At 36.4% G+C, this 144179-nt stretch overlaps 1 protein-coding gene across 2 annotated transcripts; it reads right to left on the minus strand.

Annotated features, from left to right (window-relative positions):
• Positions 1–13667: 13667 nt before the first annotated feature.
• Positions 13668–45937, minus strand: LOC114288556 (protein MICRORCHIDIA 7). 2 transcript variants are annotated; one of them, XM_028232083.2, is made up of 20 exons: positions 45219–45937; positions 36926–37000; positions 36802–36836; positions 36612–36690; positions 36014–36106; positions 35814–35898; positions 31851–31926; positions 30016–30144; positions 24257–24355; positions 24057–24158; positions 19615–19776; positions 19430–19525; positions 18766–18817; positions 18572–18683; positions 18425–18489; positions 17805–18268; positions 15891–15985; positions 15721–15808; positions 14147–14269; positions 13668–14068 (listed from the first exon to the last, which is right to left on the minus strand). In XM_028232083.2, exons 1-20 carry the CDS (start codon positions 45691–45693, stop codon positions 13982–13984), a joined length of 2592 nt encoding a protein of 863 aa, XP_028087884.2. In that variant the 5' UTR covers positions 45694–45937; the 3' UTR covers positions 13668–13981. The 2 variants fall into 2 exon arrangements, with proteins under 2 accessions (XP_028087884.2, XP_028087883.2); XM_028232082.2 differs by having other exon boundaries at positions 17805–18280.
• Positions 45938–144179: the final 98242 nt, after the last annotated feature.

Consider the following 144179-nt stretch of genomic DNA (forward strand, 5'->3'; position numbering starts at 1 on the left):
AAAAATTAACATATCAATTGCAAAAAAAAAAAAAATCAATATTCCGGTCAACCGGCCAGACGACCCCGTCAGGCAAAATTTTCAAAAAAGAAATTCTGAAAAGTGCGGCTGAGACAAAGCTCTCTGCAGAGTTTTGGAAATATGATTCCAAAACTCTTACCAAACATCATACTGGAGTGAAGGTGTTGAATCACGTTTGGAGAACACAACCAAACACAGCCTATACTACTCACAACCTAGATTTGGCAGCAGTGATTTTTGCCCTAAAAATTTGGAGGCATTACTTATATGGTGAGAGATTTGAAGGCATTACTCAATTCTTCTCGTGTGGAAGGAGGAAAGTTGTCATTTCTTCGCCTAGACATCCTAATAAAAAACGAGCACAACAAATTTAGCTTACATCTAAATGTGCCCCTGACAAAATCTCATACATTCTAGCATTAAACACATAATGCATTCCTCATAAGCACTCAGTCACATAATCACACAAGAATTATATTTTTAAGATAAAATTTGTTCCATGAAACCCCAAGAATTCTTATTAGAATGAACATTGATCAAGTGCCCTTCTAATAAGACCTCTAAGTGTTTAACAGACACAAATCACATCATAAGGATCCAATTCCATGCCCACTTAACCACATAAACATGTTTTCATTTAGTATACCGAGCATACAGATGCCCTTACCGAGCATGGTAAACCCATTATAACTAACCACTTCCCCCAAGCCCAAGGTTTTCTAACCCAATTAGCTCTGATACCAAGTTGTCACGCCCTATATTTACGAGGTCTAGCCCACGTGAATAAACCACCCAATGACAAACAATAAATAACAACTCTCATGCAGATGTATAGGTTATAGTCACACAATACATGTGTTTATTCACATTCAAACATTCCTAGATTCAACATCTAAGTTGAATGGATGTTCTGTAATTAAAGTATACAAAGATGTTATAAATCAAATTAAAGCGCCCAAAGGCTTACATCACCTGCAAATAGTGTAAGCCTTACAAGAATGGCACACGGCCGATATATAATAAGAATGGCCCATGGCCTACAAATAAAAGAACCACCCTACACAGTTCCAACACAACTTCATGTCTCGGCCCACATCCACACATGTACACCTGAAAAACATTTTCAGCCACGTAGGGTGAGCACAAAGCCTAGTAGAGAATATTTCAAAAACTAAATATGCTCCACCTGTGTAAATGATCATTATGCAATACATACATACAATAGGCCCAAATGCATTTTTCAAATCCATTTGATTTCTCAACAAAATCTTTTCTTTCCAATTACTAAAACCTTACGTTTAATCAAAACATTATCCGAGTTTAAAACATCAGTTTGATATAAAATCTCTTTTCAAAAGCCAATCCAGGTATTTCAATACCAACCAGAAAATACATTGCTAAACCAAATGCGAATACATCGTTAAACAAAGGCAAATACATTGCTAAAACCATTTCCATAATATCCTGTTCCAAAACCAAAATGATAATAAATAAAATGGGTAAATCTCCAAGGCTAGTGTTCAAACGAGTAACTATATAAGTCACAAGGTCATTTTTACCGGTGCTAATTGGAAGGCTCGACACCTACCACGTAGGTTTAGGTCTTTCACCGAGGACACACATGCCAACTTAATTATGCTTTAACACCCCCTACTCAACTTCACCATGTTATTTACCCTTTTTTCAAATAACATATTACATGTGATCCAAAATATGATTTTCAACATGAAACAATACTCTTAAAACATAGCACAAGAATTTCCAAAATCTCTTTACAAAACATACAGTTTCAATTCCCCAAAATCCATTTATATGCATCATGATATGAATGATTTATAAATAGTCCAATTTGCCTAGTCCACATGTAATTTCTAACACGCGGCAATGCTATCCGCCACCGATAGCCAAAACAGTTATCTCTAAACAATAAATAAAGATAACAATCTGAATATACAAATCCAAAATATTAAAATCACAGTTCCTAAGTATTTCCAAAGAGTATCCAACACTCAGTATTTATAAATCTCACAACACATTTCCAACCAAACCCTTTTTTCGAAAATTCAAGCAATTACCAAAAGATAATCAATTAGGGTTTTTCTCAAATTGGGCATTTCACTTTTAAAAACTCATACGCATCTTTGTAAATGGAAATAGACTTTTTAAAGCTAAACAATAGCTCAATCATCCCATTTGGGACAAACCCTTCTTTTATAAATCAACTTTTCAAAATCTACCCAAAAACAATGTAATCCATATATTTAAAATACATCACAAATACACTACCAAACTCACATCGAGTTTAAGAAATAGACCCTACCTCTTGAAGAAAGAAGGAAACAAGTCGAAAAAACCCCACCAACGATGAAAAGAAGATCTGCTCAGATTAAATGGAAGCCTTTGCCGAGCTCTACATTTTGGTATAAAGGACTAGGGGTCAAAGATGGATAGAAACAAATGAAATCAAGGCTAAAAAGCTTGAAAATTCAAAAATGGCGGAAGGAGAGAGAGAAGGGAGTGAAAAGCGAAGAGGTTTGACCCAAAAAGTGACTTTTAAAGATCTGATTTTAGACAGTTGGCTCGAGCAGTGAAAGTTGCGCTCGAGCGCACTACGCTCATAGCACAAATTTGTAAATTTCAAACAGGCATAACTCTCTCGTCCGGACTCCGTTTAGGGTCATTATTGTGTCCAGATTGAAGCCCCGAAAGTAAGCTTTCCAATAATTGTAGCCTCACATCAAGATTCAAAGTGTGGAGAGATAAAATTCAAAGTGTGGAGAGATAAAATGATAAAAGAATGAAAACTAGTCAATAACAACTATTCAAATTTGGAGTTTTTTATTCAATCTCGCCCAACCACTATGGTAACACCCCAATCAAGGCTCAAATATTGACTAAGAAGGTTCTCAATCAAGAAAATCAAAGAGTCAAATATAATTTCATCATAACAGGAAGTACAGAGTGTTACACAAGTGTTATGTCAATTAAAATTTTAAAAGACATTGATGTAATTTTATAAAAATTGTGAAATTGATTAAATTTTCTAAACTTCAAGAAATGTAAGTATAATTTATCCTAAAAAAGTTACAAAATAAATAATTTGAACTATCAGACTCGTGGTAAGATCACAATTTTATGGTTATAGCCCATATTTCTCCAAGAATCTACTTTCTTTATTTTTGAAGACCTAATAGTGAATGATGAATAGGGGTGATCGCGGTTCGGTTGTGGCCAGGGAACCTCTAATCCACCATCTGTCCGCTGGATGGGCGGATTGGAAAAATTAATCTGCATCCGTCCGCCGAATTGACGGATGCGGATTAGCGGATTGGCAAATGGATGCGAACTGATTTGGCGGTTTAAACTTTTACAAATTTTGAACATAATATGACAATTTGTCAACATTTTTTTTTTGGGATAATAATCCAACTCAATATAACCAAAAGATTATCAAGTAAATTGTCAAATACCAACAATAAATACATATAAAAAAATCATGCATTATCAAAATTATTTTATTTTATTTATTTAAAAACTATTTCATTTGATTTTTTTTAAATGACAAAACTAAGCCCTATATTTTTCACACAAAAATATCAAATATCAACCCTTGTCATTTGATAAAAGGATTTTCAAATTGAAAATACAATAGAATATCTAAACTTTTTTTCAATTGAAAACACAAATAGAATATCTAAACAAATTGAAAACACAAAATCTTACAAATTACTGGGGGTGCTTGCAGTATGGCGGTTCGGTTGCGGCCAAAGGAACCTTAAATCTGTCATCCGTCCAAAATTAGGCAGATTAGAAAAAATCAATCTACAACCGTCTGCTCGTCATCACGCATCCGTCCAAAATGTGGCAAATCGGTTCGGTTCGGTCGGTTTGGACGGATCGGAATATCCACTGCTCACCCCTAATGATGAATGTTAAAAATCAACAATTTAGATATTATAATTTAAGAGCCTTACTAATAAGTGTTCCTAGAGTACAAGTAAAAGATAAAATATTTGTAAAATATAATACATTTTTCACCAATTTCAATACGCTTTTATTGAAATCAATACTTTTTAATATTTTTACATATTTTCAAGTCAGTTTTTACACAATCATTGTGTGACACCCCAAAATATAAGTACTTAATCTTTGAAAAAAATAACGTGATTATAACATTTTTTGGGCCATAGTAGAATATATGGAACTTGTGTATAGTCCTTCAAGAAACCTCATGAGAAGCGTGGTGTCATTGTAGATGTCCCGGAACGTCCCGGGAGAAATCCCGTTTTGTTTATTGGTGCTTACTACAGTTTGAACTCAATGTCACGGTCTTGTATCTAATCTCGCAGAGTGCAATGCAAGACCGATGAATCATCAAAGAGTCCAAATCCGGCAAATCGTTTTGAAAAACTGATTTTTAGAAAGAAGTGCCAAACATGGACTGCTTTGCCAGATACAGAGTCGCCACCTAAATATTTTATTTTGGGGGAATTTAGGAAACCCTGACTCGTGCCTAAGGGCACATGTCTGTCATCACCAAAGTTGCCTCGGCTCGGGAACTTGGGTACGATTGGGGAAGGTCACTTCGTGAGCACCCCCGCTCGCCCGATCAAAGATTGGCTTCTACTAACCATGATATCGAGTTTTGAAAACATCATGTGCTCTTATTCCGGTTATTAGCCTAGAATTACTATGTGCGTTTGAGTTGGAACAAAACATTTCGTGTTTGTTTATTTGAAAGATGGTTTGATGGTGCTACTCGCAAGTAGGCGAAGACGTGGATTTGCCACCCTCAAGTGGGCTTAAGAAAACATGATTTTGCCACTCTCAAGTGGGCTTAAAACTCTTAATTGGTGAATTGTTCCAATTCAAATAACTCAACCTTCACCCACAGGAATTCAGGCAGTTATATCGCATAAGCAAATAGCCTTATGGTAAGCATGCTATCATGGCAGTCACTCACACGCATGCAAGGATGCTAAAGCATAAATACTTACCGAGTACTCCAAGCCAAAGAAAGAAGCTAATTAGAAATCATGCATGAATCCTAACTATGTTGAAATGTCTAATGTAACACATGCAAAAATGCAACTAAGAAAAGCTCGACTATTCTAAAATGGCATATGAAATGCAACAGCTGATACATGTATTCAACTCGGAATTGAAATACAATGTAGTTAGTATGATGCGCCGAGCCCGGTGCATGCAAGACAAATAAATGGATACAAACATGCGAGCATAAGTATGCTAATTGAAACGTGCCCTAAGCTAACCATCATAAGCTGATAAATAAAAAGGAAAAAGACGTGGGATTGGAAGACATGCATCACACACACACGCACACTTATTACAACATTGCCCTCCGCGGAGGGTCCAAATGAATAGTACAGAATAAACTAGCTAATCTAAGCTAATTAAACTAATTATTACACAATATTAATTAATTAACGAATTAACTAAGTAGGTAAGGAAACTAGCATGCAAATTAAACAAAATGGACTACCTCAGCTCTGTTCCGAATGATAGGGATGCATGCATTCTCAAGTTGCCTTGTCGGGAAATCCATCGCAATGCCCCGATTTGCCTCTGTTTGCAACTGGTCCCAAAACACTGTACAAAGCTCCAGAAGGCTGCTGACCAATTTTTGCTGCTAGTTTTCGGTTTGCTGCAACAGAGAGCGAGAAAGGGGCATGGCAAAGTATTTTCAACATATGTGTGCATGACCACTCTCCCCATCATTGCACAAGCTCCAGGGAGTGTAGTCCTCAATCCTCGTGCCACCAATCACGCATCTTGATGCATGATGGCCGAGGAGTCGGATTGCACGACTCAATGTAAAATGAATGCACATATAAACACAACAAGGCCTAAACTCCATCATGGGTAATCTGGAGTGTCGGCGACCGAGAATCGAGGCACATTTCGTCACTTTGGAGTACGAAATGTCCCTCGTTTCCCGTGTTTGGACTAAACCCTATTCGAAACACAATGCAATATACATGGCATACACAATACGACTAGCATGCAACCCTAAACGCAATGCTACCTAATCATGCTAGCATGCGAGGGATGATATGCAAGCATGCAACTAGCATACACAATGCTATGAACTAAGAATGGCACACTCAATGCACATGAACTATATGGCATACGCAATGCACATACGAAGATGGACATGCATGAAAACATGAACAAGGCATACACAATGTGACGATCAAGCATGCGACAACATGGATATGGCATATATAATGCAAGATGGACTTAAACTAAAATGAATGGGCCTCAGCCATACTCAAATCAGTGGCCATACATAATGAAAATGAAGCAACAACACACATACAAACATGCACAAATGCAAGGGACCAAACCTAAGGCACAAAGTGCAACTCCACCAAAGCATGGTAAGCATGAAATATGGCATACAATCAAATATTTTCCAGCTCTGAAATGACATGCAAGATGGTCCCGAATCATGCAAACACCTCACACAATGCATGCTAGATAGCCCAAATACCGAAACTAGTGAAGTGGATTACACTATAGGCATGCAAAGCAATACTCAAATGGCCAAACCAGCCCCAAATAGTCCCTATGCAGGCCAAAACAGTAGCAAATATGGACTAAAATGATGGCTCGCAAAGCATGAAAATGAAGCTCATGCAATAGTCCAAAAATGAGGTATTCATTCATAACTCTCAAACACATTTAAAGAGTGGAAAACATGTGAATATGGCATACATATAAGCTCTGAAATATGATTCACAATGATGCCAAAACATGAAAACACCTCATGCAATAGGCTTCAAAACTCAAAGCTAGGCAAAGGTATTGAACTACAACCATGCATAGAAAACATCATTCGATCATGAGGCCCAAAAACAGAGCTAAGGCAGTCCAAAACATGCACAAAATCAGTTTAAGACATGGCCAAAAAGTGCTAGAATCAAAGGCCAAAATAGCATGCAACGTAAGCTAGTAAAGAGGATTTGCACTACAAGCATGTAAGCCAATCAAGAGGCCACTAAACCAGCAAAACTCAGAGGTATGGCATGCCAAATAAAGCCCCAAAACCCACTGAAACATGGTTAATGCATGCAAGAACGAGATGCTCCTTTGATATGCTATGAAGAGGGTTATTCTACACATGCAAGATGGACATCCAATGTGGAAAAACAAGCTCTGGACAGAGCCTATGCAGGTCCTAAAACTCATCAAAAACGGCCTGAAACATGGCTTGGAAGCATACAAATAAGGGCTCATTTGTTAGGCCAAATATGCTAGAAATCAAAACAAGGAGAGAGAGGGTCACCCCTCTCTGATTTTGGCTCTCAAAAACACATAATAACCATTGAAAATCTTCTGGATTTCAGTGGTCAAAAGGGCAAACAAAGCTCAAAACAAGGTGAAATGAAGCATGCGAGGGAGTAGATGACCCCCAACAGAAAAATGATCTTAAACAAACATGTTAAGGACCTCAAAATAAGACTTTTTTTAGTTTACACAAAAGCTCAAAAATGTTTTTAAGTATGGCTAAAAGATGGAGCAAAATAAAACTCAAAAGAGGGAATATGGTGTTACCCTTGTAGCTCAGCATCTCCAGCAGCTTATGGACCAAAAATGCAGCTCCTTAGGACCTCTCAAGACCCTCCAAGAAACTTAGGTTGGTGTTGGAGGTGTTAGGCTAAGAGGTAGTGTGCAAAGGGGCAAGAACTTAACACTTTTGAACACAAAATATAGAGACAAGGGGGAGATGTATGTGTGTATGCTTCAGCCAAATTCAGAACCCTTGCAAAGGAAGAGGAGGCCTTCCTTTATAGACAAGAGGGACTAAAGCTTCTCCAAGAAGCTTCAAACCAAGGTGGAAGATCCTCCATACACGTGTATGGAGGATCCAGTCTGTGCCTCCCAGTTGGCACAGCTGGAATCAACTCACTGAGACAAGACTGGGGGAGGTAGGCCGACCAGTTCAAGTGGTCGGCCGACCAGGGTCAAAAGGTTCAAGTGGTCAGCAGCCTCCTAGGGTGGTCTCCACATGAAATGCAAGCAAGTGGTATGGTGGGAGAACAGTAAATGTGGCCCAAAAAGCAAGGAGACCAACTTCCTGTCAAGAAAACCGACTGGCAAAGAGAAAGGTGGTCTCCAAGGAGAAAAGGTGGTCTCCCACCCTTGTACCACCTTCCAAACAATAAAAAAAGGGTCCATGCCAAAAATGAACCAAGACGGATGCAAAACGAGGGTTCGAGGGCCGAAACGCATAGCCGGGTGCCCTGAAAACTGACTATTAAGCATCGAAAGTGGCGTGCGACCATGAAGGTGGTCTCCCGGGCTACAGTGTCCCTCTAGAGAGAGGAAACAAGGTGTGTGCCAAAAACCGGAGCAAACGGAGAAAGTTAAGCGGTCCCGAACCGAGGCGCACGACCGACGACTCTGAAAATCGGAAACTGGTCTCTAAACAGGAACAGTGGCCTACGACCACGAAAAGTAGCCTACGGCCACTGAGAGATGGTTTACAAGACCTCTCCCTTCCTTCGGGAAGAGAAAACAAGACCTGGTTCGCAAATCGAGGCAAAGCACAAAATGGTCCCGAGGTCCGGGGGTAAAGCTCTCAGCCAAAACTCCGAAACCTCAGAACGAGCACAACATGCACCATCACCAAGCGCTCAATCGATGACGTCTGAGTCTTAAGGTCAGTCAAAAATGGGGTGTCTATAGTCATGTGGTACCACGTGGTGTGCTGCACAGTGCAGCATAGTGCTGCATAGTAAGGATTTTCTCACCTATAAATAGGTGAGTTGCATGGTAATGAAATTTCAAGAATAACAAACGGGGGGTATATGAGAGAGTGAGCCGAAATCAGAAATGAGAGTAAAGGATCACGTTTGAGGTGAATTTTTTATATTTTGAGCTACCATAAATTGTTTTATATAAATTATGTTTTGCAAATCATATTAGTTTTTAAAGTATTATTTATTAAATGAACCCTATTTGCTTAAAAAGGGAAATTCATGGACATAACTGTTTATTAAATGTGTTTTGCACAATTATTTTGTAAGTACTAGCACGGAGATCTCATGCCTTAGGGGACTTAAATAACCATTGGCCCTTTGTATTGTCACTTTAAATGACCCTCTGTTTGTCATGAACCCACTGACTCTCTGGTTTCTAGTGTGGAGCAAAGTGCTACACAAAATTAAGTGTTATACTATTGTGGGAGTCATCTCTAGAATTTGTATGAGCCACCTCTTGAGTCCATACATTTGTTCTGTTCTGTTCTATTATATATCGTGGTTATGATTATTTGTTTATATGATTTCTGCGTTATGTTTTTATTATTTAAAATAATTTATGTATTTCTGTTACCAAACAAATCTCTATTTAGCCTAAATAATTATCCATGGTGGCTTTTTATATCCTTAAGCTCTCAGTATAATATTTATCACTCGGCTATGTGTTTATAGTTGTCAACCACCTTCAGGTGACGTGTCAGGACTAGTGCATGGGGTAGGCACAAGGCACTTTGTTGTCAAGTTCAGCTCTGGCAATGTAAATGAATAGAAACTCCAATGTATATGTTTCTGTTATAATTAAATTAAGATTTGGGTACCCTTTTATTTTATTCCACTACATTATTAATTTGTTATGATTTCAGTTATTATCTTGTTACAATTAAATCTCTGGGTACCAGGTTTGGATCGTGACACATTGTATAAGGCTCTGTTTGATTAGCAAAAAAATTTGGTTGAAAGTGAAAGTAAAAGAAAATGAAGTGAAAGAAAAGAAATAGAAAAGAAAATATATTTTCTTGCAAACATATGATTAAGATGAAAATTTTGTAAGAAAAAGATAGAAAAGTTTAGAAGTTTAGATATAGATAACTCACACATTCAATTTTTCTTGTGTTTTCTTGTGTTTTTTGCAAGAAATAAAAAATTAGCTACAATGCTAAAAGGGTTTGTACAAGAAAATTAATTTTTTTTATATTTTTCACAATTTTCAAGCTAAATGGATAATTCTATTATACACACTCTCATACTATATGCGACAAATTAAAAATGAATAATTATATTATACACAATCTCATACTATATGCACCCTTAGTTATGTTATTTTTTTTTTAATTATGACCAATTTTCTTCTGTAATTATGACATTATTTTGAAATATTTGGTTATGACTTTTTTTTGTATCTAGTTATGATTTTTTTTTCCTCTTAATTATAAGTTAAAAAGTTTGAAATTATAACTTTTTTTTATTTTTTATTTATAATTATAAGATGCATATGATATATACGTTTTAAAAGGTGTAGTCTTTCCCATTAAAAATTGATACCCAACCTGTCATGTTATTGGAAGACTTTTTAGAAGTCAAATTAATCTTTTTCCAACAAAGAATTGAAAATGAAACAATTAAAAACAAAACCCAAGTGTCTCAGATCAGCATTCCCAATTCATTGTACCAAACATAATTTATATTTACTTATTAAACTAAGGTATAAATATGGGTATAAAAAGAAATTAAGTACATTTATTTAAAAGCTCCAAATGCAATCCAAATATTACTCTTTACACCCACATTATGCATCGAGAAGGGCTGTTGCTTAATGCCCCTACTTTTCTACTTTGAACCCCCACCTCCTTAATTTTTTTTAATTCCAATTTTGTCCAAACATAAAATTTTATTTTGGCTCTCACCCCTAATCTTTTAACCCTAATTTTCCAAACCCAAACCCTAACCCTAACCCTAACCCTAACCCTAATCACATCCCCTACTACCTCCGGTAATCACCACCATTTCCGACCACTATCCAGCAGCCTCTAGTCGCTGCAACCACCACTCCCTCTGATGTCTCACCGTTGCGACCACCACCACCACCTTCGTAGCACCTTCACCACCGCCATAGAGAGAGAGAGAGAGAGAGAAATGGCAGTCACCACTTCTTCACCTCTAGTGAAGATTGCTGCTTTTAGATCAAAAATCCCAGATCTAGGGTTAGGGTTTTGAGGGAAGAAAAAAAAGAGGAGGATGTTGATGATAATTAGAAAAATCGAACAATCGAAGATTTGTATCAATACCCATTTATCTGTCTATAACAAAAATGACTGATACAATGTTTTCAAAGCTCTTCGAGGATGTTGTTCTCAACATTTTCTTTATGCTCGAAGACGATCCTCGAAACTGGGCTAGACTCGCTTGAATTTGCACTAAAATTCTCTTCTCTCATTTGATTCAGTAGTTCAAGCCTAAACTACCACCATTTGTTCGACAGTCTTCAACCAAACTACCACCATTTGTTCAGTAGTCTGTGCCCAAACCTCCACCATTTGTTCAGTATTGGTTTTCCAAAGCAGGTGAGACGACTTCAAATGAAGAAAAATCAAACACAAGTATAGTGGGAGAGGGCTCTAGGGTTGTTTTGTGGGTGGCGGCGTTGATGAATGCCTAAAAGGAAAAGTGACGACAATAGGGGGTTGGTGTAAGATGGTGGATGGGGGAAAGGTGGTGGTGGTAGGTCTGGTCTGGGGGTGCGCGAGCGACAACGGGAAAGCAACCAGGGGCTGTGATAGTGAAGGAGGTAGTCAGTCTTGGTGGATTATGGTTGGGGGACCGGTGAAGTGAGAGAGGAGACAAAATGTTGGCGTGAAGGTATATTTAGGATTATGATAAAGATCTAAAGAAAAATGAAGAAGGGAGCAATTTTGATGGTAAGGGTTCAAAAGAAGTAGGAGGTCCTAAGAAGAAAGGTAGAGACATTTAACAGCAACCTACATCGAGATCATCATATCTTACACAAGGTTTACATTAGGATGAAAAGGACATTTTTGCCCCTAAACATTCATAAGTAGAAACTAATAAAAAAATCGAAAATGCCTGAGGCCTCGAATTTGCCTCGAATCCCAATTTTTTTTTTTCTTTTCTTTTAACTTGAGACAGTTAGTTTGGTATTTTTTTTTTTCTTTTCTTTTTGCAAGGATAGTTTATGTATAGAGATGTGCTAAAAAATTAGATATTTTGCAAGTGAGTTGGGTTAGATTGATTGAATGATAAATTTTTTTATTTTATTTTATTTTATTTATTGGGCTGTGTTATTTATTTTTATTTTTTTTAAAGGTAGTCTTATGTAGGGATGTGCCAAAAAACTAGACATCCCGCACCAACTCATCATACAAAATTATATGGAATTAATAAATTTTAACCAGCAGTGATCAATCAATTAGGTTGGACTGGTTGAGTGATAAAATTGATTGATCCAAAATTGACTGATCAATTTATTAATTTTATATATTTTTATACGATGAACTGGTACGAAATATTTAATTTTTTGGTACATCCCTACATATAACCACCCAAAAAAATAAAATAAACAAAAAAAATAATACACAAAGTCAAAAAAAAAAAAAAAAAAAAAAAAAAAAAAAGCACTTTCGAGGCAAATTCAGTAATAGATATTTTGTTCATATCATTTCAAAGAAAATGATAATCATCCTGTTTGGTTTTGAATTTTTAAAAACAATTTTCTGAAGTGGGAGGTCCTAAGAAAAAAGATGGAGACATTTAGCAACAATCTGCATCGAGATTATCATATCTTACACAAAAAAAAAGAGTGTAAATTATACCAACACCCCTTGAGATCTACATTTAATACATATTTTCTCCTCACGTTTGAAAAATTACACTCATGGATCAGTCTAATTATTTTGACAGTTTACATTAGGATGAAAAGGACATTTTTGCTCCTAAATCTTCATATGTAAAAACTAATAAAAGAATATATATATTTTGTTCATATCATTTCAAAGAAAATGACAATTACCCTATTTGATTTTGAATTTTTGAAAACAATTTCTTGATTTTTTAATTCATATATTTTTTTCTAATGATTTTTAAAAATATTTTAATCAAAATTTTTTTAAAAAAATTTTTTAATCAATTCAGGGGTGATTTACCCTACAAAAAAAAAAAAAAAAAAAGAAGAAATTTTTTTTAATTACATTTAGCACCTCTAAAACCACAGGCTACATTGACATCTCATTCTTTACTCTTTTGAGACCGAAATCATGCTATTGTTCCATGAACTGATAAGAAATGTTTAGACTATACTCATCAATCAGCTACTTCTGCTACATAAAACATTCAATAACGAACACGTGACAAGATCAAAAGAAAAAAAAAAAAGAACCTGCTAAGATTGTACACACAAATAACCTTTAAGTATAGTCCAGTTGCTTGAGGGTAAGGGATCAGAAACTTAGTAGTATGCTCTTCTCTAGGTCTCAGGTTCGAATCTCACCCCTAATTAGCTACTGGTAGACCACTGCGTCTTTGCCTGGTTGATCGGCACAGGACCCCGAGATTAGTCGAGGTGCAACACTCCGAAGGAGTGCTAGCCCGATCACTCGGTTATCCAAAAAAGAAAAAAGATTGTACACACAAATATACAAATTCTCACACAATCCTTATTTTTATTTTTTTATATTAATCATCGTCATCATTCATAGTCATCAACATTGTGATCATCAAATCCAACCATGAAATCTGAAAAAAGAAAAATGTCGTACACACATTTTGGCAAGAGAGCATTGCTTCACACAGTACCACTCTTGGCAAGTAGAAGGATTCAAAATAAATTATCAGTCTAGGCAAATGCCATTAACAACAAAACTATTGTACCCACATCAATTCATTCAGCAACATTGCATCCTTCTGGTACAAAAAATGTGGCATCGACACAAGTCTTATCTGTAAAGATTCGTAACTTACAAGTTCACATTCCCCTGGACTACTATCTTTCTAGACATTAGCTATTAACACGAGGCAGACGTGTGTCAGAAAACCATTTAAAGAATGACATTTCTATGGCTTTAGTTTTTACTTGCCACGTAATTTATATAATCATATGACATTTATAGGATAACTATTCTTTCTGGAAGATTGTATATGGTCCTTAATGATATTTACTGCTCTTAGCGAACCAATTTACTGGAAGGGGACTTCATCTTCTCCAACATCCTCACCTTGTCAAGCAACTGTTGGATGGTATTCGATGCATCCTACAAAAAAGAACAATGCTCTTCATGTGGCATCCAATTCTAGGGAAAGGTTAGCAAATAAGAATCAAAGAAATTAACCTTCAACTGCTTTCTCAATTTTTCCTCCTCGATGTCTCGTCGCTCCCTCTCCTCTGAGAAAATATCTATTAAACTTTCTTGCTCCTTGTTCAGTTCCTCAATTTTTTGTGTTGCCTCCTCGAGCTGATCAAAAAACATAGCCAACAGTTTTAGATACCAAAAAATTAAAAAAAAAAAAAAAAAATAGAATGCCAGGTGCCATGACTCAACAGCTAAAAAACATTGAAGAGTACTTCTGTTGGACGTCCAACCAAACGAGGTTTCCGCATTTGACCATAATTTATCCTTTGTTAAACAATTTATTAGTTCCAAAAGGCTCATGCTTTTGCAACACGATTTACATGAAAAATCAGCCATGATAAAAAAAAAAAGTCTGCTAAATTTTTTCAAATGAGGTATAGAAATATTGACGGCAATCTAGTGTGACTGCATATGTGAGAAGTGATGGCAGTATGTTCACTCTGTGTGCATGTCTTTAGCTGGAAAGACATGCAGAGCGACAGAACAGATGTTTCAGTTCCTGCTTGATTGGTTCCAGGTCTGACATAAACACAATGCTATGGTACAAACATTAAAATCCTCTGATGGGAAAGTTCAGCCAAAGCTGTAAAATGGTAGGCGATGACAAATCATCATTCATTTTTTTTTTTTAACACCCAAAGAAAAGGTCACTTAACAAGTAATGCTGTTTGGGTGCATGTTTGCGAGAAAATTATCTATACTCCTAACAGTAATGAAGAGAAGGCACATCATAAATTAGAATGCTTTCCTCCAAACATTCACAAATCACGATTAGTAATATACTAACATCTATTAAAGACGCTGGCATCGGCTAGTCAACCTGTTAACTAATAAATATAACCTTATTTTCCTCTAAACATTCAGGGCTAGTAATTTATTAAATTACTAACACCTAGTAAAGCCAGGACCAGATTCAGTCACTGGCATCGGTTAGTCAACCTGTTAACTAATACATATATAACCTCAACATATTTTGTATATTACAATTGAAAAACAAAGGAACATATTCAATGCAATAGATATTGCGATATCTCCTATCTATTTCCAAAGAAGTCAAGGTTTGAGTACCCTACAAGACTACAAGCATGAAGTAAAGGACGCTCAGAGTCCATCCAGGAGCAGGGATTAAAAGTAAAATTTTCAGCCTATCGTGCCAAGCACTACCCTACACCCCAACCCTTCTCACCAGAGAGAGAGAGAGAGAGAGAGAGAGATTAAATAAAAGAAACATGAGATTTGCTAATTACCAAAATGTTATACACCTTGAACTGCCACAACTCCACCTAAAAGTTCTCTTTATAGAATTCTACTAACCCCTCCTAATCATCTCCCAAATGTAACCACTCATGAGTAATAAGAAGACTACTAAAATATTTGACATCAATCACGGCCAGCATTGGAGTGGAATATCAGCAACACAAAAGACGGATGGGAAGCAGCTAAAAAGAAATTTTTTATAAAAGAAAAGGAAAGAAAAATATGCACATGGTTGTGGGTGACAATTACAACTGAAGACAAATGAACAAGGCACAAAAGATAGAGACAGCACTTGCCTTAGTTTCAAGTGATTTACACCTATCTCTTTCCAACTGTATGTCATGCAGCAAATCACCTAAAATCTCTCCATCCTTTCTTTTTAATCTACGGAAACAAAAAAGACCAAGTTTAAGAATGGGAGTAAACATGAGGTACAGTATTCATATTTCAAATGGAAGTAACCCACCTTTCCCTCAACTGCTGGTTCTCTTCTTTCAACTGAACTGCAGTATTTGAATTGGAGATTGAAAAAGAACACTCATTTCCACTGACAGCACCTCCCTGCAATTTCAACAAATAAAATTAATGACATTACACTTTGGTCTAACAATTGTGCAGCCATTCAAAGATCAGCAGCCTCAATTCTAGCTACCCTTCCATCTAAAGACAAATGGGAAAAAAGAAAAAAAAAAGAAAAAGAAGAATTTAATTTCTAGCAACAGACGAAGTACAGATACATGCAGAGAGAGAGAGAGAGAGAGCACAGTATTTCAGAAGTGCATCTATAACCAAAAGGGGCCATTGCTTGGTGCAGTGGTAAATGCTCAGGATGCCAAGCATGAGAACACTGGTTTCAAGTATCAGGCAGGCACTTTGAGCAAATTATGAAAAGGCTAAATCTGCACCAGTCTTCCCCTCCCAGCACCTCAAATATCAAGGAGTAGCACTAGGGAATATCCATTTTTAGTATCATCTAAATGATTATGTGAATTTTAGTAGGGCTATAACATCTGAAATGCCATCTGATAGAACATACATCAATCAGAAGAAGATCCAGCATCAGCTATGTCTTCACATGAAAGAGCAACACCGAAACAAAAAAACAAAGAATGAAAACTGAAAAACCATTTTCTGCTTTTTAGTATTTTACTGTTCAAAACAAAGAGTTGGTGATGGTAATTTGGTAAACAGGCCCAAGGTAGAACAAATTTCTAGTAAGTCGCAACTTTACTTTATTGAGGATTTGCATACAGATATGCATTTGTTAGAACCATGCTGAAAACTGGAGAATGATAAGGCATCAAAAATAGGAAGTTGTCCTCACCTCGTAATAAAATTCACAAATTACAGAAAGAAACTGAAGAGAGTCATGGAGATTGTCTTTGTAGGATAGCTTGATTTATATTGTTGGGTCTACTTCCTAACAGCTTAAGCTTTTGGGACAACTGGTGACCTAACATGGTCTTGGGTTCAAGTCTCTCTGTTTGCATTTAGGCCTCGTTTGGCAAGTAGTGATTTTAGCCAAAAAACTAAAAAGTCACTAAAAAAATCAAAAAGCCAACAACTTATACAAAAAAGTCAAAGATTCCCTTTTCTCTCTACTTTTTGCACATCTTTTTATAAAAAAATCAAAAAGTCATTCCAAACATACTAGTTTTTTTATATATCATATTTTAACCGAAAAACCAAAAAGTTACTAAAACAATCTGTTCCCAGACGAGGGCTTAGTTCCCATTTGCATTCTTCACCTCTCATTGACATTGTTTCTTCTTTTGCATCTCCTCGTGGAAGACAGATAGGGTGTTAGATAACTTGATATATATTGTTGGGTCTATTAACAGCTTAAGCTCTTGGGACAATTGGTGACCTAACAATCTCAAGAGAGGAAAAAAGGTGCATACATACATGACAAACTCTGAATTCAATGGGATGACACACTAAGCTCCAACAATGATATGATAGTGAATGAAGAGAATATGTATCTCCTTGTCAGCCAAAAACATCTCAGGTCCGTTTGGATAATTGTGGATTTTCAAATCAAGGTATTTGAGGTTGAAAAAAATAAAATAAAATTGAGAAAGAAGATATATACATTTTAGTAGAATCCTCATAGTTAGAACGAGAATCCTTAGCATGATTTAAAATAACTAGTTTGATATTGTGAATTCAAATTCATCGAGATTAAGCTATTTAACTCAATCTTGAAATTCATAAGTAAACTATTATATCTAAATTTGAGTTATTGTCCTTGAATGATTAAGGTTAATCCCTTGATTTACATCTATCAAAACAGAACCGTAGTTTGTAGAATGATGACACAGGATGTCTCTATCATCATTATTTATTCAAGTGAAAGAAGTACACAGTGACAAGAAATGACCTTTGACTGTGAACATGTGATCCGAACAGGTCTTCCATGTGATGCACAATCTTGCTCTGCATTGACATTCCCCAAATTCATGGATGACCTTGTCACATGAGACCCATCTTTCCCGAAAGACCTATTAGCAGGCAATACCTTCTGAGAATTTCCATTTGCTTTTCGCTCAGGTAGAGCTGTTTGCATCTCATCATCACTGACATTCTCTTCAGAAGGTGTCGACGGTTCTGAAGAATTTGGTTCTTTTCCAGATTTGACAGGGTTATTGGCTCTATTTCCCCCTTTATTGTACATACGTTCATTCCCAAGAGCCTCATCCATCAATTTTGTATATCTTTCTGATTCTCTTCTTCCCTGCTTTGGATTCAAGGGTGAATGCAGTTTATCTGAACCTGAAATTGGTATCTTGCTGCTTGAGCCCAATTTTTTCTTTTTGGATCGAGGTGATGTCTGAGGAAGATAATCTGGAGAAGTGTCTACAAAATTAGGGTATATTAGTGAGAGACATGAAGCTTAACTTGATTGCGAATTTTCTCTACTACAAGGCAAGTCATCACAACATCCCACTTTTATTTACTGCCCAAAATGTAGAACGAAAATTGTTGGCTACTATTAGATACCTCCTTCATTAATGTGCTTCTTATTACGGCGTGGAGCATAGCCAATTTTATGACAGTATGTTCTCCTGGACGAAGAACATAGCAACTTATCAAAGGGTCAAACCTCAAACACAAACCAAAGCATAGTTAATGACAAAATGATCAAACCAGTATGTCTTCTGCATTTGTATCAATCGTCCCTCAAGTCTTGAAAGAACTGTTGTACGCTCAAATCCTTGCTTATCATGAGCTGGTTCGACAAAATTGGCTTCCAACACACCTGAGACAGAAATGATGAGCTTTTAGAGTTTAAGTCAGCTAAATAAAACTCACATATTTCTGGTACAAAAAACAATACAAACCTATAACTCCGCGACCATCACTTCCGGTAGCATTCCAAAGCCTCCAAAATGGCTGACAAAACAACACTTACATGTAAAAACAGTTTCAAAATTTGCAAAACATCCAATGCTCGCATATGTAAGGGTAATGCTCCAGCACATGAACGACCAAAAAATTGTCCACGATTTGAAACAAAAGCTCGGGTTTAAATTACAGTTACATCTTGAACCTATAAAAGGGTCATTTTACATTTACAACATGCAAACCCAAGAGACAACAATAACAATCAATAGAAACAATAAAAAATAAGAAGCAAGCATCATCTGGCATGCAATATAGAAATGATCGCAGCAGGTTTATTCTCATATAAAGGAGGGGGAAAAAACATGGGAATAACAAATCACTCATAAATTTATTACAAAATCAAATCTCAATTAATGGTTTCCAACAAATCCAAGCACAACCAAGTTACAGTTAGCAAAACCAAAATGAAACAGTATACGGCAAAACGGTTTTGGTGATATATTTTTTGAAAATATTCATTTTAGCTAGAAAAGTCGAAATCAAGTTGAAATAGATACTTGCCACAAATGCTAGTTATAAACAAACAACTTGGCCAAAAAGAACAGAGAATATCAACTTCAAAGATTATATATCACCATGTCGATTAACCAGAAAACATACCTTAATGAGCCGATTCTTGTGATAAACATTGAATCCTTGAACATCAACATGAGCTTTTGCATCCTTGACAAACCCAATAGTCACAACAGCAACCATCTGATAACCATAATACCAGATAATCAGTAAATGCAATTTATTACAGAAATTGGGTAACTCAAATTTAATTTCCATCTGGCAAGCATTACATTAGAATCCTTTGGGATCCCATCAGTACCAGGCTGTGGGCGATAGGTAATCTCCTGGGCCATCATCATATCATTCACAACATTGTGGTGCTCAACATCCTTCCCACGAAGAATTATCTGGAAGCTAGAAGGAATTCGGAGATAGAGAATTGATGCATAACTCTGAAGATTTGAACAAAAAGAACAAAGTTAAAACATCAGAGACAAAAAAGGAAATAAATAAAAAGATCAAAATAATAATAATGTTACAGCTTCATAGTCGACACTAATCAATGGTTTTGAAACTTCACACAAGGTTTTAACAACAAAAAATCTACAGTAAACATATATATTGCTCAGTTTCATTTGTAATGCTCTCACATGCCACAGCTACTTTCAACAGAGTCCATAAGTTGGCTAAAAATTCTTATTCACATCCTCCGTGTACACATATGGGTCATACATGCTCAACTAGAAACACGTTATGGAAGAAGCAAATTGATCTAATATTTATAGCAATAGATACAAATCTGCTCGGCACTTGGTCCTCAATTTAATCCCAAAATGGAACTCATCAACCTCAATATATTTGATGCAGGAAAACCTATATTTAGTTAGTTGTAGAATATACTACAAGGAAGAGTCATGAATCAAGGGTTAAAATTAGAGAATGGGGAGAAGATTTGTAAGATAACGAAGTTCAAGCCTTGTGCTCAATTTTTGCTAATGAAAGTTATAGCGAAAAAGAAAGAAAAATAAGAGAGAAACCAGAGAGAAGAGAAGACTTGGGATCCATATTCAAACCAATAAAGGTGTTCCACATAAGTCATAAACCTTGCATAGACATATATGGATCCCCACATAAACCTTGACTGACTTGTATGGTTATTTAAAACTGCTAGAAATCCTCATACACATATACCTCCCAAAGAAATATCCCACTCAACATTAACAAAATATAAAAGTCATTACGCAATTACTGAGCCAGATCGTACCACAAGAAAAGTACACAAACCTAACTCAAGTAAAGCACTTAGAATATGTGAAATTTAAAAAAGCAAATAAAACCTATCGAATACCGAGAATACTAAACTAAACTAAACCAATAATACACACACTTAAAAATGAATTGGCCAAATGTAAAATAAACCGAGATGATCCTTATTCTAAAAACTGCATGCAAGTGTCCAGGAGACGCTTCTTACCCTTGCATTACCATTACTTCCATATCATTATATCTTGTTTTAGAATTCTTTTTCAACTGAGGGCTTTAGATGGCATAAAGAGTTACGGCAACCTCGACATCAATAGCCATAGGACGATGCATTTAGTTTATGATCACACTATTACTGTATCTACCTGAATCTGTAATGTTAACAGTTAACTCCATCATCAAGTTCACAATTGGCCTAACTAGCATTATCTGCTGGTCTGCAACATGCCTGTGCCCTTCTTTGCAAAAACAGATATTTGATGTTAACTAGAAATTCAATCAATACCTTACCAAAATTATTTTTTGAGAAATAATCTTTTTCAAACCATTAGTTGTAAACACCATGTTATCAAAGTAAACTATCAACATGTACATATAAATAGCTCTGGCCTTTTTCACTGTAATGCCTAAACGCTAACCTGATTCCAGAAATAGCATCTTGGTCAATGCATATATAAGCCTCTCAACCAAGGTGAATGCAGATACTTTGACGCCATATGATGCTTCAGTCAACTTCCTCATCCACCAGTCTCAAATTCTAAACCAAGGCGTCATTCTTAAATCAGTCCATATAAAAGACTCTTACCCAAGGTAAATACAGATAGTTGGGAGGCCATATGATGCTTCTTCAGTCAACTTCCTTTTCCACCCATCTCAAATTCTGAACTATCAAGGTGTCACCATAACACTTCGTGGTCCCATAAGTAGCACAAACACAGACACAAGATGTAGACAAGACTAAACAGGACACAACGATGCCAAGACCACAATTTAAAAATAAAAAAAAATTAAAAAATAAAATTAGGGCATGGACACATTGAAAAATACTGGGCTATGTAAATATATTTTTTTATGTGCCAAGCATGTAGAAAAAGACATGCCTTGGATCTATTTTCTAAAAGTTAACGACGACCAAATTCAAATGATGAAACCATATGTGTAACTATACACATTTATATTATTTTCCTTATATTAAAAAGTGACCAATGGTTGATTTGTACTGGCTGTGGCACTGCCAGTATAAGCTTTCAATCAACCAATAGTGTTATCAGAGTAATGTGGACACTGAAGAAACCCCAGCAATATCACTTTTACTAGGTATATCAATGAACCTCCACCTCGGCATTCTCCCATGACCTCATTTCCTTATGCATGGCCTTTCTTTCGCATGTACCTTATCCTCTAGAGAATTTTCCTTAAAATTTATACACTGCAAATAGGTCAACATCTCAGAATATCAGTCAAATCCCATCTACCATTCTTCACTGGAACCTTCATTTCCTCTCGTGTGGCCCCTCAGACATGGCATTCATCTCCCATTTCCCATTCTATTTCGGAGCAAGTATTTCTCATAAATGCATATATTATGCATAATTCAAACCCATTGGTCACCAAACTGGTTTTTTACAACAAAATCGTGCTGCATACGTTGTAGTGAAAACCTATGTTATATGGACTCTTCAAAATAAATCAAAAACCTATGTTAGACACCTGAAACTTGGACAAGGGTGTGAGATATTTGTCCAACACTTTCCATCAAATACTTATATATTTGTATTTAACATTATCCTTAGTTGTATAATTGCTATGAAATGAGTAAAATGTCTTTTTGACACTATATGTTACCTATAACACCATTTTATCTCACATAATAATAATAGATTCAATATAAAAATATGACATTTTTTGGTCGAGTCCATGTACCAATAAATTTGAGATTTGATGGGTCTGGCTTCTAGATATTAAACATCTATACCTGACACCCATACCCGAGTCCTTGTCACATAGGTGAAAACCCCCTAAATTATAACTTCCTACATACCATTTCTTTTTAGAGCCTTCAGTTCCTCGCAAATTGCCAAATCATTTGGACCAATGTTTCATTTTGCAAGTGGAGTACCCAAGCCCCGTTTGGCAAGTTGGGTTGGTGCTAAAACACCCAATAAGCCAAAACACCCAATCACAACTCTCTTTACTTTTCTGCATGTCTTTTCATAAAAAGCCAAAAAGTCAACTAAAATAGCCTATTTCCAAACACCCCCCTCAATTTGAAAAGCATTAAATAACTGTTAGAATCAACTACTTTGTTCTCAACTAGCTATAAATTATTCAACTAATGATTTCATGTAATTGTTCTTCCTATCACAACCCTAGCCATTTGTGTGAAGAGCTATGAAGCATAGATACTTCTAGAAGGGAAAAGTTAATTTCAAAGTATCAGATTTTTCAAGTCATGTGTCATAACTTCTACAAAATTGGAATTGTAGCATTTCTTGCAAAACAATTTGTGAAGATAAATACAAAACTATTTTTCTAATACTTGGCTTATTGCTTTGATAAGAAGAACACGGTTAGTTAAAGTATACCCTACTTTTCAAAATGTGTTAAACTAACATATCCTTATTGTATCATGTAGAAAGTAAGGATTACTTTTTAATATCATTAATTAAATAAGCAAGTGAACTTGCATTAAATATTTCGGCATTAACACTAGCACAAAGGGGAAAACACAAGGACAATTTGTGGATTGTTTTGTTATTATAATATAAACATGTAAGACTTGATATTGAAATGAAATATTGCAACACATACTGAAAATTTAAAAAGTAAACTAATTACTGACTTAAATTAATACATAATTCATAAAGATTAGTAGTTTTCTTCAGAAAATTATATTGCTTTCTCAGCATTCTAGAGCTTAGGTGAAACTCACTACCAAAAACTAAATAATAATAGTGTTTTTTAGAAACGTATCCTAGTTATACCTGTAATCTTATTTTTTTAAAGTTTTGTTGTATCGCCATATATGTATCCCATATCCTTATCGGTGCTTCATAGGTAAAGAGAGTACGGTCCTAAAGTCAAGACAGGCGCAATCCTGGAGATCAAGTAAGATTTTAAAGGTTGGGAAAGTAATTTTTGTTCAATTTTCTGGTCTACATTAAAACTCATTATTATATTTCTCTGGAAAAAACCCTTTCTTCGTTCTTACTCTTTGTTATAGTGAACTAACTCAAAATCTTTGTACTATTTTGCGGCATTTTTCTATTAACATGTCAAACTGATTAAGATGGAAAACTTAAATTGAAGAAGATGAATATTCTAAATGGAATATTAAAGGGGCTCAATAGCCGCAGCAGGGTAACCGTTGAACAAATTTGAGAAACCGTGTAATTATGTAAAGTTCTACTGAAATTCTAACACTTTAATTCAAAAATCAATTCAAGAAACATAATTGGATATTAGTTACCCTTAATGAATGTCTATATGTCAAGAAGTGCTTGGAGTTGGGAAATTGTTTTGCCATCTGTATATTCTTCTCGTCTCGGTTGACACCTCTAATTTGGATGTCCTGCAAATTCGCATATCAAGGTTAAGTTTCTCAAAAAAATTCAGCAAGAATGTTATGACAAAGGAGAACAATTGGATATAAGGATGCCAAAAACATACATGTGGATCAGCATCAAAATCAAGTTCCAACTGTCCTTGGTCATCCTCCCAAAGATTGTATATGATTATGCGTGTACCATGGTCTTCCATCTGACTGAACTGTTCACGAATTGAGCAAAGTTGATCATAATAGGCTTAAACACTAAATGACAAACCACATAAATAGAGATAAAAGTCAAACTCAAATCCAGAAATAAACCACATGTGCAAAGATTAAAGAAACAAAATACAACTAATTGAATCAAAGTTTTTTCAAGCATTTGTCTATGTAAAAGCATTCAAACTCCTTATGTAAAAGAATTCAAACTGATGCAATCAAAATTTAAATTAAAGATCAAATCTTGAGAGAGAAGAAAATTCCCCAATTAGGGGTTAGCACTAGGGTGGAGAAACGAAAGCGCACTTAAACTCAATCAATATCTAATATTTTTCCTATCCAAAAACTTAGTACCACGAAGATAACATCACCTATTTACAGACTAACAGGACACTTAACTCAACTAATAGGACACATCACAGAAAACTAATGACACTTGAGCATAAGAATTCATTTTGTTTTTAAAGATGTTTATTCTACCATATTAGGACTCCCCCTATAAAAAATAAAATAGAAAAGCCCTCGAGTATTTGGAAATCCATAAGTATACCATGAAGTTACAAAGTTGTACTTGTGAAACAACCCCCTAAAGCAAAATAGGCACAAGGAAAGAACAATAAACTGGACCAGCCTACAAAAATGAAGAGACAATGATCTAAAATGATTCATGGAAGCACCTCTTGTCTAATATTCGGAAATAAATTCTCCCATCCCAAAAAGAACAATAGACAATCCAACCTACTGCATACTAATTTTCCCTATAAAATAGACCAAATAATCTAGCATTAAACAAAGGAGGAACTTTCAAACCGCACTTTCTTATGAAATTGTCAAAATCTTTCACGCCCCATGTTACAGAATTCCTGCGGAGTTTTTCCAAAACAAATCTAACCACATTAAAATTGGGCCCCACACAACAATTAGTGGAACATAACCCATATAATCCAACCAATTCTTCCCACCAATCCTTCCTCCTACCTAGCCTATTGGGCACATAAACTTCTGTTAAACACCATTCATTGTTGACAACATTCCTAAATCAACTAAAAAAGAAAATTCCTCAAAATTAGTCTCACTCCAACACCACTCTCTCATCCCAAATAATCAAAATTTCTCCGGACATTCCACAAGAAGGCAACCAAGCCCAGTTTCTAAACCTAGTCACCCATGCTTTTAACAAACTTTCTATCAAACTTCTCTACTTTTGTTTCCTAAAACCATGATTGTCAGAATAGTACAATTCACGATTCGATTCAACAAAAACAATTTAAATCTTGCAATCAGAAATTGAGTAAATTGTACAATTCAATTTATGATTCATTGCGATTCGCTGCAATTTAATTATATATATATATTTTTTATGATAAATCAATTATATTTCTTTTTTTTTTACATAATGCATGAAAACAACGCCATTTTTACCAAACTATGAAGATATATCAAAGAGATTAATTAGTTATATTAATATACATAATTTTATATGTATATACATATATACAATTTAGTCATATTGATAGTTTCCTTTATTTTAAACATTGTATGTACTTTTGTACGTATATATGAATTTTATATCATATTAAATGAAATGAGTCTTATGATTCACGATTCATTATTTTACCAACACAAATCACAATTTGATTCACGATTTAAAAACAATGCCTAAAACATAACTGTATTAAGCTTATGGATTCTCAAAAACTCAAATGTTCCAATTTAAAATATTCATTGATGAACTTTGTCACCCTGATCTACCCTTCCATGATCATCATAATTAATCCCCTGACTAAATTCCTTAATTTGTCTTGTTCCCACCTTTATTCCTATCACCTCTATTCCCATCCTGAATTCCCTATCACCCCTGTTCGGACCAAAGCGAACCCACAGTTTGAAGTAATTGTAAAACATGAGGCACTTCCTCATCCTCTAAAGTGAAAGACACATAAGAACTCATCTCCCTTGACCACCTTTCCGTCCCATCCCCCTAATTTCGTGAACTCTATTCCCCTCTATTCCCTTATTAGAAGCTCTCTTATGAGGAATACCCTTCAAATGGCCATTCTTATTATTCATAGAATTGGTTAGAGAAATGCGAATGGTTTCACTCTCTATGGGTAATCGGGACACTTGACTCTTCCCCATTGAAATATATCAAGAAAAGAAGGGTTAACATGTAAAGGTGGAGAAACCAGAACCCCATTTCCCAAATTTGAATGAATTGCCTGTCGTGTTGATGACTCAAAAGAGAAGAAGGTAATATGTTACTTTGCTCAATGGATCACATACATTTTCACCATATCGTGATGTATCAGCCTTCTCACTTACCTCATCCTCATGATAATCATCGTAAGAATGAGTGGGAAAATCACTTTCATCAAATTGAGCTTTTAACTTAGGATCAAAGTCTTCATCGTTCTCCTTTTCTTTTTTCTTCTCTTCCCCTCAGTGTCAAATTTTGATTTTGACACTAACGCTTAGCTATTTGATGTGTCGTATTCAACTTCCTTATCACGATCCGAGATGTGATCACAGTCAGCTTCAACTCTAATGTTTTCTTTGTACTGATCATTATCATTTTCCATGGTCCACCTACTTTGAAAAAGCTACCCTTTTGATGTATCAACCATGTCCACAAGCCCTAATTGAATTTCCTCACTACTAAGACTATTCCAATCACAATTTGTATCTTTCAAACACCCACCTTCATCTTCTCAGACGTCCTGTAAATTGTTCCGAAACACTGAGTTTTTGTTTCAACAAAGACTCCTTATATGCTCTTACTCATTCAGAGCTTCCGGCCTCGCTCCATCATTAATTCCACCCGTTCATCTTCCCATACTATTGTTTCTCTCTTTGTCCTTCGATTTACAATTTTTGATTTCCGTCATTATAATCCACCTATGACTTGTCGTTGAATACCCTATGAAGTTACCAATCTCGTCGAGCCTGAGAAGAAGACTAAGAAATCGAGTAACGCACCCTAACCCACGAGACTTCTTGACTTGCTTCCTTTGACCCGTCTCTTTTACCTAAATTAGTCCCCTCAATAATTAGGTCCAAGAGTTCTACACTGAACCAACCCAATTCCTTGGGCCATGCTCCATATAGGCCACCCTTAGGTGTAAGAGATGGACTTCAAGAAAATGATGGGTGATATGACCCTATCTGAATATTAGATCCCTGTCTTCACATTTTCCATCTGCTTGTCAATTCCTTCATTGCAACCCTTCCTTCAAAATACAACTAGCACCTTTCCTCTTCTGCACGCTTAGAAAAAACCACTTCCTTGATCCGCCCTTTTTCCTTTCATGCCACATTTTACCACCGTCCCCCTCTATTGCCAACCGCAAGAAAAGCTTCATTTCAGTCTTCCAATCTCCCTCATCGGGAACTCCATTGTCGATGGTTTGCTCCTTTCCATATTGCTCCTTTCTAGACAGACACATGCCTTAAATCCCTTCACTTTCAATCTCGCTTCAAACAAATTTTCAAAGGCTATCAATTAACCCTCCACGTTTTCTTCTGATTGCTTTGAATAAATCCTCATTCTAGTATTTGAACAGCACATTACTTACTGCGATCCATCCCCCAAAGTGATTACATCTACGCTATGATGCTTCTTTTCCAACCACCTTTCCAATATCAATGCAGTTCTTCCGACGAAATTCATCCCTTGACAACCTAAGGGATCAGCCTCTTCTTTATTCTGACAGAAGAACAAAGCTTTATTAATTTGGAATGAACGGAGAACATGCGACCTTTCATACTCTTAGCTCAATGCCTTTTCAATATGGTTCCAGCTAATATACAAGTCCATACATGACTGCTCTATCCAAGTATGTAATTAGCTTACCTTTTCCAGCATCTAGTGGTGAGGACTTGAGAACTTCAGCGTAAGTAACCCCTCTGTTTTCCAATTCTATCTATGGTCACCTCTGAATCTCCACAGCCCTGCTGCCTCTGCACTTAATGTATTGCATAATGTTGGTTCTCTTGCTCCCTGCCACCTAGTTAGATATCTATACAAACACCCCTCTTTTGTATCTCTTTTCTATAATGTACTTACCAACCTCTCTGAGTTTGCATCATCCAGTAGACTTTGCCCCATATCAATCTTCATAGCTTCAAATCCTATTTCTTTCCATAATCTCCGCCAGCTCCCCTCTCAAACCTTCATCGATCTAGATAGTGAAGATCCTGTGCTCTATTTTGAACTCTGATGAAAAAGCTCTTTGTAGGCTCTCATTTTCCTAATTACTACCTCTACCTCTATCTCTGTTAGCCATCAAACAATAAGAACCAAATGCAAGCTAATCGAACCCATACCAATACAAATCAAACCACTTTGAACACAAATCTAAAAGGTTTGAACCAAATCGTGCCAAAAGAAGACTTCGATCCAGCCTATCAAATGCAAACTCAAAGCAATCAATACAAATCAAACCAAATCTGAGGGATTCAAACCAGAGAAGGCAGCAATTAGGTCAATTGAAACAATCACACATGATTTCTTAGTGCTACAATCAAAGCACTATGGTTCGAAAAAACCATATTAGGGTTCAACTTTGTCATTTGGGGTTCAATCGGCACTCAATTGAGATCACAACTTCAAATCAAAGGCTTGACTAAGGTCAAAACTTCAAATCGAAGTTCCAACTCATACTCAGTTTCAGCAATCAGTGTTCGAACTAGTCAAATCTGAATCAATCGAACAGAGGTCTAAAATGTTCAGACTATATAAGCTTCAGTCGTATTAATTGTTGCAATAGCACAAGTTGAACTACTTTCGAACTCAAATTGAAGTTGAACAAATCATGTTCGATTGTCGATGTGCAATGAATCAAACATTCGCATAGGCCTGAACTCAATTAGAATCAATTATCTACTAGAACCAGAAGCAAGCTGAGGTGATTCAATGAGGTCAACAACACTGAAGTTACAATCGAACTTGCAAAACAAGGAATTCCACTTCGTGATGCACTCCAGAAGCAATTTGTAATCCTTGAAACTCAAATCTTAGTTGAATCTTCATACTTCATTTGCAAAATTGAGATTCAAATTGGAAGAAAAATATCTAAGCCTAGGGCTCTGATACTAAATGATACAATCAAAGATCAAATCTTGTGAGAGAAGAAAAAATCCCCAATTAGGGGCAAACCCCTAAAGGTGGATAAACTTAATCAATATCCAATATTTTTCAATCCACAAACTAGGTACACTGGAGATTATGTCACCTATTTATAGACTAACAGGACACTCAACAGAAAACTAATGATACTTAAGCATAAGACTTCATTTTTTGTTTTAAAAGATGTTTATTCTACCACATCACAAACTCCCAAGTGGAATAACTTCAGTTTGATTACGGAAAAAATGGCTTCCTCATTTGCAACAATCTCATATAAGCGCTAATTGCACATTCCAATCCAACCCAAAAAACAAAGCAAATAGACAAATGCTTTATAACGAAGATATTTTGTTTATTTCCACCAAATTCATTGAAAACATCCTAGTTAATAACAAACTTCCACACAATCAACTAAAATGATTTGAGGAGCGATAAAAGTAAAATACAAATTGACAAAAATTCAACTAGATCGTTCACCTGAAACGAAAACATTATTACAGAAACTTATAGAAATAATGTGGAATAATGAACAATCACCTGTTGTAGAAGATCCACTTCACTCAAAAATGGAGACCATTGCACTATTGTTTCTAAATTTCTGTTCCAATCACTGACAGAGGATCGTTTCATCCTGTTCCACTCCTGCCCTCCTCTTTCGTAGTCAAGCTTTTCATTTCATTAACAAAACCATGGTGATCAAAATAAAAAAAACTAAAAAATACATTCGGAACTAACTATCAGCAATAAGAAAATAACAACCAAATTTCACAATCAGGAGAAAAGGAGAAAAAAGGAAACAGCAATAACAACAACAACAACAACAACAAAAAAAAAAAAAAAGGAGAAATAGAATGGTTACTGGCAGTGTACATGAGTAAACAGCAGTTGCTAAACATGATGGCTATAGTGCACATTATTCAATTCAAGATAAAGAAGAAGGAAAAAAAATAAAATAAGATCAATGGTACATGAAGTCATAAATTTGGGTATTACTATATACCACAAAAAAAAAAAGTGCACACAACACAAACAGAAAAAGAAGGGGGGAATTTCAGTAGAGAGCGTTTTATGCAGACAACCTATACAAATCATCAGACAATCTTTTGGTAGGTATTAATTGACACAGGGTTCAGACACTTGCATGAATGAAAGGTTTATCAGATGCTAGAAGCAGCAAGGAACCCCACATCATGAATGTCTGTGAATGAAGAAGAGTGCAGCTAAAGCAAAAAAGAATCAGGCAAATTGACTGATTACACAAAAGTTTAAGCACTTGGAATGCAAAGGCTTTATTACATAAACCCAAGTACAGGGCACAAAAATCAGTTTAGACAATATAGCTTGTCTTTAGAAGTCTTGAGTATGTTATTCATAAGATGGAAACATTTTTTAGCACAAACGAAAATTAAGAAGGAAAAATTTTCAAGGTCAGTTAAACAACTTCTAGGAGAGACTAATATCATTTGTTGAATAAATATTAGAAGCCAAAAGCTTCATCCAATAATAGATCTCCACACTATTCCAGAAAATCACCTTTGACCTAACGGAATTTAAACATTTGCCTCTGACTAAAACCTTCCTTAAATAGGCATGAGATTTGGACTAGTACCAAACACAGAATAAGGTCAAGTATAATCAACTACTTGAGCCCAATCATTTATCTAAAATATCTCTTCCTCAGCCTGTCCAAACCAGGATGGAGGGACTTGCTGAACAGGTTGATGAAAAAATTGCAACTCCAATCAATAAGCAAGGTAATTACCGATCATGCAAAAAAATCAGATAAAGACATCAAGCATCCTTTTGCCAGTAGAAAAAAATTATTCAATATTATAGCTAGAAAATGATACAAGTTTTAATGATTGTTCAACATTGTCTGAGTGACCATGTAGATTGAAGACAAAACAACAAATAGATATTATATACTGTGTTGTTGGGAATCATTTCTTTTCCTGTTTTATGTTCTCATTTTCCTGAAAACATAGAACCTTACTTGGAGAACTGTTTTCTGCAAAAAAATTCTGAAAAATCCCTCTTTTTAGAAAACACCAAAATGGTTTTTTCAAATTTTCAAAAACTAATTTCAAGTAATTAAAAAAAAATATGAAAACGAAAAGTGTTTCAAACTTTTCATTATGTTTGTTTCCAAAAACACGAAAACAAAAGACGAAAACCATCCAAACATACATACTTTTGACGAGTAAAAACAAGAACATTTACTAATGCGTGAAAAAAGCAAGGAATTCCAAAAGATAGGGAACTGTGCCAACAGATTAGTACATGTACAAGATAAAACAAGAAGCACTCAATCATGATATAACAATGACTAAACTTGTGTTAATTCAAGGATAAAACTAACATAACATTATTACCATGGGAACAACAATATCTTCCTTCCCTGTACTCCTCAAAAACGTGTAGGACAATAACCCAATGCTCTGTGTGGGCCTAAAAGAAAATATCCCAACAATTCAATTAACAAATCAATAAATGAATTACAAAAATAAGCATAATAATAGCAATATTAATCCAAGAAATAACAAAAACTAAGAATTGGAAAGACTAATAAGTTAGTAACATTAAAATAAGCAACTATTTTCTTAAAACTCAACGCGTAAATAGCATATGAATTAAGAGAATGCAACATAAATATGTGTAGCATTTCATATGAAGCTGTTGTCCATAAGAAAATTAAAACACTTCAAATATTGTTGCGGAAATGCCTAAATGAACCTAGTTACGATTGTTCGTATTGCCCAGATATTTACGCATTGCATTTTTTATACAATTTATATCAAGCAACACTGTTGCAATATCAGCCATTAGTTAGAAATTTCCATGCACTTTCTGAAAAGAGCACTATAATAGAGGAATACAAATGCAACCTGTGTTGCCTACTTGAAGAGCATAATTACCATCGCATAATTTGTTCCCATCTATTTCTTCTAAAAAAATACTCTTATTTATGGTGCACAATGTTTACAATGTTCACAAAAGGCACTTTTTAACTGAATAAAAGAGGCTGCATCCAAGGTTGTTTGTTTCCCCTCAATATATGGCCTCCACTTAAGGGAGGCAGATTTTGGATGGCATCTATCATGTGAATCTGATTCCAAGAATTAATGCCTGGTCCAAATGTGTTTTGCAAGATCAATGTTAAAAACCTATTAACCCATAATTTGGAAGTTTCTAATGCTTTTGCTTACAAAAAAATGGGTGCCTATGCGATCTGGATAGGGGGATCATCTAAAGGTGCATGAGGTCTCTTTTTTTCCCAATTTTATAATGAGTTGATTTTATGATTTCTTTTAGAAAGCTGTCTTTTTTTCAATTTGATCAATGAGATGGAGTTGTCTCTTTAGTACAATATCAGCATCATGTGCTACCTATCGTGTTTAGCACGAACAAAAAGGCACAAAAGTCTTGCAAAGAAAAAGTTACCCAACAGCCACAGGAAAAGTGAAGAACAACAGAGAAAATATGAGACCGTGAAAACGATAATGAGACAAATCATCCATCAAATAAACATTGCATATCTTCAGATTTTGGGTAGAAAAGAGACTTCTGTTCTCTGATTTCTTCATCGACTGACTTCGAATCCTCTATTCAGTAAGCCCTTACTTCATCCTGGTATGTATCGACCATTTCTTCTACCATTTTGTCTTCTTCTTCTTTGTTTTTTTCTTGGGGGTTAAAGACACCAAACAATCTCGATTTATAGTGCTGTATAAATCGCTGTATGCCAAAAAAAGAAAAAAAAAAGAAAAAAAGAGCAAACTGAATCGTCAAGAATCACAAATATCGACAATTCATTCTGATTCTTGCGATTCCATATTTGAATCGCACGATTCCAGCAGATTTTCGATTCCTACCTATGATTCGTATCACCATATGCAAAACTCGTATCGAATCATATCGCGAATCGTATGATTCAAACAACCATGGCCCCACCTACCTCCATAGAATGAACAAGTCTAAAGAAGCATGAATGTCTGTTACCAAATAATTCAAAGCAGATTTTAGAAGACTAAGAATTGTATTATCATTCCATCTTTGATGTCACCCTTATGTTGGATCAAGAAGAGAATTGAACTTTGGTCAAATATAAGTCTAGATTCCCGCCATATCGATTTTCTTTCAAAGTGGTTTTACTTTGGAACCTTAGTAGCAGGAATCGCCTCAGATGGCGACGACTCCAAGGAAAAAGCACGATTTTGCGCTTCTGAAGAAAAATCGCAGCAGAATCGCGAATCTGAGGGGAGGAAACGCGAATCTGATGCGAGAAGAGAGCACTATTGAGAGGGCAAGGAGAGTACCTGCTCTGTTCGACGACTTCGATCTCGCTGTTTGACTTCCCCGTCGAAGCCCTACTCTTCGTCCCTCTCTTCGAAGCCCTAGGTCTTCGTCTCTCTCTCTCTCTCTCGCTTCTCTCACCCTCGATCTCCTTTTCGTCTCTGCTTCTCTCTTTCTTCGTCTCTATTGCATCTCTTGCTTCTCCCTCTGTCGATCTATGATGTTCTCTCTCTCTCTCTCTTTCCCTCTCCGTTTTCATTGTTTTATATAATATAATTTATCATATATAATATATACATATAATATAATTTATAAATTATAAATTATAATATAATTCATTATAAACAAAATAATTTTTATTTGTAAAATAAAAAATTATTTATTTTATCATATATAATATAATTTTTATTTATTATTAATTTTTTTAACAATTATTTCTTAACTTTTTAACCTATAATAAATCATCTAATTGTTTGAAAGAAATCTATTTAAATCATATATAATAAAAAAAATCTTAAAAAAATTATAAAATAAAACATCTAATTTTTATTTATTATTTATTTTAACATAATTTATTATTCATTATAATAAATAAAATATAATTAATAAAAATAATACATAAGCGCTCCTAATTTACGACTCCTCTAAGTGGCCACGTTTCCCCGCTCCCGCTTCGTGTAACTAAGTTCGAAACACATAGTTAGCCAATTAACAATATGTAGCCAATAAATTAACTAGGGAATTCCAATTTTGATTTTGTATGACTTTCAATATCTAACAGTCTTCCATCACAAATCTAGCAAGATTGGTTAAGCTTCTTGTGGTTTTATGTTCTTTTAGTTTATGCAGTGAAATTAAGGAATCATGTCTTTATATGATGACAAGGGCGTTTGGTGTGGCTTTTTTGAGCCAACTTATAGATTTTAGCTTTGGAAAAGCTATTTTGGACTATTTGGTTAAACTTAATTCAAATAGTTTCTGATTCTAGCAACTTATTTTAACTTAAAAAAGCCTATTCTAAGAAGTTGTCCACCCTCCGCTTCTAATTATAACAGCTTATTTACGATTTTGCCTTAGATTTTTTTTATTTTGAAAATAGAAAAAGACCTAAATGGACTGTGGACATTTTTTTTTTTTTTTTTAATGGGAAATGTGGACTAGTAGTTAATAACAAAAAATAAAAGTTAATTCAATTTACAACTAACAAAAGTTGATTCAATTTATAATTAACAGGGGTAAAAAGGATATTTACACATCAAAAAGTTATTTCACAACTTATTTACCAAACACTACTCAGCAACTTAAATCTACAATCCAGCAGCTGCACCAAACAGATTAACAACTTCTAATTAAAGTCATAATCTATGATCTATTAAGCTATAATTTATAATCTATTTTAACAGGTACACTAAACACCCCCGACAACCTATTGGCAAAAACACTTAAGGTCCAAACAGAAATACAATGCGATCAAAAACATGCCAAACCACAAAAAGAAACAGGAGAAGCTCGCATTAACATCTATATGAGGAGGATCTAAGATGGCTGATCTGATCGCATCCAATGAAGTACTATAATCGCACCACTAGCTATTGTTTCAACTTATACAACTTGAGGCACTACAAAGCCAAGGAGAAAATAAAAAGAACATAATGAGGACTAAGCCTGTGAGAAAACAAATCAAGCTGAGTCATCTAATTCCAATTTTACAAGGCGTAGGGCCCTAGATAGTGCAATATGGCAAGGAAAATAACTCTTCTGGCCAATCAATGTATTGGATAAGAATTTGCTAAGTTATTTATAATATAATATAACTATATAAAATTTCCCACACAATTCAAGATCACAATGTCTTCTCAAATTGCATGAAGGCAAAGGTGAAATTGGTGCAGACATTTTCACACTACCAAGCAACTAGAAAATATTAAATAACCAGAGCACCTTTAGTTTAAAATAAGCTAAAAAAGGACTGCATTGATGATCCAAACTGCAAAAGCAATACGAAAGAAAAAATTGAAAATCAAAAAGAACAAAATAAAAACCTCTTTCCATCTTTTCCACAGCAGCGCGAGAACACAATAGCATCAGCTCCAAGCCTCATGGTACTTGTCTTAAAACCATTTCCATCTAATCAAAAGAGCATAGGAAAAATGGATATTCAAATAAAATTGGGGGGGGAGGGAAATGGGAAGAAGATAACTATTTGTACAAATATATCTTTCTCATAAAAGTGGCGGCTTACATTGCCCAATAGTATTTGCTACTTCGCTTTTTACAGAATACCCAAGAGATATGCATTGCCGCATCTTATCTGGATCCATGCCGCCACCATTATCTGCCAGAGACATTGAATAAACATTCCAGGGTTAATGAAATGAGAAAGAGGGGGGGGGGGGGGGGGGGGGGGGTGGTTTGTATATGGACATAAACATAGTATCTAAAAGACGCATACTGTGAAGCCCATAGAAAGCGACAAAGTCAAAAATTGTGCCACAAAGATGAAGAAACCATTTGACAAGAAAAAGGACAATTTAGACAGTGAATAATCAATACAATTCCTACTAGCTCCAAAACTATAAATCTCCAAAAGGGCAATAACTTCCTAAACCACTCAATTAATGCTCCATTACTCAAACTTGAACCCATGAAAAGCAAATTAAGATATGGGAGCCTGCATAATAATTTTAAAACAAAAATTAAAAGAAAAAAAAAGAGTATTTGGAGAATATATCGACCACCATGTATGAGTAACTAACTAACTTGAGGGACAGAGAGACAGAGAAAGACCCATAATCCACAAAAGAATAAGAAGAAAAATCAAACCAAAAATAAAGACGAACCTTCAATTCGTAACATTTTGCCACCATCTTTCTTACCCTTCAGCATATCAACATTCACAAACGTGGCCCCATTACAAACCTGAAATCAAAACAGGAACTTCAGTATAAACTGCTGGAAATAAAATAAAATAAAATAAAACAAAGAGAGTGAAGCGTTGCCTAATTCAGAAAGAACAAGAATAAAAGATACCTCATCTAATGAATTGTCCAGAAGCTCTGCAAAAGCTACAAAAAATGTGCAAACAAAAAGTAGATTAGAGAACTAAGTAACTTACTAAAGATGCATGTTTCATAGATAAGTAAGGCAAATTTACCGCCAAGAACCCATTTATGACTGGTTGCATTGGAGTGCAGAAATTTGGGATGAACCCTAACATGATCCATGCCACCTGAAAATGTTACAGAGGGAAGGGAAGAAAATCAAGAACGGCTCCGATCAATATCCTCAAAAGTGATGCTAATGTTATTATTAGAGAAGCATAAGCAGAAATGACTGAAACTTCATTGAAATTATTTAACATTACTTTGGTATTGCATGCAAACAGGCCACTGGTTTAGTGGTTAAAACTCGGCCTGTCAACCTTGAGGATGTAGATTTGAATGTGAGTGCAGCCACTTTGTGTAGACAGTAAATGTTAGGTTTGTACCCAATTTAAACCTTGCAGACCCCCATTCAATGGGGACTAAATTAGACATACTTTCTTTTGATATTCCATGCAAAAAAAGGATCTCTACCCAAGCATGCTCATTTGTCAAAAGCACATGCAAAGAGGTGAGGGCTTAAAGCCCACCCCTTAATGAGCCCATGGAACCTTTGTTCTTGGAAAGTCACTAATCTTACACAATTGCGATATTGCAAATTACAACTTGAGAAGTGATGTAGGATATCATGTGCCTGGCATGTGATAGTGGTGGGAAATTGTAGCTTATATCTAGAAGAGTCATAACCACTTTGTAACCAATTTTGAGATAATAAACATTGATTGATTGAGATATTCTCTCTAGAACCTAGGGTTCTTCTCTCTCTACTTTCTCTCGCTCTATTGTTCTTGATTGGGCCTACCATCATTTGGTATCAAAGCCAAGTTTTGATCCTATTATCTCACAATCTGATTGGGTCATCACCTACTTCTACACTATGAGACACACATACTTGATTGGAGCCTCTGACCTTGCGTTTTGAGAGAGCCTTTGATTTCACGATTCTCAGTTCATGGCTCGCAAGAACCCTAGTGGGCAACTTGAGTTCGATTTCGTCATACACAGTTGATTCACGATTTGACCTATAGCCTTCATGATCATCTTTTAGCGACTAGCTTGAAGCATTCGACTTGCAGTTTCGACCTCAAATTTCAACTCACGACTTCGCATCTTCAGTTCGCAATCTGGGTTTTGATTTTTTAGGCTCGATATACTTGATTGTTAATTTGATTTTGGCAATCAAAATCAAATTTGGGTGTTTTCTTGAATCGAAACCGAAGGGGACTTCTAATCGACATCACGACCTACAATCTGACCATGACTTGGGTCTTCTGATTCGAGTTCGACATCAACCTTCGTGACTTTGTTGTGGGCTTGCGACACTGTTCTTGCCAGTTGGCTTGATCGAAGCTTGGTTCTCAGTTTGCAAATATGGGTTCTTGTTTCAGTTGAACTTCGCAGCAATCGCGACCTTGTTCTGAGTTCGCAGATCGACTTAGGTTCGCAGATGTCTTTCCCTGTTTCGCACGAAGACCTAGAGTGTGCTTCTCCCTCTCTCCTTCAAAGCTTGGTTGCTAGTTGATCTCGACTCTGACATTGCAATCTGTTGACTCAATCTGGGTTACTCAACTCGTGGGTGACTCTCGAATTTAGGAATGTAAGAAAAACTGATAAAACCGAGCCGAACAATCAGAACCAACCGAAATTTTAGTTTTCAATCTGTTTTCCATAACATATAGTTTGTTTCGATTTTGAAACTTTTTATACCGATGCAAGCCGAACCAACCGAATGTTATATTTAAGTATTGGAATTGGGTTACTATTGTCCTATGAAGCATGGGTGCTCCAAAAAGAGTGTCGTACGAGTACCGGGTACTTATCGGGTGCGGGTGCGGGTGTGCGTACCGGTACAACTGCACACGTACCAAGTGCGGCAAAAAGGGGTCCGGTACATTTGGTTAAATCGGGTACGTCGTGGGTACGGCATGGGTACGCCGTTGGTACGTTTCGGATACACTGGGGCAAAAAAACAAATTTATAAGAGATTTAGGGGTACCGGAGCAATTTATTTATGTTCTTTATTAAAAAAAACAAAAAATGCAGTGTTATTTTGTAATATTAAGAATATATATACACCTAGGTTTTGTCCCTTCTTTGAATATCTTCACTTCAGCAGCAGCAAAGAGAACGGCGCAGTTGACTTCTTCGTCTTCTTCTTCTTCTTCAGCAACAGCATCATCTCTTCACTTTGAAGCCCTCCGATGACAGCGATGCAACCATGGTTATCAAAATCCCGATCCGGATCTTACGATCCATTTGAGTACAATCGATCCGGATCGTGTAAAAAATTTCTTATAGGTAGGATCTTTCGATTCTGATAATGGGATCTTATAGGATTATATAATCCCGATCCGAATCTGATCCAATTTACAAGCCTTGTTTTGAATTGTATGACATATTTTATTGTAAATTTTATGTTTGTTGTTTAAATACCAATTTATGTGGTCAAAATAAATAATAAAAATTAAGTAGTATTGAATCAAATAGACTAAAAAAAACAAACTAAAAAACAAACATTCAAATATTGTGGTAATGTAGGAAAATTAACTAGTTGGAAAAACAAACTTATCTTTAGCAGAGTCTAAGGAAGGTAAGATGATTGCAACTTTATCCCAATTTTTGAAGAGATTGGGTATGTTTGGTTTGAGTTTGGGAGATGGGTTTTAGAGATAAAAAGTACGAAAAGTTGTTTGGTTTGGTTTTTTTCAAAAGATGTTTTGGAAAATTATTTTGAGAGAGAGTTTTGAAAAAGTGATTAATTTGATGTGAATGAGAGAGAGATTTGTTTGGAAAACTTGTAAACCAAGCAAGTTTTGAGAAATTTTTTTGAAAAAATTTGTTTAGTTTAATTACTTTTGAAAACTTATTTGTAGAGAATTTTTTCCAAAAATTTTTGGGAAACACAAACCAAACAAGGCCATTATTTTTGTGACTCAAATCCGCTCCACCAGGGATGCTAACGACAAACATTATCTGTCCATTGTGCTAAGACTTGTATATTGGTGCACTGTTTGTCATTGTTCAACTGGGTTGTGATTACTATGACTTTGATCATTTGGCTTTTCAATGGCTCAACGAGGTCAAGGTCGTAGGGATGGTCATTGTAGGGCTTATGTCCCGAATTTGGGTGATAATGTCAAAGATTATGGGATTCCATATCAAAGAGATAAAATGATTGAGATGAGACAGCAAATTGCCGCTTTAACCAAGACGGTGCAATGTCTCCTTCCTCCTATCGAAGTTAGTAATGGTTCCAAGGATCGTTAATTTGATGATTCCTTCGATGCTCCGCATAGGTGTAGAGCATATTTACATGAGTTTGATTGTACATGGAATGACACCGTAGAGGATTTAGAGTTTCCCGAATTCCGTGGAAGCTACAATCCGAATGTGTTCGAGGAATGGTTGAAGACCATTGAGAATCATTGGGAGTACTATGGTGTGCTGAAAGCAAGGAAGGTGAAATTGGTCTCTCAAAGCCTCAAAGGTTGTGCTTCCGATTGGTGGAAACAATTACAAGTTGGTAGGCGTAAAAAAGGCCAAGAAAAGGTTAGAGAGTGGAGGAAGATGAGGAAGAAGCTTGTAGCACAACTTTTTCGCGCCTCCTTTCGGAAACTCGAAAGAAGCCCTACAATTCAAACTCTCGCGATTCTGAATTTAATCTTACAAGTGCAATGTGAAATTGATAAACACCAAAGAGTCCAAATCCGGCAAATCTTTTGAAAAATCAATTTTGAATCAAATTGCCAAAAATGAACTGCTTTGCCAGATACAGAGTCACCACCTAAATATTTTATTTTGGAAAAATTTAAGAAACCCATGACTCATGCGAAAGGCCACGTGTCCATCATCACCAAGATTGTCTCGGTTCGAAAACTTAGGTACGAGAGAGGAAGATCATGAATTGAGCACCCCCACTCGCCCGATCAAAGATCGGCCTCTACTAATCATAATATGATTTTTATCAATATTATATGCTCTTGTTCCGGTTTATTAAGCTAGCATTTACTATGTGATGCGTGCACACAAGGTATAGACAAGTTTGCCTGAATTGAAACAATTTAATTTCATGTTTGTTTTTCAAGAAGGGTTTGATTTCGCCACTTAACAAAGTGGGCTTAAAGTTTGTGAATGTGCCACTTGACAAAATGGGCTTAAAGTTACATTCATTGAATCATTCCAATTCAAGCAACAAGCCTTCATCCACAAGCACTCAAACAGTTTAACAAGTAAGCACTTAGCCTCATGACAAGCATGCTAGTCATGGCAGTCATTCACACTCATACAAGTATGCTAAAGCATTAAAAACTCACCTAGTACTCCAGGCTAAGATAAAACAAAAGAGTTAGGAAAAGGAATATGCATGACACCTAACTATACAAGATGGCTAGTGCAATACATGCAATAATGCAACTAAATAGGCTCGGCTACTTAACATGTTAGTTGCAACAATTTCATAGCATGCGTTTTAAACACGTATTCAACGAGGTAATAAACTACAATGCAAAATTGAATGATGAACCGAGCCTCGGTGTATGTAAGATAAATGAATAGATGCAAACATGCGATATGCTAATTGAAACATGATGCCCCTAATCTAACCATCATAAGCTAGTAAATAAAAAGGAGAAAGACGTGGGGTTAGAAGACATACACATTATTACAAAATTGATGCCCTCGCGCAGGAGGATCCGAATGAATAAACTAGCTAAGCTACACTACTTAACTAATTATTACAACCGAATGAAATAAATTAACTAACTATTCTAAGCTAATTAATTAATTATTACAACAAATTAATTAACTATTCTAGCTAATTACAAAAACAACTAATTAACTATTCTAGTTAGCTAATTAAACAATTACAACAACAAGCTAATTAATTACGTACAAGAAATTAACTAATTACAACAATGAAATACTATGCTATACTAGCTCCTCCACCTCGGGAAATGAGGAATGCACAAGAATACAAGGTTTTTTACCCCAAAACAGCCACTCTCTCGTTGCTGTATGCCTCTATTGCACAACACTTACACTGTTATCCTTCTCCAAATCAACTCTGCTCTACTTCAGAAGCACACTGCTGAATTTTTCACTGGTGGCCGACAGGCCAGAAGTGAGGGGCTGTCGGCCATTAGAGGTGGCCTGCCAGCCACTGCTAAGGGGTTGCCGGCCACTGAAACCAAGTCCGTCCGTGCTCTTGAAGAGGAATGAACCTTTAAGCCATAAACCAACAATTTCACACTCTCAAGTGCTTCAAGAGCTCAAATAACCTCAGCAAGAAGCTCTCTAGGTTTGATTTAGAGTGTTTAGGCTAAGGCTATGCAAGTTGCAAAAGAGAGAGAGAATTTTAACTCCCAAACTTTTCTAACCTTCAAAACAAGAAGAGAGGTCCTCTATATATAGAAAACAAGAGCCTCAGGTCGAAATATCTATATAGGGACAGGTGGAGCAATCTGGAAACAGCTGGCAACAGTTGGCACGAAAATATCTGTTTTTTTGCACTAGTGGCCGGCAGGCCACTAATGATGGCCGGCAAGCCACAAATGTAGCCGGTAGGCCACTAATGGTGGCCGGTCGTCCACTATTTGTGGCCGGCACATCACTAGGGGGGTCAAGGGGGTCAAACCACTCAAAAAGGCCAAAATTACCAATGGCCAGCAGGCCAGAAGTGGTGGCCTGCCGTCCACAAAAATCTACTCTCCAGGCCCAACTTCAAACGGACATATCTCCCTCATCCGGACTCGATTTTAGGTCATTCTTGAGACTAAATTGAAGCTCCGGAAGTCTACTTTCCAATGGAGGTGGCCTCACATCTAAATTCCAAGTGTGCAAAGAGATATGCCTATTTTAGTGAAGATTGCTCATTTCTAGCTTAATGGTTTCAAGCCCAACTTCTTCCCCAACTAGTTTTCTTCACTCTCCTCTAATTTTCTTCAACTCCAAACCTCTAAATGAGATGTTTAAAAGATTTTTCAAAGAGTTCACCTCCCTTTCATTTATTTTCACTTTGTCCTTACTCAATTTACCGAAAAGTGCAATTTTAAACGAAATGCGAGCCTCGGAATATCGTAGAAACATTTTCAAAAATGATTTGAAAGAGAGGGTATTAAGGTCTAAAAATAATTTTGGTCCAAAATAGTTTTGCTCCAAAATAGAGTGTAAGGTTGGGATTTAGAGCTCTTCTTACTAAAGAAATCGAACGTTTGCATAGCATAACTTTCATCATCGAGTGATCAATAAGTGGCGCCTAAGTTTTAAGGGCGGTCAAAAATGGGGTGTCTTCAAAGCTCAAGGAGCACTTCTTGCCTTCTAATCACATGCCACTTTTGTTGGTTGCGGAGCAACAAAAGAAGGGCATTTCAAGTTCCGGACATCGATTACAAAGCGGCTTTGCAATCAGACAACCATCCTATGACTATGTCCAAATTGGTTCCTCAACTAGTGTTGGAATGCAAGAGACATTTGATGAGAGATATCCTCATAAGATGCTCTTTAGTGGTTGAGGTGGTTGAACCAAGATATGATGAGGAAGGGGCTTTTAGCTTTGGTAAAGAAGACATGGAGGAAAATTGTGGTCAAGAACAAGATTGTGGTCAAGCTCTTTCCGTTTGTGACGAAGATTTTCCCATCTTTGATCAAGATAAGAAACAAGACTATGATCAAGATGTTGCCATCTTTGATGATGATAGTGAGGCATTGGCTTATGAGGAAGTTGATGTTTGTGAATATGAAAAAGAAATTGATGTTTGTGAGTATGAAGGAGTTCCAATTTTTGACAACTATGATGATGAAAACAACCTTCTTGTAGAGAGTAAAGAACATGAGGGTGAGGAAATATTGCTTCCCATAAAGGAAGTGTTTCAATCCCACCTTCTATCCGTTTTCTATATTCTATGAAAAGAAATTATGGTGGACTGTCATGACATTGAAGTTACATGGTTGTTGAATGAACTTTGCTTCCGAAAAATGTCTCTTATGCTATCTTCAAAGCCATTTGTTCCACTTTGTGTTGGTGTAGATGAGTTTATTCTTGGGTCATGCGAGAAGTGTTATTTTGATGACATCTTGCTTTCAAAATGGCATGCTATATGGGTGGCCTATTCACACCTCAACATGGCTTCAGTTGATGTGCATAAACAAGAACTCGTTTTCATGGAAGGATATTTGCTAGGGTGATCTTGAATAAGGACTTGCAACTACTCACTCACTTCCCTTGTTGCCGGGTTCTTCTTGCACCGATGCCATTTCCTTTATTGTAGATTAGTTTCCATTGTGGAATTGCTTGTATTGCACTTTCTAGTTTTGTATTTCATTTCTAGTGCATTGGTTGTATTTTGTTTGTCTTCACTTGAGGACAAGTTCTTTCGAGTGAGAGAGTATGATGTAGGATTTCATGTGCTTGGCATGTGATAGTGGTGGGAAATTGTAGCCTATATCTAAAAGAGTCATGACCACTTTGTAACCAATTTTGAAATAATAAACATTGATTGATTAAGATATCTCTCTAGAACCTAGGGTACTTGTCTCTCTACTTTTTCTCTCTCTTGCTCTTGATTGGGCTTACCATCAAGACGCAACCAAAAAGGCTAAAGAATCACCTTGTTCCAACATTTATTTTGCAAATCCAAAAAAACTAGTGATTAAAAAATTAATTCTAGATTCCTTATCATAAAACCAAGATGATATTTAAACACTCCTACTTCAAGATTAACTCTAAAGTCAACCACTCCCATAGAACGTCCTAACTGCTAAGTTTTACAACATGACAATTGTGAAGCTTTCACTATCTTTTTGTAAAATGTATGAACAAAATAAAAACACAAAAATAAATAGGCAACAGACTGATGTTAGGCTGATGTTGTATAACTACTGCCTTAACCAGGATACAAAATCACCATCCATAAAAGTCATCTTTGCATTTACAAAACTAAAATCAAAAACTTAAACTTAATGCTTTATCAGCTTGAGTAGAATTAACCTGAACACAATCTGCAAATTTTATTCTTCATTTTATTTAGGTACTAAAAGGGCCAAAGGGTAAGAGGCTCAAAGTCTGATGAAACACTTTTTACTTACCCCCTATTTGAAAGCAAGTGATTTTTCCTAACCATGAATAATATATTTATCTTTATTACTCCCTCGAAATTCAAACTAGAGCATTCTAAATTTATGGAATTATCGAGTATTTCCATGTTTTATAGTTGGCCTTTCCAATTCATAGCTTCTTCCGTGAAGATGATAATTAAAGCATGAATCGTCACACAAGACGATGTAAAAGATTTCCGAAAAATACAGAACTATGCCCAAATAAGATTACTTCAAAGAAGCATAGATAGATACCTGAAGATGTATCCCAATCAGCATAAGGCTCTCCCTCAAAATCACCGGCCTTCCAGAATTGCTTAGAGCTCACGACATGTGCACTGGCATTGGCATTGAATACCGAGGTTGAGTGAGGCCTCGAAACAGCTCCATTCTTGGGAGGAAGAGGATCGAGAAACCCAACCGGCAAAGCCACACCTAACTCATCCGCTGTCTTCCTCTTCTTCTTCTTCGACAAAACTGGCTCGGCAGAGCTCGAAACCCTAGACCTCTTGCCGTTGATTCCAACAACACTACCATCGTCGTCAGAGGACGAAGACGAAGACGAAGAGGAAGAGGAAGAGGAGGAGCAGGAGGAGGAGGACGAATCAGAGTCGCTGGTGCTGAGATCGATCACGGAAATTGGCTTCGGAGGATGCGTTGGGTTTTGATTCGCCTCCGGATGTTTTAGATGTTCGATGACTTCTTGCTTTACTTCAGCTCCTCCGTCCATGGCTTTCAAAAGGGTTTTGCACGAGAGAGTGATGAATATGCAAGACAGGTTCTTCAAAGGACAAAATGAGCTTTCAGGACTAACAATCCGTTTGGACAGAGGAGCTTGGTGAGAAAATAAGAGAAATAGAGAGAGTTAAGAATTTTTTACCCGTATGAATGATTGAGTCGGTGAGAAATATTTAAAAAAGGGAAGAGTTATCAATTATGGAAATAAAGGATTTTTCACCCAAAGGATGTTTGATAATATAATTTGAGTCGGTGAGAAATATTTAAAAAAGGGAAGAGTTATCAATTATGGAAATAAAGGATTTTTCACCCAAAATAAGGATGTTTGATAATATAATTTAGTAATTAAAATTAAATGTATTAAGTGCTAATTAATTAAAATTATTTAATACTCATAATTATTAGTAATTAAAATTAAATGTATTAAGTGGTAATTAATTAAAATTATTTAATACTCATAATTAATATTATTTAAAAATTTAAGTGTTTCCTAAAATATAAAAAAAAAAATTTAAGAAAATTTTAAATCATATAAAACTTATTTAGCATTCGTTTGGGAAGTGGGTTGGCTTTTTGACTATTTTAGCCTAGGGTTAATCCAAGTGGCCTTTTTGACTTTTTTGACTTTTTTTGTGAGAGAAGAGTGTAATGATTATGGGTTGGATTTGCTGTTTTGTTTTTTGTGGCTAAAATAACCTTTTTTTTTTGTGACTATTTTAGCCCCTAACCCACCAAAACCAACTTCCCAAACTATGTCTTCTAACTAAATTTATATTAAAATTTTCATATTTTAAATTATATAAAACTTATTTAATTCTAACTGAATCAATTATATATTATTATATGCTCACTACCACTATAACTACCATTATCATGTTATCGCTATCACCACCATTACTACAATTACTACCGTTGTCACTATCACCACTGCTATTACTACCACTACCATTGCTACCACAACCACCATCATTGTGTCACCGCCACCATTATCATTACCATCACCATCATTATCGCTACCGCCACCGCTACCACCACTACCATTACCATCACTACCATTACCGCTGCCACCATTGTCATGTCACCGCCAACACTACAATTACCACCACCGCCATCACTACTGCCATCACCACTGTCACCGCTGCCATCATGCCACCACTACCTTCATCACAATTATCATTTTTGCTATAAGTATTACCATTATTTCACTATTGCTACCGCTACTGCTACTACAACCATCACAACATAAAAATTTAAATATACAATTTAAAAATAATAAATTTTAGATTTGATTTTATACGTATCAAACAATTTATTTTTAGTTCAGCACTTAAATTTTTATGAAACAGTTTTCAAGTTTAAAAAAATCAACATTTAGTTTTCAATACTTAATTTTATTTTTCAACTTTATCAAACACCACCTATGTTTTGTTTCTCACAAAAGTGGTGAGATTTGGCGGGAAAGAAAATTGGATTTAATGAAAGTTTTCTAAAATATCAAAATTATCCTTATAAAAAAATATGACTTATTAATATGGAAGGTTATTTTGATAAAATGAAATGTAATAATTTCTTCCCTTTTTTTTCTCTTATTTACTCTATCCAAACAAAATAGGTGAGAAATCACATTCTCTTCTCTTTTATTCATCCAAACATAATAATGAGAAACTATACTCATTTCTTTTCTTTTCTCACCTAGGTGAGAAACCACAATTGTTTATTTTCTTATATCACCTCACAATCCAAATGGAAACAATTGTGGAAAAAAAAAAAAAATTACTATTGTGTACGAGCATCCAATAGTCTCTTTATTCCCACTATTTCTCTATTTTAAGGAGTCACATACAAAATAATTCTCTCATTTTTTGGATGCTTTGGAATTTTTTTTCTCTCCCTTTTTTAGTGGTATCAAGATGTCAATGGTCTCTTTACTTAACTCTCTATTCAAGGGAATAAACTTTTAGCTTCCTATATTTAGGCTTTAATCACTCCCTGTAATTAATAAGAGTAATGTTATACAAACCAAAAAAGGAAAGTTAGGTAGGGAGCCTTCCATACATTTGTGTAAGAGTTTAATGGCAATAACAATTTGTTTACTAGTCAAAGTCTCTAAGATTTGAAATTCCATTAAAATAAGGACAAACTTTAACATAAATGTCAAGAATGTCTTTTTAGGCTTTCTCTCTCTTTACTCTAGACAAGTTATATTTTGGAATGTATTTCAAAATTTTAAAATTTAATAACTTTTTATTTGAAACTCCGTATTTTATAAAATCTATATTTTTGTAATCGCCTCGTTTAAATCTATCAAATAAGATTTATGATGCATATAAAATTTTGAAAAGACGCAGAAAATTTCATTGAGTTTTCTAACTAAAAGTCGGAGAAATTTCACTAACCTCTCAATTGTCCTGGCTTCAGTCAGCGAAATTTCACTAATTTAAATTTTGGCTTTCGTTAATTTCTTTCAATTTGACTAGAATTTAAGGAAGTAGAATTAGTAAAATTCAAAGAATTTAAGAATTTAAAAAAAAAAATTATAGTGCCTTCTAATGGTACCTCAAATTGAATTAGGTACACAAATTTTGGAATTTTCAATTTCTCCAATTGTTAATTTTCATTTAATAAATTTATTATTTTAGAAATAAAGAAATTCACTAATTTGTAGTTAGTAATAGTATGAAATTCTTGAGTGTTGCTATTAGCACCTCATAAATTGATCTATAAAACAAGATCCCAAATCATGACCCAAACCCGCCTCTATAAGTTTGGCATCGTGACCGGCCAGTAATCTTAAAAGTACCGAAGGCCTCTAAACGAATTAAACAAAATACAAAGGCCAGCAAGCAAATACAAACATATAACGTTCATAGAGCTGTGTAAACATACATAAGACAAAAAATTTTAAACTTTATATACATAAATGTGACATCATATAAGCAATAGTCCTACATCATTTCACTTATAGATAACCAAAATGGGACTTAGCCCAACATATAAATAAAACAAAAAAAACTTAAACAAAATTCTGGATCACAAAACATTAACCATATGCAGGTTTCGAAACCTCCACGAAAGGCACTGTGGTTGGCTAGACAAAATTGACCTCCAGGCAACAACTTAGGCTTGGTCTCATGTCTGATCACCTATATATATAAATAATACGGTAAGTTGGAGCCCAATGAATAATAACAGAGTAAAGGTTTTAATGAATGATGTCTATAACAAATTTAGAATTCAAATTCATATTCAGAAACAGATATATATTCATATTCATGTTCAAGGTTCATATAATTCACATGATCATACATGGTACATCCATTAGCGTTAACAAATCCGATGACCCATAAAGGAACGGTCATAAGGGCATTCCGATGACTCATGTGCACAGAGACGTTTCCGAAGACCCATAAAGGAACACATATTATATGATGCTAAGGATGTCATGAGTACATTTCAGAAACTTGGACAATCATTCATTAATATGAAACATATCATTTTAGAAAACTGATCATTTCATACTATCAGAAAATAATTAAAATCAAACATAACTTTACAAAGTTATTACTCACAAATGGCTCCAATAGCAAATCAAATGAACCAAACAAACCAAACGGCTAAGGCGCGTGACCTACACGAACACATAGCAGATACATATTAAAACACACATTCGGAAAACGCTTAACTCATTTATTTATCCTCATTATTATATCTCAATTAAGGCTTAGGAATGCCTAAGATGCAATAAGGATGCCAAAAGGTGATTTCAAAACAGTTAGTCAAATTTGCTGAAAGCAAGGTCTTCGCTCGAGCGCAACTTCCTTCGCTCGAGCTAAGGTTCAAAAATAAGGGTGGTCGCTCGAACGCAACTTTGGTCGATCGAACGATCTGCAAAGTCTGCAAAAGTATTGGTTGCATGATTTTCACGCTTGAAGAATGTTCGAGCCAAAGACTAAGCAAAAAGGGTCTCCGCTTGAGCGCAACTTCGGTCGCTTGAGTGATTTGCAAAATTTTGTAAAACTTCTTAGAGCATGAATTTTATGCTCCAGCCAACTTTTTCTCGCTTGATCTAAAATGCAAATCAAAGGGTGGTCGCTCGAGTGTAGCTTTGGTCGCTCGAGCGATGATGCAAAATTTTAAAATTTTCAAATTGTTGTACAAGATGCAAAACTCAATTTCAAAGCTTTAAAACACATCCTTTGGGCCCAAAACTGGAGAAAACACTTGTAAACTTGTCAAACATTATGAATTAGAGATCATTTCACAAAATCAAGGCCCAAAAGCAAGTGAATTATTCAAAGTCAAACTTGAAATTTTCAAAATACAACATACATAAATTGTTATGAACTCAAACCTTCCAAAACATGATCAATTGAGGTCAAAAGGTAAGAAATGTGATGAATTCTTAAAACCAAGCTAGAATTACCACATGCATGAGAGAATTCTTTTGAAAACAACCTCAAAACTCCATGAAATGCACATGCATGCATGGTTAACTCTTCTTTCCTACTTTGCTTAGTTCATTCATGCATCTCATAGCTTAATTCCCTTGACTTCATGCATTAACCAACTAAATTACAAAACTAGAGGTTAGAATTCTTATCTTAGATGCTTAATTGTGTTCTAGATGTTCAATTGCTTGAGTTTCCAAGTCAAAACCTTCAATTTTCCTAGAGATTCTTCCTCTCCAAGCTTTGATCTCAATACTCTCTTGGTCTCTCTCTTTCTCTCTCTCTCTCTCTCTCTCTCTCTCTCTCACACACACACACACACACGTTTGGGAGCTCAAGATGACAAAATAAGAGTATTTCTAATGTTCTAGAATCAAATTAGCCTTATATAGGCTTGGTTTAATTAGGCTAAATTAATTCTTGCTTAGGCTAATTAACTTTGATTAGTTTATTCTAATTATTTGATTCCAAATTGAACTTCAATTAAACCTACCATAAAATTCTAAAAATCCCAAACAACATATAAGTCGAGTCACTTTCATGATCAGATGCCTATAAGGCCTTCAATTCACATAATGAAACAGAAACACAGACAAATCTTTCTACAACAAACAAATATAAATGCAAATAACATATAACACATACAATTAACGTAGAATTTCATTTTAATTACTTATTACACATTCTCAATCATGGATTATAGGCTAATCACAGGTCGGGATTGTTACAAATACGGTCCATAAGGAATGTTGGGTATCCATTCTCACTATCAGATCTTTTTTTATTGGGAATCCAAACCCTAAAGCCTATAAGTGCATTGATGAACCTTATTGCCCCACTCAATTTGCTAGGCAATTTGGATTAGTTCAACGTATTCATGCTCCTTACTGCTTCTCCAATAATCCTCATCTGCAAGATTGACAATTAAGAGTTGCATAGACCAAGATCAATGGCTTAGTTAAGCCCCTGCGCAAGAACAAGGCCACTTTTAGCTTGGCTCCTTTTCCTCTAACCTCTACAGCCTCTCCTGTTTTCCAACGTTGGTGAAGGCTTAATATGGATCATCAGTTTATCTTAGCCATTGGATTCCATGCTGAAGGACTCGAGCCCTCCTAAAGTCAGCTCAAAAGATGGCTCCACTTCTCTTAAAGTGGGTCTAATAGGAGCAGTGGAGATAGAACAACCTACCTCTGCAGTTGTACCAATTTCTACTGCTACTCTTACTTAAGTGGCTAAAGTTACAAGAGCTTTTTCCAGATTGAGTAAGCATCATTCTAAATTCAAACATTACCCAGTTTGTTTCACATCCGACTATTTGTTAATGGTACTAATGCTTTTACCTTATTGGTTTTCCTTTATAGAACATGCTCTTGTAACTAGCAGACAGAAGGCCTTGGCACAAATTGTGGCCAAAAAATGTTAGAAAATAAGCAGAAGCACCACTCTTGGTGGTAGTGAGTCTACTTACAGTGGTGTTTAAACTACTTCGGAAGCTTTTGTACCTGAAGCAATAATAGAAGAAAAATAAGAGGAGGAAGAAATGGCATATGATGCTCCTCTTAATACTTAGAGAAGAAGAACAACTAAATCGCTTCTATCCCCTACTCATACCACATCAGGTATATAATTATCTTTTCTTTAAAACAAATCTCATGTTCTAAGTCTTCTCTTCCAATCTTATGTTTTATTCATCATTTCAGATATGAGCATTATTATTGCTGCAACTTCTGAGCCTACTACCCATGTTGCTATCGGTACATCAACAACCTCAAGTGTTTGCTCAGCCCTTATTACAGTCTACAAAAACTCTTATTTCACTTGTTCATGAATAAAGTTTACTACTTCCTCTTTTTCTCAACCATTGGTACAAATATTAGTGGAAATAGTTGTTTTGCCAGAGGCTGACACAACTGAGGGTTTACTAGAGACTACTACCCTCATAGCTCTTGTAGAGATTGCTACTTCTGAGGTTTTACCAAAGACTAATCTTGCTGAGACCTCTCAATCAAAAGACCTTCCTTCTTCTAACACCACCTCTACCTTTTAGATACAAGAACCAACTATAAAGAGAGAGAGCTCCTACATTCAAATCAGCCCTAGTGAAATTATAGAGATGACAGAATCAGAGTTGTTGACATTTGAACAAGAAGTTCAACAGCTTATAACACCTGTTGTTGTCCCTATGCCTTTAATTACTAAGAGTGACCCTTTTCTACTGGTAGACTCCTTCATAGCCGAATTTCTTTTGACTCAACCTCAACTCCTCAATATTTAAGTATTAAGGTCTACACTAGGCTACTGAAATATTTCTCCAAAATGCCCTTATTGTCTTTAAGGAATCCTACCTTTAAACAAGGGTTTATCTTATACTGCCAGTCTTTAATCCATCACCAATCACTTCTACATCACGTGTCTTTACAAGCTATGTCATCTTTGGCCTTTTTCCTCCACTTAATGAGCTTGCTTCACATTCTCAACAACAACTTATACAAGACCATGCTCTTGTGAGTTCAACTTAAATCAAGGTTACTTTTATTAGAGCTAAGTATGCAGAAGCTTTAGCTCAACAGAAAATTCTTTTTGCAATGAAAGAAGCCCTTGAGAAGGAACTTGCTGAGGTAAAAGCAGCCTTGGCTACCAACTATGAGAAGATGCAAGCTTCAAGTACTAAATTGGTGGACCGTAGGATTGATATGTCTAAGTCACTTGAGCTGCTTCCTTTTATAGATAATAGAAAGCTTATTATACAGGAACAGGTCAAGCAATGTAAGACATTTTGGACTTTGCTATGGGCTTCTGTACAGGTTCCATCAAATGAATGAAAATTATACTTCTCAACTTGTTTTGTGTTGTTTTACTTATGCTTATCTATCGTTAACTTTCAATTCCTTTGTAGCATGAAGTTTTCCAAACAATTAGAAAATATGCTTTCAAGAATTTACCATTGATTTTGTTTTGATACATGAAACAATTAAGGTTCCTTAAGTGATAAGCACCATTTGGAAGCACTTTATGGATCTGAAATCATACTTCCCAATTAGGTGATCATTTACCAAAATTGTGACTTTTGATGCCAAAGGACAATATGGTTTTCCATACCAAATCGCCTTCATCAAAGCTTTAATGATGTACCCTTATTGTAGCACTTTACAACTTTTTACTTTTGGATTAACATTTTGTTTAAGGCCAAAATTTTGACTTTATCAATGTCCTTCAATTCCATACACATGTTTGATTATACTGATATTTATCATAATAATCTTGTGTTTTGAGCCTCAAAGAGTTAATGTTGATCTCAACATCATCCTCATATACTAAGGCAAATGGTGTGACTCTAGTGCTTGATATTTTTGAAGTTCTATAAGCCCATAAAACTTTTGAGAGTATATTATGCCAATTTCTGGGATTATCTTCAACCATCTTCTGAATCCATTTTTTAATTAGGTGACTTTGTCTGTCCATTAACCTGAACATAATAAAAAATGGATTTAATTATACTTATACCAAAGTTCCTAGCAAAAGCTTTTACTAGACCACCCTCAAATACTATTCCATTATCAACAATGATAGTTTAGGGAATGCCAAACCTATGAATTAAATCTTCAATGAAGCTAATTACTTCACCTTGGTCTATAGATTTATCAGTTTTTGCTTCAACTTACTTTGTGAAATAATCTGTGACCACTAAAATAAAGCAATGATGCTTCGAAGATAGAGGGTGAATCTTTCCAATCATGTTCATTGCCCATCCCCTAAAGGGCCAAGGCTTGGTTATTAAATGTTATTCATCTACTAGCATATGCATAATCATTTCAAATTTTTGGCATGCTTGGCAACCCTTTGCATACTCAATATAATCTTTAAGTACATTTGGTCAATAATATAAATGTCTTCTCAATAACCATCTCATTTTAACTCCTGCTGATGGGCACCACAAATACCCTTATGAATTTAGCCATGGCTATTTTAGCCTCTTTGGGATCCAAACATTCTAATAAGAGTCTATCTACTCTTATCTTGTAAAGGTTATTATCATAAATGATATAATTTATAAATCTCAACTTGATGACTCTACTAGCTTTTGAATTTGGACTGGACAGATATAGAATAATTGGATGCCTCCAATCATCTTCTGGCATATCCAATGCATAATCTTCCATTGATAATCCTCTAAAAGTAGAAGCCTCTTGTAATTCGAAGCTATTTGTGCTACTTCATTAACCTGTTCATTCATAAATCTGGAAATGTGTGATATTACCAGATCTTGAAATAAGAACTCAAGTAAAGTGGCCACATAAGAGCATCTCCAACGTTTAACATTTTTTTCATTAAATTTGAGTAAAAGCTTCATCAAATATCGCGTGTTTCAACGGAGCGATATGGAATTTCATCAAACCACCGGTCGACTGAGAGGGCGACCAAAGGGATGTTTAGCCGATTGACCGGCCAGTGTAATTTTTTCACAAAATTTTGCAATGAGCTAGTCATCCAAGGGGACAACCACCAGACATCCGGTCGATCGTCCGGTCGCAAAAACAAACTACAGCTCCAATGGCTATGAACAGTGAATTGATGAAAACTCCCAGGCATCCTCAATTTGGTGAAAGATTTAAAATATCCTCAATTTGATTTTTATTTGGTGAAACGATTGGAGTAGTAAAAGACGCCTTTTTTTTCATCAAATTTAAATTTGATGAAAGAATAAGTGCAATGTTGGAGATGGTCTAATATGGTAGCAAACCATGATTTTCGCACTTAAAAAGATCATTTAACTGGTTTATCACCAATTGGGAATCCCCAAAAACTTCTACAACTACTGCCTTTAATCTTAACAACAGTTCCAGCCCTATGATTAAGGCTTCAAACTCAATTTGGTTGTTAAAGCAATATAGTTCTGAAACCATGTTTAGTTTGCACACTAGCTGGAGATTCAATTACATCTTCTACTCTAACCCAACCATTGGCTTTCGAACCATTAAACCAATCATAGTCTCCTTACTCTTCCTTATATGGATGATCAGTAAGGAAATTTTCCAAAGCCTGCCCCTTAATAGATTTTTGAGGAACATATTCGAGGCAAAATTTTGATAGAGCCAAAACCCATTTACCAATCCTACCACTCAAGATAGGCCTTGTTAACATGTGCTTGATTAGATCAGTTAAAGTAATTACAAGTACAATTTTAGAAAAAATGCAATATCTTTGTGGGAGCCGAATTTACTTGGATCAATAGAGACGAATGGACCAGTCTGGTCCAGAATATAACCTCTATTCAGCATTGATCCTAGTCAATTGAAGAGCCGAATAAAATGGCCGGCATTCCAACCGATAGAACAAAGGCCGAGTATAAGTACATGTAAAGGATCAAGGGTGGGCCAGGCCCTAAGGCCCAAAGATAATACTATAAATACAGGATCTTCAGTCAGAGAAAGGTATGTGAGAACCATTACGCTTAACTTAAAATACAAGTAATTCAAAGAGTAAAGACTGACTTGCCCGTCGAAGTGCTAATTCCAGCACCCCCAACTGGAGTGTTTATTTCTTTTAAGGTGACTAGCTAAAGATCATGAGCATCCCCCAGGATTGGAAGAGTATTTCCAAACCACTTCCCCACAACTGGCGTCGTCTGTGGGAATACTCAAGTACATTCATGGCGGGCATGACGGAAGATCTTCCAGCAGTCATTATTGACCCTACACCGCAAGATGAAACCACTCCAAGCAATATGCTTGGGCTAGAGAATATTACCGCAAGAAGGGCCTTGAACTTTGGTTCACCCTTAACATTAGCACAAGAGGCAATGTAAGCGATTATGGAGCAAGCAAAGCAAAACGAACAAAGGTTGGAGAACATGATCGCTGAGAACGAACGTCTCCATCAGGATTTGGCCTTGGAAGTAGCGAAGTCCAAACAAGTTATACGCCAAGATCCGGAACAAGCTCTGAGGGCAGGTGGTCGACGACCTCGAGCCCGACAACAGGACACAGACAGTGACTCTGACTCATTATTCTCGGAACCCAAAAAGAAGGGTCGACTCAAAGCTACCAGTTCTTTTGAAGAAAGTGTACGTATAAGGCATAAGCAAAGAAAAAACAGTTCAGACGAAGAAGACTAGCATGATCCCTTTGTACGATGAATCGTAAGGGTTGTCTTGCCCAAAAAGTTCAAAGCTTCGTCATTCACTCTCTATAATGGAAAATCAGACCCCACCGATCACATCCGTCACTACAAGCAAGCCATGACATTGCATGTAGACGACGAGGCCCTCATGTGTCGAATATTTCCCAGCAGTTTGGGACCATTGGCTGTCAGGTGGTATTATAAACTGGAGCCGGTTTCGATCAAGAGCTTCTATCAATTACAGAAATCCTTCAGGGCCAAATTCATCACCAATGAGGTCTAGCCGAAACAGGCCGACTCTCTCTGGGCAATGCAAATCCAGCCAGGAGAAACACTAAGAGCGTATTCGGCACGCTACTGGGAGTGCTTTAATCTTGTTGGTGACGCTTACGATGACTCCATGGCCATCACCGCCTTCAAAATGGGTTTGCACCCTGACAGTGCTCTCCGCAGCTCCTAGACTAGAAGACCCCCCAAAAAAGTCTGGTCGTTGATGAAGAAAGGTGAGGAATACTACAAAGTGGAGATGACGCCTTGCGGGTTTAAGCCGGAAACGTGGCCAACAAGACGGCCCCTTCTGAAATTGCTCAGCTGATAAGTTCCGTACCACCTCAGAGCCCCGAACCGCAGCATCGGGCTAAACGGGACAAAAGAGGGGATTCTCGCCAATCGAGAGACCAATGCCCCCACCGAGCAAATGAACAACTGCAAGTCGATGGCAGGCGCACAAGGCGCGCCGACAAGAAATACATAGAGTTGGCAGAGCCGATCAGCGCGGTTATGTCCAAAGTCCAACACCTTTCGTTCTTCAAATGGCAATCCAAAATGGTAGGACCTCCCGAAACGAGAAGACGGGATAGGCGGTACGAGTATCACAAGGATCACGACCATGATACTGAGAGTTGTTACGCATTGAAGGATCACCTAGAGGAATTGGTATAAGATGGTCAGCTACAACAATACATCCGAAAAGGCAACTTAACCAAAGCAATAGCCTTAAGACAAGATTTTCCTCCACTCGGCGTGATCCACATGATATACAGCCTGCCAATGTCATCCGCGGTGCATACGATTAAGTCGAATCTCGACCCTCAAAATTAACTCACTCCGGCTAAACGGCCCTATGAAGCTGCGAGCATTGCTTTTAATGATTCAGATTTGGCCGGAGTGACACTTCCCCACAGCGATCCCTTGGTGATCGATTTACGCGTAAATCGATTCACCGTTGAGCGCGTACTCATTGATCTGGAGAGCACATCGAAAGTTATGTATTACAAGACATTCACCAAACTCGGCTTCTCTGAATCGGATCTCTCTCCGACTCCTTATCCACTATTCGACTTCAACGCCAATCCAGAATACCCGTTGGGGAAAATCACACTACCTGTCTGAGCGGGCTCCCGAACAGTGGATGTGGAGTTCTTTGTCATCAACCTGTCATCGTCGTATAATATTATCATGGGGCGAACTTGGTTGCATACTATGCAGGCCGTGCCAAGTACCTATCATTAGCTGCTACGCTTCCCGACAGAGCGCGACATTGAGCAAATCCGTGGCTACCAGATATCGGCACAAGCATGTTATCTCCTTGCTGAAAAGATGCCAAAAGAGTTGCAAGTAAATTCAATTGAGGTGCCCGATCGAGAGAGCCTCGACGATGTTGGGTAGCTCCCAAGTGAAAAGGCCACGGAAGCCCTGGATTGAGTTGAAATTGACGGAAACCCAGACAGGTTCTTCATGGTCGGCGCCTCCCTGAATGAAGTCGACAAGCAGCAGCTAATTTCCTTCTTGCTCGGCAACATTAATGTATTTGCGTGGACACCATATGAGATGCCGGGTGTGGATCCGTCTGTTTCGTAGCACCGTTTAAACGTTGACCCTAAATGCAAGCCAATTATTTAGAAAAGCTGGCGGTCAGCCGCAGAGCACACTGCCACCGTTGTTGAAGAGGTTGACCGGTTGCTTAACGCCGGGGCAATCAGGGAAGTGACCTACCTTACATGGCACTCGAATATTGTGGTTGTGAAGAAGAAAAACGGGACTTGGCGAGTGTGCGTTGATTTCACAGACCTAAACAAAGCCTGCCCCAAGGATTGTTTTCCCCTACCTAGAATTGACCAACTTGTAGATGCGACGGCACGCCATCAGCGTATGAGCTTCCTTGATGCTTACAGAGGCTACCATCAAATCGCCATGCATCCGGAGGACCAAGACAAAACTGCATTCCTCACCCCAAGAGGAACCTACTGCTATAAGGTTATGCCTTTTGGGCTGAAGAATATAGGGGCAACTTACCAAAGACTGGTCACTTCCATGTTCAAGGAGCAACTCGGCCACACTATGGAAATATACATTGATGACATGGTGGTCAATTCCAAGGAAGAGCAGAATCATATAGCCGATCTGGAAAAGACATTCGGCATTTTACGTAAATATAGAATGAAGCTGAACGCTTCTAAATGTGCGTTTGGGATCGGCCCTAGCAAATTCTTGGTTTACATTGTCAACCACCGAGGAATCGAAGCCAACCCAAGGCAAATCACAGCAATCCTAGAACTCGACTCCCCTCGATCGGTCAAGGAAGTTCAGAAGTTTATGGGGATGGCCGCCGCACTCAACAGGTTCATCAGTCGTTCTACGGACCGCTGCCGACAATTCTTTCACACACTACGGCAAGGTGTAGACACCCCATTTTTGACCGTCCTCAAGACTTGGACGTCATCGTTTGAACACTCGGTGATCATCCATGTTCGTGTTCATTTTGAGATCCCGAAGGACTCGGCTGCGCGCCTTGCCTTAGGATCTCTCGACTTGACTGTTTTATGTTTGGTTAGGGACCAAGGACTTGTGCTTTTTGCACCTAAGGGTAGGAAGTGGCTTGTTAGCCATCCCTTAAACCCACAGGCCGTGGCATGAAGCCACCAGCCTTGCTTTATTTCTACCGACCAATTGTTTGGTCGGCCGGCACAGATATTTGGCCGATTGTATCTTTTCCTGGCCGGTGCCTCCTTTTTGAATTTTTCAGGCATTGTGCATGCCAACTGTGCCAGCTGAAGTGTACGGGTTTGTCCTCCATACACGTGTATGGAGGACTTGCACCCTTTGTACCCTTTTGCTCTAAGCTTCTTGAAGAAGCTTAAACCCGTTGTCTTAGCTTCCTCCAGAAGGTTGAACCCTTTGTCTTAGCTTCCCTAAGAAGCTTAGACCTTTGATCTAGCTTCTTGAGGAAGCTTGACCCCTTTACCTTAGCTTCTCTAAGAAGCTTTGGTCCTTGTTTTGTTCTATAAATGAAGGCCTCTCCTTCCATTAGAGAGGTCCAGCAAATCAGAGATATATATGATATATATATCACTCTCTCTCTATATCTCCCTCTCTCTCTTCATTTGTGTGTGTTAGAGTGTCCAAAAAGGTGTTTTGTTCTTAGTTTTGCATTAAAACACTTAGTGTTACACCATACTTTGGTTTTGGGAGGTGTTAAGAGTTTGTTCTTGGAGTTTTGAGTGGGTTTTGATCAGAAGTAGGGGGCTGGAATTGTTGTTCTTCAAGTGCTCTTCAAGGGTGAGCACTATTGCTTTATATTTCCCATTTTTACACTAGCTTTTAGCCTATCTTGCATGTTGTTTTAAGCTTAGTGTATAACTAATAAAAGTTCTGATTTTTCATGTTTAAGATGTTTCATTAAGCTCATTTTGGTGTTTGGAGTTGTCCTCCCCCTCTTAGGCCTTGTTTGGCCCTTTTGTGCCTTTTTTGTTTGAGCTTTGACAACTTTCGTGTATTGGCCTTCTCACCACTGAAATCCAGAGGATTTTCAGTGGTGGTGAATAAGTTTTGAGGTCTTGTATAGGGGAGGGACACCCCTCTCCCTTTGTGTCTCATTTGCTTGTGTTTTTGGCTCATAAGGGTAGCATGCATGCTTAGTCAATTTTGGTTCCATTTTAGAGGGTTTTTGGTGTTATTTGGTCATATTATACCTCTGTTTTTGGTCGAATTAATAGTCCATTGCATGCATTATACACTTGCTTTGTAATCTCCTCTATTGTCACAACATGCACCATGCATTTAGATCCCCATACTTGCATGTTTTAGCTTGACTTCATGAAGCTTTTAGTCATGTTTCATCATGTTTAAGCTCTATTGGGTGTTGATTTGGTCATGCTTTTCATGTTTTGTATAGCCTCTTTGCATTCTAGCTTGTTGGCTTCGGGTGTGTGAGCCTTTAGTATGCATTACTTGGGTGATTTCGGTGATTTGGAATCACTTATCGTGCCATTTCAGTCCATGTTTCATGCTTATGTACTTGCGTTTTCCATCCTTTCAATGCTTTGAAGGGTTGTTGTTTTGTACTCCATGTTTGGGTCATTGTGTATGCCTTTAGTCTTAGGCCATTTAGATGCTATTTAGGTGGGTTTTGGGGGCTTTTTTGGCATGCTGTGACTCTGTTTTGTATTGATTAGTCCATGCCTTGCTTGGTTGTGATAGTTGTAATGGAGTGCTCTCTTTGTAGTCTTGAATGCCTTTACTTTTGGTGCCTATTTCTTAGCATGTTTTGGCCATGTTCCATGCACGTTCCAGCCCTATTTTGGCCTCCCCTAGGATTGTCCTAAGTCCTCTTCGCCCTTTGGGGTTCGTTTGATGTGGCTATGGGTTGAACCCTTTGGTTGGTCTCAAGCTTTGGGCCCCTTTGTCAGGCAGCACCGGCTCAGGTTCCAGCTCGTCTGAGTCTGAGTCTGGTAATCCTGGAGGTGATAACCCGGATACCACAGTCCTGTCCAGGTTGTCTTTTTCTTTCTCTTTTGAGTCTGTTGTAACAGAAGAATCGGACGATTTGGAAATGCTTAATGAGAATGGAATAGCTGTGGTTTCTGAGTACTTTTCTGTGCCTTCGATTTATTGTATTAATCAGGACTTTCAAAATTTTGATGAAAACGACGAGGAAGAGCAGGAAAGATTTGTTAAACCTTTGGTTGATGAAATCACTACAGTTAATGTGGGTACTGATGAGGACCCGCAGCTGGTCCAGATCGGGTCCACGTTGTCTTCGGAGGAACGCGAGCGCTTAGTCGCCTTATTAAAAGATTTCAAAGATGTTTTCGCCTGGTCCTACGAAGACATGTCTGGAATCGATTATGAGATTGTACGGCACCGGATCTCTCTTGACCCAGAGGCCCGACCCGTTAAACAGAAACTCAGAAGGATTCGCCCCGACTGGGCTCTCAAGATTAAAGAAGAGGTCACCAAGCAAATTGACGCAGGGTTCCTGTTGGTATCCGAATACCCAACTTGGTTGGCCAAGAAGGATTCGCCCCGACGGTGCCGAAGAAGGATGGCAGGATCCGGGTATGCGTGGATTTCATGGATTTAAACAGAGCCAGTCTGAAGGACGACTTTCTCTTGCCGCATATTGATGAGTTAGTGGACTTCACAGCGGGGCATGCTTTGCTTTCATTCTAGGATGGATTCTCGGGCTATAATCAGATAGTGATGGCACCTGAAGACCGAGAGAAGACTGTTTTCACCACCTCATGGAGGACTTACTGTTACAGGGTGATGCCATTTGGGTTGAAGAACGCTGGAGCTACATATCAACGGGCCGCGACCACAATATTGCACGACATGATCCACAAAGAGGTTGAGGTGTATGTGGACGACATGATTGTCAAGTCCAAAGAAAGAGAGGGCCACTACGCCACCTTGCAAAAGTTTTTCCAAAGGATCAGAGAATTTCGGTTGCGACTGAATCCTTAGAAGTGTACGTTCGGTGTTATAGCAGGGAAAATGTTGGGGTTTCCGATTACACAGAGAGGCATCGAAGTCGACCCTTCCAAAATCAAGGCCATCTTAGAAATGCCACCACCAAGGACTGAAAAGGAGGTGCGAGGCTTCTGGGTAAAGTGCAATTCATAAGACGGTTTATCTCAAAATTAACCTTAACTTGTGAACCACTTTTTGGTCTCCTGAAGAAAGGAAAGAAGTTCTAATGAGATGGCCGATGCCAAGCTGCTTTTGGACAGATTAAGGAATACTTACAGAAACCACCCGTGTTGTCACCGCCCGAGCCGGGGAAACCGTTGATTTTGTATCTTTTAGTGACTGAGACTACAATAGGCTGCATGCTCGTACAAGAGTCTGAGGATAAGGCGGAGAGGGCTATCTACTATCTGAGCAAGAAGATGTTGGAGTACGAAACCCGCTACACACCGTTGGAAAAGGCTTGCTTAGCCTTGGTATGGGCTACCAGGAAGCTGCGGCACTACCTGTTAGCTCACTTTGTAATGCTGGCTTCAAGATTAGATCCCATCAAATATCTCTTCGAGAAACCGGCACTTACGGGTAGGCTAGCTCGTTGGTTGCTGTTGCTTTCCGAATTCGATCTGAAATATGTGACGCGCAAGTCAGTCAAGGGAAGAGCAGTAGCGGAGTTCTTAGTCGATCATCCAGTTGAAGGAGGTGAAGCAGTTGAGTACTTATTCCCAGATGAGGCCATTTTGCATATCGAAAATGAGTTTTGGACGATGTACTTTGACGGAGCGTAGAACCAGTATGGGTATGGGATAGGGGTGTTGCTGATAGCACCCGACAATTCTCGTATCCCTTTAGCATTTAAACTCCGATTCAAAGTCTCAAACAACAAAGCAGAGTACGAAGCATGCATTGTTGGTTTAGAAGCGGCCCTGGAACTAGGGGCAAGACGGTTGGACGTCATTGGGGACTCGAACCTTGTTGTATCCCAAGCTAAGGGGGATTGAAAAGTCAAAGAGGAAAAGATGATAATGCACCATCAGACCTTGGACCTGCTGATTCCTCGGTTTGAGAAGCTAAACTTCACTCATCTACTAAGAGAAAACAACAGGTTCGCAGATTCACTAGCAACTCTATCTTCCATGATAGACATCCCTTCTGGAGTCCGGATGCGTCCGATCATTATTGACCAGAAGTTTGCACCGGCCTACGAGTCAATTGCCGTCATAGAAGAAGTTCAAGACGAGAACCCCCGGTATTACGATGTCTGGAACTTCTTGGAGAAAGAAGCATATCTGCCAGGGGCAAATACCAAAGACAAGAGGGCAATCCGAAGGATGGCTGCCTAATTCATCATCTGTGGAGGAAAACTGTATAAGAGAGGTCATCTAGGAATGCATAAACTGTGCGTTGAGGCTGAAGAGTCAAAGCGCCTAATGGAGGCCATCCATGGAGGAGAATGCGGAGCGCACGTAAACGGGGTAATGCTGGCCCGAAAAATCCTTAGACAGGGTTACTACTGGTCCACCATGGAGGAGGATTGTATCGGCTTTGTTCAGTGATGCCACAAATGTCAGATCCATGCAAACCGCATGAACATTCCACTGACGAAGCTGTACAATATGACTTCGCCATGGCCATTTTCAGTTTGGGGAATCGATGTGATCGGGGCTGTCACTCCAAAAGGGTCTAATGGGCATGAGTTCATTCTGGTTACGATAGATTATTTTACAAAGTGGGTTGAGGCCCAATCTTATGCGGTGTTGAAAGCGTCACACGTTGCAAAGTTTATCAAGAACAACATCATCTGTCGCTATGGAGTCCAGAACGAGATTATCTCAGATAATGGTTCCCACTTCAAGAAAGAAGTGATTGACGTGTTGGAAAAATACAACGTGGCCTTTCACAAGTCGTCCATATATCGGCTGCAGACCAACGGAGCAGTTGAGCCCGCCAACAAGAATGTCAAGCGCATTTTACAGAAGATAGTGGAAACCTACCGGGACTGGCCAGATAATCTGCCATTTGCTCTGTGGGGTTACCGAACTTCAATTAGAACTTCTACTGGGGCGACTCCGTATTCATTAGTTTATGGGATGGAGGCCGTTCTACTTATTGAAATTGAGGTTCCGTCATTGAGAGTGCTGATTGAGTGTCAGATAGCCGAGGCAGATTGGCAGCAGAGCAGATTTGAAGAACTCATGCTCTTTGATGAAAGGAGGCTGGAAGCACTGTACCATGTTCAAAGTTATCAACGTAGAATTGCCAGGGCTTTCAACAAGAAGGTTAAGTCCAGAAATTTGAAGGAAGGAGATTTAGTACTCAAAGACAACCGAGCTCCCATCCATGACCCTAAGGGCAAGTTCAAACCCAATTGGACTGGTCCCTACGTCATTAAGTCTATTTGGTCAGGTAGAGCTATCGTTCTGATAGACCTAGATGGCCTAAAATTCTCACAACCGATCAACATGGACAAGTTGAAGAAATATTACCCCTGAGAGGCTTGCTAGGTCGAAAACCCGAAAAGACAACCTAGGCAAAAGTTAGAGCATGAAAAATTTGAAATTACAAAAACTGAGCTCGCAAGGTTGAAAACCCACAGAGGGCGGCCTTGGCAAAAGTCAGAGCGTAAAAGGTGAGGGTTAATACACGAGTGAACCTGAGCCGAACTATGTAAGGCTTGATTCCTATCTTTGGGATACGTAGGCAACTTCACCCTGAAGTCCCGCCATAAACTTTTTCCCGATCAACTTTGTTCATTTGATCACTTCGGTCATCTTTGTCTATTCAGCATCCAAGAGCTTCGGTTGTGATCTCCGGTGCAGTGCTATTCAGACTAGGGGCAACTTTCCAGTTGCTGGGATCCGAGGTTGTGCATCTCAGTGACAAATCTCAGGCACGTCCAGTTCTGATCCATATCGAAAATGGTTTTGAAAAGTTTTAATAAAAGTTGATTTTGCTCAAATTAATCTTTTACAACTTAGACCATTTTTAAACCAAAGCGGAAAATTTTCAATACCCACAACCTTCAATTTTATTGATTTCAATACAGAGTTCTCCTGCTCTTACATACAAATTAAAGTTGCTTTTCATTACATTCATAAAGAAAACTTGAAAGTTCTGATTAAAGTAAATAAATCTGGGACATAGATGAGTCAGGTGTTCCTGCGTCCCCCCAGAGCTAGTCGAAGCTTCTGATGCCAAACTGGGCCCAATCTGCGCCTCTTCATTAAGCCAATCTATGCACTCATCAGACAAAGTGCAACTGAAAGTGGGAGCGGGGTCCAGGAGCTCTCTAGTCCTCCATGCTGTGGCATACCAAGCAAGCTGCGCACCTCAAACTGGGAATGCGGCTGGATACTCCATCCCCTCTGCCGAGCAAGTCTGATCATGGCCGAACTGGCGTTGGAATCAGAACGGGAAGTAGAATACACAGTGAGTCAAGCCAATCAACTGAATCCCAGTCTTCCGGGACATGCTGTAGCTCATTGCTGGTAGGTTGAGCCAGGGACATCGCGAAGCAATGCGGTCTGCGGACAAATTGCACATCCAGTCGAACCACCATCCCTCATCTAGGGTATCAACTAGACGACGTCAGAAGAAGTAGCCGCGAGCTGAGTATGCTGGGCAAGAGTCCACAACCTATAACTTATCCATCAACCACACCTGGGGAGGAATGAAAAATGAGAGAATAAAGAATAGAGAGATGTACGATGAGAGAAAAAGTAAGAAAAGGGTTTTTGTGAGAAAAACCGAGCCTGAGGGCCGAGTGATGTAAGCAATATATATGTGAGAAAATGGTGGGAAACATTACCTGCAACAGTAGTGGACTCTCCGCAAACCTGGTCGTCTCCCGGCGATGGAAAGCATCCAAGCCCATCAATGTCTCGGCCAAAGACATGGCAATGCAGCTTTTGCCTTCCGTTAAGCTTTGGGCAACCTCGATCAACCGGACACTAGATCCTCTAGAGCCTGAGGCAAGCAAGAAATGAGATAGCATGCACAAACAAAGGGCATGTCGCTGAAAACCTTGCCAATGATGGTCACCGCGGTCACCGGCATCGGAAAACCGACAAATCAAACTCGGAATATCCAGCATTCCGTCACAAATCAAAGATCGAGCATTGTGCATAGTGAGTCCATACATTCGCCCTAAGGCTTGGGCGTGGCTGAAGCAGAGTTGGGACAAGATTTCCTCGTTGCACACGGATTCCATCAAAGCTTGGAAATCTTCGAAGGTAGGACACACCTCTTGCCCGCCAAAGCTAAAGACATGTGTCACCGGATTCCAAAACCTTTCTGCGGCATGGAGAAACGGAAAGTGCAGCGGAGTGTGACTCAGCGTGAATAGTGCGTTTACGCCATAGTCTCGAAAATTTAGCTTTTCCGAGCCATCCAAGTTGGCAATCCAAGTTGTGAGATTTTGGGTAAGAAACTCCTCCATTTGGTGTAAACCAGTGTTGAAATGAGGAAAACTACGAGGCTGAGGCTTTCGTAGAGGGTAAGGTGGTGAGTGGAAGACAGGTGTCAACATTCTGAAGGTCCTTACCATTTTTGGCCGGTCGACCAAAAGTAGTGCCGACCGACCATCTATTTTGGCCGATCGGCTAAAATATTGGCCGATTCCCATTAATTTCGGCCGGTGATATCTCCTTTTGGCCGATGGCCTCTAATTGTGCTCTAAACCGAATAAATGTTGAGCATGATGAAAAACTGGTAGTTGACACCACTTCCAATGCCTTCTAATGATGTTTTTACGAACTAATACATGTTACTTCATCATGTTTATCGAGTTGTTGTACATCTACTTATCGAGTTGTATTTTACACCCTTTAAGTCTTTACTTTGCTTATCGAGTTGTATTTACAGTTAGTTAGCTTATCGAGCTTTTGTTTTGATTATCGAGTTGTTTTTGTCCTTACTCGGTTCACTACTTGATTATTACGTTGCAAGTGCTTAATTTTCAAACAAAGGTTCAAATCTCTTTTACATTGTTGTGTAATGCGATGCGATGCATAAAATATAGCACTTTTTGAACGAAATAGTTGTTTCATTTCCATCATGTCTTTTGCAAAAAGTACATAGTTTTGAGAAAGTGAAACGTGCATGAGGCAGTGCAATGTGCTTAAACTACCAGTAAAAAAGAAAGTAAAGCAAAAAGGGACAGGAGTAGCAGAGTGTCTGGATTAATGCCGGTGGCCACCCCTCATGGTCGATACACCCCCCACGCCCTTGTTCGGGTCAATCATGTGGTCTGGCACCTTCATTCCTCCGGACAGTGCAAGAAAGTGCACTTTTGAACCCTAGTAGGCCTTCGTGTTGACCTTGAGCCATGTCTTCAATGAGCAATGTTCGGGGCGTGCAGGGAGTATCCTTTCTAGCATCCTTTTGGTATCTTGCGAATTCCACAAATCGCTTCAATTATGTGTTATTACGTTGCTTCGTTTTGACTTCGAGAAAACACACTCGTTACGCGTCTTGCGTTGAACGATGCCTCATTTTAGAGTTACATTTCAACATCATGAATAACATGCCTTTACCATGCTTCAGTTGAATTGCACCTTTCTCTCCTTCTCGCATTGTTACACACATTGCATGCGTTTCCACGTGTGCTTTGCTTACATGTGTTTATGCACCTTTCTCCCCTCTTCGCATTGTTATACACATTGCATGCGTTGTCGCGTCGTGCTTTACTTATATGTGTTCAATTTCCTATACACATTGCATGCATTGTCGCGTTATGCTTTACTTATATGTGTTCAAGTTCCTATACACATTGCATGCGTTGTCGCGTCGGGCTTTACTTATATGTGTTCAAGTTCCTATACGCATTGCATGCGTCGTCGCGTTATGCTTTACTTATATGTGTTCAAGTTCCTATACACATTGCATGCGTCGTCGCGTCGTGCTTTACTTATATGTGTTCAAGTTCCTATACACATTGCATGCGTCGTCGCATCGTGCTTTACTTATATGTGTTCAAGTTCCTATACACATTGCATGCGTTGTCGCGTCGTGCTTTACTTATATGTGTTCAAGTTCCTATATACATTGCATGCGTCGTCGCGTTATGCTTTACTTATATGTGTTCAAGTTCCTATACACATTGCATGCGTTGTCGCGTCGTGCTTTACTTATATGTGTTCAAGTTCCTATACACATTGCATGCGTGGTCACGTCGTGCTTTACTTATATGTGTTCGAGTTCCTACACACATTGCATGCATCGTCGCGTTATGCTTTACTTATATGTGTTCAAGTTCCTATACACATTGCATGCGTTGTCGCGTCGTGCTTTACTTATATGTGTTCAAGTTCCTACACACATTGCATACGTTGTCGCGTTATGCTTTACTTATATGTGTTCAAGTTCCTTCATTTCCACATATTGTACATGTTGTCGCATGTGTTTTACTTACATGTGTGCATTTCATTCCTGCTATACACATTGCATGCGTTTTCACGCGTGTTTTACTTACATGTGTACATTTCATTCCTTACTTTACACATTACATGCATTGTTGCACATGCTTTACTTACATGTGTATACTTATCAATTGCCTTACACATTGTACATGTTGTCGCAAGTGCTTTACTTACATATGTACATTTCGTTCCTTACTTTACACAATGCATGCATTGTCGCACATGTTTTACTTACATGTGTATACTTATCAATTGCCTTACACATTGTACATGTTGTCGCATATGCTTTACTTACATATGTATGTTTTATTCTTCGCTTTACACATTGTACGTGTTGTCGCATGTGCTTTACTTACATGTGTATACTCTTCCTCACTTCCACACATCGTACACGTTGTCACGTGTACTTTACTTATATGTGTTTGTGCCTTCATAGCATTGTTATGCCTATTTCAAATTGCATTGTTATGCACACACTTGGGTTGTGTTGTTATGCACCCCTCTCACCCGCATCGTCATGTACCCCTTCGCTTGCGTTGTCACGCATTTTCAATTGCGTTGTTATGCACACTTCTAATAATATTGTACCTGTTAAGTTTTTTTTTTCATTTACAAGCACGGTATTGTATGTACGGTTCATTTGAAGCTGGCACGACCTGACGAGCCGGACAGGTATTATATTCTCCGCGTGAAACATAGCGAGAATTGAATGATTCTCTTACACCCTCTCTGCATTGTAGTGTAGTTTGGTTTGTGCTAGCTTAAAACTATCGCATGTTATGCTTCATTACAGCTTTCTTTGCATGATCATAAGTTATGCTCGGCCTTGTGCATTGTTTTGCATTTTGCCCCTGCCTTCGGGCGCATATCTTTGTTTGTAGCTTGTATGCTTGTCTAAGTCTTCGGCCTTGTCAAAAATGGGTCGTCTTTGGGCTTTGACATTCACTCCCTTCATTGTTATGACTTTTGAGTTCTGTCAAAGAGGGGCAACTGTAGACACCCCATTTTTGACCGTCCTCAAGACTTGGACTTCGTCGTTTAAACACTCGATGATCATCCATGTTCGTGTTCATTTTGAGATCCCGAAGGACTCGGCTGTGCGCCTTGCCTTAGGATCTCTCGACTTGACTGTTTTGTGCTTGGTTGTGGACCAAGGACTCATGGTTTTTGCACCTGAGGGTAGGAAGTGGCTTGTTAGCCATCCCTTAAACCCACTGGCCGTGGCATGAAGCCACCGGCCTTGCTTTATTTCTACCGACCAATTGTTTGGTTGGTCAGCACAGATATTTGACCGATTGTATCTTTTCCTGGCCGGTGCCTCCTTTTTGCCTTTTTCAGGCATTGTGCATGCCAACTGTGCCAGCTGGAGTGCACGAACTTGTCCTTCATACACGTGTATGGAGGACTTGCACCCTTTGCACCCTTTTGCTCTAAGCTTCTTGAAGAAGCTTAGACCCTTTGTCTTAGCTTCCTCCAGAAGGTTGAACCCTTTGTCTTAGCTTCCCCAAGAAGCTTGGACCTTTGGTCTAGCTTCTTGAGGAAGCTTGACCCCTTTACATTAGCTTCTCTAAGAAGCTTTGGTCCTTGTTTTGTTCTATAAAAGGAGGCCTCTCCTTCTATTAGAGAGGTTCAGCAAATCAGAGATATATATGATATATATATCACTCTCTCTCTATATCTCCATCTCTCTCTTCATTTGTGTGTGTTAGAGTGTCCAAAAGGGTGTTTTGTTCTTAGTTTTGCACTAAAACACCTAGTGTTACACCATACTTCAATTTTGGGAGGTGTTGAGAGTTTGTTCTTGGAGTTTTGAGTGGGTTTTGATCAGAAGGAGGGGGCTGGAGTTGCTGTTCTTCAAGTGTTCTTCAAGGGTGAGCACTATTGCTTTATATTTCCCATTTTTGCACTAGCTTTTAGCCTATCTTGCATGCTATTTTAAGCTTAGTGTATAACTAATAAAAGTTCTAATTTTTCATGTTTAAGATGTTTCATTAAGGTCATTTTGGTGTTTGGGGTTGTCCTCTCCCTCTTAGGCCTTGTTTGGACCTTTTGTGCCTTCTTTGTTTGAGGTTTGACAACTTTCATGTATTGGCCTTCTCACCACTGAAATCCAGAGGATTTTCAGTGGTGGTGAAGGAGTTTTGAGGTCTTGTATAGGGGAGGGACACCCCTCTCCCTTTGTGTCCCATTTGCTTGTGTTTTTTGCTCATAAGGGTAGCATGCATGCTTAGTCAATTTTGGTTCCATATCATAGAGTTTTTGGTGTTATTCGGTCATATTATACCACTTTTTTTGGTCGGATTAATAGTCTATTGCATGCATCATACACTTGCTTTGTAATCTCCTCTATTGTCACAACATGCACCATGCATTTAGACCCCCATACTTGCATGTTTTAGCTTGACTTCATGAAGCTTTTAATCATGTTTCATCATGTTTAAGCTCTGTTGGGTGTTGATTTGGTCATGCTTTTCATGTTTTGTATAGCCTCTTTGCATTCTAGCTTGTTGGCTTCGGGTGTGTGAGTCTTTAGTATGCATTACTTGGGTGATTTCGGTGATTTGGAATCACTTATCGTGCCATTTCAGTCCATGTTTCATGCTTATGTACTTGTGTTTTCCATCCTCTCAATGCTTTGAAGGGTTGTTGTTTTGTACTCCATGTTTGGGTCATTGTGTATGCCTTTAGTCTTAGGCCATTTAGATGCTATTTAGGTCGGTTTTGGGGGCTTATTTGGCATGTTGTAACTCTGTTTTGTATTGATTAGTCCATGCCTTACTTGGTTGTGATAGTTGTAATGGAGTGCTCTCTTTGTAGTCTTGAATGCCTTTGCTTTTGGTGCCTATTTCTTAGCATGTTTTGGCCATGTTCCATGCATGTTCCAACCCTGTTTTGGCCTCCCTTAGGACTGTCCTAAGTCCTCTTCACCCTTTGGGGTTCGTTTGATGTGGCTATGGGTTGAACCCTTTGGTTGGTCTCAAGCTTTGGGTCCTTTTGCATGCTATGTTCCGCTTGTGTGTTTGGATTTGGCACTCCTTCTATCATGATTTCAGAGCTCAGCATATTTGTAAAATTCCCATGTTTGTCTCTTTTAAGTATACTTAGAATTGCCTCTTTTGTGCCTTAGGTGATGAGCCTTGGTGCATGCATGCTTGTATGTGTCATTCGTGTTTTGTTACATCATTATTGGCCACTGTTATGGACAAGGCTGAGGTCTGTCCACCCATAGTGTAAGACCATGGATCATGCATTTGTATATTGTTGCATGCTTATTACATTGTATGATTGTTGCATCCTTGTAGTTAATGCATTGCTGCATGCCTATCACTTTGCATAGTTGCTTATTTAGGTCGCATTATAGTGTTGTATACTTATCATATTGCCATGTTGTTTGCATGATAGGTTGCATTGCACGGTATTTGGCATACTCATGTTTCATTACATTAGTTGCATATGTTGCATCGCTCATGTTGCATTGCATCAATTACATGTTTTTGCATTGCTTTTGCTATACATGCATCACATTTTTGTTTGGTTTAGGGTGTCAAACCAAATGTGAGGAATGAGATGTGTTCGTACTTAAAGTGACGAAACATGTCTCACTCCTCGGTCGCCGACGCCCTTAATCTCAACATGATAGGGTGTGAAGCATCCATTTGTTTTGTTGCATGCATTTACATTGATTTGCAAATTTGGTACCTTTGGCCATCATGCGTCAAAATGCATGATTGGTGGCCCAAGTACCGAGGGCCATACTCCCTTGAGATCATAGCATGATAGGGAAGGTGGCTATGCACACACTGTCTTGAAAATTCCATGCCATGCACTGTCTGTCCTCTGTTGCAGCAAAACCAGTATTCTGTAGGAAGAAATGGCCTGCCGGCCACTTTTACTGCCGACTGACCATCAATGTCAAGCCGGTGATCCAATTTTTGGCCGATGGCCACATTTCTATGGCCGGTAATGTTCTATCTTGGCCGGTGGCATCCCAAAATGTGCAAGGAGAGTTTCAGAAGCTTCACAAATGTTTTCATGGTTCTCAGAGCTGCAAAACAGTGTAAACAGAGGCAACAGTGGCATGGCGACGGGTTTTCGAGCGAGGCGAATCGAGCATGCATCATCCAAGCATTCCGAGGTGGAGCTGCGGCGGCCTCTTTACTGCTTTAGTTGACTAGTTAATTTGTTAATTAGTTAAGTGGTTGTGTAATATTTAATTAGCTTGTTAGTTAATTAAATTTCTATTATTCTTTCTGACCCTCCGAGCGTGTGCAATTGTGTAATAAGTGTGCGTGAGTGTGTGTATGTCTTCCAACCCCACGTCTTTCTCCCTTTAATTTACTATCTTATGATGGTTAGATTAAAGCATGTTTCAATTAGCATACTTATGCTCGCATGTTTGCATCCGTTCATCTGTCCCGCATGCACCGGGCTCGGCGCATCATACTAACTGCACTGTATTTCAATTTCGAGTTGAATACATGTTATCTGTTGCATTCCATATGCCATGTTTAGAATAGTCAAGCCTATTGTAGTTGCATTTTTGCATATGTTGCATTAGGCATTTCAGCATAGTTAGGGCTCATGCATGATCTCTAATTAGCTTCTTTCTTTAGCTTGGAGTACTCGGTAAGCATTTACGCTTTAGCATCCTTACATGAGTGTGAGTGTTGCCATGACAGCATGCTTACCATGAGGCTATATGCTTATATGATATAACTGCCTGAATGCCTCTGGGTGAAGGTTGGATTATCAGAATTGGAATAATGCATTGACTGTGAGCTTTTTAAAGCCCACTTGAGAGTGGCAAATCCATATTTTAGCCTACTTGCGAGTCGCAAACCGTTTTCAAAACAAACATGAAATGTTTTGTTCCAATTCAGGCGATCCAGTCTATACTTGTATGCTGTACGCATCACATAATATATCTAGGCTAATAACCGGAATAAGAACGCATAATGTCTTCAAAACTAGATATCATAGTTAGTACAGGCCGATTTTCGGATCGGGTGAGCGGGGGTGCTCATAGCTGACCTTCCCTAATCGTACCCAAGTTCCCGAGCCAAGGCAACTTTGGTGATGACGGACACGCGACCTTAGGCAACGAGTCAGGGTTTCCTAAATTTCCCAAAATAAAATATTTAGGTGGCGACTCTATATCTGGCAAAGCAGTCCATGTTTGGCACTTCTTTAAAAAAAAAATCTATTTTTCAAAATGAATTGCCGGATTTGTACTCTTTGGTGATTTATCAATCTCACATCGCACATTGTGAGATCAGATTAAGAACCGTGACAATTTGAGTCCGAACTGTAGTGTGCCCAAATGAACAGAACGAGATTCCCTCCCGGGATGTTCGGGTGCGTCTACACAAGGCAAGGCTTTTGAATGGTCCGCCGACTGCGAAGCTGCTTTCAACAGCCTCAAGACCTACCTCTGATCAGTTCCACTCTTGACAACACCTTCGGCCGGTGATCCGCTCATTTTGTATCTGGCAATTTCCGACCGGGCCGTCAGCACCGTACTAATAAAGGGAGAACTGGGGGAGCAGCGACCAGTGTATTATGTGAGCAAAGCAATGGTTGACGCCAAAACACGCTACCTTCCGTTGGAAAAACTCATTCAGGCCCTTGTCATGGCAGCAAGAAAACTGATGCATTACTTCCAGGGGCATAGCATGGGGGGGCTAACAGATTACCTCCTCCGATTAGTACTACGAGGTACAGAAGCATCAGGACGCGTTTCAAAGTGGACTCTTGAACTCGGCCAGTACGATATTTAGTTTCTACCTAGAACCTCAATCAAGGGACAAGTGCTTGTCGACTTTGTTGCCGAATTCACAGGGGGTCTTACCGACTTCAAGTCTGATGAAATTCGACCTAAGCCGAACTAGAGAATTTATGTTGGGGACATTTGGCAGTTGTACTGTGATGGATCATCCAATCAACGGGGCAGTGGAGCCGGAGTAGTAATCATGGCTCCCGATGGCGCAATAATTGAGCAAGCCGTCAAGCTCGGCTTCGAAGCATCAAATAACGAAGCCGAATAAGAAGCCCTTCTAACCAATTTGCTTAATGCACATCTTCTGGGTGCTCGGCATTTGCTTGTATTTTGCGATTCAAAACTGGTGATCAATCAGTTAAAGGGGGAGTACGTGGCAAGAAATGATCGTATAACGGCTTACATGAAAATGGCTAACTCTTTGCTGGCAAAATTTAACCATCATGAATTGAATCAGATAACACGTGATTAGAACACACATGCAGATGCCCTGGCTTGCCTAGCATCCGCCATTAACTCAGAAATTAAACGGACCATCGAAGTAGGTTTCATCCCGAAGCCGAGCATTGGCCCTTCGGAGGAAGTCTAGGTCAATGGTATAGAATTTGGACTGAGTTGGATGGATCCCATTGCTGCATTCCTGTCTTCCGAACAGCTCCCAGAAGACAGGAAAGAAGCGCACAAGCTACGAAACAAAGCCTTGCGATACTACTTGGATCCGCAAGGAAAGCTTTACAAAAAATCCCTTTCTGGTCCATACTTGGAATGCGTGCATCTGGAACAATTCGAAGAGCTTCTGACTGAAATACATGAAGGCAGTTGTGGCGCCCATTCTGGCGAGCGCTCTTTGGCTCATCGAGCCGTGACACAGGGGTATTACTGGCCGACAATGAGAGCCGATGCCGAATGTTACGTGAAAAAATGTGAACAGTGCCAGAAGTTCTCTCCTTTGACCCACCTGCCTGTTGAAGAGTTAAGCTCCATAACTAGTCCTTGGTCGTTCGCCCAATGGGGACTTGACATCGTCGGACCACTGCCTCGTGCCCCGGGTAACAAGTGATTTTTGATTGTCGCGACAGATTATTTTACAAAATGGGTAGAAGTGGAAGCACTAACGCACATCCGAGATACCGACGTGAAGCGTTTCATTTGGAGAAATATCATAACACGATTCGGCATTCCAAGAGCACTCATTTCAGACAACAGCACCCAGTTTGATTGTGGCGTCTACCGAGAGTTGTGTAGCAAGTATGGTATCCAGCCTTACTTTTCCATGCCGGGTTATCCACAAAGCAATGGTCAAGCTGAAGCCTCTAACAAATCCATCTTAGACGGCATCAAGAAAAGGCTGGAGAAAGCCAAAGGCAAATGGGTCGAATAATTACCGAGTGTGTTGTGGGCTCATCAAACTATGCCGAGGCGATCTACTAGGGAAACGTCGTTTGCTCTATGCTTTGGAACCCAGGCAATCATACCCTTGGAGATTGGCCTCCCAACCTTGAAATCGAAAGTTTTTTATATGGGCCAAAACGATATGATGCTGGCCCTGGATTTGATTCTGATTGAAGAACGAATAGACAGTGCCCTTGCATCTATGGCGCGGTATCAGCAGCAGCTTGCTAAGTCATATAATCAATGTGTTTAGCTGCGCCGCTACATACCAGGAGAGTTGGTTCTGAAGAAAGTACACCCAGCTGCTAGGAAACCGGCTGATGGAAAATTAGGTTCTAACTTGGACGGCCCTTATCAGGTCGATTCGATCACGGGAGTAGGGGCATATTGGCTTAAAGACATGTCTGGAAGGAGTCTGCCACGACCTTGGAATTCAACGCACTTGCGTAAATTCTATCATTAAACCCAACCTGTGGGGAATGATAATAGTTTTGAATGGCTCACCATGTACACATTCTAGTTTTGTAATGCAAAGATTCCTGTTTACTCACTGCGAAATCCAGTTCAAAGGTGTTCTGATTAAAGCCTCCAAATTCGGAGCGCCCTTCGTGGATACCACGATTGACCAAATTCGGAGCCCCATCGGCGCATGATGCCTTTGGGCCGATTAAAGCCTCCGGATTCGGAGCACCCTTCGTGAATATCATGATTGGCCAAATGAAGTTTCCAGATTCGGAGCCCCATCGGTGCATGACGCCTTTGGGCCGATTAAAGCCTCCGGATTCGGAGTGCCCTTTGTGGATATCACGATTGGCCAAATGAAGTCTCCGGATTCGGAGCCCCATTGGCTCATGACACCTTTGGATCGATAAAGCCTCCGGATTCGAAGCGCCCTTCGTGGATTTCATGATTGGCCAAATGAAGTCTCCGGATTCGGATCCCCATCAGCGCATGACGCCTTTGGGCCGATTAAAGCCTCCAGATTCGTAGCGCCCTTCGTGGATATCACAATTGGCCAAATGAAGTCTCCGGATTCGGAGCCCCATCGGCTTATGACGCCTTTGGGCCGATAAAGCCTCCGGATTCAGAGCGCCTTTCATGGATATCACGATTGGCCAAATGAAGTCTACGGATTCGGAGCCCCATCGATGCATGACGCCTTTGGGCCGATTAAAGCCTCCGGATTCAGAGCGCCCTTCGTGGATATCACGATTGGCCAAATAAAGCCTCCAGATTCAGAGCTCTCTTCGTGGATATCACGATTGGCCAAATGAAGTCTCCGGATTCGGAGCCCCATTGGTGCATGATGCCTTTGGGCCGATTAAAGTCTTTGGGTTCGGAGCGCCCTTCGTGGATATCACGATTGGCCAAATGAAGTCTCCAGATTCGGAGCCCCGTCGGCGCATGACGCCTTTTGGCTGATAAAGCCTCCGGATTCGAAGCGCCCTTCGTGGATATCACGATTGGCCAAATGAAGTCTCCAGATTCGAAGCCCCATCGACGCATGACGCCTTTAGGCCAATTAAAGCCTCCGGATTTGGAGCGCCCTTCGTGGATATCACGATTGGCCAAATAAAGCCTCCGGATTCGGAGTGCCCTTCGTGGATATCACGATTTGCCAAATGAAATCTCTGGATTCGGAGCCCCATCGGCGCATGACGCCTTTGGGCCGATTAAAGCCTCTGGATTCGAAGCACCCTTTGTGGATATCGCGATTGGCCAAATGAAGTCTTCGGATTCGGAGCCCCATCGACGCATGACGCCTTTTGGCCAATAAAGCCTCCGAATTCAGAGCCCCATCGGCGCATGACTCTTTTCGACCGGTTAAGTCTCCGGATTCGGTTGGGCATGTAAAGTCCAGATTCAGAGCCCTATTGGTGCATGACACTCATGGGCCGAATAATATTCCGAATTCAGAGCGCCCTTCATGACGAAGGTTAAAGCATACAAAACAAAACATTTACACATCAAAGTGGGATGCTACGTTAAGTTGAGCTGGCAAAAACCATTTACACATCAAAGCATATAAACATTCAAAATGAAATGCTTAGTTAACTTGGGCCTGTCCAACCGCATGAACAAAACAAAACATGCCAACATTCGAAATGAGATGCCTAATTAAGCATGTAAAAATTCAGAATGAAATACAAACATTTAAAATAAAACATTTTATTCAATTAGACAATAAGCACATAATCTTGCACGTAATCTGCGTTTGAGCATTACAATGTCTATTTTTGTCTAGCGTCTCCCTCGTTGTCACTCTTCTCGACTTCGAAGATGAAAAAGGGGAAGTGATCATGTTGGTATCGCGGCAACGCCGAATCAACGCCCGCTGCTCGGAGAGCTTCCTTGGCTTGAAGTGCCTTGATCCAACCATGCTTAAATCCACGATTTTCATATCGGCAAACTTCCTCGGCGAGCTTTTCCCTCGTCTTCAGTATCCCTACTTTCCAGCCTTCATGGAAGCCTTTTTCATAGGCCCTCCCCTTCGCGGACTCTATTGCAAACATGCTCGCCGTATCACGATCGGCAAGTACAGTACTGATAAGCCGTTGGGTCACTCTTTCTTCCACGATTAGGTTAGCATGTCCGGCTGGTTGTGTTTGAGCGGCATTGACTTCCTTAGCATGCCGATTTCATAGGCGATGTACAGCCTTTTCACCGCCCCATGAACGCCCTCTCAAAACACCTCGAAGTCAGGTCGACCAACAATCGACTGCTGTACTTCCGGCGGAAAAATCTGTCGTGCAAATTCGACTGCCACCTTCGGGTTCCAAATGATGGAATCTGCCTCTGTCGTCGGTCTATTCCCAACGAAAATAGAAAAGCTCAATGGGCATGGTGGTCCATTGGCCTCACTTTGCGAACGAGGGGAGCTCCCCCGCTGACGCTTATCCTTCCTTGGTGACCTGCTTCGTCGACGGGGAGAGCGACGCCTTTCGTGCTCTGCAGATGCCATACCGCCCGTATGGGGAGGCTCGCCACCTCGATTCATTGATGAGTCCAGCTCCGCCAAAGTCCTGCCTTCTCCCTTACTATTAAAGAAAAGTCTGGTTGACATTCACACTTTTTCAGCCACGAAAGACGAGCAGAATCGAGTCGCTTTATGAAACCCAGATGGAATCTCTCAGCCCCTTTTTAATCACTCAGGAGTGCACCCCACTCCCGAGGCGACATCATCAATGCGCGCACTCCAGCAACCACCAATATTCAGCATTATTGATTCATTCCGATCTAGAAGTGCTATTCGGCTTTCGGAGTTCATACATTGGCTGGGGCAAGGGTAGATTTATTAATCTAATCGGCCAAATACTTAAGCCTAATGCCGACCGATTTGTGCCGCAGCCACTCCATGAACTAATGATATTCGGCTTTTGGAATTCATACATTGGCTGGGGCAAGTGCAGATTTATTAATCTGATCGGCCAAATACCTACGCCCCACGAACTAATTCTATTCGGCAAGATCACATTTATTAATCTGATCACATTTATTAACCCTTAGTTATCTAATCGGCAAGTGAATACGAACGTTTGTCTACCGCGTGACAGACAAAAATAGTTTTACCCAAAATACCAAAAACATAACAGTAATCTTCATTGATAACCACAATTAAATACAGGAAATAATGCAAGGTAAGGGAAAAATTCATTCATAAATTGAATACAGCAAAGTCATCATTTTATAAATCAAGATTACCCCAAGCAAATAGTTGTCTACTAAGAAACTAAGAAAACAAAACATGTTTACAAAAACAATCATTGAAATTGAAAATACCTAACAAAACTAAAATGTCTCCCAAATCAAGCCTCGGGATTAGACTCGAGCGGCTCAATGTCCACTTGCTCGTATGGAATTGGCATGGCCAATGTAACTCCAGCGGCAGCAAGGGCTTTGAGCCAGCCGTGTTTGAATCCCCAATTCTAGAATTTTGGGACTTCTTCTACATAGTCTTCAAGGGCGGCGCTCTTCCCAACTTCGAACGATGCGAAAGCCTCGGAGTCGGCTTGTTCCTTAGCCTTCTTCAACTCTTCCAATTCGGCCTCCAGCTTGGCAAGTGCCTCCTTGGCCAACTTGAGCGATTCCTCGCTCGCGTTTGCCCTCTTCTCGCCGTCGAATCTGAGCTGGTCAGCAATCCGAGCCCTCTCATTTTCAGCTTCGACTCGTACACTTTCCATTGTAGCTCTCGCCACCTCGCACTCGACCCTACTCCTTTTACCTTCGACTTCCGACTTCAAGCGGCCAATTCTTTCAATGGCATCATGCTGGCGGTGGCCTAGTTCGGCTATCCTTCCAACCGTCTACAAAACAAGTTGGGTTTGTCACATACCAAGAAATACCATATGCAAACCAAACCAAACCAAATAAGGAGTTAAGATCGAGTCACATACCAGAAGGGCCGACTGGTCAGCTAATGCTATTGCTACCAAATCAAGCTCAGCATGAAAGGTTGCCTTGTCAGCCGGCAAGGAAACCGAGGCAGCCAAGCTCAGCGCCACCGCTGGATCTTTCAAAGCCGACGCTTTAGAGGAGATTGGCATGTTTTTTATCTTTGGTTCAACAACAAAAGGAGAAACCACACCCGGCTTCTCTAAGCGTGGCCGTTTATCAATAAGGCCCTCCTCGGAGCCGGCCTCGCTCTCAGCGGTACGTTTTTCTCCCCAATCTTCTAAAATCGGCCGTTCTTCGGTAATCGGACGCTCGGCATCCTTCTCCGTCTCGGCCGCATGAACTTGATTCGTTTCTTCTACAAAAATGGGTTCGGAAGATTCACTCGGGGCAGGTCCAGAATGGGTGGCCTCGGCTTTCCGTCGGGCGGCCATGCGTTTGGCATTTTTCTTTCATGCCAACTGCTTAAGACTTTTCCCAGCGATACCCTCAGAATAAACGCCGAGAAGGTCTCCCAAATTTGTAAAAATATCTTCGAAGGCGTTCCCTCGGCCTGATGTGGACTGAGGGTCAGACGAGTTCAGTCCGGCTTCCTCAAAGGCCGAGTTAATAGCTTTGTCAACTTCCGCTGCCAACTGGTCTGGGTCCTCGGCGATTGGTTCGGCCGTGTGTTCTTCTACGTGTTCAGAATCGGATGTTTCTAAACCAATCTGTCTCAAGTTTTTGAAGCTGGGGAAGATGAGGGCTGTAAGATGGTTGTCGCCTTGCGCGATCGGAATGTTGTCTGCCGCCGAGAATGTCGTGTAAGTCGGCTCGTACCGCAGGAAAATGTGGGCCACCTCCCTTGTTTTTGAAGATTTGGACGGTCGACGAACTGTAGCGCGGTTTTAATTTCTGCAAGCACAATGTCGTCATCTGAAACTAACACTCTCTTCAAGTCGCTGCCTGCATAAACAAAATGATTAGATGTATATAGTGCCGAATACAGATATGGAAATAATAGAAATAAAAGTGATCTAATCGGCCACCTAGTTCGCCTTTTCGCCTTGGCACAGGGTCTAGGCGATCTTCACCCTCGCCGAATTCCCAATTGTCGTGGACAATGACCATCACATCATCGACAAGCTTGCCAAAGCTGGCAAGCATAGTCACTAAGTGATGATCAGTATCCTTGGCTCTAAGAAAGTAGCGTCCTAGCCAACCAGTAGATATGGCTAGGACATAACAGTGTCAAATGGCAGGTATACCTAAATTAATCCTAATACGCCACTTTAGCTCTACAATTCCCATTATGATGCGAAAGAAATTCACATTGGGCTGGGAAGGGATTAGACCCCAGTATCGAAGAATAACCCTAAAAAATGGGTGAAGAGGAAAGCGGACTGCGCCCTCAGCAATTGATAGGAGAGGAAAGACGACTGTGCTCTCATCATCCCTCTTCATATCAGTGGTGCTGTCTGCCAAAAGTGACAGATGGACGTCATCGGGGATGGAAAAATGGCATCGAAAGCCGGAGATTCGATCCGCTAAAAGGAGCTCCTTCAGATGTTTCGCCATTTTGGCCAACCCAAGGATTATGGAAAACTAAAAGCAAACAAGGAAGCGGGATCAAAAATGAAGAAGAAGAAAACTTACAGGAGACGAAGGGAAAAACGAGAAACAAGGAGTTGCAGAGGCCGCGAAGTGAAGGAGTTGCACTAGAAGGCGAGCCAGATATCTTTGGGTATTCAGAACATACATTCGAAGAGACAATTTCAAATCACATTAAATGGAGGCAGTGTACGAAGGGGCGGGAAATCGTTACAATGACCAAAAAGCGTATACGCGTTCTGACACGCATTGGGAAGAGGATTAACTGCCGAATTTTGACTTCCCAGGCTAGAAGCCAAACACGCCGACTAACTGATGCTAGTGGGGTGTTTGAGGGGCAATTGTGGGAGTCGAATTTACTTAGATCAATAGAGACGAATGGACCAGTCCAGTCCAGAACATAACCTCTATTCGGCATTGATCCTAGTCAATTGAAAAGCTAAATAAAATGGCCGGCATTCCAACCAATAGAACAAAGGCTGAGTATAAGTACATGTAAAGGATCAGGGGTGGGCCAGGCCCAGAGATAATACTATAAATACAGGATCTTCAGTCAGAGAAAGGTATGTGAGAACCATTACGCATAACTTAAAATACAAGTAACTCAGAGAGTAAAGACTGACTTGCCCGTCGGAGTGCTAATTCCGGCACCCCCGACCGGAGTGTTTATTCCTTTTAAGGTGACTAGCTGAAGATCATGAGTGTCCCCTAGGATCGGAAGAGTATTTCCAAACCACTTCCCCACAATCTTAATTTGATTGTAGCAAAATACAAGGTCAAGAATAGTTTCTCAATAACTGAATATTTACAATCACAAGAATTTAAAAACTTACTAAGTTAATAAATAGCTTGCTCCTTGCCTTCTTCGTTGTCATGAGCTAATAAGACCCAAATGGATTCTTCTTCTGCTGCTATATACAACTTCAAAGATTTGTTTTCTTTTGAAGGCATCAACATTGAAGGTTCAGCCAAATAGATTTTGATGGCTTCGAATTTCCTAATGTTTTGCTTCCCACCTAAACTCCTTATGATCTTTAAGCTTCAACAAAGAAGAAAAGACTTAAGTTTTAACAGTAGTGTTAGCAATAAAATCTTCTAAGAATATTAACCTGCCCAATAAATTTTTACAATTCTTTCTTATTAGTAGGTAGCTTAGCTTTGATGATGGCTTTGGCTTTGTTTTTGTCAATCTAGATTCCTCTTTTGTGGACCATATATCCCAGAAAATTACTAGCAAACATACCAAAAACGTATTTCAGAGGGTTGAGCTTAAAATGAGCCAAATAATCTTCGAAGGACTGAGACTTCACTATAATGTCATCAATATAACACTCTAGAAATCCCCAAACTAGATCATGAAAATGGTATTTATAGCTCTTTGATAGGTTGCGCATAGCATTTTTCAACCCAAAAGCCATTTCATCCATTCGAAGGTTCCTAAATTACCTGGATATCTAAAAGTTATCTTGTGAACATCTTCCTCAGCTATGTATATCTGGTTGTACTTAGAATGACCATCCATCATAGATAAAATGACATGTCCTACTGATATATCCACAAGTAAATCTACCACTAGCATTGGATATTCATCCTTAGTAAATCTACCACTACCAATGGATATTCATCCTTGGAAGCTGCCAAACTTAGATTTTGAAAGTCAATACAGACTCTCATTTTTCCATTCTTTTTAATAATTGGGACAACATTGGAAAGTCATTCAACATACCTGGTCGTTCTAATGAACCCAACTTTTAATAATCCGGAAAATTCTTCTTTGACTTTGAGAGTTACCTATAGACTCATCCTTTGAGGTTTTTGCTTGTGTGGTTTGTAATTAGGCTTGATATGGAGCCTATGTTCCACTACCTGCCTATCCAATTCAGATAGCTCATTGTAGTCCTATGCAAAGCAGTCTTTATATTCTTTCAATAAAGCCAACAATCTAGCTTTAGAAATTGGATCCATCCCAACACTAATGAAGGTTGGATTCGAAGTTGTTTTTCCTTCCAAATTCACTTCTTCCAAAGGGTCCTGAGCCTTAGCTGTGAAGCTTTCTAGGACTTTAGACTCTTTTAGTTCTTCAAGCGATTCAACTTCTTATTGCTTCCCTTCATCATCTTCATAGGCAAAGTTTGCCCAGAAAATTTCATCTTCCTGAATTCTTGCTTCAATATCTTTAGCCAATAAATTATTCAAAGCCAATAATAAGGCTTGTTGCATTATTTTTTATTCAGAGCCAGTCATTTCATTCATCCCTATTGCATGCTGGCTTATCCAAACCATATTGGATCCTCCGTTTTAAACAAGTCATTTCTTCATATGTACTATGTTCTACATCCTCACCCTGAGTCTTTAGCACGCTCAGAGGTATACCCTTTGTTGATACAACTTTGCCTCTGCAAAATCTGCATGAACTGTGAATGGTTGAGGGTCTGCTTCTATCTCTTCTATTTCTCCATCTCCTAGGGCCATAATGATCTTTTGGTGCAATGAAGATGACACACATTTGTTAGTATGTATCCAATCTCTTCCTAGCAAGGCATTATACTTGGTCTTGCTATCCACCATAAAAAAGGCTGCTACTCTACTTCTTGACCCCACATTAAGGTTGACTAGCAAGATTCCTTGGGCTATTCGTTTGTCTCCTGTGAACCCTGCTATGGAGGTGCTAGTTGGAATAAGTTTTGGGTTTTTCAAACCTAGTTTCTTTAGAGAGGCTTTAGGCAACAAGTTGATTGCCGCTCCATTGTCCACCAACACCATACTTATTAATACTTTATCAAAATGGGCCTTAATGTATAAGGGCTTGATATGCTGAGTCATGTTAAGAGTTAGGTATTCAAAAGGATAACAAGATGTAGCCTCTTGAACCTCCATCTCCACTATTTCTTCAGAGTTTGTCTCTTCCATCATTTCGATTTCTAGGATATAAGTCTCATCATCTGACTCAACCTATTCTTCAGTGGACGGGCTCCTTCTTTGCTTAGGATCTACTTTGTACCTATGAGGCAAAACACACACCATATTTATATTAACAACAGGTGATGAGCCAAATTGGATTTGGACTAGCTCATTTTGTGCCTTTGACCCCTTTGAAGGTTCTGAATTACTCTCAGACCTCTAGTCTCCTTCTATTTCCATGGGAATAGCCAATTTTAGATCTACAGGTTTAGTCTGTTTTCGCTATCATATCTATGAGTAAACCATCTTCTCTTTACTTTAAGCCATCTGGCTGGCTTTCTGAATCTTCAAACTCAAATTCGCTTTCCATCAAGGCCTTAGACAAGCCTGCTAGACTGACATTTTCTTCAACTATCAATTTAACATGAATTCAAGTCAATTGCTCTATCTTTTCTTGAGCACGATTATACCTCACATGCTCTTTATCAACCCCTTTGTCTTTACCCTTTCCATCTCTTGGGATTATTTTGATAGAGTCTTGGAGTTCGTTGGTGAATTTTTTTTGGATTTTTCTTCTTTTTGATCTGGAGAAAATAGGCACCAAATCTGGCTGCCTACTCTTTGGATCCTTTAACATAAACCACTGGTTAGGCTATAGGAGGTGGCTTAACCATCTTCTGTTTCTAATCCTACTGAGGTTCAGTTTGACTCACCTTAGGCCTGGTCTATAAAAAAAAATCAATCAGGGACTCCTAACACTTAGGAATACATGTGTCTTTTGCTTGTGTAAGGAGTGCTTGACCTCAAAGATCCAACTTCTGGGCTTCTCTTACGTCTTCTCTCTCTCTTTATATGATTAGTAGAGAAAGTTTGTTCTTGAATCCCCATGGGTTCTACTTTTGAATTATCCTTTTGTCTCCTTCTTCTGCCCCAAGTTGTCCTTTGAGAATGAGCCATTAGTCCATGTAGGGCATAAGTTTGGCATAGCTTGCATCTAGGTCTTCGAGTTACAAAGCTTGGAGTGTTGTCTATGGGACTGGCCTTTTCAAGTATTCCTTTGACCCATTTGTAACCTTTCCTGAACCTGAGGCAACCCTCTGGACAACCAAAGTCTCTAAAGTACATGCGTTCACTGAGTGATCGGACTGTTTTTGGTTGTATGAAGAGCCAATTCCTTCAGTCTTTTGAGATGACTTCCTTTCTTTTGATGCAAATTCTTGCCTTATTTCATTTATTTGGATGTCTAGAACATCCAATTCTCTAAGATTCAAGCCTCTTTACAAAACCTGAATAATTAAGTCTAGAACTCCAACATTAGCTTCTACCTCATTTACCTCTGGAAAAAGGTCTTTGTCAATTCCTATTACCTTCTCAACCTTGGCTGGAAACTGAAGCATGCCTTTCTTGATCTGCTCCTGAATCCTGTCTCGAAAAATAATGCAATTTTTAGTAGAATGATACTAAGTATTATACTATTTATAGTACATTTTATCATTTAATTCATTCGAAGTTGGCATAACCACCCCTTTAGGGAGCTTTAAGAACTGTGTTGCTAATAAATAATTGAATAGTTCATTAGCTTTAGAAGTATCAAAAGCGTATTTTCTATGAAATTCTTTCTTTTTAGACTGATGATCTATTGTAGTTTCTTTTTTAACTAAGGTATCACATACGTATAATTCTTTGCCTACAATTTCAACAGCATCTGTTTCCATGTTAGGGTCCCTATAATAGGTCATATATGAGGAATTATTTCTATTTTGTTCTTCTTCTGGCAACGACTCGTACCTAGACACTTTATAAGTCAAATCGACTAAGTCTCTCAAATTTATTGCTTCAAACTTCTTTCGAAGCCTACACTCTAGACCATTTTGAGCCATTTTGAGCCAATCTAATGAATTCACGGTCTAGAAGGACCACTCTACACTTACTTCTGACCCTCTTAAATCTGGCTATAAACTGGGTAACATTTTCCTCTGGTCTTTGGCTTAACCTTTTCAGGTCAACCATTGTAACCTCTTACTCAGTTTGGAAGAATTGTGCATAAAACATTTCCTCCATTTGTGGCCAAGTTTGAATCATTCCAGGTAATAGACTGATATACCAAGCAAATGTTGGGCCAGTTTATGATCTAGGGAACAATCGAAACTTCATATAGTCGTGATTCATGCATTTCTGTAGATACCCCATTTTTGACTACCCTTAAGACTTGGGCACTATTGATGGTTTACTTGGTGGAGAAAGGTGTGTAGGGCAAAGGTTCAGTTTCTTCAGTAAGGAAAGAGTCAAATCTCAACTTCATACCCCTTTTGGACCAAAACAATCTTGATCAAAAGATTTTAGACCTTGAAACCCTCTCTTTCAAAATGTTTTGAAAATAAAGTTCCTACGATGTTCCGACGCTCGCATTTCATTAAATGTTGCGCTTTTCGATAAACCGAGCAAGGACAAAGTGGAAATGAATGAAAGAGAGTTGAAATCTTTGAAAAATGTTTCAAAACACCTTGCTTAGGAGTTAGGAGTTGAAGAAAAGAAGAGGAGAGGGAAGAAAACTAGTTGAGGAGAAGTTCGGCATGAATCCGAGAAGGATCGAAACTGAGCGACTTCACCAAAATAGGCATAACTTTTTGTACAGTTGGAATTTTGGTGTAATATTTCCACCATTGGAAAGCTTACTTCCAGGGCTTAAATTTGGACACAAGAATGACCTAAAAATAAGTCAATATGAAGGAGTTATGGCCATTTGAAATTGGACTTGGAAAGCAAAATTTTCTTGCCGACCAGAAAAACTAGCTGGCACACCAAAGAAAGTGGCTGGCCGACCACTTTCTCTGAAAAATTGGTCGGCCGACCAGAAAAAGTGGTCGACAGACCACTTTAACTGGTCGGCGACCTTCCTGCTGATTTTGAAGAGTCTGTGGATGCCAACTGTGCCAGCTGGAGGGCACAGACTGCATCTTCCATACAGGTGTATGGAGGGATTAGATCCAAGGTCTAAGCTTCTCCAAGAAGCTTTAGTTTATGTTTTTCTATAAGAGAGGGTCTCCCTCTCCATTCCACAGGTTCTGAAGTTGGCCAAGAGTGATAGATACATCTCCCTCTCTATATTCTTCTCTCCCTCTATATTTTGTGCCTTAAAGAGTGTTATTCCTTCACTTTTGCACTATAACTCCTAGCCACACACCACCATATTTGAGCTGAGATCCTTGGAGGTGGTTTTTGGGTCATAAGAGTTGGTTTTGGGCTGGAGGAATTGCTGTTGTTACAGTGCTTCAAGGGTAACCCCTTTTCTCTTCTTTATGCTTTGTTTTTGGTTACTCTCCTAGCCATATTTGCATGATGATTTGAGCTTAACTTTCTACTAGAAAAAGTTCTATTTTTTAGTCCTTGTGATGTTTGTTTAAGGCCTCTTGGGTGTTAAGGGTCTTTTACCCTCTTGCATGCCTTATTTGGCCTTGTTTTGTGCAATGCCTTAAGGCCTTCGAGCTAGTCCTTTCTTGGCCTTTTAACCACTGGAATCCAGTGGATTTTCATTGGTTGGCATGTGGTTTTGAGGTTCCAAATCAGAGAGGGGTGATCCCCTCTCTTCTTGTTTTGTTCTCTTGCATTATTGGCCTATCAAAGGAGCATGTGTTTGTACTATTTTGAGGCTTGGTTCAGGTACTTTTTTGTGACTTCTAGGACCTGCCTTGACTCTGTCCATGGTTGGTTTGGTCACCTTTTGCATGCTTCTTGTATGTGTAGTGCAATCCCATTTGTGGCTCATCAAAATAGCATGTCTTTCTAGCATGTATGGGCTCCATTTCAGTAGGTTTTTGGTCATTATTTAGCATGTCATAACTCTATATAAATTTGGTTTGATAGCCTCTTGCATGCTTCATGTACTTGTAATATAAATCTTGCTTACTAGCTTTGTATGCATGTTGTTTTGGTTCATCATTCTAGCATATTTTGGCTATGCTCCAACATGATTTTATTCATATTTTGGGCTGTTCTAGGACTATTTTGGGCTGCCATGGTCATATCACTCATGTTTTGTATAGTTATAGTGCAAATGCTTTGGCTAGTCTTGAGTTTTGAGGTCCCTAGCATGCTATATTTGTGATGTTTGCATACCTTGGCATCATTTGGCATGGAATTTCAGAGCTTATATCTTTGTCATACTCTCATGTTTATCACTCTTTAATTGTATTTGAGAGTTGAGCTTTGTGCCTTGCTTGCGAGCCATCATTTGGGCATGCTTTTTCTTCCTTAGCATGCTATCATTTCAGTCCATTTCAGCCACTATTTTGACCTGCATTAGGTCTGTTTTAAGTGCTTTAGGTCATTTAAGCATTGCATGGTATGGTTGTAGTGTAAAGCCCTTGACTAGCTTTGTATTTCAAGTCCCTTGGCATGCTTTATTTGAGCTATTTGCATGATATGGCTTCACTTTGCATGTAATTTCAGAGCATATAGACTTGTCATACTCCCACTTTTGTCACCCCTTGAGTGCCCCTAAGGGTTATGTTCTTGTTGCCTAGCTTATGGACCAATATGCGTGCATGTGTGTCTTGCCTTTTGATACCTTAGTCTTGGTGTTATGGCCACTGATTTGGGCATGACTGAGGTCAGTCCATTTTGGTTTAAGTCCATCGAGCATTGTGTATTCCATATGGTTCATTGCGTTGTGTATGCCATGTCCATTCGCATTGTGTATGCTAGTTGTTGTTCATATTGTTGCATGCTTATGTTGTCTTGCATTGAGTATGCATGCATTAGCATAATTTGCATGTCATTAGCTTTGTTAAGTCAATCATGTCACATTGCATTGAGTGGGCCATGTGGTTCTTAGCATTGTGCATTGTGCATGCCATTGGCATTGAGTATGCTAAGTTACATTGCATTGCATGTTTGCATGCTTGTCCCTTGCATGTTGTTTGCATGCTTGTTTTGTTGCATTGCATGTTTGCATGCTGGAGCCGCATTGTGTATGCCATGTTTTGTTGCATTGTGTTTGGAATAGGAGTTAGTCCAAACATGGGAAACCAGGGACGTTTCATACTCGAAGTGATGAAACGTGCCTCAATTCTCAGTCGCCGACACTCTTGACTATACATGATGGAGTTTTAGACTTTATGTGTTCATGTGTGCATTCATTTCATATTGAGTTGTGCAATTTGGCTCGTCGGCCATCATGCATCGAGATGCGTGATTGGTGGCTCGAGGGTCGAGAACTATACTCCCTTGAGCTTCTGTAATGATAGGGAGGGTGGTCGCGCATACATGTGTTGCAAATACTTTGCCATGCCCCTTTCTTGCCCTTTGTTGCAGAAAACCAGAAACCAGCAGCAAAAACTGGTCTGCCGACCAGATAAAGTGGTCGGCAGGTGGTCTCCAAGGCCAATATCTGGTCGGCAGCATCCCTACAGATTCCCAAGGTGGAGTTTCAGCTTTCTGGAGCCTTGTGCAGTGTTCTGAGACCAGTTGCAAACTGAGGCAAATCGGGGCATCGCGATGGATTTCCGAGCGAGGCGATTCGAGCATGCATGCATCCCTCGTCATGAGGCCATTTCAGTGTTTTGTTAGCTTAGAATGTATATTTGTTTCAATTTTGGTTGTGTAATAATTAATTAGCTAGAATAGTTAGTTAATTAGTCGGTTCTATATTATTCATTCAGACCCTCCGTCGAGAGGGCACAACTGTTGTAAATAAGTGTGCGTGTGTGTGATGCATGTCTTCCTACCCCCATTTCTTTCTCCCTTTTATTTACCAGCTTACGATGGTTAGTTTTAGGGCATATTTCAATTAGCATCCTTATGCTCGCATGTTTGCATCCATTCATCTGTCTTGCATGCACCGGGCTCGGCGCATCATACTAACTGCATTGTATTTCAATTTCTGTTTGAATACATGTATCAAATTGCATTTCACATGACATTTTAGAATAGCCGAGCCTATCTTAGTTGCATTTTGTATGTATTGCATTAGGCATTCTTGACATAGCTAGGATCATACATTGATTTCTAATATAGCTTTTGTTTTGGCTCGGAGTACTCGGTAAGTGTTTATGCTAAGCATCCTTGCATGTGTGTGAGTGACTGCCATGATAGCATGCTTGCCATGAGGCTAACTACTTATGTGATATAACTGCCTGAATGCCTGTGGGTCAAGGTTGGATTACTTGAATTGGAACAATTCATCGAAATGCGAGTTTTAAGCCCATTTAAGAGTGGCAAATCACCATGTTTTTATCTAAGCCCACTTGAGGGTGGCAAAATCCGCATTGTAGCCTACTTGCGAGTAGCAAACCACTTTCAAAAACAAACATGAGATGTTTTGTTCCAACTTAGGCGATCCAGTCTATACTTGTATGCTGTGTGCATTACATAGTAATTCTAGGTTAATAACCGGAATAAGAGCACATGTGTTTTCAAAAATAAGATATCATGTTAGTAAAGGCCGATCTTTGATCGGGCGAGTGGGGGTGCTCATTGCATGACCTTCCCCTCTCGTATCCAAGTTCCCGAGCCGAGGCAACTTTGGTGATGACGGACACGTGGCCTTAGGCACGAGTCAGGATTTCCTAAATTTTCCAAAAATAAAATATTTAGGTGGCGACTCTGTATCTGGCAAAGCAGTCCATGTTTAGCACTTTTTTCTAAAAATCAATTTTTCAAAACGATTTGCCGGATTTAGACTCTTTGGTGATTTATCAATCTCGCATTGCACTTTGCAAGATTAGATTAAGAACCATGACATTGAGTCCGAACTGTAGTGAGCCCAATGAACAAAACAGGATTTTCCCGGGACGTTCAGGTGCGTCTACAATTTCCTACACTACCTTGTGAACCTAGCAATGCGTTTTACAGTTGACTGGTTTCTATCACCCCTGAACAGGCTAAAATCTGGGACTTTGTATCTCCTTGGGAACTCATGTAGCATATTTGACCCGATCAGGGTATGGTTTTTTATAAACTAGTGTTTGCATCCCCCGAGCCATAGGACCACACATTTCTCGCACCATGTTAAGCAATTGGTCCCTAGGAATAACATTAGGGACACCTTGTTGGGCTTAATGTGGCACATATCCTTGATGGATTTCTTGTTTAAGGGCTTGAGGCTGTACATTTGGCATGACTTGTACAAAGGGTGCAACCATTTGGTCCAAATGATATACTATAGGATTTGGTGTATGCTCATGCCCTATGATGTCATCTTCTCTAAGAGGCACAAGTGGTGGTCTAAAAGGTTTTGCCGACCCCCTGAGTGTAGGTTCAAAGACTGGATTTGAAACTATCCGTGTGGTATTCTGTGTTTGAGCTTGTATAGAACAATGAGTAATACTACCAGATGCACTCAAAGGTAACACCTGAGGCTCACCATACACAATATGCATTTTTTGGGTATTAGACAGTCTTTGGTAAGGCCCTGGACCAATAGGAGATGTAGGTCTAACCAGTTCGTAAAAAGATTGAGTGTTTCTTCCTCTATTTTGGCCATTATTTTGACTACTACTAGGAACCTCCTTAGCTTGGGTTGATGTTTGGGCAGGGCTCCTGTTACCTAAGACAGAACATATATTTTCCAACCTACTATCAATTCTTGAATAAGTGAAACACTAAATGAATTAGACCAATTTTTCAGATTTGTTGTCATTATTTGGCTCATCACGGACATCATTCCATTCCATTGTTCATTTGACATGCTAGGAGTAAATATTAGTGGTTCACTCATGCTCCAACTACTCTGACCAGGTGTTTGGCGTTGAGAAGGTGCATGTTCATAAGTTTGGCCTTGTGAATGGCCTATATGTTGAACAAGCGTATCTATTCTTAGATGAGGATCTTCCTCTACCTGTTCATGGCCCTCTCAATGTAGGACAGAAACAGAAGAAGGGTTAGGTATACCTTCTATTCGAAGCAAAAAAAACCCTTTTCTGGTATTTCAACATCTTCACCATCAAGATGTTCTTCGCCTTGGCTGTGTTTGAACCATATTTTCAATACTAAATTGGTCCTGGGTGTGCCAAAAAATATATGTTGGCTATTTTTGACAATTCGAAGGTTAAAAATATAATTCAAGCGTGCCAACAAAAGTCCTTACAGATAATAAATGTTAATTTTTATCAAGCGACTGTGTTAAGGTTCTCACTATAACAAAAAAGTTCTTTGGTGACAAACTCATTTTGTCTCTAAACATCAAATTTTCGTCACTAAAGTGATCTGCGATGAAATAATTTTGTCACCACGTTTGTCGCCTATAGGTTGTCTATAGGTTGTCGCTGAAAATACCTGGTGACGAAAAATCGTTTCGTTGCCTATTTTTCATTTTTGGCGATGAAAATTTTCATCTCTAAATGTTTCATTCTTCGTCCTCTATAACATTAATTTCGTCACTAGAATTAGATAATATTTTATTTTTATTGTTTTGGCGACGAAATATTTCATCACCAAACATGAAAATAGAGGTTTTAGTAACGAAATTTATCCTCACCAATGATATGGATTAAGGTGACAAAAAAATTCATCACTAAATGAGCACAAAAGAAAATTCTTCAATGATAAAAAAACATTTTGTTGCCAAATATTTCATTTTAGCGACGAAATATTCAGCAAATGTAATGAAATTATTCGTCATGTTGTTTGAAAACTAATAGCGACAATTTTTTTTTCTGTCACTTATAATAATTAAATTTTTTTAAAATGAGGGTAATATTTTCAATTTTTCTTTTCACTAAAAATTCTCTACGCATTTTAATAACATGTTCAATAAAATATCTATTACAAATCAATACAAAAATATGTTCATTTTCATAGACACCACAGTCGAATTTCAGCATTATATCCACAAAAATACAATATCAACTGCATGCGGATTACCAAACACGTCTCCTAATATCCAAAAAAAAAAAACATGTCTACTAATATCCACAAAAATATAATATCAAGCGCGGATTACCAAACATGTCCCGTAATACCCACAAAAATATAAAATTTACAACATAACCAAAATACATGTAAGGTAAAATAAACAAAAACACAAAATGAGCAAGCTTCTACTGTCCAGATTACCAAATACGTCCATATCTAATCTCGAATCTACAACAAAGAAAAGAAAAAGAAAAAGAATGCAAGTTGGACAATTATTATCCTATCAATCAAACATACAATTTAACATGCATTTTTTGACTTGGCTTTCAAACCGAGAGTCCTGTGCTAGTTCTGTAAGTTTCCACAACTTACATTGGTCCCTCCTGAAGTGTTCAGGGTGTTCCTCGGGCCTTCTCGTGGCTATTACACGATTTTGGCCCCCGATGGCCTATTTTCAAGCTTAAGTGTTGGAAAAATATATTTTTCGACTTAGTTTTCCAATCAGGAGTCTCATGCTAGTTCCGTAAGTTTTCATAACTTATATTGGCCCCTGCCGAGGTGTTCATAGTGTTCCATGGGCCTTCTCGTGGCTGTTACAAGATTTTGGCCCCCCGATGGCCTATTTTCAAGCTTAAGTGTTGGAAAAATGCATTTTTTGACTTTTTTTTTTCCTATGTGTTGGAATAGTGAAAATTTCAAAGTAGTTTTCAAATCGGGAGCCACGTGCTTCTTTCATAAGTTTGCACAACTTATGTGGCTCCGTCTCAAGGTGTTTGTGATGTTTCCCACTCCTTTACATGCATATGTCACTATTTTTTTCGGGACTTTTCACGCTTAAATGTCAAAGTAGTTTTTTATTCTACCTTAGTTAAAGAAGAAATTTTCTACTAAATTAACATAGAAACATAATATACTAACCAAGAAGCTTGTCCATCAGAATCTGAACTTTCCCCACTCTCAAAATTTCCCGTGATACCTTTCTGCCTCAAACACTCTATAATACTTTGTATCTCCTTGCTTTGTTTCTTCTCTGACTTTTGAAACCTTACAATTTGTTCATTTTGTTGTGCTATTTGCATCTCGAGGCGTTGAACATAGTCACTATTTTCAACAGGTGCAACAATTGTATTCATAGAAGAAGAAGGCCTCATGGCTTGTCCTTTCACATAACCCGACCTTGGCTTAAGCACCTTGACCGACAACTCTTCTGGGGTCAAGGGGATCACACCAGTTTGTGAGAGGTGTTCTGCTTGCGTCTGCATATGTTGTCCTATTAATTTGAAATAAATGAAACAATTATTAGTTATTCTACCCTACACAGCAAAATAAATAATTTTATCAAAATTAATATGCATTACCTTGTACATACATAATTAACTTGGCTCTCCGAGGAAATCCATTCATGCGTGTTCGAATTATAGTGGATGGACTTGTAAAATTCTACCAAATCGGGCACTTTTCCATTTGCAATTATCTAATTCATTTGTTTTTCAATGTTATTTCAAATATTTAAATAACAAAGCCGACTAATCCAATAAAATAAATTAGTAGAACGCACCGAACTGTATACCCTGACCGAGATTAATTTTGATCCACATCGATGTTTTGTTTTCATTTGCATCCTATTATTCACATTAGTTAGTGATTATTGCTACACAATTGAAACACCAATAAAAACAAGAAAATATAACATTAGTAAGAAGAAATTTAATTTTTGACAATTAACATAAAACATTTTATCTTGAATTTTTTACTATTTCATTTGTCAATTAGAGATGTCCACTGATTAAGAGTAACACTTGCAGGTGGGCGGCTTCTCGCATAATCCTCCCCTCTTGCATCCTTAAGTTCCTTGTATTGTTTGTGCAACTTATAGATGAAGCCACTCAATCGCCGACCAAACTATGTGTCTAAAGCCTTTGCTACATCACTTCGATTGCCTTGTAGATCAAACTAATCTTGCAAAATAAAAAAAAATAAAAAAAAAACACCAGAGCCTAAACATGAAAACCATAACTAATTAATTCATTGAAAAGGAAAAGACAGAGATGCTTATCTGATTCAAGGTGGCCATATCTAATTATCCAAAACAACATGTTCAAACTTTTTTAAATCAAGAAATGAACAGTCATATCCTTTTATTTGAAGCCTTATCACAAACAATGCTACAACTTCAAAGACAAGAGTTTGTCAATAATTACTGCCAAGCGTTGGATCATCGGCTCCTTATCAGCAACATTCACCTTCTTCCACCTACGAACGCTCAGGTCTGGTAACTGCGTTATACGAAACTATTCAGGTATAGGAACTAACATCTTTCCATCCTTATCGACAATGTGATGGGCCTGTATGCCGCGTGTCAAGCCACAACCACGTCTGTCATGTGATGCTGTAAGGACATAATATTAATTGAGTTAGTAAGTAACCTTAAAAAACAACTTTGCAAACTTACCAATGCTACTAGATGCAATCACCTCATGCTCAGGTTGCACAGTATGAGGTGGTAAGGGTTGGGTACCGACCTTCTGACTTAGGGAATCCATCCCTTCCTCTGGGATGGAAGTTAATGGCCTTGAATGAGACTGTAAACGGAGTCTTGGTGGCATCTCTTGTTCCAGAAATAACATAATCAAATAGTAAAATAGATATTTAACACAGTTAAAATATATTTTAAAAAAGATATGATGTGTAAAATATTTGAAGAAAATATGTAAATAGTACAAGACGTGTTCACACACAAATATAAAATAATGTATATAATACCTCGCGGTCAAAGGAACCCAATGACTCATCATCATTGTCATCCTCACTCTTTGATGGTTTATACTCATCATCATCATCTACCTCAACCCTAATTCCCCTTTTCCCTTGCATTTGCACATTTGGGCTGAACCACAATCACCAAAGAATTTGTAATATTCTTCACTCCAAGATTGTTCATTATCTCACAGTTTTCCTTGATTCGCTTATTTCTTTGTTTCTCATATTCTATTAGCTTCTTAGTTCTCAAATCACTTGGTTTCAGCCATTGTTTTTTGCCTTGGACCATTTTCTGCAATTATATAACATGATTCAACTTTAATTGAGAAATATAGACAATGTCATCATGCACCATTAAATAAAAGAAGAAAAAGAAAGTAATATAAAGATATAAAATAAAAATTACATTAATTAATAACATCTGTTCGAAACTAAATTATAAAATAAAAATTACATATCATAATCTATATCAGGATCCATATCAACATTAGGAATGTTATGTTCTTTATCTCCTTCATCATCTCTATTCTCTTCCATTATCTCATCTAATGACCCTACTTTCGAAATAACATTGAATTCAACATCATCCCTACAATATTGAACAATTGGGTCAATGTCAATTAGAACAACATCAATAATGTTTTCTTGTTTGAACACATCATTATTTTCTGAAGGATCCAATAATTCTTCATCACTAGCTTCTAGAACATCAAAGACACCTCTATGTTGCATCCTTTGTACGACATTCCAAGGTTTACCCAATTTGGTATCATTCAGATAGAAGACTTGCTTAGCTTGACTAGGTAGGATAAATGGGTCAGATTGGTACCACCAACTTTTCACATCAATGCTTGTGCAATATGTATCAAATCGTATTATTCTGTTTCTGCCAGTGTCACCGGTGTTATACGGTTCACACTGGAACAAAACAATCTTTTTTATCACATATGTAGTCAAATTCCAAAACCTTGCACATGTGACCGTAGAAGTCATGCAATTTTTCTTCATGATCCCATTGTGTAAGCACACCACTATTCTGACTTGTATGACGATTGTCTAGATCTCGAGTATGGAACCGTCTACTATTGATTATGCAACCTGAGTACTCTTTCACTAGCAAATTAGGACCATTTGCTAATGACCACAATTCATAGGTTACCTCTGATGACTCTTCCACTCTCAATCTATTTATCTACGATTACATGTAACAAACAATAAGTAAATAATTTATAAATGACGACATTTTATAAAACATTAATTTTGTTTAAGTTGTAAATGTCGAAAAATTATAAATGTTTTACCCTCCCTTTGAACCACTTGGGAAATTCTTGTCGTTATATATGGGTTATGTCATGTCCAGCTTGAGTTTGTAATAGATTTTTGTGTTCCCTACTCAAAAAAAAAAAAGAAAAAAAAAAGAGTGATTACTACTGTCACGACCCAAACCCGCCCCTATGAGTTTAGCACCGTAACCGGCCAGTAATCCATGATTACCGAAGGCCTGCTTAACCGTCAAACAATAATACAGAGTACAGAGGCATGGCGGAAGCCAAAACAGTAAATAGGCAATGTCCAATGAGCTGTGACAGTCTGTATGCAAAAAGACTTTTCAAATATATATATATACAATCAATACCAAAACAGTATGTACAATATATACAACCATTCAGGATGGGGACTTAATCCCTATTTAAAACAGTACAGTACAAAAACATTCAGTCTATACAGAACATAGAACATAACCAAGAAGGGGGGGGAAATTAAAACACCTCAAAAGCCCTAGCTTGACAGGCTCAGAATCTCGCAGTGAGGCACAGTGGTTGGCTTTGACAAAAAGGAGTCTAACCCACGCTCCTAGCTCCAGTCTGGTGCCTGAACACCTACATATATATATGAGCAGTGAGCTAAAACCCAGTGAATAACATAATACGTAAAGAGGTTAAGAATGAATGTCCTTTTAGTATTGAAAACAGTCAATTGATTCAGTGTATTAGTCATTCAGTCATAACAGTCATATGTGGTACATCCATTAGTAGAATAGTACAGTAAACAGTCAGTCTTGAAAGACCGAACAGTCAATGATGGCCATCGTAACAGTAAACAGAAGTTCCAAGATAGGAACTGACAGAGATCTCTGTAACAGTAGCAGTAACAATAACAGTAGTTGCTAAGGATGCCACAATACAGTTCAGAATAGAGGACAAACATTCATTCAGTTAATAGTAAACAGTTCAGAAAACAATTCAATTGATCATTCAAAAAATATTCATTTTCGAACATATCTTTACAACATTGTTACTCACAGAGTTCTGGGCTACAGATAAGCTAGTACGTGTCTCCGGATGCCAACCCTACACAGTTCCAGAGTGAACACACACTAAGTTACACAGTTGGGAAAATAATAATTTGATCCCTATCTTGACTCGGTGTGGTTCTACATCAATATCCTCATTAAGATGCCTTAAACTAGGCCTAAGAATGCCTAGAATGGAATGAGGATGCAAAGATGCACTTTAAAAATATTTTCAGAATTTTCAAAAAACAGAGGTCCCGCTCGAGCGTGGGTTTACAAAATACTCCGCTCGAGCGCGAGTTACCACGCTCGAGCGGACTGTAAAACATGCCAAAAGTACTGGATGTGTGAAAATCATGCTCGATTGGGCGCTCGATACCCGCTCGAGCGTGTGACACAAGTCCTTGCTCGAGCGTCCAATACTCCGCTTGAGCGGACTGTAAAACAGTGTAAAGTGCTGGATGCACGAATTTCACGTTTGAGCGCCAGTCACTCAGCTCGAGCGTGAGTCCAAAATCTGAAATTTCCAAATTTGAACCTCAAGCTCAAAAACAGGTTTTAAAACACCAAATTCGATCTTCTTGGGCTAATTTTCTGGAAAACACTTCAAAACTCATAATATAACATGTTTCAAAGATCAATTTGAGAAATCAAAGCCCAAAGGTAGTTCAATTAAACCCAATTTCAAACCAATTTTCATGAACATAACTCAAACATGACATGCATGAGGTTAAACCACTTCAAAGCTTCAATTACTTGCTCAAATGAGCCTCAACTTCCAAAACAAGATGAAAACATCGACTATAACAATAATATGAGCATGCATGTACCAAATTCCATGTAATCAACCTCAAAGTGCAACAATGTAGACATGCATGTATGATATAAGCTACAATTCAACATATTAAGTTAATTTTGACTCCAATTTCCAATATAACAAGAATCAAGCAAGAACTAACTTAAAGACAAGTTTAAGAAGGCGGATTCTCTACCTTAGACCTTGAATATCAAGTGTAGGAAGCTCAACTATGAAATCAACTTTCAATTTCTTTTATTCACCAAGCAATTCACAAGATAGAACTCAATTTCTCTCACTCTCTCCCTTTCTTCTCTCTTGGTCGATTGTCTCAAGGAAAATGGGCTGAAGAAATGTTTTGCTAACATAAATGAATCAACAAAAGGGTCCTAGATTAATCCACTAGGATGGCAATTTGGTGATTAAGGCCAACTTTTATAATTTATCAACATTTGATCTAATTTAATCATACCAAATCACATTCCAATTAAATACACCATAAAATCACATAAATTATGATTAACACGTATCACTAATCAATTTCAGATTCGGCCGACGATAAGGCCTTCAATTTGCAGTTTAAACATAAAACGTGAACAGATAGTTGAATAGTCGAACAGATAGAAATGCACTTAAGCAGATACAAACAATCAATCAGTTCAGGATTTCAGTCAATTTAGTCAATTATCATAATCAATCTCAGTTTAATAGTAATCAGTGGTTTATCAGTAATCAGTGGTGAGTGTTGCCACAACTACATAATTTTGAAAATAAAAAAGCTAAGCATAAACATAATTCAATGAAACACATACTCCAAATACTTTTCTATCTCTGGGCTATTGTACAACACAAACCAATGAGCAATATCACGAATTTCTTGAGACATTTCAGCATCCCGTGTGATTAGACCAATTGGACGTGCAGTTTCTGTGAATATTGTCAACCCTTGTTGACTTTCACCACGATCTTCATTTTGTTTTGGTCGATTATGCACGGTTTCAATCCCATCAACATACATTGAAAAAAAAGTAATGCACTCTTTGACAATGTAAACCTCGGCAATTGAACCTTTTGGTTGAGCTCGATTGGTCACATATTTTTTTAATGCTCCAAGAAACCTTCAAGAGAGAACGAATTCGGAGTATAGTTACACATGCAACACACTTACATAAATCTCATTTAAAAGTATAAGTGTAAAAAATACCTTTCAATTGGATGCATTCATCAATATTGTACGTGGTCCTCCAAGAATAGCCTCACAAGGTAAACGAACAACCAAGTGGATCATCAGATCGAAGAAGGCTGGAGGAAAGATCTTTTCAAGCTTCCATAAAATGTGTATTATACGTTCATCTAATTTCTCCAGTTCACTCCGCCTTAGTGTCCTAGAGCATAGGTCTTGGAAGAAATTGCCTAACTCAAAAAGTGTTGCTCTAATTTCTTTATCCACGTAACCATGCATTCCAATGGGAAGAATTTTTTATGTAAGTGCATGGCAATCATGGCTTTTTAGGCCTGTTAGTCTACTATTTCTTGCATTCATTGATTTGGATATGTTTGCCGCATACCCATCTGGATACTTGACAGTTTTTAAAAATTCAAAGAAACCCTTCCTCTTTGTAGGTGTCAATGAAAAGCTTGCTCGAGGCTTGACATATGACCTATCGGGTCGTTGTGTTAGCCATAACTCTTTCCTTATACCCATATCTTCCAAGTCTAACCATGCCTTGTCTGTGTCCTTGTTCTTTCCATCAATGCCTAACATAGTTCTAAAAACATTTTCACTAAAATTTTTCTCCACATGCATGACATCAATGTTGTGTCGAAGTTTCCGATTCTTCCAATAGGGTAGCTCATACAAGATGCTTACCTTTGTGCAATTAGGTGCTTGACGGAGCCTTTTTCTATTACTTGGATGCTTTCCATATACGACACCAGTCACGTTGGCCAACTGGTCTTGTATCTTTTCCACCGACAACTCCAAAGATCTCTTCCGTTTCTCAATCTTACCACCGTAAACCCTACTCTTTCGCCTTTCTGGGTGGTTCTTAGGCAAGTAACATCGATGGTTAGTGTATCCCGTCTTATTTCTCAAAGATTCAAAATATGGTTCATCATTGTTAGTGTAACAAGAATAATGACCCTTTGTTCTCCACCCAAATATGTCACCAAATGCAAGCCAATCATGTATTGTCCACAACAAGTAATGACATCAAACAAAATGGATCGTTCATAAGTTAGTGCACCATTTGTCCATAACTCATTCAAATCATCCACCAATGGTCGCATGTAGACGTCAATGTCAATCCCTAGTTGCGATTCTCCAGGAATAAGTAATGACATCAAACAAAATGGATCGTTCATAACCAACCAAGGTGGCAAGTTGTATGGAATGAGTATGACGGGCCACAAACTGTAAGAGTTGTTCATGTTCCCAAAAGGGTTAAACCCATCAATGGCCAACCCTAGCCTCACATTTCGAGGCTCCAAGGCAAACTCAGGATGTTGTGCATTGAATTTCTTTCAGTCATCACTATTAGTGGGATGCCTCAATATCTCGTCGTCCACTGGTTTGTCTTTGTACCATCTTATGTCCTTAGCCCTCTTCCTTGACATGTACAATCTTTTCAACCTTGGTGTCAAAGGAAAGTATCGCAATACTTTATGGGGGATCTTCTTACCCCTTCCACAATTAATCTTGTATCTAGATGTCTTACAAGTTGGACATTATCTAGTGTTGTATTCTTCTTTCAAAATAATACACAATCATTTTCGCAAACATCAATGAGCTTATATAACAAGCCCATGTCACGTAGTATTTTCTTAGCTTCATAAGTTGACTTTGGAACCAAATTTTCTTTCGGTAAAAGTCTACTTAAAAACTTTAGCATTATGTCAACTGACTTATTGCTCCAATGATTTGTTACCTTCATATTAAGCCCCTCAATCACAAACTTCAACAAAGTATAATTTGTACAATTCGGGAACACTTCACGCTTGGCATCAGTCAACAGCTAATCAAAAGTTTTCACTTCCTGCCCTTGGGTTGTATTAGTCGATTCCCTTTTTATTCGATCTTCCACTAAGGCTTCAATACCACCTAAAATTTCATCACCATCAAGTCGCATCTCATCATCATGATAAGCCTCATTTGAAACACAAGGTTCCCCGTGCTGGTGCCATATAGTGTAAGTTTGCATAATCCTATATTGGAGCAAATGAATTTCCACATTTTGAAGATTTTGTCTATAAACATTCACACACTTTACACAAGGGCACAAAATATTACCATTCTGGTCTAACACCCCCATTGCAAATGGAAGAAATAACTTGACCGCATCATTATATAGTTTACTAAACCTTTCATCAACCGTCCTACCTAGGGCAATCCAACTTTTATCTATGTCTAATTACAAATGAAAGATTATGAACAATATAGTATAATGTAGATTTGTGTATTTATGAACTAATTAAATTGAAAAATTCAATAAGAGCTTCACCAAATATAGGTCCAGATCTTTAATGAAAATTTTTATACAAGTTCTAAGGTTATATGCAAGCAAGGAATAAAAACTAACAAAAATGGTCATTAGTAATTTTAACACATCTTTTCCAAAAAAGATCATTAAAAATCAACAAAAATCACCACATGTCTACACATCTTTAATATTTATTTTTTAAAAAAAGAAATCAACAAAAAGCGAAATTTAATTCAATTGTAAAGATTGGACATAGTGTCCATACAAACTAATGTGTACACAAGGTAAGTACCAATATTTCGACAAAACCAACCACCCACACACACACACACACACACACACACACACAAAAAAGGACCAAAACAAAACAAAAACAAAAATATTAGATGAATCAAAATTAAACACCAACTCTCCTACTAATCACTAACCACTTGATCTATCATTATATTTGTTTTATAACATATTGACAAAATCATATTTTAGGTTCCCTAACAATGGCCAATTTGACTAGGCATAGCAACATTTTGGCACACCCATCTGTAGATACCCCATTTTTGACTGACCTCAAGACTTTGATGTCACCGTTTGTGCACTCGGTGATTGCGCATGTTTGTGCTCATTATGAGTTTCCGGAGCTTTCGGCTGAGCGTCTTGTCTCGGGGCCTCTTAGCTCTCTTCTTTTTGGTTTGTTTTTTGACCATGCCTTGTTACCCCTTGCCTGGAGGGAGAGGGAGGCTTGTCGGCCACTTTTTGTAACTGTAGGCTACTTTTCCCTCTTGTAGGCCACTTAAAATTGCCTATAGGCTAGTGGAAGTGGCCGACGGCCACCTAAAGTGGTCGACGGCCACTTTTCTTGTTTTTCAGCCTTGTTGGCCACTTTTGGAACCTTGTCGACCACTTTTCTACCTTGTAGGCCACTTGAAGTGGCCGGCAAGCTAGTGGAAATGGCTAGTCGGCCACTTGAAGTGGCCAACGGCCATTTTTTTTATTTTTACAGATATTTTTGGTGCCAGTTGTGCCAGCTGTTAGGCACAGAATGCATCCTCCATACACGTGTATGAAGGGATTGTAACAAGCTTCTAACTTGTCAAGGAAGCTTTGGCTTGCATTTTCTATATAATGGGGAGTCTCTCCCCCATTTTGGGGGTTCAGATTTTTGGAGAGCTAAAAATCTCCCTCCCTTTCTAGAGTTCTCACTTTCTCTCTATATATTGTGCTATTGTGCTTAGAAGTGTTGTTTCTTCATACTTTTGCACACAAACACCTACTCAAACACCTTCCCTTTGGAGCTGAGGTCCCTTGGAGCTTATTTTGAGGTCTTAGCATTGGTTTTGGTTCAGAAATTGTTGCTGAAGTTGCTGTCTTGCCATTGTTCTTCAAGGGTAAGAGACTAGCCCCTTTTAAGCTTTGTTTTGATTAAGTGTTATACCACCTTTGCATGCTACTTTGAGACTGATTTTAGCCTCTCAAAAACTCTATTTTTTAAGACTTTAAAGTGTTAGTTTGAACCTTGCGGGGTTAAGGGGGGCCCCCCCTCTTTTGCTCTTTGGCTTGTTAAGCCTTGAGCCAACTCTCTAAGCTTTTGTATTGACCCTTGCTTGGCCTTTTTACCACTGAAACTCAGAAGAATTTTAGTGGTAAAAAGTTGCTCTTGGGACCCAAAATAGGAGGGGGTGATCCCCTATCCTTGTATTCTTGTTTGCTTGTGTTGGTGGCCTAATACATGAGCATGTATTTCTCCCTTTTTGAAGCTTAGTCCAAGCATGTTTTTGTTACTTTTTGGACCTTCCATGACTCTGTTTTTGGTTGGTTTGGTCATTGGTTTCTTGCATCTTACACTTGTAGTGCAATCCTACTTGTTGGCTTAACATGCATCACGCTTTATGCCTCTCATTCAAGATCATGTTAGCTCCATCTCAGCATGTTTTTGCCATTATTTTAGCATGCTTTAGCTCTTTTTTGAATGGTCTTGGCCATGTGAGGCTTGCCTTGTAGGGTTGTAGTGTAAGTGGCTTTAACTAGCTTTGAGTGTCAAGTCTCTAGCATGCTTTACTTGAGTTGTTTGCATGCCTTAAGCTCATTTTTCACATGATTTCAGTGTATATGGTGTAGTCACACTCTCACATATTCCACTCCTACATAGCTTTTGTGAGTTGTGCCTTATGCCTTGTTTATGAGCCAATACGTATGCATGCTTGTCTAAGATTTTGGGCCACCATTTCAGCATGTTTTGGCCTTTATTTTGGTATGGTTGAGCTCTGTCCAGAGCTGGTTTGGTTGTTGAGGCTATGTATTGCATGCTTCTTGTGTAGTGTTCTTTACTAGACCTGTACTTTAGGCCTTCTAGCATGCCTTATTTGTGATGTTTATGTGATATGGCATCATTTAACATGTAATTTCAGAGCATATAGCCTTGCCATACTCTCATGTATATCATTCTTTAATTGTGTTTAAGAGTTGTGCCTCATGCCTTGTTGATGAACCAATGCATGAACATCATTTTCTTGCCTTTCATGCTATCATTTCAGAGCATTTTGGCCACTGTTTTGGCATGCATGAGGTCTGTTTAGGGCTGGTTTAGTCCATTGAGCAATGTATTGCATAGTCCTAATGTTGAGTACTTCATTAGCTTTAATGCCTAAGTCTTCTAGCATGTCATGCACGTGTTGTTTATGTGTTGGATTCTTGTTTTAGCATGCCACTTTAGCATTGAAAGAGGAGCATGTTGTTTGCATTGCATTGTGTTTGGATCAGACGTTAATCCAAACACAAGGAATGTGGCACGTTTCATACTCAAAGTGATGAAACGTGTTGCATTTCTTAGTCGCCAACCCTCTTGATCATGCATGATAGAGGTGGAGGCTCTTATGTATTGTTTGTGTATTCACTAACATTGTGCGAGTTTGGCTCTTTGGCCGTCATGCATTGAGATGCGTGATTGGTGGCTTGAGAGCCGAGTACTACACTCCTTTGAGCTTGAGAAATGATAAGGAGAGTAGTTGCACACACATTTCCTTGCAAATGCATTGTTGTGCTTATGTTGATCTCTGTTGCAGCAAAGTTGAGATTCTGGAAAGGGAAGTGGCCGGCCGGCCACTTGCACTAGCCTGCCGACCACTGGCCGGCCAGTTGAGGTAGCCTGCCGACCAGTTAAAGTGGCCGGCCGGCCACTTGCAGCAAAATTTTCCAAAATGCTCCTGTTTTGAGACAGATGCAACCTGAAAGTGTGTTCGATGTTCTGAGGTCACCACGAGTGTAAACAGAGACAACTTCTGGCAAGGCAATGCATTTCCGAGCAAAGCAAACCGAGCATGTATGTCTCCCTCCCCTCGAGGCCATTTTAACTGCTTTGCTTAGCTAGTTAATTTGCCAATTTTGTAATTAATTAGTTAATGTGCGTAGCTAATTTAACTCGTCTTTGTAATATTCTAATTAGCTTAGTATAACTAGTTTTAATTCGATTTGTAATTAATTAGCTTAGCATAGTTAATTAGTTGATTTGTAATAAGTAGCTTAGCTTAGCTCTTATTTATTCAGACCCTCCTGCGAGAGGGTGTACTATTGTAATAAGTGTGTGTGTGTGTGTCTGCATGTCTTCCAACCCCCATTTCTTTCTCCCTATTACTTATCAGCTTTTGATGGTTAGTTTAGGGCATATTTCAATTAGCATACCTCATGCTTTGCATGCGTGCATCATTCATTTGTCTTGCATGCACCGTGCTCGGTGCATCATTCAAACTGCATTGTATTTTAATACTTACTTGAATACGTGTTTCAAAGCATGTTATCAAGTGTTGCATTCATATGCCATCTTAAATAGTCGAGCCTACTTAGTTGCATTTTGCATGTGTTGCATTAGGCATCTTGTATAGTTAGGATCATGCATGATTTCTAACTAGTTTTTGTTTTGGCTCGAAGTACACTGTAAGTATTTACGCTTTAGCATCCTTGCATGAATGTGAGTGTTGCCATGTTTAGCATGATTGCCATGAGGCTATTTGCTTAAGTGTTTAACTGCATGAATGCCTGTGGATGAAGGCTTCACTACTTGAATTGGAACAATTCATCAAAATGTAAGTTTTAAGCCCACTTGAAGTGACAAATCATCAAGTTTTAAGCCCACGTTGTTTGGTGGCAAATCTGCGTTTTAGCCTACTTGCGAGTAGCATCTTCAAACCACTTTCGAAAAACAAACATGAGATGTTTTGTTCCAAATCGAGAGATTTAGTCTATACTTGTATGTTGTGCGCATCACGTAGTAAGTTAATTAAATAACCGGAATAAGAACACATGTTCTTTCAAAAACAACATATCATGTTAGTAGAGGCCAATCCTTTGATCGGGCGAGTGGGAGTGCTCATTTCAGGACCTTCCCCTCTCGTACCCAAGTTCCTGAGCCGAGACAACTTTGGTGATGACGGATACATGGCCTTAGGCACGAGTCAGGGTTTCCTAAATTTTCCAAAATAAAACATTTAGGTGACGACTCTAAAATCTGGCAAAGCAATCCATGTTTGACGCTTTTTGATTAAAATTGATTTTTCAAAACGATTTGCCGGATTTGGACTCTTTGGTGATTTATCAGTCTTACATTGCACTTTGTGAGATTAGATTCAGAACCGTGACAGGAGTCCGAACTGTAGTAGCTAGAACCCAATTCGTGCCCTTTCCGAAAAGGGGGCGCGCGGAGAGAGTTCGGGGCGGTCTACACCATCTGACGGACAATTAATTCGAGCTAGTAGGTGAACAAAAACACACTCCATGCATATAGGTGACTAATTTGCATATCTTATCAGTTGTATGATAATTCTAGATTTATGTAACTTGTATTAGTATATATAGCTGAAGTATTCTATTACTTTTCCCATCTCAATTCCTGTGAGAAAACAGAGGAATGCTGAATAGAGTATTAATGTATTTTCACTGCATTGACATTATTGACTTGTATTTTTATTGCAATTTCAATGAGAGCCAAGCAAGATCTATATAGAACTTCAAATAGAACATTATTCAAGTATTTGGGTTTTGAGGAACATAGTTACTAAACTACTCTCCATCCAATTTGTAGATAAATTAACCCTTTTTCTTATCCAAATTTGCCATCAGTCATACCATGACTGTCACAATAGAAATCCTTGTCTATGGCCACTTTGTTATATACATATAAATACATACACAATCAATGGATTAGGGCTTTGAAACTAATGAGAGAGAAAGGGAAAATAGGGGAAAATGTTTGAAACCACTAGAATCAAACCCATTTAGGACATCAAATCCACAAAACTTTACAAATCAAACCACTTCAACCAAACCCATTTTTCAAAATCAACACCAAATTAAATTGAACAAATCATAACAACCCTAGAGCGAGATTTAGAAAAGGGGAAATAGAGAAAGGGAGACAGAGAGGGAGAGAGAGTGACCGAGGTAGATAGAGCGAGAAACAGAGAGAAAGACAGACCACAAGTGAAAGAAAGGCAAATCGAGAGTAAGAAACCTATGAGGATGCGACGGTGACGGCGGCAGTGGCGGTGGCGGTGGCGAGCAGCATTGGTGATCTGCGCTGAGGTGAGGTGATGTAGGGTGAGGTTTGGTGGTCAAATATAATCTGTGTGTGAGAAGAAGAGCCAATATATTTGATTCCATAAGGCACCAATATATTAATTTCTCTATAAAACCTTTAGCAACTAAATCATTTATTTGGTGGCAAAATTATTTCCGCACCAAAAGACAAAAATATTGGCCACGAAAATAATTTTCTAACTAAATGATATCAAAATATTAAAAATTATTGGTGACGAAAATATATTGGTCATTAATAAATTTATAATTGGTGACCAATTTTTTCTTCACCAAAAGTCTCAAAATTTTGGCACCATCCAAAAAAATTAGCGGGAAAATCTTCGGTGACAAAAAAATATATAAATAATGATGAAAAATTATTTTGTCACCTAATTTTTTTATTGTGAATGTAGATTAGTGACGAAATTTTATTTTTGTCTCTAAAAATTATACATTTGGAGACGAAATATTATTTTCTTCATTAAAAGCTACGTCTTTCGTGACAAAATTTATTTCCGTCATTAGTTTTTATCTCTAAAGACTCTTTTTGTTGTAGTGTCTCTTAGCCTCAATGAAGAGGAATTTACTATGTTGTGTTGACAAGATGAACTAAAGCGTTAACTGAAATTCATAACACAGAGAGAGAGAGAGAGAGACTCTGGGGCAAAAATTGCAATTCATCAACTAATTAAACAATTACAAAATGTTACCTTCAATAAGGGTAACTTCGAAATTTTTAAACCGACCGGATTTTGGAATTACAAGGCTAATCTACTCCTACGAAATGTAAGTACAGTGCATAAAATAAAGTGCAGAAATTTAAAGATAAATAAAGTTGACAAAGACGTAGAGTCTGGATTTGGTCGGGGGGGTCTCTTCAATTTTTGCTTCCACCTATTTATAGCATTTTCTTGGCATCTTCGAAGCAATTAAGCTGCTATCTCTCATCATGATCTCCTTCTTTCTCGCTACTTCTTAGGGTCATAATCTTCTCTTCATGCGTGTGTAACTACTAACAACTGCTCCTTGTTAACTCCTTCATGTGCCTCTCACATATTGCTGATTATCTTTACCAGTTGATCTTGCATTCGCAGCTCACGTGGGCAATTTCAAAGGTGGGAGGGACACTTCACTATCTCATCAAATGCCACAGAATATTTTTTGTCTATTATGTGTCACTTTCAAATTGAATGATTTAACTATAGCACCAGCAAATATATAAATAAGTTATTTAATTAATAAAATCGGGACAAGATGATGAGGGTGGAAAAACAAATCTCATTGTCTTCTTATTTTTTGTTTTTGTGGCAAAGAAAAACCCAAGCAGAATAGAACCGAAAATCTAGGGTTGGGGACAAATTGTCATTCGAAAAGGATATTTTAGCCATGAGTGATTTTGTTGTATTTTTCTCTCTTATAGGTGTCTTCATGTAGTTGATTTTCCAGGTCTATTTGTATTACGTACTGATTCCTGTTTTGTTTGCCTTGGTGGTTGCATACTATTGTTTTACATTTTTAGGTGCCAAACTCATATTGAGATGTGTATATTTAACTATGATGCATCATTTCCACCATTGCTATAGTATTATTGATGTTTTGGAGTTTATGTATGCTAGCAGTAAATTCGAAATATGCACGGGATAAAGATAATAAATTTAATTATATTTTTTTAATAAAAATTTAAGTGATATATTATTTATGTTTCAATATTACACTAATAATATCATTTATGTAGAATATTTTATATGTTGGTAAGCAAAGTTTTTAAATTTATTAATCTAATAAAAAAATATGTTATAAAAATAAATATTAAATTTTAATATAAACATTTGAAAGTAGTGTTAGTGCGTTTAAAATGTGCTAACAGATTAATTATACATTGAAAATTCATCTAAAAAAATTTAAATTAAAGCTAGTAAGATGTTTAGCACTAAATGTTTAAAATAGAGTTTTATATTAAATCTAAATAAAATATTTATCATTCTTTATTTAATATTAAAAAATTAAGTTCTACTAATTATGAATTATAAAAAATACTATTATTAATTCATTACTTGAAATTTATTCATTTATTTATTAAATATATTCAAGTCTAAGGAACTTAAAATTTTTATTTTTTCAATTATGAAAAATGTTCGTAATATGAAAAATGTAATCAACTATGTATTAACAGCAAAATTTTGATTGAATATTATACTATAATTTATATTCATGAATGAGTTTAATAAGAATAAATTTTAATTTGTAAACACATTATTAATAAATTCATTAAATTAAAACTCATGTACGAACTTATTCCTTAATTTGTATACGCTCATGCATGGGTTTTAATTTTTTATTCTTAAATTTAAATTTAACCCTTTCATAATTTTTTTTAAAAAAAATCTAAAAACCTTGTCATAACAAAGAAATTAAATTTCAAATATTATCATTCCATATTACTTTAATACAATGTCATTTTACTTAGCAAGCTTGGTATTGAGTAACATAATCATTTACTTATGATTAATTTAGTACAACTCATATTTTTAGTATAATATTTAAGAATTAAAAATATTTTTTTTATTTTTAATTTTTGGGTAAAAATTTTAGTTTAAAATTTATTGTGAGTGGTGAGGGTTTATGGCTAGTAATCGTAATATTCTTTGAAATCTTAACATCTTAATTTTGATTTTGTAGTATATTATTTCAAATTTGTTTGCAATCTTCATACATAAATCAATTTTCTTAATGCATTTAGCCTAACAGGTAGGAGAAACTAGATTAATTATAAAGATATTATTTTAATTTTTTATCAATCAATTTAATTTGACTGGTTCATGATAACTTTGAAACTTCTTAAAATTTAAGAATAAATTATAGTTTCATGTTAATAAACTTAAGCACAAGTCTCAATTCATGCTATGACTTTTGCATCGAAAGATGATTTTTTAGGAATATCTTTAATTTACAACATGAGTTTATAAATTAAATTGCAAAGGTTTAACTGATAGCAAAATATTATCAAAAACCAAAGATTAAATGACACATGTAGTTTTATATTTTTATAAAGAGCCATGATAGAGACCTCCTCCAATTACCACCCCCACCACCACCACACACACGTGACAGATGGTGATTGGAGGAGCAGGAAAAAAAAGAAAAAGAAAAAGAAAATATAACCAATAAGAGAGAGAGGGGGTCAAAAGGGGTGGGGGACAAAAGGGGGCCTGAAACATTTTTGTTTTATAAACTCAAAAAATTGAAAAAATTGTCTATGTTTATGCATAATATTTTTCAAAATAAGATTTTATTTCTAAAAAAATTAAAACTAAATATTTTTAATATAAATAATTCAAAAATACAATAGTGTAATATATCCATTTGTATATAAACATTACCATATTGATAATAAATCAGCAAAAATAAATGTGATTTGAAATTAACAACAATTCAAAATTTAATTTACTTTCCAAATTGAAGTGATTTATGATTATTAACATATGAACCAAATAATTAATTATTAATTACATTTAAAATATAATAACCAATGAATGAATGACATGTGTATTTATGTATTTTAAAAATTCAAAAAATTAAAAAATTCGTGTTGAGAGTTTCAAACTCAAAGGTCTCGTAACGTTTTTATTTATATTATATAATACTCTTCTATTCATTAATAATACTTCCTTTTTCGGTGATTTTTTTTTTTTAATAAAAAAAAAAGGGTTTAGGCTTGTTAAGATTTCAAGCCCTAGATGCATGCTCTTAGAAGTTCACCTCTTTGCATAATTATTAGGGACATAAACATAAACATAAACAAGTGAAATTGCTAGCTGGCGGCACGATTTGTACATACAACAATGATTCATCCCACTAAAAATATCACCACTAATAGCACTAATGCATTAAAAAAGTAAAAAAAAAAAAAAAAAACACAACTCTAAGACCAAAACATCACATCATTAATGGCGGGACCCACTACCACCTAATTAGTGGGAGCACTAATTAGTGCTCCCAAGCATTTTTTTTTGTACATATTCTCAGGTCTAGAATTCATTCACCACCAAACTTGGTGACACACGCCTGACTAGAGAGCTAGTCGCCAAGTCCTATATTGTAATGGAATGAATGATTGCATTTGGAGAGCAAAGACAAACAAATAGACCTCTGAGTGTGCTCAATTATAAAAACATACATAGCAAACTTATTCCTCTCATTAATTGTTTAGAGTTGTATTTGATTCATGAATTTAGATATAAATTTAAAAATGAAAAGAGAAAAGTTACGTGAAATATGAATTAAATATAATTACATTTTGCATTTTGCTTTTTGTTTCTTTTCTTTTCCTTTCTAATTTTCTATACAAATCTATGAATCAAACAAATCATAAATGTTTAATTTTATTTTATATCTGAAATTATAATAATTTTTTCAATCTCTGTCCACGTGTCATCTATCTGTTAACAAAATCTGTATGTCTTTCTATATCACCAATCGTCGCCATCTCTGGTGACATTTACGACCATTTTCCTGGTGACTTTTTCGATGACCGTTTCGCGACAGTGGGGTAAAAATGAAAAAAAAAAAAAAACTTCAAAATAATAATTTGTCTTTCTCACTAAATAAATTTACTAATCATGCCTATATCTCCAAAAATATCAATCCTTAGACCTATTGTCATATCCATTAAAGAAATGGACATATTACCAATAATCTCATAACTTTGGGGGTGTTTGTTTAAGCTTTTCAGAGTCAACTTATGGCTTTTAGCTTTGAAAAAGTTATTTTGGACTGTTTGGTTAAACTTATTTCAAACAGTTTCTGATTCTAACAGCTTATTTTAACTCAAAAAAGCTGATTCTGAGAAACTGCTCACCCCTTACTTCTGATTATCAGCTTCTACTGTGGACATGTTTATTTATAGTTATACTCTTAATTTTTTTTATTTTTTATTTTTTTAAAAATAGAAAAAGACTCAAATGGACTATAGATTATTATTATTATTATTTATGAGAAATGTAGACAAACAAAAAATAAAAATTAATTGAAAAAGCTATTTCATAGCTTATTTAACAAACACTACTCAGCAACTTAAATCTATAATCCAACAGCTACACCAAACAGATTGACAACTTCTGATTAAAGTCATAATCTATAATCTGTTAGGCTATAATCTATAAGCTGTTTTAACAGCTACACCAAACGGGACCTTTAACCATATAACCAAAAACTTCTATTTTTCTTACTATTTCAAACAAATTGCACCTACAATCAATTTGATAGGTGTTTGATTATATGATTTAGGTTGTTCAAAATGTATAATTATTTATACAAGAAACCCTAGTTGTACTCTCTCTCTCTCTCTAAGAAACCATAGCATTTCTCTCTTTTTCCTTTGTTCTTCAAGGGGAGATGGTGGTGCTTCTAGCCGTCCTCTCTCATTCGTTTCTTTTTAGCAGTTTATTCTATTTTCTTTCTTATTCATCACCGTACTAGCCACTATCACTTATCTTGCCTTCACCGTCGACATGCCACCAACGAAGATTTCAAATCCTTACTCAGATCTGATTCTTGACCGAGCTTTGACACTACTAAATGCATTTTTATACGCTAGGTGACCACCTCAGATTTAGAGTGTTTTATTTTATAATGTAGAGATGGAAATTAAGGTACCACAGCTACCGGTTTTGATGACGAATATATCGTGAATGTGATTGGTAATGCTTGTTTGGCGGTGATTTATTTATTTATTATTATTTTTTTTTTCAATACCTTTCTTTGTTGAGGTTTTTTCCTCCTTATGTGGAGGTCTATTATTCTTCCTATGTGGTGACTCGTATCCTCTTTACATGAAAGTTTTCTTATCCCTTTTTTTGATCTATTTTGCACTCCGATATACTTTAATTGACAACTTATTGTCAGATGTGTAATTAAGTCTCCTGCTTTTTCATTATAAAAAATTGTATAATTATATTTTGCCACATCAAAGTAGGTTCTAATTGTTGTTGATATAATTATCTCCAATTAGATCATATGAATTCAAATTAAATTTTTTAGAGATTATATAAATGAAATTGATACTTTAGAGATGAAATAGAAAACAAAAATATCAATAGTTTAAGGGATTCAAGTGAAATTAACTTTTGTTTAAATATCTAGATAAACTAATGATTAATAATTTATTATAATATCAAAATAAATAATAAATTATTTATTTAAATTTCATTTTTTTTTATTCAATGATTAGAATAATTACACTTATTTAATTTATTTACGAGAGAGGCTCTCGCCACACGTGTGGGGTCCATATATTAGCATTCAAGAATTAAAATAAGAAAGTCTAGGTGAGCAATCAAATCAATTACGAACATATATTAACATCAGGAGAATAAAATGTCTTGAGATTTGGATTAGTTACTGCGCATAGAGCGCAACAGTGATTGTTACGTATTTTATTGGGCTTATTTTAGGATTTAATTGATAATTTATATTGTTCATGTTTTAAAAAGTATGGAGTAAAATATATTTGTTAAAATCACGTCGATTAAATATCGTTATCTATTTCATCATATCACATTTGTATTGAATTTTAAATTTCAAATTATATATTTTTTTTTTAAATACAAATATTATTTGATAAAAAAATGAACGATATCTGATTAACTTATTTTTTTACTAATATATTATATTCTATATCTTTTAAAATATAAACAACTTAAATTATCGAATTAAATTTTAAAATCGATCCAATATAATTCATAACTATTGGTGCCGCGCACCATGAGCAGCAGTAATCCTAGACGCCCTTTTTGAGGTCTTCTATTAGTTGAGATTGGTGTGAGGGGGGGAAACATAATCCTATAGAGTAATGTTAGAGGTCTCAAAAATTCTATAAAAAGTTTTATCAAATGTCTCATATGGGTGTGGGATTCACATAATGTGAGTCCCATATGGATCCCACACCCATGTGAGACATTTGATAAAACTTTTAGTAAAATTTTTGGGGACTCTAGCATTTTTGAATCCTATATAACGGCGAAAGTCAAGTGCACCAACCTTACTCTAGCTGAAATGACTAAGATGAACACCCCACCTTGGTCCCTTCCAATTAAAAATAAAAAAAAAGTTAATCTGCACTTTTTTAAGTCGAGCCTTGATTTGGAAATGATTTAGATAATTTTATTATTATATAATAAATTAATTATAAATTTTATTTTTTTAAGTTAATTTTGGTAAATAAAAAATTCTAACAAAAGGATATTTGTAATTTTTCAAACTATAGGGAGTAATCTCTACTTTAAACAAACCCCAATGAGTGTATTTGTAATTTATCTTTTAGTTAAAATATGAGGTGAAAAAAATTGTATGTTTTGGATAATCTTTTAACTTTTACGAAAAACATGTAAAAAGTAAAAAGAAAGGAAAATCTTTGATTTTTTAAAAAAAAATTAGTGACTTTTTAACTTTTTTAAGATGTTCCCAAACCAAGCCTAAATAAGTCAAAAATTTTAAAAGTTGACTTGGTTTGGAGTTTGCTTATTTTTTAATTTATTGACTTTTTACAAAGAAAATATAAAAAAAAAAATAGAGATGTAATATGACAACTTGTAACAAATAAGCAAATAAGCTGTTTATTTAACCTTGATTTGGAAAGAGTTAATTTAACTTGACTTTTTAGCTTTTTGGTTAATTTAACCTGACTAAATTAGTTCTTTTTGGAAAGAAAAAAAAAATTGACATTTTTTTGTTTGGATGTGATAGTTGTGAAAGAAAATTTGAAATGATTATGGTTTAAATATGACATTTTGTTTCATTGGTTAAATTAGCCTATTTTGTCTTTTTGTACTAATTTAGTTACTTTAACTCTTGCAAAATGGGACCAAGGAATGTTACTATGACTAAGTCACAACAGCGATCTGTGGTGCCTTAGTTAAGAATTTTTCTGAGTTTTTTTTTTTTTAATAATTCGAACCGTTCATATTATAGGATTCGTTAAATATATCATCCATATAAAAAATCAAATTGATTGAAAATCTATAGCACTATAACAAGAGCACATTTGTATTTTAAAAAATAAATGATTAGCATGATCTTAATAATTTTTGTAAAACAATTTGAAACTGATCATGTGGTTGCTAATTTCTGATTTAACTTGATTTTTTGAATGAATGATATACTTGATGAACCCTACAATATGAATGATTCGGATTATCAAAAAAGACTCAAAAAAAAAAAATCCTCCATCGAGGCACCACAAATCTCTATAGGCCTAGCTTATAACCAAATTATAGGATTGAGCAAAGAATCCGTGAAATCTGTAATCTGATCCAGCCCAATCCAATTCGATAGGTTTGGATTGATTTTTTGAATTCGTGGCTCGATTCCAGATTGAATAATTAAAAATCCATAGTCCACGGATTGATTCCGGATTAAACCCCACGGTTCCGAATTGGAACCAACCCAGACCGTATATAAATAATCTATATTTTTATTATATACCCTCCCGTATAGTATCTTCTCTTATTCCATATAAAACTTAAACTCAAACCTAAATCCACATAATATCTTCTTTTATTACTTTTGTTTGTTGTTTTTTAGTTTTAGTTAGTAATGATCTAAATACTTATAGTGAAACTAGTTTTATTATAGTTGCTTAAATTCTAATAGCATGTCGCTATTATAAAAAAAACATATTACTATTGTGGAACTAATATAATGTTATGTTTATATTTTTATGAAATTAAAATGTTATATATATCTATATATATATATATATATATTTGTTATTTAATTATGTGAATCTGTAGTCCTAAACCGATCCAATCCGTATTTAAATGAATTGGTTCGGATTGGTTCCACGATTTAAACAGATTAGATTGGTTTCAATTTTTCAGGAACCGTAGATAACAGATTGGTCCTGATTTTACCCCAATCCAGACTATGCTCACCCCTACCAAATCACCAAAAAAATTAAAAAGCCAGATAATTCTACAAAAAAAATTAAAGATTCTATATTTTTTTTTACTTTTTGCACGTTTTTTCATTAAAAAATTTTAAAAAAAATATTCCAAACATACTATTATATTTTTTTATCTCATATTTTAACGAAAATGCTTGAAACCCACAAAAAACTCTCACAATTTGACCTACACTGATATAGTATGAAAGGTATCAATTTTTAATTAATTATACACCAAATGATATAAGACATAACTTTCTTACCACATTATTATGGGTAAAAATATGAGTCTCTAACATTACTCTTAATAAATTTCAAATTGCGTATAAATTTGACTTGTTCTATTTTCTTGAATGATTTGTCAATGAATTGCATACAATTCGCGCTTTGATGGCAACCCAAAAAAAAGTCACATCTTTTTTCAATTTTTATTTTTATTTTTATTTTTATAATTTTTTATCTTTAGTGATTTTTTTTTAAAAAAATTATATCAAATTGTTTTTATTTTTATGGTCCGTCTTGTCGAGACGAATTTAAAAAGTAAATATTTTTTTTGAAAAATTTTAAATTTTTTTTTTTGAAAAAGCCAAAATAAGCCAAAAATGATTCCTTATTTTTGTCTTTTCTGATTTTTTTATATTTTTTTTATAAAAATTATAATTTTTCAATTTGTCTTGTCCAGCTGAATTTAAAAACCTAAATTTTTTTGAAATTATTTTTAAAAAATTCACTAAAAAATAAACAAATAAATAAACAAACCCCAAAACAACCCTTAAATTGATTCATTTTATAATCCTGCTTACAGCGTCATATTTTAATTTATTTTATAGTCCTGCTTATAAGGTCATATTTGTCTTTTGAGGATCATATCTTCATACCTTTTTTTCAATTTATTTTAATTGTCCAGGTGGACATGGAGGAATTATAAAATTCAAGTTGCACTTCCAATAATAAAGAAATAAAAAATTGAAAATCTATGAAAAAAATTATTAAATGCCTTTAGGGCATTACTTCATATCAATTATCAATCATCAGTTCTTTATGTTGTCCTTTGAAAATACAAATATGAAAGTAATAAAGTGTCATTGTATGGATTAATAAAATGTATATTTAGACACCACATTATAATGCCTCTAGACAAATAACTTACGTATGTGTGTGGTTGTTCAAAACCAAAAAAGGATGACACTTAGAATTTTATATGAGCTCTATATCTAGAATGAATTTGAACCACACGTTGAATTTCTATGTAAATTTTTTAATACAATTCTTAATGCATAGCATTGTTGTTTTGGTACAACCACTTGGGCTTTACATGAGAAGTAGGTTGTGCTTCATATCTCTCCCACAATCGTGATTTCTTTCCCTAGCCCTACCGCCACTGTAATTGCTCTTCTACCCATATTCCTTTCTTAACATCACTACACTTTTCTCCTTTATTGAGATCCACATTAGCCCTCTCTCTCATTTTTCTTCTCTTCATGTTCCTCTAAAAACTCTTATTAGCTCACCACTTTTCTTTTGAAAACCCTAGATTTGAGAATCTTGGGTCACAATGATATGGAGGTACGAGGGTATGGTTATGGTGGTGGTAGTTGTTGTGAGTTTATAGAGTTAAAGTTTGTGGAACGGAACAATTGAAGGAAGAAAGGTTGGGCAGTGAGTGGTAATAGAGAAAAGAGAATGGAGAGAGGCATGGTCAAAGTTAGGATTAAACTCGGGATAAAAGTTTGAAGATTATGGTATTATGATAATTAGGTGGTGTGAACTAACAATGAAACACAAAATCAAAATTGTGTGTAGGGTGAATTGAGTAATAGTGAAACTCTAATTCACCAATCATTGTACTAACTAAAATGACACAAATGCCCCCATGATCTCGCCAGGCCCATTGAACTTCCAAGGCCATATCAGTATTAAGAGAGAGCCCTTCATTAAACTTTTTAAGTTTATGACCAAATTGCCCCTCCAGTTGACATGGAAGCAAAAGTGCCATTTGCATCTTCAAGGATTAGGTTTGCCCCACCCAATAAATAAATAAATAATAATAATACAATTGGCATCATGTATAGGGTCTGGTTGTTTAAGGCCAAAAGGTCTTTAGGAAATAAAACAGTGTACGTGCATGTTAGACAATGAAAATGAATTAACTTTGGTTTAGAAATATATTATTTTATTAATTTTTTGACTTTTAATCAAAAGATATATAGAAAAATAAAGAGAGTGATGTAATAACTTATAATAATTTTTTAAGTAAAACGGAAGGTTGCCAAACGTGGCCTTAACATAAGTTATAGTTGTGATAATGAAAGAAAACGTTGCCTTATAAATAATAAAAAATACAAATGCCATATGTATAATTTTACTTTTTATTTTATTTTCTCATTTTCAAATACAACTGATATGTATTTGTTAATATAAATACTATTATTTTATGTTTAGAAGAAAGAAAACAGAATAAAAAATAACATAATTCACAATATTACTAAAAATAATAGGTTAGAACAAACCTAGCTACCTCACTATCTGATGATGTGGAATAGGCTTGACATTTATGGTTTTTTTGGTGGCCACACGGAAAGTAAATTTTTGATTAAAAAAGTAAAAAAAAATTATTAAATTGATTGTCAGCAATTTAAAAAAAAGTCAAATATCACATAATTTTTTTTACTCACCAAAAATAATTTTTTTAAACAACTTCTCAAATAAATTAAGGTTAAGTTTGGCTATCCTAAACAAGTATGTACTTTTTATCTTTTTATCTTTTTTTCATCACATCGTCTCTCTATTTTTCTACATATCTTTTCATAAAAAAAATAAAAAATACACTTTTTTAAGTCATTTCGAACCATCTCTAACTGTTCTATCTCTTAAAATAAATAAATAAATTCTCAAAAAGGTCCAATGAATTACGTACGCGGCATTCGACGATGATTGTGGGGATTATTGTAAAAAAAAAAGTGAAACCTTCCCATGATTTTCAGGTTTTTTTTTTCAAACACTGCAATTACAGCCATTTGCGCAAGTGTTGTATGATATCTTCCCTATTAAATTTGGAAAAATGCCTCAGACCCCGGTGGGGTCACTGGGTCATGAATGAAGGCTTTCCATTGGTCAAAAAACAATTTTTTTTTTTTTTTTTTTTTTTGGTGATTTGGACGAATGAGGGGCTGCCACCTCACTGGGGTCGACCCCAGTGGGGGCCTGTAGCAAAGTTGTTAAATTTGTATGCTTTTTGCCCCACCATACTTTACGTTAAAAACTTGGATAGCTTTTACTAAATAAATAAAAGTGTTAATTATAAATATATTTTTGAGATTTATTTAAAATATGAATTGTCTTTATATTATAAAAATTATAAATACACTTTTGTCAAAAAAATTTATTTAACAAAATTAGCAAAAAACTATGAAATTCATAACTATTCTCTTATGCAACAAAAAAATTATAGAATTGTTGATTTAAATATATTTTTGGCATTGTTAAAAATTATAAATTGACTCAACAATTTATTAATAAAAATAGTCATTTGTTATGCGATTAAAATTTTGAATGAGCGAAATGTAATTTCTAAAATTATAGGAGATAATTTATATTTTAAGTAAATATCAATGATGTATTTATAATTTACCCAAAATATAAAAAGTTGGATAGCTTCAAATCAATAAATAAAGCTCAAGTCTAGAGTGTTTTAGGAATGGGGCTGTGAATCATGAATTCAATTTTTATTTGACTTATTAATTTTTTTTTTAAAATTTAAATATATTTTAAAACATATAAATTGATTGATTAATTTTCGTTTGTGACGAGTTCAAAAAAATAAGTTCGAACATATGTTTATATATATATATATATTAAAAATAGTTAAGTTTTAGAATCAAACTTGAATAATTAATTAAGAAGATTTATGTGTAGGTCTTAATAGATGGACTTATTGACCAATAGATGATAATTAATATTGTTTTTATCAAACACTACTAATTGTCACAAAAAATGTCACTAATTATAAGTTTTAGTGATAATTTAAAAAAATAGTAACAAAACTTTCAGGAGCAGTTTGAAAAAATCGTCACAAAAAAATATCACTAATTGTAAGTTTTAGCGATAATTTATAAAAATCGTGACAAAAAAAAATCATTATTTGTCAATTTTTAACGACATGCAAAAAATAATTACAAAAAATTATTTTTAACGACAATTTTACTATGATTTATTTTCAATAAGATTTAAACAAAATTAAGTCAAACAATTAAGACATATTATTAGTTTACCAAATTTATTACTTGACTTCACTCGTTTATAACTCGGCTCGTGCATAACTCGAAGGTTGTGTCTTACACCGATCCTACATTGGATCATCCATCATCTTCTTCCCCAAAGATGATTTTATCTCTAGTCTACTTAAGTGGAACAATTATGAAATTAAGGCCTCGTTTGGGAACAGGCTAATTTAGTAACTTTTTGGCTATTTGGCTAAAAAGGTAGGTAAAAAAAATTTGTAAGTTTGGGATGACTTTTTGGCTAATTACGAAAAGATGTGCAAGAAGTAGAGAGAAAAGAGAATCTTTGACTTTTTGGTATGAGTTGTTGACTTTTTGGCTAATTTAATAACTTTTTGGCTAATTGACTAAAAAAGTAAGTCCCCAAACGGGGCCTAAGCTTTTAAAGTTACCACAGATTCTTATTTAAAAATTCTAGACTGTTTATAATATGAGCAATGATTCATACCCCCTTAAAAGTCTCACTCCCACCACCCCCCACACACACGTGGGGGTTAGGAATTGGGAGATCAGAGAAAAAAAAAAAAATCAGCCAATCAAATGTAAAAAGGGTGAAGGAGATGACTCCCAAAGGGGTCTCAACCTTTATTGTTATAATATAGATTCTTTGGCCAAGTTTGGCTACTGCCAAAAAAGTACACTTATTTCATCTTTTTATCTTTTTTGGGTCACATCAATCAACATCTCCTCTCTACTTTTTCTACATATAATACAAAAAAAATCAAAAAATACACTTATTTAGTCTTCCCAAACTATGCATTTGTGTGTAAGAATAAAAACACTATAAGATGGGTCAGGTTTGTAATCCCCAGTCCCCATGCTAACAAGAGGCTGGTAGCCCCCTACCCCTCTCTTTCAATATATGAAATTTTCATTTCACCCCCATGCAATAATATAATTAAGGGTAAATTATGATTACATCTCTTAAAATTTATTTAAAATATAAATTACCTCTTATAATTTAAAAAATTATAAATATCCTCTTATTATAATTTTTTATTTAACAAAATTAATAAAAAAATTAAAATTCATAACTGCTCTCTTATACAATAATAAAATTACCTAACTTATTAATTGAAACATATTTTTAAAATCATTGAAAACTATTAATTGACTTGTTGATTTATTAATAAAATGGATGATTTATTATGAAATTAGAAACATCATGGGGTAGAATATAATTTTTAAAATTATAGAGAGCGATTCGTATTTTAATTAAATCTCAGAGATGTATTTGTAATTTATCTTATAATTAATATATTGATTCCCAAAGTCTAACTAAATTTCAATTCCCTAAATTATTATTATTATTTTTTTTTGGGTACTTATTCCAATATTTTCAGCTTATCATTGTTTTCATTTACTCTTCACAAGTTTTTACAAATTTTATTTGTACTCTTTAAACTGATTACTATATAAAATGTATATTTATGTTCATCTTTTAAAAATTGATAAAAACATTTACAAAATAAACTCCTCAACTCTTAAGTGGAAGCGATGACATGGATTTCATAACAAATATGCATCTTATGTTAATTTAATCTAGCTGTATTACATATTTCGCTAATATCAACTATAATTAAGATTTTTTAAAAGAAATTTAAACTATGATAGTTGTTAAGAATACATGAATAGCATCAATTAGTTATCATTATATAATTAGCACCATGGATATTGTATGTTTTAGAGCCAATCAAAAAAAAAAATTTTAATTAATTAATAATAATAGGCTTCTTGTTAAAATCTATATGTCAATGAGGCTTTTAAAATGTACTAGTGCTAATATATATATATATATATAGGAAAAATTAGTGAATAAGAAGAATCATATTTTGGGCCCTCTCATTCATAAATTCCAGTTTTGCCCCTGTCCATCCATGCCCTCATTCTTATCCCTGTTCCCATCCCATACTTTGTCTAGACGGGGATAATTTGGGAGGTCGCAAGGCGGAGTGCGATCCAAAAAATGTCAGGATAATTTGTTACCTTTAAGAGCCTATGGTACTAACGAGGAATAGAAGATTTAGGTCTCGTTTGGGAACATGTTTTTTTAATAAATTTTGAATTTTTTTAGTTAAAATATGATGTAAAAAAAATTAGTATGTTTGTGATGAGTTTTTGACTTTTTACAAAAAGATATGCAAAAAGTAAAGAGAAAAAATAATCTTTGACTTTTTTGTATAGGTTGTAGGTTTTTTGACTTTTTTAATAACTTTTTGACTAAAAAAATCACTTGCCAAATGAGGCCTTAAGATAAGAGATAGAGAAGTAATATATATATATATACATATATAATGTTTTGTTGTTTTCTCTTATTATATTTATCAAAATAAATTATATATACACATAAATGTTAATTATTTACTGATGTTGAGTCGAGAAAATGGGGTGAGAGAGGCAAATGCCATCCTCTCCCAATTTTTAGGGGGGGGGGGGGGGTTAGGCAAATTGCCATCTTGAATTGAGTGTAGATCATTTAGATATATTAGATTGATCTGTTAATAGTAACATATGGTTTTATTATATTTAAAAAAAAAAAATAACTCACAAGCATACTTGTGAAAATATACCACAATTTTAAAAAAAAAAATAACGAATTATACTAATGGTTTCTATAATTTGTAATTTGTATCACTTTAATCTCTAATTTTTCAATCGTAACACATTTAATCATGAATTTTGAATATTATTTCAAATAAAGATAATTGAAGATACTATTGTTTAATTTCAAAGACAAAATCGTTAATTTGATAAAATATAAACTATTTGCTAAAAATAAATATCAAAAAAAATAATTTTTAATTTTTAAAAATTATTTCTACCCACCAAAGATAAAATTATGTAAAATTAATAAATCTTTAATATATATTTTTTTTTACCAAATTAATTTTTATTATGTTTTTGAATGATGATCATATAATGGGTGATTGTTAGGATTTATCAATTTTATCTAAAAGATTTATCAATTTTAAAAAATTTTAAAAGATTTATCAATTTTACATGATTTTATCTTTAGTGGGTAGAAATAATTTTTAAAAACTCAAAAATATTTTTTTGACATTTATTTTTTATCAAATTAGTTTATATTTGATCAAATTGACGATTTTACCCTTGAAATTGAGTAATGATATTTTTAATTATTCTTATTTAAAATAAAATTTAAAATTTAAAAATCAAATATATAACAATTAAAAAGTAAAAAATATACCATTCCTAAACTATAGGAACAACTAATGTGATTCACCCTTAAAAAAATGATATGGGACTCGTGATGAACGCAGGTGCTCAACTATGCAATGTTTAGTACAGCTAAATGGACTACATACAAGCAACTCAAACCACTGAACACATAATTATTCCTCAAACATGTTCTTAATTCATTCGTTCTTGGTAGTGGATACTTATAAATATATATATTTTTTAAGTTTTAAGCAATACCCAATGAATTTGCTATTTTGTCAAACCAATGACTTAAAAAAGGCTCATTAAATAGCACAAATTATCTCAAATACATATGAATGTATATTATATATTAAAAAAATTATATCGATACGATAATCGTAACATTTTTATTTTATTATGTTTATTCCAAAGAAATTGATGATATGTATGTTTTTAAAAATAAAACTGTGTGAGTGAATTTTCGACCACACTGCCAAACTCAGTATTCAGCTGGAGAGCACTGGCAGAATAGATGGCACCTGACTAACTTGCAACAGAAAGAGAAGACTTCGGCGGTGGTTCGTCCACCCGGGAGCACTCCGACGATCAAGTCAGTATATCTCTCAAAGATAACCAATAGTGCTAAACTCACTGTTCAGAATATAAATTGCGTATCTTACACCCATCGGGGATGCCTTTCTTTTATACCTAACGCAATGCTAGTCCCTATAGAAGCCTAGCTTCAATGGACTTTAACTCGGTGCTTATCTTGGACTCTCCAAGAGATAAAGATAAATTCCCTAAGAGTGTTATCCTTATCCATATTGAAGTCCATCCTCATTCTAGGACTCTTGTGCCTTATCCGCTTATATCGAATTCCGATATCTTCGGAAATAATCTCGGCCTAATCGAGATCACCTCGGCATCATAACCTGGACACGTGGCACCTCGGCTAACACGTCGGAATCACCTTGACCAAGTGTTGGGGCTCAAAAAATATATCTCCACAAAAACATTTATAATTTTTTTTGGAGGTAAACATAATAAAATAAAAAAAAGTTACATTTTCATGCTGGCCTAATTTTTTTCATCAATGATTATATACGAAATAATTTACAGAATAAATGATTTGGATCCATAGATCCTACAAATTCTTTTGAAGCTTTTTGCCGATAAAAAAAAAAAAGAAGACAAATTCTTTTGAAGTTTATACTTGAATTTGAGAAATTCAAACATACCCTTCATGCATATAGAGTTACTAATGACATTGGAAGATGGTAAAAAACAAGAAAAATATTCCCTTCACCCTTCTTTAGGAAAAAAAATAATATTATATCTACCAATTAGTATATTAATTAGTGTACTAATTGATGATAGGATATAATTTAAGAGATTTTTGATATTTATAATTTATTTAATGAGTGAGGTCAATAATAATGTCATAACTAGTATTAGTATACTAGTTAGTATATTAATTAGTGCATGTAAGTGCCACCGGTAGAAAAAATCTAATAAGTTATTAATTTATTAATTTGTAGACAAAAATAAAGGAATACAATTAATGCATTAATTAAGTTGGAATTTAAATAAATAGAAATGAATTTTTATCTAACGCATTAAAGATCGTTCAATCAATCTAAAGTCAATTTTTAAAAACATAAAAATAAAAGACATACAAAAATAAAAATTCAATCTGTGACCCTAATTTGTTCTAGGCGTGATTCCATCGCATGCAAATTCATTAAGAAGTTTATCATTTTAATAATTAATGTTTGCAATATTTACCATTTATTTATATATATATTTTTTGTATACCACTGTTATGTTATTTCCCTTTTCTTTTTTTAGAAAAATTACTCATAAATCCTATTTTGATAAATGTTGCTCTAGTTAGTCCTGAGTATTTTTTTTTAAACCATTTAGTCCTTTTTATTTTTGATATAATATACATTTTTGATATATTATGTATGGAGTTTACATTTTTACCCATAAAATGTGCTATACGATAAGGCCCCAACATTATCAACATCAGTGATATGGTCAACATCATCAAAACATCAGCGCCTCCACACCGATCTCTCTCTACTTTCTCTCTGTCTAGACCCTCCGCCGATCCACACCGATCCAATACCACCGCCGTGAGATCGTGAAAGCCGTTGCTTCACCACCGCTAGTCTGCAACGTTTGTTCGATGGTTCGCAATCGTCTGCAATGTTTGTTCAATCCGACATTAATCAAGTAACAATGTTTGTTCTGAATGTTCTTGATGTTTGTGGGTGTTTCACGATGATGTTCAAAATTTACACACTACTGTCACCAGCAGAACATCATCAAAAAATCGACACACAGTTGAACATCATATTCTTTGTTCGGCATGTTTGTGGGTGTTTGTGATGATGATGGTAAAAAATGAACAACAGCAATAATCTGATGTTTGTGGGGTTTTGTAGGTGTTACTTGAATCTGATGTTGATAATCTGATGTTCATTTAAAACAAACATTGTTACACAAAAAATCAAAACATCAGATTCATGCTGTTTGTGGGTGTTTGTGGGTGTTCTTGATGTTTGTCGGTGTCTAGTGGTTCGAACATCCGATTCATGCTGTTTAGTGGTTCAAACATCAGATTCATGCTGGGCAGAAACAATAATGAATCTGATGTTAGATTAATTAATCTGATGTTTGAATATGATGTTTAAATGAATCTGATGTTTTGATGATATTGCCGATTTTTTGATGATGTTTTTGTTACGACCCAAACCCGCCCCTATAGATTTAGGATCGTAACCGGCCAGTAATCCTTGGATTACCGAAGGCCTCTGAACAGATAAGCATATAATGAGGGGGCTAGCAGAAGCGAGTACATAAATATAGTTGTCCAATGAGCTGTGCTTACTTATGTGAAACAGAATATTTAAAACTTTATATACATAGTCAAAAGTCAATCATACATTATACCCACACACATTAAAGTATCTGAAGTACAGCCAACAAAATTACATCAAGTCATATATATACACAGGACCAACAGAACTTGAACACAGGACACTTCGGGAACCTCCACGTGAGGCACAATGGCTAGCTGACAACAGAACACAGATCTAGACAAAAAGTCTCCAGACTTGAACTCCGGAATGCTCACCTATACATATATATATACACACAGTGAGCTAAAGCCCAGTGAATAACATTAAAGTAAAGCGGTTAGTGAACGAAATCCGAACATATTATAAACAGAAAACGGATCATAGCATAATCATTCTCATATCAGAACATAATAATGGTACATCCCATAGAACACATCACAGAATGTCTTCCGACTAGAGTAATCAGTTCCGGATACCGATTAAACACATATCACCACAATGAAGTGGCTAACGAGATCTCGTAAACTTGTATATCATGGACCCGCATTTTCATGCCGTCCCCCATGACTTGGGACTATCTATGGATGCCATAATAGATTTCAAACTTGGGATGTTCGTTCACGTAAAACAGATATCATAACAGAAATCATAGCTTATCACATTTCATTTGGAATATAATTTCATATAAACGTATCTTTACGATAACGTTACTCACAGTGGTTCTCGCAAATGGTTAATCAATCTTTAGACGTTGACCTACAATCACAAAAGTACATAACACAACATATCTCATTATTACACGTTCACATGGCCAACACAGCTTAACTTTCATTACGTTGGTTCTTGTTCATACTTAGCACATTGATTAAAACACACACACACTTGCAGTCTCGGAACTTGGCACATTCTTTTCTTAGTGTGTTTCTAATCCATAACCTCATTATCAAAGCTTAATTAAGGCTTAGGAATGCCTAAGATGCAATGAGGATGCCAAAACATGAGTTGGAACACTGTAACAACCATCATGCTGTTTACTGATTAATGACTGATTGATTACCGATAATCACCGATTACTGCTAAACGGAACTGATAATGACCGATAACTGACTGATAATTGAACTGATTAAAGTACTGAACTGACTGACTGAAATTGGAAACCGAATTGATTGAGTATATGTTAGTTAAATTGCATTCTATCTGTTTGACTGTATGATTATCTGTTCATGCTTATATGTTTAAACTGCTAATTGAAGGCCTTATCGGCGGCCGAATTAGAAACCGACTGATGTTCCATGACCCTCGTAATTAATGTGATTTTATGGTGTATTTACCTGAAAACTGATTAGGTATGATTAAATTAGATTAAAATGAGTTAATCACATGAATTGGACTTATTCACCAAACTAGCCTTGTAGTGGGCCACTACCTCAAACCTTTTGAGGCTTATTACATTTAATGCATTTGATTAAAACCAACATTTCATCAGCCTTTGTGTTGCCTCTAACCGACCAAGAAGAGAGTTAGAGAGAGAGGGAATTGTTCTTGTTGATTTAGCTTGAGAATCTTGAAGAATTGAAGGAGTTTTGTACAATTGAGCTTCCCTATCCTAAATACAAGACTTAAGGTAGCTCCATTGTCTTCTTGTTCATGTTTTGAGTGGATTCTCGCATGGTTCATGTCATATTGATGGAGTTTGGAGCCAATCATGGGTTAGATGTTGAATTGTAGCTTAATTGTTGCATGCATGTACATATATTGAAGTATTGAGGTTGTAGTTCATAATTCCTCACATGCATGTTCATAATTTTGTAATGGTCCATGTTTTCAACTTGTTTTTGGATCAATTGGCTCCCTAGAGCATCAAATTGAAGCTTTAAAATGATTTAAAGATCATGCATGTCATGTTTGAGGATTGTCCTTGGAAAATGGTTTGAAATTGGGTTTGAATAAAACACCCTTGGGCTTTGATTTCTCAAATTGAGTTTTGAATCATGTTTAACTATGAGTTTACATGTGTTTTCTGGAAATTTAGCCCAAGAGGTCGAGTTTTGATGCTTTTGAACTTGGTTTTGGAGCTTGGAGGTGCAATCTGGGTTTTCCAGATTTCGCACTTCCGCTCGAGCGGGGGAAGTGCCACTCGAGCGTGGAATCCGAGCATCCAGCATCTCTCTGCACTGTTTTACAGTCCGCTCGAGCGGAGGATTGGGCGCTCGAGCGGAGTCTTGTCTCAAGCTCGAGCGGGCGTCGAGCGGAGATTTCACCCATCCAGTACTTTTACAGTACGCTCGAGCGGGGAAGTTTACACTCGAGCGTGTACCTTTGTTGCATGACCGCTCGAGCGGGGAAACGTGCGCTCGAGCGGGACTCTGTTTTTCTGAAAATGTTTTAAATGTGCATCTTTGCATCCTCATCCCGTTCTAGGCATTCTTAGGCCTAGTTTAAGGCATCTTGTTGAGGATATAGATGTAGAACACACCGAGGCATTAGGGATTAAGTTGTTATCTTTCCCAACTGTGTAGCTTAGTGTGTGTTCAACGTGTGAACTGTGTAGGGTTGGCGACTGGGGAGGCACGCTCTAGCATACTGTAGCCCAAACTCTGTGAGTAACAATTGTGTAAAGATATGTTCAACTGATATCTTTTGAATACTGAACTGAACTGTTTACTGAACTGGTATTACTGAATGAATGTATGTCCTTTATTTCTGAACTGTACTGTGGCATCCTTAGTACCTACTGTTTACTGTTACTGTTACTGTTACAGAGATCTCTGTCGGTTCCCTCGTGGAACCACTACTGTTTACTGACTGATGGCCATCATTACTGTTCGGTCTTTTAAGACCTACTGTCACTGTTATGCTAATGGATGTACCACATATGACTGTTTACTGTACTAAACAACTAAAATACTGATTGAATTGAACTGTTTCCATTACTGTAAGGACATTCATTCTAAACCCCTTTACGCTTTATGTTATTCACTGGGCTTTAGCTCACTGCTCATATATATATGTAGGTGTACAGGCACCAGATCGGGGCTAGGAGCGTCAGGGTAACTCCAGTTTTGTCAAGCCAGCCTTTGTGCCTCACTGCGAGGTTCCGAGTTGCCATGCTATGGCCTGGGGGTGTTTTGTTTGTTTTCCCCCGCCTGTCTTCATACTGTCTAACTGTTCTGTATAGACTGAATGTTTACCGTACTGTTATCAAGGGATTAGGTCCCTGTACTGTGTGACTGTAAATTCTGTATAGACTGTACTGTTTGTGTATGTATGAATGCATGAAAAATCTTTTTGGCATACAGACTGTCGCAGCTCGTTGGACATTGTTTAATTACTGTTTTGGCTTCCGCCAGGCCCTGTACTCTGTTTTACTGTATTACTGTTCAGCAGGCCTTCGGTAATCTCGGATTACTGGCCGGTTACGGTGCTAAACCCATAGGGCCGGGTTTGGGTCGTGACAAACACTTAGGCAAAATTTCTGAAAATAAGGTCCTAGCTCGAGGGTAGACTTCCTCGCTCGAGCGGACATGCAAAATGAGAGGGGTCGCTCGAGCGCACATTCCTTCGCTCGAGCGATCTGTAAACGACATGAAACTTCTGGGAGCTTGCAATTCACGCTCGAGCAGACTTTTGGTCGCTCGAGCAGAGTGCACGCACTCAGAGTGGTCACTCGAGCGTGAACTCCCACGCTCGAGCGTGGATGCAAATTCTGTAATTTCCAGATTTGATCACCAAGCTTAAAACTCGAATTCAACCATCCAAAACACATCTCTTGGGCCCCAAAACTTGAGATAACATAGTAAACTTGTAAACACATGAAGAATTTAGGATCATTTCATAAAATCATGGCCCAAGGTTTTGCCAAAAACTCACATTCCATCTTGAAATTTAAGAAACAAAGCATGCATGTAAAATCTTTCAAACTCTTTTCTTCAAACTTCATGAAACTAGTAAATTGAGCTCAAAGGCTCCATGCATGAGGGAAATCCTTTTCAAAACATGGATTTGAGCTTTAAAATATGATGAATCACACATGCATGTGCCAAATAACTCATGATAACAACATAGATGCCCAAAATCAAACTTAACATATCAAAACTCCATGTATTCATGCATGCATGTATGAATTGTAACTCAAATCTTTATCCTAGGCTCAATATTCACAATTAAACTCATAATCTTCACGTTGATGACTTAGATTCATAAATTAGGGGTTGGATTCATACCTATAGTCTTGAATTAACTAGGTACTTGCACAATCTTGGTAAATTCCTACAATTCCTCTTCAATCTCTTATTCTCTCTCTCTAGAATGCCCTCTCTCTCTCTCTCTCAAGTAAACTCTTAGATTTTTTTCCACTCAAGGGAGATGAAGTAATTGAGTCCAAATGGGCTTATTAGGCTCATATAAAGCTATGGTGCCAAAAATACAATAATTAAAATTTAGGCCAACCAAACATGACTTAATTAATCAGACTGAATCAAATTTTAATAAAATTTGCCACAAGGTTCTAAAATTCCAAATAGCATATTGATGTAATCAATTTCGGTTTCGGATGCCGATAAGGCTTTCAATTTACATATTAAAGCGGAAAATCCAAACAGATATTTCTACAGGCAACAGATAGAAAGTCAAATATCATGCAAAATACAGAATAAACACATAATTTATTTTAATCCTCTCATTAGCATCATTGATTACGGATTAGTGGCTAATTACAGATCGGGGTTATTACAGTTTTGATGATGGTAAATTTTTTTTAAATGAATCTGATGTTCTGATGTTGCTGTTGTTCACGATGATGTTTGATGATTATTTGATGATGTTGCCGATTTTTGATGATGTTCTGATGATGGTTAAATTTTTTTAAATGAATCTGATATTTGAAACACCCACAAACATCAAAAACATCGAATGTTTGGACAAGGAAAGGAATCTTTAAAAGGTCTATAGTAAGCTTTTTGGGCAATTCGGTAAATTACACATAAACATCAATCCAAAATTATCTCCTCAATTACTGACCCAGACGCGTAAAAAAAATGGATACTAATGTCTTCACACATAAAATAAGACCTATTAGTCCAACAAAAAAACGTCGGGACTAAATGGGCTAATATTCCCAAATTAAAAATTTAATGGTGTTTTCCCCTTCTTTTTTTTTCCCTTCATGTAAGATTATTGAATTTCATAAACATTTGTTGACAAGATCCTGTAATTAAACTTTACATGGGACCAGAATGTTAAATTATAAACATTTGGTTGTGGAAAGTTTGGTAGCATTATAGGGTCGGTCTGAGAACTTATTCAGTGTATTTGGTTTGAGTTTTTTGATTAAATTTTTTTGAAAATTTAGTTTTTTGGTTTTCTTATTTTTTTGTTTTAGTAAATATTTTTAAAATTTTAAACATTTTTTTTTATTTTTTTAGATGCACCTTATTTAGATATATCTAAAAAATAAAAATATTTTTAAAATATTTTTAAAAATTAATAAATACATAAAAATACGAAAAATATACTAATTTTTTTTTTATATTTTTAGTATTTAGTGAATTTTTAAAAGATTTTTTTCACAAAAAATATACTTTTTATGTGTATTTATGTTAGGTGTGTCTAAAAATTAAAAAAATTACTTAAAATATTTTTTTTAAAAATTCACTAAAAACAAAAAAATAGGAAAAATAAGAAAGTAGAATTTTCTGAAAAGAATTTTTGAAAAACTCTAACCAAGCAGTAGTTTTTGACCTTTTAGTTTTTTTTTTTTCATGAGGTAAAAAAAATTATGTGTTTACAATGATTTTTTTAATTAAATAGATAATTGTAAGAAAAAATAATTAATTAATATGTATAATAAGATATTTTAATTTTTTAATCAAAATAAAACGTGTTGCTAAACAAGCTCATAGTCTGCTTTCAAAAGAGAACTTAAGAAACAACAATAATAGAGAAGTCTAATGATGTGGCAAGAAAAAAAAATGGAAAATGATTGGTGGCCCTAAAAAAGTTGCCCCTAATGGCCCTAATTTCCAATTTTGGAAACTGTTTTTTTTTTCCTTTCTTTTTTCCTTTTTTTTTTTTTTTTTTTTTACCTAAAATGGAATTTCGGGGCATTCGAGCCCCGAAATTACGGGCCCTCAATCAGCGTTGAAAAAAAATATATAGGCACACACATCATATCACATCATATGTAGGTCCTACTCCATGCATCATTATTAGAACTCATTTTATAGTTCTAAAATTAGAATTCTTAATCTTTATTCACCTAAAAAAATAGAGCTAACACGATTACATACATCGATAATCCAAAAAAAATAAATCAGAAAAGTACTCGGAATTTGTAATCAAAAATTGAAATTTACTTATAGTGCAATTCTCCGATACAAACTTTAAATATACATCATTAATTATAAAATCATGTGAGATTAAAACTTCCATAAAATCATGTGAGTTTAAAACTTATTTTAGAAAGTAAGTTAACAGTTAATTTTTTTAACGTTTTAAACTTTTTCAAAAAAAATATAAAGATGTGATATGACTTAAAAATATCAAAAAAAACTAAAAAACTAAGGCTTTATTTGTCATCCTCTAAAAAAAATTAAAAAGTTAAAAAGTCACTATCTTATTTATAGGGTTGAGTAAGGAATCCGTAAAATCCGTAATCCGATCCAGTCCAATTTAGTCCAATCCAGTAGGTTTGGATTAGTTTTTTGAATCCGTGGTTCGGTTTCTTATTGAAAAATTAAAAATCCATAGTTCACGGATTGGTTCCGGATTGAATCCCACAGTTCCGGATTGGAACCGATCCGGACCGTATACAAATAGTCTATATTTTTATTATACACTCTCCTGCATAGTATCTTCTCTTATTTCATATAAAACTTAAATCCAAACCTAAACTTGCATAGTATCTTCTTTTATTACTTTTGTTTGCTAGTTTTTAGTGTTAATTTGTAATGGTCTAAATATTTATGGTGGAACTAGTTTCTTTATGGTTGTTTAAATTCTAGAACAGTTTGTCGCTATTATGAAAAGACATGTTGCTATTGTGAAACTAATATTGTGCTATATTTATATTTTTATGAAAATAAAGTGTTATATATATATTTTTGTTATTTAATTATATAAATCTGTAGTCCTAAACCGATCCAATCCGTATTTAAATAGATTGGTTCGGATTGGTTCCACGATTTAAACGGATTGGATTGGTTCTAATTTTTCAAGATCCGTAAATAACAGATTGGTCCTGATTTTATTCCAATCCGGACCATGCTCACCCCTACTTATTTAAGTCACATTATCTTATTTCGGTCACATTACTTTTCTAACATATCATTTTAAACTCAACTCATACCTAATTAAAAAGTCAAAAAATATATTTATTTAGAACAAACCCTAAATTTTAACCAAATTTTCAAAATAAACCTAATTATTTGGATTCCTATACTTTTGTGTGCATGCACAATCCCTAAAAACATCAATCATATCAACTATTAGTGTCAACTACAGCAATGATTCATCCCACTAAAAATATCACCACTAATAACACTAATGTATTAAAAAAATTAAAAAAAAAAATACAACTCCAAGACCAAAACATCACATCATTAATAACGGGACCCACTGCCACCTAATTAGTGGGAGCACTAATTAGTGCTCCCAAGCATTTTTCGTGTCAACTATATGTTTTTTTTTTTTTTTTTTTTGTCCAATTCAAAATAACAAGGTAGAGTAAGGTCAAGTTTGGAAAGACTAAATAAGTGCACTTTTTGTCTTTTTAGACTAAAAAGTTGAGGTTGAAAATATGAATGTTTGGGTTAACTTTTTGACTTTTTATGAAAAAATGTGTAATAAAAAATTGTAAAAATTGATTTGTAGGAGAAAATTAGAACTGGGAGTTGTGCAGCCGTAATTGTTGACTTTTGGTGAATAGTGATAACTTTTTAACTTTTTGAGTAACTTTTTGACTTTTTGACTTTTTGGGGTGTTTCCAAACTTGGCCTAAATCTAGCACCTAATAACTTATGATAGGGTAATGATGGCTAATTATGATATAATGCAAGGTAGAGTAAATCTAGCACGTAATATAATAACCTAATGTCAAAAAACAATTGGCTACAATTTTAGACTTATTCTTAGGTGACACTTGAGAAAAAAAAACTTTATGGATTGTGTGGGTTTTATAAAAAAATATACAAAAAAATAAAAAATGTTATGATAAAAAAAAATAAAAAAAAATAAATTATTTTTAAGTGGTCAAATTTGGCCTTAATATCATCAACGCATGTATGATTACGAATCACAACGGATGTTTCGTTTCATTTACAACATTTAGTTTAAAATAACATAAACAATTTTAAAACAAAAACAAAACAACTTTAGTGTAGGAAATTTGTGTCATTGCAGGTTTTTAAAAAGGTTAAGGCCTAGTTTGGGAAGACTAAATAAGTGTATTTTTTGACTTTTTATGAAATATGGGTTGGGTTTGGGTTGGGTTTGAAGTGATGTGTTAGAGAGGTGATGTGACTTAAATAAGATAATGTGACTTAAATAGGATAGTGACTTTTTGACTTTTTATCTTTTTTCAATCTTCCCAAACTAGGTCTAAATATACCTAGTTTCAACTTCACATCTAAAAGGACTTTTTCCGTATTTCATAAACATATTCATATGCATTGAATTTTGGTACAGAAATATATTTAGAATGACGTGGTGAATCTGTGTAATTTGAAAGCAATATTATGCGTCCGTTTAGGAAGTGGGTTGACTTTTTGGCTTTTTGATTTTTTTGACTATTTTAGAGCATCTCCAACGGTGAATCAAAAATTTCATCAAATTTGAGTTAAAAAATGGTCATTTCTTGAATTTGATACTTCAGGCTCCAACGGTTCACCTTCACCAAATCTATCCCGAGACAACCGGGTGGTCGACCGGCCGGTTGACCGGTTAGGCCAAAATTTTTTTTTTTTTTTTTTTTTTTGCGAATTGTCTGAACTTTTTTTGAACTTTCTGAACTTTTTTCGGGACAACCGGGGTGGTCGACCGGCCGGTCGACCGGCCGGTTGACCGGTTAGGCAAAATTATTTATTTATTTATTTTTTTAACGGTTTGAACTTTTTTTCCTGAACTGTTTGAATCTTTTACTGGTTGACCGGTTGGTCAACCGGCCGGGCAACCGGTTGGTCGACCGGTGTACCATTTTCAACGGTCAGTAACAGTGATTTGGTAAAATCTGTGTCTTGATCTCAGTTTGATGTCTTGTTTGCTGAATTCTCATTTTGGTATGACTTTGGTGCAACCGTTGGAGCGTGAAAAAGTGGGTTTTTCATCAAAATTTAAATCTGATGCTGGGTTTGGTTCACCGTTGGAGATGGTCTTAGCTTGAGCTAAAAAGCTTGGTTTGGGAAGGACTTTTTGACTTTTTTGACTTTTTTTTGTGAGAGAAGAGTGTAATAATTATGAATTGGATGTGATGTTTTGTTTGTTATGGCTAAAATAGCCTATTTTGTCTTTTTGTGACTATTTTAACCCCAACCTTCCTTGCCAAACGGACCCTAAGTAAAATAAGTCGAGGTATGGTGTTGGGTTGATGGGGCGAATTTGTATAATTTTTTTGCATAAATATATTTAGAATGATGGGGTGAATCTGTATAATTTGCATAATTTACAGGATTCAAATTATAAAATTTAATAATTTGAAAAAAAAAACATAACAAAAAGGAAAATTCACAATTAAATAGATTACCTTACAATTTGCTATATTTTGTAATTCAACATGAAAAAAGTAATATGTTTATTTATATACATATATATTTTTGTTCATATTTTATGTCAATAAAAATTGGGGTATTTACACACAAATTCTAATTTATAAACTTATATTTCATTAAGTCGTAACTAAGATTTTTTAAACCTTCAAGTTCCATTAAATATTTAATAGTTAGAATTGTCCTTCAAACAATGATTGTTCATCATTTATGATTATCTATAAAGGAACATAATGATTTAACATTTGTTTTGATTTTTAAAACTTTAAAATATCAATTTTTAAATTGAAAAAACTACAAATATATATATATATATATATATGTGTGTGTGTGTGTGTGTGCCCAAAAAAAAAACTAATTTTTTTTAAAAAAAAAATTTGAAAACTGAATGATTTTTTTGTACAAAACTAAAAATTTTCTGTCTATAAAGGAGCATGATGATATAACATTGATGTGTAAAACTGACAAAAAAAAATTAAAAAATGAAAAGATTGATAATATTCTTAATTTTAAAACTAGAAAAAACCGTTAATGTTTTATTGGATAGTTGAATAAAAAACCAATAAGTAAAAAGGGAAAAACGTTTAATCTCATACTCTATTTTTTTATCAATTAGTGAAACAATTATCTAAAATATTACTATGTAAAATTGATAATATTATTTGTTTTAAAAATTCAAAAAAAAAACTGATAGTATTCTCAGTTTTACTAAATAGGACTTCTTGGTTCAAAAAATCTTAAATAGAACCTGAACTATCATAACATTTGTAAATAAAACTTTTAGGTAATTAACTTATAAAAGTTAGAGAAAATTAGTCCACCATCCCTTTCCAATTTTTAGTAATGGAATAGGTCCATAATATTTTCTTTTGTAGTTTATGGTCCCTCACCCTCATACCCTTATATCGCACCTAAACTCGTATTCTCTCTACACTCTCCTCTCTCTCTTTCTCTCGAATTAACAATACACAGACGTACCACTCATGAAGAAGTGTCTAGGCCATTTAGGTAACGTCGCTGGCGGATGGGAACGTAAAGCATCGCGATATGAGCCAAACCACCGCAATCTGAGCCGGACTACCACGATTTGAGCCGCGATTTCTTGCTTTCTTCTTTGTCCCTCTAATAGTATGTCTCTCTCTCTCTCTCTATCTCTCTCTCTCTCTACGCCATTGTAGAAGGGTTCGGCAGTAGTGGTGTAGGTGATGACCTACTGTAAGCTACCGATGGAATCCTTAGTTGTGGCCTCACTCACATGGCCGTCACTTCTCTTGTTCTCGTCAAATGTAATATGCAGATTGACCCTTCAAAGTACAAGTGCATCTCGTCCGATTTTGGAGTGTTGATGTAGGAACAAGGGGTCAGAAGCTTCTTTAAGGGATGGGTGCCTATTCTGCTTGGTGATAGTGCTCAGGGTGCCTGCAAGTTTGGCTTATATGAAGCCACTGCTGGTACTATTGTTGTTGTTGTTGGTGGTGGTGGTGTTATTGTTCCTAACTGGTTTGACTAAATCGTTATTGTTATAAGGGCTTGTTTAACTAAATAGTTCCGGCCTCTCTCTTTTTTCACTAAATTGCTTTAATTTTACTGACTTTAACACTCAGTGAAACTTTATTGTGGCAAAATTAGTAAAGTTAGGGAAATTTCACTAAGTTGAATCAGAGATATTTTACTGACTTTAACACTCAGTGAAATTTTACTAAGATGAAAGGACTTAATGAAATTTTACTGAGACAAAATTAGTGAAGTCAGAGAATTTTCACTAAGTCGAATCAGAGAAATTTTACTGACTTTAGCACTCCGTGAAATTTTACTGAGACAAAATCAGTGAAGTCAGTGCTGTGAATGTAGTAGATTATCATGTATTACCGCTTACACATTTTACTATTTCTGTTGCAGACTTGTAGTAGATTATTATGTAATGTAATTAAGGTTGGAAATAAAAATCGAGCTATTCATGAACAACATGAACTCGGCTAATTTGCAGTTCAAACTCATTTAGGTTTATAAATGTTTGATATACTTAGACAAGCATCCGTACCTGATACTTCTCTAGGTAATTTTCTTTGTCTTGTTTAATTTTCTCTGTGTTATTTAATTTTCTTTGGTTTAAACTCAAAGAATTTCAATTTTCTTTGAGTAATTTTCTCTGCCCCGTTTACTTTTCTCTGTGTTGTTCAATTTTATCTGGTTTGGACTCAGAGAAATATTTTTGGGAAGTCCATAATTTCTTTGGAGAGAATTTCTCTAGGAATAATTTCTCTGGATCAATGTTAAGGGACCTTAGATATCATAAAAATATTAAATATCCTTTATACTATAAAATCTTAATATCAAGAATCTTAAAAAAAACTCCTAAAAGTTAATGTAATAATTTATGGAAAATGGCCCAGACCCCTAGTGGGAGTGACCCCTACCACCTCCACTGTTTTTTGATTGGTCCATAACTTTTTTTTTTTTTCCTACCACTTGCAACCCCCCACGTGGAGGTGGAAGTGGAGGTAGAGGTGCTAGGAGTCACCCCCACTGGGGATCTCCAGCATTGTTAAATAATTTATATATTTTTTATTTTTTTATTAATATATAATTCGCCGCCACTATGATGAAATTTTGCATCCTAAACGTAATATTGCTCATGTGTATTTTAAACCCTTGACGACCGAATCAGATTAATTGTATAGGAACTATTATCATTGAACACAACACTTCCTGAAGGTGGATGGCCACATCAACCCAACACGATTCCTCAACTTATTCAAATAATGTTATTTTTCTAATAATATTTACAATCGTGCTAAGTTATATGGCAACATTGACCAATAAGACTAACTAAATAATTAAAATGGGACTGATATTGTCTCTTAATTTACTGATCAAGTGATCGTGATTTATCCTCATTTAAATTAAGGGTATTTACACATAAATATTAATTTATAAATTTAAATTTCATTAGGTCTTAATTAAGATTTTTTAAATTTTCAAGTCCTATTAAATTTTTAATAATCAGAATTGTCATTCAAACAATGTTTATTCATCATTTATGATTATTTGACATTTGTTTTGATTTTCAAAATTTTAAAATATCAACTTTCAAATTGAGAAAACTAAAAAAACATTATGTGCAATAAAAAAAAATTAATCATTGTGTTTGGTTTCTGTTTTCTAAACTCATTTTTTTTGAAAATGAGAGAGTTTTTGTTTGGTTATTTTGAAAATCGGACAAAGTTTTTTAAAAACTAACGTGAAAATATTTTTTGATGTGACAATTTTTTTTTAAAATTGTCTCTCTCCTTAAATTATAGGGACACTTGAATTTGCAATAATGCATTTTTTTGAAAACCAAACAAAGACCTTTTTTCAAAATAGAGTTTTCAAATCACTATTTTTTTTTTTTTGAAAAAATTGATAAAATTGATTTTTTTTTTACGCAAAATTGAAAATTTTGTATCTATAAAGGAGCATGAGGATGAAACATTGATGTGCAAAACTGAAAAAAAAAATTAAAAATGAAAAAACTGATGATGTTCTCAGTTTTAAAACTAGAAAAAATTGATAATGTTTTCGGTTTTATTGGATAATTGAATCAAACCAATAACTAATCTCATACTCTGTTTTTTTTATCAGTTAGTGAAACAATTTTCTTGAACATTATTATGCAAGATTAATAATATTCCTATTTTTAAAACCCTGAATCTATAGCCTATGTCACTGGTACAAGATATGAAATAAGAGTAAACAGATATGGTAATGCCCTATTGACTACATCTTTCCAAGACAGAGCTTAGTTACAACAAAAATGACTTTATATTCAATACAAATAAAGCTCTAGGATTGTATAAAATAAATACAACAATAAACGAAAATAGAAACTCTTGACTCCAAGTCCTCCAAAGCTATTGCCTGTGGAGACATGTCATCAGCACCTGAAAATAGTTTCTTACATATGGTGATCCAAAACTCAGTAAAGATACTATAAAACAGTGTATAAATCTTATCAGAGTTATGAGGTGAATGCATATGCAATGTTCATGTCAAAATATTTTATATCTCTTTTTAAACTATGCTATGTCAAGTTTATATCACAATTCATGAAGTCAATTCCATTTCAGTAGAAAAACAAGACAGTGAATATAACACTGGGAATCTCTAAGATGTGTCTGCAAGTTGGCTACAAGCACTATCAATTTGTCATTTTTACTTAATAAAGCTATGTTATAAAATTTTGATAAAGTTTTGCTTTGTTTTAGGAAAGTATTTGACCAAGCATGAATGATTATCCCTAATTTTTGTATCAAGTATTATCTTGTTTTGATGACATTCTTGGAAAGTCCTTAGTGCTAGAGGACTATAATGCAACTAGCGCGTTTGTTTGAGATATCTCCTTTGTCTTTCCACCGACAGTTTACCGCTTGGGTTTGTCCGGAATGTCATCCCTTGTATTATGTAGATACTAGTAAGCATCCCTTGAAGATTTGAAAGACTTGATAGATGAACTCGGTTCATCTCTTGATTTTTGTATAAGCTATGATATGTATTGTTTTGATAAAGATCTCGGATATCATTCATTTTAAATCTTTATTTCTAATATTATTTACTGAGTATCCAAGCTCACACTCTCCTTATATATATGTAGGTGACGAGCAAGAAGGCGGTGACGCCTAGATGTGTTTTGCTAGATATTTTTGGATTCATGTTTTTGCTAGCATCTTGAAGATTATGCTTCTTAACTTTGTATTGCATCTCTTTTGTATATGTCGGCTTGAGAAGTCTTTTGATCAAGATGTAACACGTATCTTATCTTTTTGGTATTCAAGTTGTAAACCATGTTAGTATGTATGTCATTTCATTTGATCTATGCACAGCTCTTATAGACTACTTAGATTTAAAGTTATTTCTTCCGCACATGTAAGCCCTATATGTATACTCTGATTGTGTGTAAGTTGGCCTTTGATAATCTCGGATTACTGGCCATCACGGCACCATTCTACTAGGGACAGAATGAGGTCGTGACACGAAGGCACCCACGATCTCCCTAGGCCCATTGAACTTCCAAGGCCATATCAGTATTAAGAGAGAGCCCTTCATTAAACTTTTTAAGTTTATGACCAAATTGCCCCTCAAGTTGACATGGAAGCAAAAGTGCCATTTACATCTTCATGGATTAGGTTTGCCCCACCCAATAAATAAATAATACATTTGACATCATGTATAGGGTGTGGTTGTTTAAGGCCAAAAGGTCTTTAGGAAATAAAACAATGTACTTGCATGTTAGACAATGAAAATTACTTAAGTCTTCTTTGAAAATATGTTATTTTAGTAATTTTTTAACTTTTTATAAAATGACATATAGAAAAATAGAAAAAATAATATGACAACTTATAATGATTTTTTAACTTTGTGATTAAAACAAAAAGTTACCAACATGACCTTAGCATAAGTTGTAACTGTGACAATGAAAGAAAAGGTTGCCTCAAAATAATAAAAAATACAAATGCCATATGTACAATTTTATTTTTTATTTTATCTTCTCATTTTCAAATCCAACTGATATGTATTTATTAATATAAATTCTATTATTTTATGCTTTGGAGAAAGAAAATGGAATAAAAAATAACATTATTTACAATATTACTAAAAAATAATAGGTTAGAACCAACCTAGCTAGCTCACTATTTCATCATGTGGAATAGGCTTGACATTTGTGGGGTTTTTTGGTGGCCTCACGGAAAGTAAAATTCTGATTAAAAAAATCAAAAAAATTGTTAAATCGTTGTCCTCCATTATAAAAAGTCAAATACCACATAATTGTTTTTTACTCACTAAAAAGAATTTTTTTAAAAAACTTCTTAAGTATATTAACTGTTCTATCTCTTTAAAAAAAAAAAAAAAAAAAAAAATATTCTCACAAAGGTCCAATGAATTACGCACGCGGCATTCCATGATTGTGTGGGGTTATTGAAAGAGTGCTAAGTAGGGGTGTGCATAATACCGCCGAAACCGCTGAAACCGTCAAAACCGCACCGAACCGCACCGCCAAGGCAAATTCGTTATTATTTGTCAATCGAACCGCCGATTTTTGGTAAGAAAAATGGCAAATTCTAGTGACACTTTTATCAATCCGCCGGTTTCTATTTTTCTTCCAAACCGCACCGACCCGCACCGCTATTAAATCATGTTTTATAAGATTCTAAAAATTCTTTTTTACTTAAATTTGCTTGTTGTTCTATACCTTAGAATATAGTATTACATTACTGCTCAAGGGGAATTTTATGTATTGTATTTGATCATTGTAGCTTCCACAGATGCTTGTAATGAACTGATGACATAGTCGTTGATATTATCATGTTGTTGCTACACTTGCTGCATCAGAAGAAAATTTCGCAAGATGCTTAACATCACGGTATCTCTCGTCTTTTTTTTACTCTTTGATTTAAGTTTTGTAATTTGAATTATATTTTTTATAAACCGCCAATCCGCCCGAACCGCCAAGGCAAATCCGCCATTATTTGCCAACCGAACCGCCGGTTTTTGATAAGGAAAATGGCAAATTCTAGTGACACTTTAATCAATCCGCCACCCGCCATACGGTTTCTATTTTTCTCTCAAACCGCACCGACCCGCACCGCGCACACCCCTAGTGCTAAGTGAAACCTTCCCATGATTTTCAGGTTTTATTTCAAACACTGCACGTTACAACCATTTGCACAAGTGTTGTATGATATCTTTCCTATTAAGGTCTCGTTTGGGAATCAATTTATTTAGTTAAAAGAGCAAATTACATATACCTTTCTCGAGGTTTGATTAAATTATAGATACCCTTCTGAGATTTGAGAAATTACGAATTCTCCCCTAAATGCTATATTTGCATAAGAAATTATGGGGTAATTTGTTATGAAATATAAACCTCAGGGAGTAAATTGTTATGAAAATACAAACCTCAGGGG

Source organism: Camellia sinensis, chromosome 15 (genome assembly GCF_055761805.1).
Source record: "Camellia sinensis isolate YWXY chromosome 15, ASM5576180v1, whole genome shotgun sequence".
Classification (NCBI taxonomy): domain Eukaryota; kingdom Viridiplantae; phylum Streptophyta; class Magnoliopsida; order Ericales; family Theaceae; genus Camellia; species Camellia sinensis.

Coding starts and splice junctions, on each gene's coding strand:
- LOC114288556 (XM_028232082.2), bottom strand. CDS start 45,693: ATGGACGGAGGAGCTGAAGTAAAGCAAGAAGTCATCGAACATCTAAAA. Junction 35,899..36,013: donor AGCAAATACTATTGGGCAAT/GTAAGCCGCCAC, acceptor TCTTTTGATTAG/ATGGAAATGGTTTTAAGACA. Junction 30,145..31,850: donor AAGATATTGTTGTTCCCATG/GTAATAATGTTA, acceptor TGAAATGAAAAG/CTTGACTACGAAAGAGGAGG.